Genomic DNA, 126,963 nt, shown 5'->3' with positions numbered 1-126,963 from the left:
GACTATATGTCAAAATGACCAAATGTTTGACATCCAATAGCTGATGATTAATAAATCAATGTGCTCTAGTGGTGTCGTCAAACAAAACAAACATTTTAACAGATATGATAGATAATGGTTGCTGTGCCTCTATACTTATGTGATGTGATCTTTGACAGGTCAAAGGTCAGGTTGAAATATGTTATAAATTATGCAGCTGCACATTTACATTCACTAATTAAGAGCAGTGTTTAGGTTGAAGCCTATAACATATTAGCAATCTGACAAATTTTCTAAGAAAATCCATCTCCAAAAGTCAAGTTTTAGGAGCCAAACAGCAAAAATGGCGATTCAACTTTAATTTGCATTTGGCAATAGGGCAAGCGACAACTTAAACCCTTAAAAGAGTTTTACCTACACACTTGAGATTTTCGAATATGTGTATGGTTTTTAAAAATAACTGCCCTTGAGGTCCAGCTACAGTGTGAATATATTCATGGATGTAGAAAGAGTACTGTCCTACCTTCAAAAAGGATATGAAAGATCCTTTGTTGCTACTAAAAGAGTAGCTGTGTTGTTAAGTACTGTCAAAGTGGTTTTACTGAAATTAAATTTGTTTCAATCTTTCAGGCATGTCACTTCAGCTGCTGAACAGAGGCATACTTTTGTTCCATTGTCCCCGAAAAGTAAATCCAGAGTTCAGATAATCGGTGCAAAGAAGCCTGTCGCAGTTAAACAACCATCCCAGCCAGCTGTTTCAAGGGTAAATATTTCATAGAAAATTACACACTGCTGTTTCAAGGGTAAATATTTCATAGAAAATTACACACTGCTGTTTCAAGGGTAAATATTTCATAGAAAATTACACACTGCTGTTTTAGCTGTAATGATATTGAGTGACACTCAACAGCTGATGTGTTTTTTGTGTTTGAGTGTCATTAAACATTCATTCGTTCATTCGTTCATTCATTGTATCCTGGACAGACAGCCCAGTTATTTCACTAGAACAATGTGCTTGAATCTTAAGATATAAGAACAAAATAAAATTAAAATGAAGTTAAATAAATTGTTCTTTACATGTTTATAGGCAGCAGCTGATACGTCGAGACGGTCAGAATCGGAATCGGAGAAAAGCTACCCCGTTCCAGGTACAAGAAAGATGGAAAGAAAAATGACAAAGACATCACAAAAGTCGAGACACTCTGCATGGAAATGACGTGACTGGGGTCAATGTTATTACCATATAAAGTGACAGTGTATTGATATTTAAGACTTATTTATGGGATGAATTCTGTGATACCAAAGTGATAAATGTAACATGGAATAATTTATACAATTGTACAGTTTTTAGAAGCCGAGTTAAGTGGGGGAAAAAAAACATGCTCATGAAAAAAGATGACAGATTTTCCAGGCTATTAAATGATGTGGCAATTTGTACAAGCAGCCTCCATAGATTCTCCACCACCATCAAAAAGAAATACTGTAAAAAAAACTAAATATTATTAAGGAGTATTTTATAAACATTACTGTATTTGACCGGAAATAAGCCCATGTCTTTGAATAAGCCCCCCTCCGTTTTGAAAGCATTTAAGAAATTAGGCCCTCATTCGTAAAAAAGCCCACCCCCAACTTCATCACCTTATAAATAACACGAAATTGCAAGTTTGCTCAAAGGTCATTTAAAAGGTCATCCCTCCTGCAGATAATTAAACACAAATGTAACACAATATTTTACCACCAGTGAGATTTAGCAGTCTAACAATAACAGTGTGTAACATTGTTTTCAATTTCATGCCTGCAGTATTTCTTTGAAGTATCCAAGCCCAAGTATGAACTAAAAACCAATGTCTATTTTTACCACCACACTGGGTCTGCAGTTAATGCTAATTAAGCAAATACCATATTCTGATTGGCTAAGAACAATGACCTTAGATTGACAATTTTTTGTAGTGTAAGCTGGCTGACTGTGTCAGAAACGTATGTATATGCTATTGAGTTTATTGTTAATTGCTGTTGTTTTAAGTCTTCTCAGCATTAAATTTTGGATGTAAATAAACAGCACTGGTAAGTAATTGTAACATAGAAGGTGTGTTTCTGATAATTAAATACTAGTAAAAAAAAACCACAATTTAATTAATAAACAATTATTATTTATTAATAACAAATGGAACATTAATTAATAGATATGCTACTGAACGTTTTTTTTCTTCCTAGTACATTTAATTATTATTATTTATTTTAATTATTATCTTCTTTTTTTTCTCAACAAAACTGGCCCCTTGTCTGGGAATAAGCCCACCCCATGCTAAGCTCACAATGAGTTGTCTTGGCCCCCTGGGCTTATTTCCGGTCAAATACATAACTCCTTTTTTTGTTTATGAGCTTACAAACCATGTTCCCCTTCGCCTCTCTTCAAAATGGACATCAAAAGTGTTGATTTTATAAGGAATGTTTTTATTCTTACTTTTTTTTGTTTTGTAACATGTTGACATTAACCCCACACACACACACACACACACACACAGCATAGCAGTGTAAGATGATGGAAATGTTGATAATGGTAAACAGACACCATGCTTATAAAACTCCTAGAGTCTAGACTCAAGACTAGTAGAGACTAACAAGTTAACAAATTGCATGCGTGTGTGATGTCATTAGCAGTGTTCGAAATAAGCACTTATGCGTTTGTCCTGACAAGTACAAATCTGCTCGTACAAGCAAAATGTACCTCAGTGGTTGTCCATTGGATAAGTGAAAAATTTGAAATGCAGTTTCATTTTGAAGAATCAAAACTAATGTCCTTGCACATGAATAAAGCTAACAGCATATTTGGACAAGTGAAAGTATTGGCGGACAAGTAGATTTCTAGATATATTTGTCCAGTGGACTAGTGAAAATTTCTGTTTATTTCTATCACTGATTAGAGATTTGAGTCTACACTCTAAAAAGTTTTTTAAGCAAGGGCTCAGCTTCTGAAAATAATAATCATTAAAACATTAAAATTGGCAATAAATGAAGCTAGAAATCAAAACTATTTTTTGAGGTCATGGAGATCCCACCCTGATAGATGGTAAGCATTAAAAACATTACATTTTGTGATTGGCAATCATTTTGTTTCAAGTTTGGACCTCTCTGCAGTGATATTTGGCGAAATTAGTCACAAAATATGTTTTCAAATTCTGGTTTCAGTGGTGAAACATAATGTGACACAATTATGGCTCAGGGCCCCATTCCACGAAGCGATCTTAGCCTTAAGATCAACTTAAGTGCATAGGGTAGCTATGTACCTAAGGTAATCATAGCCCTAAGATCAACTTAAGTGCATAGGGTAGCTATGTAGCTACGGTAATCTTAGCCCTAAGATCAACTTAAGTGCATAGGGTAGCTATGTACCTAAGGTAATCTTAGGGCTAAGATCAACTTAAGTGCATAGGGTAGCTATGTAGCTAAGGTAATCTTAGCCCTAAGATCAACTTAAGTGCATAGGGTAGCTATGTACCTAAGGTAATCTTAGCCCTAAGATCAACTTAAGTGCATAGGGTAGCTATGTAGCTACGGTAATCTTAGCCCTAAGATCAACTTAAGTGCATAGGGTAGCTATGTACCTAAGGTAATCTTAGGGCTAAGATCAACTTAAGTGCATAGGGTAGCTATGTAGCTAAGGTAATCTTAGCCCTAAGATCAACTTAAGTGCATAGGGTAGCTATGTAGCTACGGTAATCTTAGCCCTAAGATCAACTTAAGTGCATAGGGTAGCTATGTAGCTACGGTAATCTTAGCCCTAAGATCAACTTAAAGGAGAGGACAACTAAGACATTTGGCCTGGTATGCATATTCAATGATATATAATGCACATTATTGCTTAATATCAACACGTATAATCGTATAGTTAATTAATAAAACGGTTAAATGTGACGGCTATTATATATAAGGGGCGCAGCCATTTTGTACCATCTCAGTGAGTACGCCCTCTGGCGAGCTGGTGGTTACGTAATACTTAACGCGTCACGTCAGGAATGAGCCTTAGAACTAGAGAAACACAATCTACCTGGTTTTTGCGGGATGTTAAATAGTCACACATTGCAATGTTCTGTAATAATACACATCCCAGTAAGCCAGCAATAAGTATATCCAGCACTATATATATTTGTTTTTAATACAAAATAAAATACCATTGTTAAAGTGGCTACACAACAAGTCGAAACAATTAACAATGTTTTGCCCATGCATTAACCTACGTACTGAAATGATACACGGAGTGTTTTCTTAGTTAATTGGTCTATGCTGTTAGTTCCTTCTACCTGTAATTCTTGATTGGCAGGTGTGTATTTGATTGGTAACCAGACGAGCCAATTAATTGACGCGGTCTAGACACAAAAATACAGACCGGTATTGTGGAATATTACCTGTCGCCCCTAAAATTGTAATGTACATGGTTTATTACTGTAAATAGTTCTGTAAAACTATTGATTAAGTAGACTTTTCCATCTAAAACCACACAACTGACCAATTACGTAGTCCCAAAGAAAAGAAAATTATCACTTGGGTATCGTGGGTTGTCGTTTTTGCTCCAACGTAGCATTTCAATAGGCCTAATAGTGTACAGTTTTCCTTTGGATTATTAAACAGAGAAAAATACTATAACCCCATTTTGTTCCGTTAATGCAGCTTGAAATATATTTAGTTAAATAGTCTATTATATTATTACATCATTTATGCTGTTTTACAAGTCAGGTTGATCAAAGAAAAGCACCTTGTCGAAAATTACTGCTTTTGTTTACACTGTACATACAGGAGATGGTCAGGAGCTGATGTCACTTCGCCCCAAGCTATCCCACCGGACGTCACAAAAACGAAACAAAATGGCTGCCCCCAGTTAGCAGGAATAATCATGTTTTTTCATTAACTCTAAAATTACGCGTTTTTCATTTGCTAAAGTGTCAGTATGTGTTGGTGGTCCGGGTATGCATCTTTCCAACACATAAGGCTCTTGTTTGAGTTGACCCTACCTTTAAGTGCATAGGGTAGCTATGTTCCTAAGGTAATCTTAGGGCTAAGATCAACTTAAATGCATAGGGTAGCTATGCACTTAAGGTAATCTTAGGGCTAAGATCAACTTAAGTGCATAGGGTAGCTATGTACCTAAGGTAATCTTAGCCCTAAGATCAACTTAAGTGCATAGGGTAGCTATGTACCTAAGGTAATCTTAGCCCTAAGATCAACTTAAGTGCATAGGGTAGCTATGTGCTTACGGTAATCTTAGGGATAAGATCGCTCCATGGAACTGGGCCATGGAAAGAATTGTTTATGTTTCCTTTTCAAATTAGGACATTTGGCAATTTAATAATAAAATACTGTCATTCAAGAAAGATTTGCAAAAAACCCAATGTATAACTGTGAATGACTAATGAATGCAATACTCTATTCACGCAATAATATGGTGACTTTGCTGCAAGTGAAAAAACAATAAATAAATACATTAAGTTTTCACTGTGTGATAATTGGTCAACTGTACTGTTGAGGAAGCAAACCCCACAAAAGCCAGCTACGCATAGCTATTCAATTGTCTTTCGACAGTTGTCTAATATAGGATACAATCCACTCACCTTGAATGGGTTTGATTACACAGATGTTTGAAATGTCAACATTCGGTACATTACAAGTAGCTGATAAGTGAATCCCTGTTAATTGAAAGAAAACATGTCAGGCACAGCTTGTAAGCATTGAGTTCAATACTTGAACCCACTCCCACCCACAAAAAATGCATTTGCTGTAAGATAATTATTTTTGCTATCTTTGAGTAACCTCTAATATCGTGGTATATTTTATGTATGCAACAGCTGACATTGCAATACTTTCTATCTGCTGCTTGAGCAGCTGTTGACATTTCTCAATACTTCCATGATGCAATATGTAAAATTAATCAGGGCTACCTCTGGGTGTGCAAAACATTTCGCCAAATTATGTCCATAAATGTAAAATTCTGTTATTTTTCAGCAAATATTAATTATTGTATGAATTTTTTTCGCCAAATTAAAATAAAATTCGCAATTGGCGAATTTGGCGAGTGGCAAAGCTAGCCCTGTTAATGGTTCTGAAGTCAGTATGCTGATCAAATTAAACTTTAATTTGACTGTTTGCCGAACAGTAGCTTGAACCCTGCCCAAAATCTGGTTCATCAGCCAGCTAATAGATTGATGTTGAACTGTACACAGGATCAGAGGTTTTCCTCGTAAAACATTGTTTCTCCTCGCATTTTAATCGTCCTTGCCGCCGGACCCCTCTAGATTTTCTCTTGTTTACAGTTCACCACCCCGGACCCCTCTAGATTTCCTTTTTTTTTACAGTTCACCAAATCCCACCTCTGTGTACAGCTAGAGAAATATTTGTTTATTTGTTTGCGACAGTCAGACAGTCACCGGAAGATTGTTTTGTCACGGGTCTGTAGTGATTAGGATATAGTGGAGACATGAATATGAACTAATTTTGAGGATAAAAATGCCGGATAATGCAAATACATATTCTTGTGTTCATAATAGGGATAAGTGTGTTATTAAAATAGCATTCAGTATTTACATTATTGTGTGGTGTGCTTTCCATTTGAAAAGTATGTTTTGTTTTTTATTTCTTGTCATTACTACATGTGTGTTTGTGGTGTGTGCATGTGTGTGTGCAGTGTGTGCATGTGCATGCAGTGTGTGCTTCTGCACACGTGTGTGTATGTGCTTGCGTGCACATGTGTGTGTGCTTGTATGCACGTGTGTGTGTTTGCTTGCGCATGCACGTGTTTTGTATGCATGTAATTTTCACTTCATCTCACGCTAGTGGTCCATTTAAATCTTCCCTTAATCTCGTATTATTTGTTCTCTACATTAACTGTAGGTTTCGTACACCCATTTCCCATCTAAAATTCCATGACTTCTCATGACCATATATCTAAAGTTCTATAACCATGTTGAATATGGGTTTGTTTGGCACATACAGCATTTTGCTTCATGTTTAGTTTGTCCATCGCGACCAACCCACATACTAAAAACTTAATATTGTAACAATGTACATTTTCCAGCATTGTGGATATTATATATTCGCTTCTTAATTCAGTTGGTCTTTCTTTAAAATCACAAACATTAGCCGCCACAGTAAATCTATTTGCAAACACACAATAGCCATTTTTAACCACAGCTTGTCCTTTGAAATCTTATCTTCTCCTACAGTTTTTGATTGAATTGTTTTCAAACTTGGTACAGTAATCCTCTGGGGTACCGTTCATAAACTAATAGACATTTTAAAATTTTAGAATTTTAAAATATTTATTAAATGTTTTTAAAATTTAAATTGAAAATTTTAATGTCTATCTTCTCCTTGAGTTTTGATTGGATATTAAATGGTTATAGCAGTCATTAAAAAGCTGTATCCTGTTAAATGTGTGAACACCACCTGTTTCCAAATTATTCATCTGCTCGTTGATCGGGATAGATAACCCATATATTTGTCACCAAGTAGCAAGAAATCAATAGAATGCTTTGTGAATGCCTGTTATTATCACGTCTATTTATACATATATTTTGTGTTTATGGAATTGATTTTTGAATACTAAATTAATAAATTCAATTGGAAAGCAAAATATTGGTTTTGTTGGTTTTGTGGTTTATTAAAAGTCAGACAGTAGCAATGCAAATCATTGTTTTTAAATTTGTTTTATCATGGATGAGTTTATTATATATATATATATATATGTTTTATATGCATAATCTTGGTAAAATTACTATGAGAATATCAAAGCAGGGCTAGCTCTGGCGAAATAATTGATATTTTGTTAGAAAATAACTCAGTTTCTGCAATGTTTAAAGTTTTATAGATAATTTTGGCAAAATTGTTTGCTCACCCAGAGTTAGCCCTGTCAAAGTTTAAATTTAATGTGCTGTCACTTTACCTAAACAGTGACTTCCGTGGTATGTGCTGTCCTGTCTGAGATGGTGCATATAAAAGGTCCTTTGCTACTAATGGAAAATTGGAGCAGGTTTCCTCTCTGAGACTATGTCAAAATTACCAAATGTTTGACATCCAGTAGTCGATGATTAATAAATCAATGTGCTCTAGTGTTAAACAAAACAAACTTTAACAGATATGATAGATAATGGTTGCTGTGCCTATATGTCAAAATTACCAATGATTAATAAAAACTTTATTTTAAACTCTGGCTTTCTCAAGAAGCTGGGTAAAAACAGTAAACAGAAATATTTAAGTCATGTATTATTTGTGGTCAAAGAATTATGGATGTAAAACACCCAATAAGTGGTGTCCCACATTATGATCAAATTTTAAAATAAATTTCTTCTTTTTTTCTTCTTTTTTTTTTTTTCTTTTGTACTAGTAGAAATTATTGGGTTGTAATTATCTATAGGTTTGGACATGTAGTTGATGGTACATGTATATACTTTACATAATAATCATATCAGGTAGGCTACCCACCTTTGTGAAGCTGGAACATTCCTTAATTGAGATGGTGATACAAAACTGGGTGCATATAAAAGATCCCTAATTGGTACCAATAAGAAAATGTAGCCCGTTTCCTTTCTAAGACTGTCAGAATTATAAAATGTTTCACGTCCAGCATCTGATGATTAATAAGTCATTGTGCTCTAGTGGTGGCATTAAACAAAACAAACTATACTATTGCCAATAAAGACATTGCATTGTGTGAGGTGCACAGCTATGGATAAAGAAATAACAGATTCAGTTGCCAGGTCTTGTTTTGGATTTACTTCATGTGTGGTCGGTTTGGGATCGATTCCCGTCGGTGGGCCCATTGGGCTATTTCTTTTTCCAACCAGTGCACCACAACTGGTATATCAAAGGCCTTGGTATATGCTATTCTGTCTGTGGGATGGTGCATATAAAAGATCGCTTGTTACTAATGGAAAAAATGTAGTGGGTTTCCTTTCTAAGACTTATGTAAAACTAACCAAATGTTTGACATCAAATAGCCGATGATGAATAAATCAATGTGCTCTAGTGGTGTCGTTAAACAAAACAAACAAACTATCATGTCATGATTGGTGTGCCTTACATTGATTTTAAGCTGAACATTAACCAATATACATTAACCAATATATATTATATCTATTCAACTTTTCTAGACGATTACAACGGTGTAGTTGAGGACAAGCTGAACATTTTACATTTTGTCAAGCCTGTCCTGGGAGTGGCAGTCCTCCTATAGGAATGAAGGAAGTGTTTTATTTAACGACGCACTCAACACGTTTTATTTACGGTTATATAGCGTCAGACATATGGTTAATGACCACACAGATACTGAGAGAGGAAACCCGCTGTCACCATTTCATAGGCTACTCTTTTTCGATTAGCAGCTAGGGATCTTTTATATGCACCATCCCACAAACAGGATAGTACACCATGGCCTTTGTTACCAGTTGTGGAGCACTGGCTGGAACGAGAAATAGCCCAGTGGGTCCACCGACGGGGATCGATCCTAGACCGACCGCACATCAAGCGAACGCTTTACCACTGAGCTACGTCCCGCCTCTCCTATAAGAATGAATGAATCGTTTTGTGTCGTGCTCGCATCGGTCACACATCAATGTGCTCTAGTGGTGACGTTAAACAAAACAAACTACTATTGCCAATAAAGACATTGCATTGTGTTGGGTGTCAGGCCATGGATAATGAAATAGCAGATTCTGCTGGCATGTCCAGGGCTGTAGCTAGCGGGAGGCAAAAAAATCTGGAAAAAATTATAATGAATGAATGAATGTTTAACGACACCCCAGCACGAAAAATACATCGGCTATTGGGTGTCAAACTATGGTCATGCAAACAAATAAGGTGATGATCAACATCAATATAAAAATTCAAGATTTAAATAAAAATAGTGTAAAGAACTGTGCAAAAATACAAATATCACAGATAGATACTGACTTTTACTCAAAATTTCAATTTGTGCTGTATTGGCCATTCTCAAAGAGAATGTTACACCCCTGCATCACGGTGGGGTTACAGCACGCGCAGGGAGGGGGGGGGGGGGGGGGGGGGATTATAAAAACTTGAAGAAAATTCTCTTCTTAACCGTTTAAGGAGTTTTAGACTATTAACTACTCAGTTGCCCCCTCTCCAAAGCCCCCACCCCCCCCCCCCCCCCACCCCCCCACACACCCCCACCCCCCCCCCCCCATACCCAACAAAAAATCCTAGCTACGGCCTTGATGTCTGCTTTTCGATTTTCTTCATGTCAGAATTAGTGACAGGAAGGATGAAATGGTTTTGTGTCGTGCTCGCACCAGTCACACATACTTGACACATTCATTTATTCTGAAGAAGGATCTGCGACCTCATTTAATGTGAACATCGTCGATGTCGGAGTGCAGTCATCTTTAAAGTCGCATATCCTAGTTTCAACGCATGAACATCGAGTCGTGTTAAGGGCCGATTCGAAAACATATTTTATTGCATATAATATATACTAGTATAATATACAAAATGACTGGGAACCAGTTATTCCACTTACGAGGCCCTGTCCTAATTACAAACATTAAATTGTATAATAATGGCGACTGCAGTTTTCAGTCTAATTAAAATTAGCTCCACTATTACGTGTGGTAGACCCAGTAGAGCTAATTTTAATCAGATTGCAGTTTTCAATAAATAAATGGATCAATCAATCAAAATAAACGTTTGTGAAAAACGATTGAACAAACTGAGAAAAAATATTTGATTTGGGGGTGAAGGGGGGGGGGGTCGGGTGTCAAGCATTTTTTGTTTTCCAATATATTTATCGTGGCAGCATGACTCAACCCCCACCTCCTCTCCCCCCCCCCCCGCGTGGTTGCGGTGAGTTTCCCTTCTCATTATCTCTGTGGTCATTGACCACATTTTCGTCGTCATATATATATATATATATATATATATATATATATATATATATATATATACACACACACACACATACATGTACATGTGTATATATATAAACATTTTTCTTTCTTGTATATTCTTGTGCCCCCGAGCATAGTTTAAGCTTGACAAAAGGACGCTACGGTCAGAGCCATGGCCGGAGCTGCTAGGGTTTTTTCTATATACATGTAGTACACACACTGATGGACACAAATAAAGGAAACATACGAGTAGTAATGTTCAGCAAATGATGACTACAATAAAACCTTTATCCATAGATTCAGAAGCTAACTATGTTGCTGGCATTCAACCCCATGTTAGTACCATTCAATTCCATTTTAAGCCTATGTCTTTGTACACAGACGTAACGTAATGAATTAAATTTCATGTAAAATGTCATGTGTTCCCTAATTTGTTTACGGCCAGTATACATATCGATTTTGTTAAAGTAGCGCCACTTATAAGAACCAGGAAGTTAACACCGGTAATAATATACATTTAGTGTGTTTACTAGAATAGTTATTTTCACTCAGTTCACAAGTAGTATGCCTACAAGACTTGTGTCTTGTTTCATTACCTTGTTTTATTTTATTTTTATTTTTATTTTATTTTATTAAAAAAAAATTAATGGCATTTCTTGTGCATTATTTGAACTTCCTGACTGAATGAGAGAAAAAAAAGTGTTTAAACCCTAAGACTATTAAACATTAAAGAAAGTTTGCTTTGTTTAACGACAACACTGGAGCACATTGATTAATTAATCATCGGCTATTGGATGTCAAACATTTGGTAATTCTGACTCGTCGTCATCAGAGGAAATCTGCTACATTTTTCCTAATGCAGCCAGGGATCTTTTATATACACTTGCCCACAGACAGGAAAACACATACCAAGGCCTTTCACCAGCTGGTTGGAATGAGAAAAAACCCAATCAATTGAATGAATCCACTGAGGTGGTTAGATCCTTCGACGCAAGCTCCTCAGGCAACCACTCAACCGACCGAGCTAACTCCCGGCCCCATTAAAAATTAAATGCTAAATTTAAATTTAAATTTAAATTAAAAAAAAAAAAAAATTGTAGTTTTTTTGTTTGTTAGGGTGTGTATTTTTAATGTTATCTTTTATGAACATTCGAAATACCACATATCGAGCTCCTTTTTTTTCCAATTTGGAAAAAATAACTAATAAAAAAAATTAGCGGGTCATTATTAAAAATCGCTGTAAGTTTACAAACTGCACGCTTTTTTGGGGGGAGGGGGGGGGGGGGGGACGAATTATTGTCTTTCGTCAATGCGACTCTTCCACAGTTGTTTACACTGTATTTTATTTGAAATTGTATACATGTTTGTAATGGAGCACAATTTCTAATGGAGATGGCATGGGGAGAGGTCACAAGCCCGATTTTTATCTTCCTTTATATAGTAGGACCAAACAACAATGTACATTTTCGTCCTCAAGTGGGGTGGGGTCGGGCTTAATTACACCCCCCAACACCCCCCTCCACACACACACACACGCGTGCGCGCGCGCGCACGCACACACACACACACACACACACCTTTGTTCCTAAGTACCCAAATTTATGTTCTTCACAATTGGCGGTGGTATTTTTCGTGCAGAAGTCAAGTATTGATTCGTTCTTTCGTTCGTTCGTTCAAACATTTGATAATTCTTATATTGATATATTGTCTTCTGATAAAACCTGTTACACGTTTTCTATTAACCCAGCGCGGATACATACCCCGTTTGTTTTCGCCGACGTCAAAGAAAAAAAAAAAAAAAAACGACTGTTCAAACGCCTGCTACAATTCACGGCGACCCCCCCCCCCCCCTCTCCTTCCCTTCACAAAACCCTAAATCCGCGCCTATTAGCACCAAGGAATCTTTACATCCACTTTCTCACAGACGGGACAGCACATACCACAGCACCAGTCTTTGTGACGGAAGGGGGTGGGGGTGCAATCTAATTAAAATTAGCTCCACTATTACATGCTACTGGTAGACCAGTAGAGCTAATTTTAATCAGATTGCTAAAACGCGTGTTTATTTATAACATTATAACAAAAACAAAAACATACTGTTATGTCTAGAATTTCAGACGATCAATATACTGAACAGGTTCAGAACTTTCTGATCATGAAAGGTGGGTGGTTATTTTATATGTTTATAACAGAGAAAAGAAGAAAAACATGTTATTACGGCCTGTCCATTATAGACTGTTGTTTATTACAGAGGACAAAGTTAATTGCTCCAAAATAACATGGGTAAACTGCATATGACGCAAATGAGTGGGTGTGTGTTTAGTACTAGCCACAGTGCCCTCTCAACCGCACTTAGACTTCGGAGGAGGGGGCAGAGGGAGGGGTTGGGGTTCGGCACTCCTTCATTGTAAAGCTGAGGTGGCTGGAATATGAGAACCACCCTACCCCATTGGGCTATTTCTCGCTCCAGCCAGTGCACCACGACTGGTACATCAAAGGCCGCGGTATCTGCTATCCTGTCTATGGGATGGTGCATATAAAAGATCCCCTGCTGCTAATCGAAAAGAGTAGCCCATGAAGTGGCGACAGCGCGTTTCCCCCCTCAATATCTGTGTGGTCCTTAACCATCTGTCTGACGCCATATAACCGTAAATAAAAGGTGTCGAGTGCGTCGTTAAATAAAACATTTCCTTCTTACCCCATCTCCATCCCAGCTACTGAGTTGCTGGTTTATGCCAATGCTTCCCACGTGTGTCGCATTCATTGGTCAAGAAGACGTTTTGTTTTGTTTAACGACACCACTAGAGCACATCGATTTATTTAGCATCGACTGTCGGGTGTCCAACATTTCGTAATTCTGACACGTAGTCATCAGAGGAAACCCGCTACATTGCATTCCTAATGCAGCAAGGGATCATTTATATGCACTTTCCCACAGACAGGAAAGCACATACTACGGCCTTTGACCAGTTGTGGTGCACTGGTTGGAACAAGAAAAAACCCAATCAGCTGAATGGATCCACCGAGGTGGTTCGATCCTGTGATGCAAGCACTTCAAGCGAGCGCTCAACCGACTGAGCTAAATACTGCCCATCATTGGTCAAAGTAGTTACGTTGACTAAAAGTACTTGGTCCACCCCGCATCCCCCACCCCAACCCTGATCGGTATAACATGGCCCCTTTTAAATTACGCTTACACATTTTAAAACTGGATGCAAAGCTTATGTACAGTTTCTTCTTTAGAATTTTTCTATCTGAATAGGGACCGACTCTAGCTCAGTAGAAAGAAAGAAAGAAATGTTTTATTTAATGACGCACTCAACACATTTTATTTACGGTTATATAGCGTCAGACATATGGTTAAGGACCACACAGATATTGAGAGAGGAAACCCGCTGTCGCCACTTCATGGGCTACTCTTTTCGATTAGCAGCAAGGGATCTTTTATATGCACCATCCCACAGACAGGATAGTACATACCACGGCCTTTGATACACCAGTCGTGGTGCACTGGCTGTAAAGAGAAATAGCCCATTGGGCCCACCGACGGGGATCGATCCCAGACCGACCGCGCATCGAGCGAGCGCTTTACCACTGGGCTACTTCCCGCCCCTAGCTCAACAGAGTGTTTGTTTAAGGAACTTGAGTCGTAGGATGAAACCTCCTCGATGGACCCAATAGTCTGTTTGCCAAGGCACTAAACCTTCAAGTTCGGTACCTACAATTGTTCTCTGTGGTTTTTGTGTCCGTTTGGAAGTACTGGCCTCAGATTACAGTTATCTTCCCATTTGGTTGTCGAAAATCCGGAAATTTGTTCGCGCAAGTAGTCTGCTGTTTGACTGATTATTTCATGGCAGACAGCTATGAAGTGGCAACTATTTGACTGAAGTGGCAACTATTTGACTGAAGTGACAGGGGAGAGCATGTAGTTTGTAAACATGTGTAACTTGTTGACATTGAAGACTTGTTTGTGGTAATTCCGGCCCATGCAAAAGTAGTGCTTTTTGTGTATCATGGGTGTACTCCAGCCTGGTTTAGAGGGTGTGTTTGTTTAAACCAATATGCTGGGAGAAAGAGCTGGACAACAGGGGTTGTCCTTTTCAGGGTATGTGTCCCCCAGGCAGGCAAAGGTACATACAAAAATCCACGGGCCTGCTGATATTAATACAAATGTTATGGCCACTAAGGCTATATAGAAACATATAGCGAAATTAATTGTGGTCTGAGGCCTCCTGATTGAGAATCCGAAGGGTGCAAACTTGGAACTGTTGAACATTTTAAAAATATTTAATATGGCTGTTAAAACGCAGAACTAGCAATATCTCGGATACTTTATCACATATAAGACGAAGCTGTTGATGTCTATGACTGTGTTTCAGGGGTCGGAATTAATCTTGAACTACCACCAGCTACTCAAGACATTACAACATCATTTAAATCCAAGATGGCCGTCACTATAACAGTCAAAACAAGGACATAGTACTTTATCGCATTTTACATCGACTAGTGCAAGATTGTGATGTTAGTGACTGTGTTTTATGAATTAAGGAATTCATTTATAAAAGCCTCTTGCTGAATGAGATATTACATCATCATTTAAATCCAAGATGGCCATGGAAATGGCCGCCAAGAGTAAGATATAACCTTATCTTACATTCTATTTTACCCAAAACAATATTTTTGTTACTTTAAAACAATATTTGTTTTACTTTAAAACAATAATTTTGTTTAGAGAGCAATGGATTAATTTCATGCATTCAGTTTCTGAGACAGAAAGGGTTTATCATTGCGTGAATCTAAAGTGGTTACCAAAATATTTGCAAGAACAAAGAAATGATCACGATATATATGCATTTCCTAAAACAATCATTCTGAAACCAACTGTTAAGATTTGAGGGTGTCAATATATACAAGTACAGTTATTTAAAACACCATTTAAAATGACAATTCTAAAGTCAACCGCTTTGTCTTAGGTGTGCACCAATATATTTTTCAACGATCTAGATGCAATGTTGTATCATATAGGCCAAGTCTATAACCTTGCTGTGAAAAATGGAGAAAGGCAACACACCACCATTTGTCGTGTCGTTACTGGTCAGGTCAGATTATAGGGATTAACGTGCACATTCAGATTAAGCTGTTTCAGCACAATTTGAAGGATGGAAATTAGGCGCATTTTTGACTGGTCCGCCGAATTGGAAAAGGGGAGCTATATATGTTTTGGAACTTAGTTTGCTGAGAGTAGCTCGTTACTAGCACCTAGATGGTGTTGGGGTGTCTCCCTAGGTTGCCCATAGGGGCCCTTATAAGGGTCTGATCTATTAAGATCGTGGTATGACAACCTAGGGGACTCGAAAGCAATTTGTGTACTGTGGGTGTCGGTAATGTTTTGCCCGTCCTGGGCACAACCTCTGACTTCACCAGAGAGTTCTGTCCATGGCAGGTGTCGTTACTTGCTGTAGCACTTAATATAGTCCGGTTTAAAAAATAGTTCCTCATAAACAAAAAAAATACTTCAAAATTCTTATATGCTTTTTGAAATCTTTCTTTGATGATTACAAGTAGGTTGACCTCTGTAGTATTTTAATAACCCATTGGTTTGAAGTAACTTGTTATATGTATTACTAACTGATAACAACTGTACAGGTGGTATGGTGCCACTTGTGTAACAGCAACACGAGGCGATGTCAGGAATAGGGACCATTAATTGAAGCATTTCGTGGTCGACCTATGTTGATTTTATTACACGGTACTTGTCAGTCGACAGCACTCTCTAAAATGAGTAGTCACATGATCCTCTCGACAATTGTATTTTTCACAGAATATATTCTGACATAGAAATTGTACTGAACTGCATGGAGTAATTAATGGTGGTGTGTAACCGAAAGTCCCAACCAAATGATTTGATAAAGACCATGAATCACTTTTTATCACTGCCATGTGCTGTCTCTTGGTAACAGATATATAGCCTATATATACACTTCATTGTTGCATTTTGTTGACCATGACAATTTGTCTCAGCAACAATGTAATTCGTCCAACTAGGATCTCCACGATGACTAGAGTACTATGGCACGGGCGAATCTAGTAAGACTAGAGGGTGTCGGCCTGGGACATAGAAAATCCTATTTTGTGTAGTATCGGTTTTCCGAATTATGAATATCCCGGGAAGTAGAAGGAACTAATTGGTTTACATGTTCTGCATTGCAGTGTGAGCCGTGTTTTCTTTACCAACGAAATGAGAAGCGTTTATATTCTAGCATTACTGTTCGGGGTAGCAATTGAGCAGGCGCTTGTAGGTGTTTTCTTTTCTTCTGGGGCGGATCTAGAGTGGGGGTCCAAGGTGTCCGGACTCCCCCCCCACCTCAAATTTGAGAAGTGCCCCTTTTATTTAGGATTTTTAGGTTTTTTACAAATTTATTTATTCTGTCAACATGGGCGGATCCAGGAAATATTTTTAGGGGGGGACCAAAAAAGAAGGGCACATTGACTCGTCAAAAGGGCACCTTACTACAAGTTTTGATCAAGATTACTACGTCATAATATACTAGCAATAATGAAGTAAATTGGCGTCACTCGCGTTAGAACCTCAATGGGGCCCCATTGAGACTCAATAACACAGACACATATCTGCAAGCTTGCGCATGTACACGAAAATCTTGATTTCATTTATCTACAATATAATTATTGTTTACTTAAAAAAAAAAAAAAATTCTACAAACAAAAAGGGCACTTGGACATTTTGAGGGCACTTGAACAATTTTTTTGGGGGACGCGTCCCCCTGGTCCCCCCCCCCCCCTTGGATCCGCCCATGGTCAATGTATAGAACACTGTAGAATACGTCTGCCAGCGTCCCTGTTGTAGCACTATTATATTATGGTCCATGTGAACCGTGTGTAATTTTTCAATAGTGCCTTTTCATAATGTTATGGTGCCCTTTTTGTCTTGACCCCCCCCCCCCCCCCCCCATCAGAAAAGCTGGGTCCGCCCCAGTTCTTTTATTGTTATTTCTTCTTTTTCTCCTCAGTTTTGTTTTATTTCGCTTGTTTTGGTCTACTATTTTAAAGCTTTACTGTCCTGGGTAGTATTTGTGTATGTGTTTGATTATGCAGGCGCTTGCGCATTGTAGGTTTTCCCCTGTTTAATCTATAGAAAGTTTTGTATGGAAATGGGAAACTCTTTGAGATTTAAAATAATGGCAGCTGAACAGGTTCGAGTGACTTTTATGGACACAATACCCCGACTACCCCAGACAAGACAGGAAATCAACCTGGAAGGCGAGTAGACCCGTACCGTGGGAAGAGTTCCTTTTCTACGCCGAGCTGAAGGACGAGAGCCAATATTGTTGTTCACGACAGACAAAAACCTGGAATTGTGTGAGGCTGATGTGGTATTTTCAGATGGGACATTTTCCTCAGCACCCAAGATTTTTATCAGTTATATACTATCCATGCCAAATCTCAAGAACATATGTTCCCCTTGTTTATTCTCTTCTCCCCAACCGCAAAGAAAACACTAGCCCGAGAACTCTGACTGTAAGAGAGCTAGACGGACATTTGGACAGTTGTATATGAACAGAATCGTATATATATATATAATCAACAGAATATGTTTTGCGTTCAAAATGAATCGTGGAACTGAATTATGGAAACAATTAATGTGTTACTGAAGCTTGAATACAAATGTTATGCTACTTTTAAATTGGATAGTTTGTTGTATTAACATATAAAAATTAACAAACAGACATACATAAGATACAGAGAGACAGACACAGACGAGTGATAAAACATCTGATAGATTGCCGTTTGTGTGTTTTGGCAGCATTTTGAATATTTCAAAATGCTCAAGGCTATCAAATTTGCACCCCTTTGGCAGAAACTCCGATGGTAGGCCCTAATCTTCCAAGGAAATATAAACCAGAACAATTACATGATCTCCACTAAAAAACAATCAATAAATGCATTAAACATTCATCTGTTAAAACTGGATTTTTCACGCTTGCTGTTTCCCTCGAGGACAGTTTTAGATGCCATAAACATGCAATGAACTGAATTGAACTAAACTGAATTAACCTTATAAAGTTTTCATTCAGTCTTAATTAATATGCATAATTAGCTTATCCATGGAGGAGCATGGGGGACATGGCCCTCTTCAGTCACATTTATCCCTCTCCATCTTATACATGGGCGTAGGAAGGTGCCTAAAAGGTGGGGGGGGGGGGGGCGCATACACACACACACACACACATATATATATATACATGTATAAATATATATATAAAAATTGCGCGCACGCACGCACACACACCCGCTTCCTACGTCAATGTTATATATTGGCTTGTCTTAACAGTTCTAACAATATTTATCTACTAGGGTGGAGGTTAGCTGAGTTAACGATCCTCGGCCCCGTTCCACGAAGCGATCGTAGCACTAGGATATCCTTAAGTTCATAAGGTAGTCATGTACTTTTAAAGGTGATCCTAGAGCTAAGATCGCTTCGTGGGGTACTGATTAACAAACAATCAAACAAATAATCAAACACTTACCACTCAACATTTGAAAAAATATTGCACCAGAACAGCACAGTAGTTAACGGTCATCATTAGGTAGTGTATGTTAGATCTATGTACATTTTAAATTTCTATACATTTAAAATACTATGCTTATAAAATGTCAAACGGCGATTCTGTTCGCACGTTTCTGAAGAATGTACGTAGTATCGCTTTGACATCAATAATCATATTAATTAATATCAAAGCATTGTTGACGTCACGTCAAAGGATTGTTGACGTTTATATGGTAACGTTTTCGGCAATTTTCGTAACTAAACGGAAAATGTCGAAGCTCTATTCAGTGTGGGTGATTTAAGAGGGGGGTATTGTTGGGGGAGGGGTTTGGGGGGTGTTTGTTTGTCTGTTTGTGTTGGGGGGAGTTCTGTCAAAGGTTATAGCAAGCAAAATGGAAGTAAAAGGATCAAATTGCACGAACTTCATTTTATTATAATAAACTGTCTTGATATGAGGCGTATGCATGATTTTCCCAGTGCGGGCGTGTGCGTGTGCATGTGTGCGCGCGTGTGTGTGTGTGTGTGTGTGTGTGTGTGTGTGTTTGCAATTAGAAAAGTTAGTTTGTTTTGTTTACGGACACCACTACAGCACATTGATTTATTAATAATAGGCTATTGGATGTCAAACATTTTTGTTTACATACAGTCTTATTAAGATATGCATGTCATAATTACCAAATGTTTGACACCCAATAGTCCATGATAAATAAATCAATGTACTCTAGTGGTGTCGTTAAACAAAACAAAACTTTAACTTCGTAAATTACATAAAACTCAAATTTCTTCATACAACTGAGCACATTCGTTTTTCTTTTTTATTACTAAATCACTGGTAAAATAATTCAGGTTGTTTTTGTTTTTTGGAGGGTTTTTTTGGGGGGTGTATACGTATGTAGGCTACTGTTGTAATTTCAAGGTAAGACAGTAATGTGATTTGCAGTTATATGTATTCAAGGTAAATGCTAATGCAATGTGAAATAGATAAAATGATAATGAAAACAGGTGTTCGCATAGCCTGCATGTGGAATGCCGAGTATCCCATGGGGTTATGAGGTAATAGTTTTCCATGTGGTTTGCGATGCGTTAAAACAAACAAAATCGATAATGTAACGAATTCGTTCGCATGCCGTAACGGTACAATCTGTTGGTCTGCGCACGAAAATTATTCAATCTTTCAGATCCTTGCTTTTATAATAATATTAGTATGCAAACTGCCATTCTGTGAGTTTCGGGGATCGAAACCTCTCCTGCTCAAAGCGAATTTGTGTTCTTCTTTGTTTAATTTCTGGGGAAACGTGATCCGGACTCCCCCCTCCCCGAAGAACTTCGCTCACCAGTCTAGACCCCCCCCCCCCCCCCTCACACACACACACACACCATCATAATTTCCTGCACACGCCCTTGATTCCTTAGCAAGTCAAGGGTCCGAGACGTAAGGAGCGGGACGTAGTTCAGTGGTACAGCGCTCGCCTGGTGCGTTATTCATCTAGGATCGATTCCCGTCGGTGGGCCCATTGGGCTATTTCTCGTCCCAGCCTGTGCTCCACAGCTGATGTAACAAAGGCTGTGGTATGTACTATCCTGTCTGGGATGATGCATATTATAAAAGATCCCTTGCTGCTAATCGAAAAGAGTAGCCCATGAAGTGGCGACAGTGGGCTTCCTCTCTCAATAGCTGTGTGGTCCTTACATATGTCTGACGCCATATAACCATAAATAAAATGTGTTGAGTGCGTCGTTAAATAAAACATTTCCTTCCTTCCTCTCTCAATAGCTGTGTGGTCCTTAAACATATGTCTGACGCCATATAACCGTAAATAAAATGTATTGAGTGCGTCGTTAAATAAAACATTTCCTTCATCCGTCTCTCAATAGCTGTGTGGTCCTTAACCATATGTTTGACGCCATATAACCGTAAATAAAATGTATTGAGTGCGTCGTTAAATAAAACATTTCTTTCCTTCCTTCCGAGACGTGGGTGGGATCTAGCCGAGTCGGCAAAGCGCTCGCCTATGGTGCTTGGGTCGTACGATCAAACCTCGGTGCACCCACTCTTTCATTTAGGGTGGGTGTTTTTCCGTTTCAACCAGTGCCACACGACTGGTATATCAAAGGCCGTGGTATGGACTGTCCTATATTTAGACGGGAAGTGCATTTAAAAGATTCCTTGCTGTTAATAATAAATCAACACGTCATTTTTACATATAGTTATATGGCGTTGAACATACATGTATATGGTTAAGGACAACACAAATAATAAATGGAAATCCGTTACGGCTAGCCTACCCCATGGGTTAGGCCTACTCTTCTTCGAGTAACAGCAAGAATTGTTGTTGTTTTTAAATAATTTTATTTTCCACAGAAAAAAAGATGATGTCAGGGTTGGGGAGCCATGGTCCATCTCTCACAACTTTGTCGCGCTGCAATTATAAGATATTAAACTCACTACCATTTCGTCCAGAGTGAAAATTATTTCACGAGGGACATAAACATGATACGAAATGGTAGCGAGTTTAATATCCTATTTATTACCCATAATCGATCTTAAAGGGACATTCCTGAGTTTGTTGCATTGTAAGATGTTTCCGACTAATAAAATATTTCTACGATTAAACTTACATATTAAATATATTTTCTTGTTTAGAATATCAGTGTCTGTATATTCAATATGTTTCTGGTCGTCATAATATTTGTAAGAAGCCCAAACTGGATTCTGTCTTCAAATAATTTCGTACGTACGAAAAATTCATATTTTAGGAAATAAAATTAAATTTAACCTAGTAAAAATATTAGAACGATCAGAAACACGTTTAATATACAGCCACTAATATTTTATGCAGAAAAATATATTTGATATGTAATTACAATAATTAAAAACACACTGTTAGTCGATAACATATTAAAAGCTGCAGCAAACTCGGGAATGTCCCTTTAATGTATTTCACTCAACTCGTTTGGTTGACATTCCTATAAGGATGTAGTGCGCCAATCGATGACGTCACGAAGTGTTACGTCCCACTTGGCGTTCTAGTGGGACATATCACTTTGATATGTAACAAGATATTGTTTAACCATATGGGTAATAAACTAGGGGATACGTAGCGCTTTTGAGCAGCAGGGATTTTTATACACACCATTCCACAGCCCGATGTGCCACGTTCTGCCGATGGCTAAAGCCCCACCCTATAAGGCCATTTCTGACACTGTTGATTTTTGTCCGAGTGAGGGGAGGGAGGGGACTGCCCGTTACTACTGATCAGTCTTAATGAGGGTTTTTTCCTGTTCTAACCACTGCCCCGTGACACCCACGTACATATGCACATAGATCCACACACACATACAAACACACAACACACACCACAACACACACACAACACACACCACAACAAACACCACAACACACACCACAACACACATACAAACACACAACACACACCACAACACACACCACACCACACATACAAACACACAACACACACCACAACACACATACAAACACACAACACACACCACAACACACATACAAACACACACCACACACACACACCACACATACAAACACACAACACACACAACACACCACAACACACATACAAACACACAACACACACCACAACACACATACAAACACACCACAACACACACCACAACACACACCACAACACACACACACACACACAAAGGGTGCGACGTAGCCCAGTGGTAAAGCGTTCGGTCTAGGATGGGGCGGGACGTATCCCAGTGGTAAAAAAAAAGTTCGCTTGATGCGCGGTCGGTCTGGGGTCGACTCCCGTCAGTGGGCCCATTGGGCTATTTCTCGCTCCAGTCACTACACCACGACTGGTATATTAATGGCCGTGGTATGTGTTATCCTGTCTGTGGGATGGTGCATACAAAAGATCCCTTGCTGCTAATCGCAAATGGTAGCCCATGAAGTGGCGACAGCGGGTTTTCTTTCTCAATATCTGCCTGGTCCGTAACTATATGTCCGACGCCATATAACCGTAAATGAACTGTGTTGAGTGCGTCGTTAAATAAAACACTTCCTTCCTTCAGTCTAGGATCGATCCTCGTCGGTGGCCCATTGGTATATTTCTCGTTCCAGCCAGTGCACCGCTACTGGTATATCAAAGGCCGTGGTATTTGCTGTCCTGTCTGTGGGGTGGTACATTTATAAAGATTCCTTGATACTAACTGAACATTTTTTTAGGTTTCCTATCTAAGACTGTATGGCAGAATTGCCAAATGTTTGACATCCAATAGCCAATGATAAATAAATCAATGTGCCCTAGTGGTGTCGTTAAACAAAACAAACATATCTAGGCTATTACAATGTATAGGCTATATACAATTGTGTACATAAATATTTAGTACACAAATAGCTGGCCTTTTAATTATACATATCGGTATCATGTATGTACACAGCTTATTAAAAGTCTACATATAATATTACATAAAGTGTGATATAATTTCATTATTATCGTACAGTGAGTGTAAATTATTAAGATGTCGGTATGACGCAAACTCGCGTGTCGTGATATGTAAATAACAATTACGAATACTCACGGGAACAGGTCAAGCGTTAGACCCCGTGTGTGGGAAATCCGACCTTGACCTTCACAAAAACACTGTGGGCATTCAACGATGGCGGATAACCTGCCCTGAACTGAGACCGAAACAGTATGCGTTAAATTTAGCTAGCCGTGTTCAGCGGACCGTTTCGTTATATCGGAATGTTTTGTCGGCAGCGGTGACAGTGATTCGTCAACTGGGTCACAGCCGTTCACAAGATAAACAGGATATTTAAGTGTTAGTCATTCGCGACTGGTAGACTGGTAGAAAACGTTATTGAGGTCACAACCATACCTTTTTACGATAGCTGCGATATGTCACGGGGGAAGGGGAGATACGAGTCGTATGGACTACTGCTATGGATACCATTACACGGCTCGCAAAGATCGACGTCTGCCTAAATTCTGATGGGAATAGCTGGTAAGTTTCTTTTGGTTATTTGGACATCTGTTACAAGATTTCTGTCTTGACTTCCCCCTTCTTTCTCTTACTGTCGTTCACAAATGGCGGACATTGTTACGATTGTAATATATTTGTCTCCTCTTTCTCGAGTTTCATATCTAGAATTAGTCTAGATCTTGGGAAAGAGTTCGACCCGTACCCCTCTATATCAAAGGCTCTAAAGACTAACCCTAACCCTATGCCTAAAACTACCCTAACCATTGAAAGGGGGTACGGTGGAACTCATGCCAGATCTTGACCACTCGGACTGATCTTGACATGTTTATAAATAGTCGAAAGGAGATGCACGTAGAAATGGGATATTGTTACTGTTCAGATGTGGCAGATCCGGGAGGGGAGGGGCATACATGCAGGTTTTGTAAGATAATAATAAAGGTTAAAAGGCTGTCAAACTAAGACTGCTGAATGGAATTAAGGATTTGCATATAAAGTATTTAGGATTGTACCAAGCCTAAGTCTTGGCTAAGATAAGAAGGCAGGCAGTATATATATGTATATATATATAAATATAAAAAGAATCGGTCTCAGTTATTTACTGAGAAAAAGAAAGAAATGTTTTATTTAACAACGCACTCAACACATTTTATTCACGGTTATATGGCGTCAGACATATGGTTAAGGACCACACAGATATTGAGAGAGAAAACCCGCTGTCACCACTTCATGGGCTACTCTTCGATTAGCAGCAAGGGATCTTTATATATGCACCATCCCACAGACAGATAGCACATACCACGGCCTTTGTTATATCGGCATAATATCCGCCCAGGACCCCCCTTTTAGTTAGGGTTAGGGGAGGGGTGAGGCTTAGGGTTAGGGGAGGGGGGGACTGGGTGGATATTTTTTCGTTGGTTGGTTATAAGCAGATTTCTTCGCTAGCTTCTTCAGGGCGAGACGTAGTCCAGTGGTAAAGCGCTCACTTGATGCATGGTCGGTTTGGAATTGATCCTCGTCAGTGGGCCCATTGGGCTATTTCTCGCTCCAGCCAGTGCACCACGACTGGTACATCAAAGGCTGTGGTATGTGCTATCCTGTCTATGGGATGGTGCATATAAAAGATTTCTTGCTGCCAATCGAAAAATTGTAGCCCATGAAGTGGCGACAGTGGGTTTCCTCCTTCAATATCTGTGTAGTCCTTAACGATATGTCTGGCGCCATATAACCGAAAATAAAATGTGTTGAGTGATCATTAAATAAAACATTTCCTTCCTTCCGCTAGCTTCTTCAGAGCACCGCAGAAACTGCACATACACATTATATATTTAATAAAAGATGTAATGTACAATTGAATGTCCGTAATCTTGTATTAACTACCAGTAACAGTAATATTGCAATGGGGAAAGAGTTTGATCCATACCCCTAAAGGGGAGTACGGGTCGAACTCATGCCGGCAATGGATACTCAAGGTGTTTTTTGCAGTCACTGTTGTTGGTGTGAGATCCCTTATATACATTAATGTGTGGTCGGTCTATGATTGCAGAATGACTATTTCTTCTTTAAAATTTTAATAAATAGTTTATTGCCCCAGAAATATGTTACGATAGTGTCAGGGTTGGGTCCCTGAATTCACTATCCTACCTTGATTTATTGATCATCGGCTATTGGATACATGCCAGACATTTGGTAATTTTGATGTATAGTCTTTGAGAGGAAACCTGCTACATTTTTCCATTAGTAGCAAGGGATCTTTTATATGCACCACCCCACAGACAGGATAGCACATAGCACAGTCTTTGATACACCAGTCATGGTTCACTGGCTGGATTGAGAAATAGCCCAATGGGCCCACCGATGGGGATCGATCCCAAACCGACCATGCATCTAACAAGTGCTCTACCACAGGGCTACGTCCTGCCCCTATAACAGTCACTGAGTGACAGGTAAGCCGTATCATAAAATATTTTGTTTCCAGTTAACCGACGGACCCTAATTTGAACCTGCTGACCCTAAAACGTTTTTTGTATATCCAAAAATGTTTTTTCAGTATAACAACGATTTTTACGAAAACATTCCAAAACTATCACACACACTAATTTGGTGTCATTTAGGGGATAACCTTACTGTGTTTTCCGATTTGCGGATGTATATCAGTGGTTTTACTGTCGCAAATTTAGTTTTATTGGCAACCCGTTAGCCACGAAATGTTTTCTTCTAACAATTGATTGATGGAGTTACTTCCCTTCAAATTGAAGTTCGGTAACTTTTGTGAGATATCAGGCAAAGAATCGGAAAATTGTTTTCACGAATATATGCGATCTTTTCCGATTTACTCTACATCTAGCGTAGCGAGGTGTTCCGATTAATAATAATAATAATAACTATATTTAATGATTTACTCCAGCGACAAACTGGCCGTGTAGAAATTTAGTGACCTTCTAGGGGAGGGAATGTTTACCGATACTGATGGAGTTTACTGCCAAATCAAATGATTAAATATGTCAGTAAGATCTCAATGCGTTTCGTTATTTTTTTTAAGTGGTCACTGGGAACTTCGTGGGTTGCCGCTAAAAACAGTGTCAGAATGACCATGTGTTTGACGTCCAATAGCCGATGATATTAAAGATAAAAATCAATGTGCTCTAGTGGCGTCGTTTGAGCATCCTGAGCATTTGTACGGCATTTCTATTCATTGGACCAATTGATTGCTTCAAACCAAGTGTGTACTTTAATACTGGATGCATACAGAATAAAACTAACATTGCAAATTATAAAATTGGTAAGTCTACCATTTTTTAGATACACTAGGAAAGATAATATTCATAATATTTTTTTTTAATGTTATTGTTGGACAGATAAATACAGAACCCTTCTTTTCAGTTTTCATTAAAAGAAATTGTTTTAACTTATTTACTGGTTTCTATCCAATTATGGTTCAACCAAGTCTGTCCTGGACCAGTACAGAAGTTAAGTGTTAGTATGAGAGTATACCTGCCTATTATTAAACAGCAAGAGGACTTTTGTATGTACTCTCCCACAGATAGTGCAGGTTAGCACCATGTTGCCCTCAAAATCAAAATGCCTTGCCTTTTATAAATATATAAGTTGCCCATGTAAAAAGAAGCCTTTAAACACACCTATGTGGATAGTACTACATATTTCCTTTTTTTAATTAAGTTATGAGATGGATATAGAAAATAAAATGGCCATACGGTTTTCGTCCTTTTGAAAATTGTATAATGGGAAAAAAAACAACCGTATATTTAAAACTGCACATAAAATATGCACCCAAAACGTCACTTTACCATGCCTTACTTCATTTCTAGGGAAAACACTGTGATGAATGGTATTGTTGGTTTGCATAATGCATTTTTATACATGCAGAGGTTATTTTGGATACCGGTAGTCAACACCTTTATTTAATATCCATAAATAAAATTATTTTCCAAAATAAAATGTTTTTTCTACCTACCTACCCAATATTTTTCCAGCATGTAACAGGAAACAAGTACTTTTTTTTTTCCGGCCTAATGCATGCGAGAATGTCATCATTCTTCTTGGACTACCGGCCTCAGTGGCGTTGTGGTTAGGCCATCAGTCAACAGGCTGGTAGGTACTGGGTTCGGATCCCAGTCGAGGCATGGTATTTTTAATCCAGATACTGACTCCAAACCCTGAGTGAGTGCTTCGCAAGGCTCAATGGGTAGGTGTAAACCACTTGCACCGACTAGTGATCCATAACTGGTTCAACAAAGGCCATGGTTTGTGCTATCCTGCCTGTGGGAAGCGCAAATAAAAGATCCCTTGCTGCTAATCGGAAAGAGTAGCCCATGTAGTGGCGACAGCGGGTTTCCTCTCAAAATCTGTGTGGTCCTTAAACCATATGTCTGACGCCATATAACCGTAAATAAAATGTGTTGAGTGTGTCGTTAAATAAAACATTTCTTTCTTTCTTTCTTCTTGGACTGGTATGTCTGAGAGGGAATACCTCATAAACATTTCTCTGAATGTTATCTCTGACACGCCAGGTCTGTGTTGCCAGTAATAGAAGAAGAAATTGTCAGTCATTCATGAATTCAGAATTGAACTGACATGTAAATAGTTTGAACATGTTTGTTTCATTACTATTGACCATTATTGTGATTTTTATAAATTCCTGTTCATGATGGGGTTTTTTTATGCTGAGCTCAAATTTAATGAGGGCCACGACTGGTATATATAATAATAATAATAATAAATAAAATCTTTATTTATAGAAGGTAACTCAATTAGTTCTAGACTATTCTCCCCTGAGGCCTTCTTACTAATTATAACATTAATATATCAAAGGCTGTGGTATGTACTGTCCTGTCTATGGGATGGTGCATAAGGGATGTTTGATCTTTTAAGACTATTTTTCTCACAGAAGAGCACATCTTCTGAACATTACTTTTGTTGGAAGGGACGTAGCCCACTGGTAAAGTGCTCGCTTGATGCATGGTCAGTTTGGGATCAATCCCCGCCTGTGGGCCCATTGGGCTATTTTTCGTTCCAGCCAGTGCACTATGACTGGTATATCAAAGGCCATGGTATGTGCTATCTTGTCTGTGGGATGATGTATATAAAAGATCCTTTTCTACTTATGGCAAAATATAGGTTTCCTCTCTAAGACTAAATGTCAAAATGACCAAATGTTGGACATCCAATAGTCGATAATGAATAAATCAATGTGCTGTAGTCATTAAATAAAACCAACTTTCAGTGCCATAATCATTCATGTATGCCCCAATGCTCTGACAATTAAACAGTCTCACAGTCAAATTGGTCGTGTCTAATACTAGTATTTTGCATATTAATAATTGATCATCATACTCCTACACAACTCCTGAAAGTTGTTATATTATGAAAACATGAAATCATCAACACTTCTTTATTTTGCATCCATGAGTGCTGTTGTGGTCCAAATGTATATCAAGACTCTTGGTGAAGTTTGTCACCAATGCTGCTCTGCATTCTGGCCATAACATGATAATGCTCTTTATGTTGCATCCATGGGTGCTGTTGTGGTACATAGAGATTATTATACGAGCTTGTGTGTCATACTGATTTTACGGAACAAGTGTCAGGATTTTTATATTGCCCGAGTGAGTGCGAGGGTAATACATGAATCCTGACACTCTTTTCGTAAAATCAGTAAGACTCACACGCTAGTGTAATAATTTCTTTATTATCCATATTATTATTGTTGTTTTCTTCATGGACAACAAGACCCAACTCAAAATGTTTCAGCCACAACTAGAAGGAGATGACGAAATGACGTCATATTTCAAATGCACAGTCATGTTATGACATCGCTTCCTAAAATTACGTCATTATACACTTGTTATTACACGTGTGCTTCATATGATTATTATTAACTCGGTTATGTTGAACCATATGGATAAAAAAAAATCTATATTACAACTCTTGGTGAAGAGTTTGCCACAAGTGCTGCACTGCTTTCTAGCCATAAACATGATAATGCTCTAAAAAAATCTGTATATATCTAAAGCAAAATGTCCTTGCCCTCTAATTTGTCAAATTCAAGGCCTGTAAATTGTAACATTCAGCTTCAACACAGTGTCATTCGGTTGATTTACCGAGTTGACAGATATAGGCTGTATCAGACAGTGAGTGACGGTTACATTCCTGTAATGCATGTGACAATGTCGTTGTTCTCCTCATGCTATATATCTAAGTAGGATGTCTCATAATAAACATTTGACCGGCCTCGGTGGTGTCGTGGTTAAGCCATCGGACATACGGCCTTGGTGGTGTCGTGGTTAAGCCATCGGACATACGCCTGGTAGATAAAGGTTTCGCAGACCGTTACCGGCTCCATCCCACAGCAACTTTTAACGACTCAGTGGGTAGGTGTAAGTGTAAGACCACTACACCCTCTTTTTTCTAACTAACAACTAACTCACTGTCCTGGACAGATATCCCAGATAGCTACGGTGTGTGCCTAGGACAGTGTTCTTGAACGGTAAGTTAATTGGATATAAGCATGAAAATAAGTTGAAATGAAAATAAACATTTGTCTAGATGTCACCGTAGCCATTCAAGAGTGTTTGCTATCACACAGAGAGATCATCAGTCATGCTATGTGTATTTTGCAGGCATGCACATACTATTATGCTTAGAGCTGGGTGGTTGCGTGGTAATACTGTATTGAAATTTGAGGTTCAGTATTTTTTTATTTGTGATTTACCTTGGTATCGTTACGGGTTTTTGGTATTGATACAATAGCGATACCGATATCAAACCGTATTTTCTGTATACTCGGCTTTAAATGCATGCCTGAGTTAAGTCTTACCAACTAATTTCATCTGAATGAAATTAAATACACAATGCCCTCATCTATCTCTTCTTTTCATCTGAGTGAAATTAAATACACAATGCCCACATCTATCTCTTCTTTTCATCTGAATGAAATTAAATACACAATGCCCACATCTATCTCTTCTTTTCATCTGAATGAAATTAAATACACAATGCCCTCATCTATCTCTTCTTTTCATCTATTTTGTGTTCGTCTGATATATTTTAAGTCCTTGACTAAATGGCCAATAACATTTTTCAATACCGAAATTTCAGTATTTTTAAATTTGCTTGGTACAGTAAATCGGTATTGCCATAATACCGATACCAAGCAGTATATATGGTATACCGCTCAACTCCATTCATGCTGACATTTTATTTTTTAATGTAATGCTATACATACTTTACTTAATGTTCCAAGCAATGAATCCTTTGAAGTTATACTCAAAATGGTTTTGAAGTGGGATGGAGCCTAATGTTAAAGTGCTTATCTTATGCGCAATCAGTCTGGGATCAATCCCCGTCAGTGGACACATTGGACTATTTCTTGTCCAAGTCAATGCTCCACTTGTAACTGGTGTAAAAAAAGGCTGTGGTATGTACTATGGTGTCTATGGCTTGTTGCAAATATATAAGAGGTCCCTTGCATCTAATCGAAAAGAGCAGCCAATTGTGTGGTATCAGTAGGTTTCCTCTCTCATTATCTGTGTGGCCGTTACCATATGCCCAACAACATAAAACCGTAATTAAACTGTTGAGTGTGTTGAATACATTCATTCCTTCCTTCTTCCAGATTAGTTCAAGATGGGATAAAAATTTACATGTAGCTGACAATGCCAGATTGGTAATGCAATGAATTTATGTATGACCATTATTGACCGACATGGTGTCATTTCTGTACTGCCCTGAGTTCAGTTGTCATGAGCACTTTGTGCCAGTGAACATTATGAAATGATTGGTGGTCTAGTTTCGGTGTTTAGTGTTAAATGAATGTCATGACCCAGTTAAATTGTTAGCTGGTGCTTACAGCAAAACCTGTGTAAATAAACACAGTCCTGGATGAATTCAGTAATGGTTTTTGTATGTGTGTCTGTGTGCCTGTGTGTATGTCTGTGTCTGTGTCTGCCTGTGTGTGTGTAGCATTGTTCTGCTTGAGCTGCACTTTTTTTTATATCAACATTGTATATAGATTAATATGTAACACACATTGCATGAGGTAATCATGTATCTTTGCCCTAAGACTTTTCAAGGTAGTCTTCATATAACGTGTACACAATAATCTGAACAGAGCCATCAACAGTTCAAAGTCATATCTGTATATAGCAGAGTGCCAAGGAGATTTGACATGACCATGACTAGTTACTGTACGCAACAAATCACTGCTTTGTTTTTAGAAGGACTGCCACTTGCCAAAATGATACACCCTGCCTATCTCATCTTTAGGAGGACTTCCAATCTCCTGGATTAAGCTTCTGGAAGATAAATCCTTCCTACTTAATCAATAAGAGGACTGCCACTCTTTGATGATACATTCTTTCTGCATCATACTTAGGAGGACTGCCATTCCATCATTCATGATAGTACATTTCATATTTAGGACTTCCACTCTTGATTTGTGCATCCTTCCTACTTCGTGTTTAGGAAGACTGTCACTCCTAGATAATGCATCCTTCTTACTTCATCATTAATAGGACTGCCACTGATAATACATTCATCTTTAGGACTTCAATTTCCTAGATGATAAATCCATCCTACTTTTATCTTTAGGAGGACTTCCACTCTTCTGGATGATAACTTCTTCCTACTTCATATCTAAGAGGACTGTCACCCAAGGCAATACATTCATATTTAGGAGGAATTCCATTCCTGACTAATACATGTATCCTTCCTGCTTCATATTTAAGAAGACTGTCATTCTCCAGACAATGTATTCATCTTAGGAGGACTTCCACTCTAGGACTACATCCTTCCTACATCATCTTTAGGACTTTCGCTTCACGACATTAAAGGGACATTCCTGAGTTTGCTGCATTGTAAGATGTTTCCGAAAAATAAAATATTTCTACGATTAAACTTACATATTAAATATATTTTCTTGTTTAGAATATCAGTGTCTGTATATTCAATGTGTTTCTGGTCGTCATAATATTTGTAAGACACTCAAATTGGATGTTGACTATTTTAGGAAATAAAATGAAATTTAACCTAGTACAAATAGTAGAACGACCAGAAACACGTTTAATATACAGCCACTAATATGTTATACAGAAAAATATATTTGATATGTAATTACAATCGTTAAAAAGTCTCTGTTGGTCGATAACATTTTATAAATTGCAGCAAACTCAGGAATGTCCCTTTAAATCTTTCCTACTAGGGTTTGCTATATCAATCATTTTACCAGTGGACTACACATGTAATACATTACTTGTCAGTTTTATCTTAAAGGCACAGACCCTAGTTTTAACCTGTAAAAAATGGACACTAAGTTTAGTTAATTTACAAACCTGTAACACATTTGGATAAAGTTACAATAGAGTGAAAGAAGAGTCTGTGACATAAAAACAGGAAATATCCTTAAAAATAGACTAGAACTCGAATCAGTAAACCGCAACTTCTCAGACGCAAGTGCATTTTTAAAACTACAAACACCAGGATGACCAGAAACACTTTGGTTCTACAGAAATGGATAATCTAAAGAATAAAATATAAGTAATGTTTGATTTCAGTGATCATAAACGGCTCTAATAGTGAAATATATGCTGTAGTGTTTAAAAACTAGGGTCTGTCCCTTTAAATAAATAATCAATGAAAACCATTTTCATTCTATTTTTGTCTCTACTATAAATGTCAACAGCTATAATCTACATACATGTATCTGTACGACTTGCGTCACTTAGTATTCCACAGAATTAGAAATGCTGATTTAAGCATATACATATATATATATATATATATATATATATTGCATTCAGATTGAATCTGAATTATGTATGTGTTTCCCCTATTAATACTAATGCACGTAGGCTTCTGTTGGCGGTGTATGAGTCATCATGAACTAAAATATGATCTCTGACCTACCTCTCGGAGAAATAAATTAATTACTGACCTGATTATTCCAGTCTGGATTTAAATACATTAATTACTTACATGGCCTTGAATGCCTTGTGAACAGATTACATCATTAAATGTCTAGCTTTAAAAAAAACCCTTAAAACCTTTTGACTCAAAGTCTTAGAGGAAATCTGCTACATTTTTCCATAGAATCAAGGGATGTTTTATATATGTATGCACTTTCCCACAGACAGGACAGCACAGCACATACCATAATCTTTGATGTACCAGTTGTGAGGCTCTGCATGGTTTCCATAATGTAAAATCCTTCATGTTTTAAAATTTGTTTTTTTATTGGGGTGGGGGCCTACATGTAAAAGGACTAATAAAAAGTATATTATATGTACTAGTGTTACTGCCACCCCCCACCACCCCACCCCCCCAAAAAACAAACAAAAAAACCCCAACATAAAACCACACCATAAAACCCCACAAAAAAACAACACAACCTCGTTAAAAAAAAAAAGAAAAAGATTTTGATATTTTGGTCATAATGTTGTCTTCTTTCACCAGTTTGTTTTGTTGATACCATTAATACATTATCCACTAATCATCGACTATTGAATGTCAAACATTTTGTAGTTTTGACACAGCCATCTAGAGGAAACCTGCTACATTTTTCTTTTACATGTACCATCAGACAGGGTAGCACATACCACACAAATTGAGTGGAGTGATTAATTGCTCACCAATTTAAATTATGGAAAGCCTTTTAAGATAATTACCATACATGTATAAATAAGGGGAGCTAAAAATTACTCCTTGAATAAGTCTTAGGGGAGTGATGTGGAGGGTGGTATCGTGGTTAAGCCATCAGTAATAAGGCTGGTAGGTACAGGGTTCGCAGCCCGGTACCTGCTCCCACACAGAGCGAGTTTTAACAACTTAATTGGTAGGTGTAAGACCACTACACTCTCTTGTCTCTCACTAACCACTAACAACTAATCCACTGTCCTGGACAGACAACCCAGATAGCTGAGGTGTGTGCCCAGGACATTGTGCTTGAACCTTAATTGGATATACGCATGGAAATAAGTTGAAATGAAAAGGAAGGGGGGTTGTAGCTCTCCTTAAACAGTGAGGTCTCGAATTGGGTTACATCAATCTTTTTTTTTCTTCCCCTACTGACGGCCAAAAGTGCGTAAAATTGGTGGTAATATATATGACCGGTAGTTGATGCTTGACTGAAAATGTTGTATCTGTCAAGTATGTGCCACTTAAATCCTAAATTACAATACTTATGACGTAACTAGCTTCTTGTCGCTGAGCCGGACACTAACAGTACACGCCCACGTTTGTTGCCGTGTAAATATTATGCGATGATGACTCAAGTATCTGGCTTATATAACATTACAGCCCGAGTTTGTGTGTGTGAGTGCATTCATTAATTTTAGAACTCCCACAGGGGAGTGCGAGTTCATTGCGGAAATATAATGCAATGATGGAAGATATGAACAATATGTGTCGAGTGTGTGTCACTTGACAATTCACCATGTAAGCCTTGGATAAAAAGTACCGGTAGTCCGGGTAGACAAAACGTATGTGAAGTAATGGGAATTACTTTCCGCAATGAGACACAGTGTTAATAAGACACTCTCCCCCTCCCCCCTCCCTCAAGTTGATAAAATTAGTGTGTGTATGGAGTTTAATCACTGTCTATTCTACCCTAGCCCAAAAAGTATATATATGTAATGTAAGAGGAATTACTTTCCGCAATGAGACAGAGAGTTAATAAGACACTCCCTCCCCACCAGGTGTCGTGGTTAAGCCATCTGACATAAGGTTGGTAGGTACTGGGTTCACAGCCCAGTACCGGCTCCCGCCTAGAGTTAAGTTTTAGCCACTCAGTGGGTAGGTGTAAGACCACTACACCCTCTTCTCTTTCGTTAACCACTAACAACTAACCCACTGTCCTGGACAGACAGCCTAAACAGCTGAAGTGTGTGCCCATGACAGCATGCTTGAACCTTAATTGGATATAAGCACGAAAATAAAAGTTCACAAAAATACAAATAGAAGGTTAATGAACCTGTTGTGTTGATATCAGCTTGAAACAAAAAAATTGTTAATGTTAGGATCAGCGTCCTAAATACTATTTGATAATCAGATAGTCTTGTTCCAGTTCTGTTCCAGATACAGTTAAACCTCTCAAGACCGGACCCTCTGTAAACCGGAATTCCTTCAACACTAATGTTTTAGTTACAGAGTCCCTTTTTAAAACAAGTACAGAACGTAACCTCCCGAAACTGAATCCCTCTTAATACCGGACAATTGTCTTGGTCTTAAGGGTGTCTGATTTAGAGGGGTTTCACTGTATTTTGATTTTTGTTTTGTTTTAATTACCTGAGACACATAGACAAAATTCAGAAATAAAAGTGTCATGTTGTTAATGCAAATAACATGGACTTGCATTTTCCACATTTATTTGACAGTACCAGTGCACTTTTTAAAACTTGTTGCACCCCACTGTAAAAGAATGGAACAACCCACGTAACCCACCCACCCATCATACACATGCTTCAATGTGAAATGATGCCACATTTACGTCAGTCATGGGACTAATTACGAACGGAAACTGGCCCCATGGTTACAAACCGCAAAGTATTATTATTTGTCGATCTGTTTTCCTTGTCATCTTTTCTGATGGATAGTGAATGTCTTAGCAAAAATTGCAGAAAGAAAGAAAAGAAAAAAAAATCCAAACTGAATAATGAAATGACAAAAGGAAGAAAAATTACTTCCTTCCTATTAATTGATTTGATGTTGATGACGTCATTCCACAAGAGTTCATTTCCATTGATTAACAGACTGTATTTAGGCTGACATGTTTAAAAGAAACAATGCAGTACGGTGTATGTTTTACATGGGTTTCATGCTGGTTTTTATGGAATATGACAGTCCACCACATATACACTGATATTTATAAAACAAACAATAGAAGGCGGTGTATGTTTCACGTGGGTTTCATGCTGGGTTTTATGGAATATGACAGTCCACCACATATACGCTGATGTTTATAAAACAAACAATAGAAGGCGGTGTATGTTTCACATGGGTTTCATGCTGGTTTTTATGGAATATGACAGTCCACATATACACTGATGTTTATAAAACAAACAATAGAAGACGGTGTACGTTTCACATGGGTTTCATGCTGGTTTTTATGGAATATGACAGTCCACCACATATATGCTGATGTTTATAAAACAAACAATAGAAGGCGGTGTATGTTTCATATGGGTTTCATGCTGGTTTTTATGGAATATGACAGTCCACATATACACTGATGTTTATAAAACAAACAATAGAAGACAGTGTACGTTTCACATGGGTTTCATGCTGGTTTTTATGGAATATGACAGTCCACCACATATACACTGATGTTTATAAAACAAACAATAGAAGGCGGTGTATGTTTCACATGGGTTTCATGCTGGGTTTTATGGAATATACACTGATGTTTATAAAACAAACAATAGAAGGCGGTGTACGTTTCACATGGGTTTCATGTTGGTATTTATGGAATATGACAGTCCACATATACACTGATGTTTATAAAACAAACAATAGAAGGCGGTGTACGTTTCACATGGGTTTCATGTTGGTATTTATGGAATATGACAGTCCACATATACACTGATGTTTATAAAACAAACAATAGAAGGCGGTGTACGTTTCACATGGGTTTCATGCTGGTTTTTATGGAATATGACAGTCCACATATACACTGATGTTTATAAAACAAACAGTAGAAGGCGGTATACGTTTCACATGGGTTTCATGCTGGTTTTTATGGAATATGACAGTCCACATATACACTGATGTTTATAAAACAAACAATAGAAGGCGGTGTACGTTTCACATGGGTTTCATGTTGGTATTTATGGAATATGATAGTCCACATGTACACTGATGTTTATAAAACAAACAATAGAAGGCGGTGTATGTTTCACATGGGTTTCATGCTGGTTTTCATGGAATATGACAGTCCACCACATATACACTGATGTTTATAAAACAAACAATAGAAGGCGGTGTATGTTTCACGTGGGTTTCATGCTGGTTTTCATGGAATATGACAGTCCACCACATATACACTGATATTTATAAAACAAACAATAGAAGGCGGTGTATGTTTCACGTGGGTTTCATGCTGGTTTTTATGGAATATGACAGTCCACCACATATACGCTGATGTTTATAAAACAAACAATAGAAGGCGGTGTATGTTTCACATGGGTTTCATGCTGGTTTTTATGGAATATGACAGTCCACATATATACTGATGTTTATAAAACAAACAATAGAAGGCGGTGTACGTTTCACATGGGTTTCATGTTGGTATTTATGGAATATGACAGTCCACCACATATATGCTGATGTTTATAAAACAAACAATAGAAGGCGGTGTACGTTTCACATGGGTTTCATGTTGGTATTTATGGAATATGACAGTCCACATATACACTGATGTTTATAAAACAAACAATAGAAGGCCGTGTACGTTTCACATGGGTTTCATGCTGGTTTTTATGGAATATGACAGTCCACATATACACTGATGTTTATAAAACAAACAATAGAAGGCGGTGTACGTTTCACATGGGTTTCATGTTGGTATTTATGGAATATGACAGTCCACATATACACTGATGTTTATAAAAGAAACAATAGAAGACGGTGTACATTTCGCATAGGTGAAGAAACCTAATGGTGTCATTTCATTTCAACATTATTTCATGCTTATATCCAATTAAGGTTCAAGCATGCTGTTGTGGGCACTAGTGTTGGAAGGGGAGCATGTGCCCCCCACTTTTCAGATATTTTGCTTTATATTTCCTTTATGATAGTGTAAAAGTGTGGGGGGGGGGGGGTCAATCCGAGACTGACTGCACATCAAGTGAGTAATTTACCGGTGGGTAAACAGAGAGACAGAGAGTGTATGTAGAACACACTACACACATTTCCTGTTAAATATATTTATCTTATGAGTGGTGTTAAAACATATCCACTTCATGGGCTATTCTTTTCTATTAGCAGCAAGGGATCTTTTATATGCACCATCCCACAAACAGGATAGTACATACCACGGCCTTATATATATACCAGACGTGGTGCACTGGAGCGAAAAATAACCCAATGGGCCCACCGACAGGGATCGATCCCAGACTGACCGTACATCAAGTGAGCACTTTACCACTGGGCTACATTCCGGCGCCCCCCCCCCAGAGATGGAGATCGATCCCAGACTGACCGTACATCAAGTGAGAACTTTACCACTGGGCTATGTCTCACTCTCAGCTGGTTGATGTAACTCTTTAACACTGCAATATGATTTTGTATGATAAAAACTTATCGCAGATGGTCAGACGTCTATGTCAGATAAATCGGTCGCATATCTCACGCAGACTATCTGCGACCGGTTCCATAAAAATGTTATTCGATCTGCGTTGATCTAAATTGGTCTGTGACAGATGCTGACATATTTATGATATTACAGTCTAGTCTGAAAACCAGGCTTGTCTTATAATATCCAAAATGGCTTAAAGGCACACACTCAAATGGTCTGTTCAACAAATTGTCAATGTACTCTATTTATTGCTAATTGTGACTTGAGGTGGGGGGTGGGTGGACCACCTAGGGACGGGATGTAGCCCAGTGGTAAAGCGCTCTCACTTGATGCTAGGTCAGTTTGGGATCGATCCCTGTCACTGTGCCAATTGGGCTATTTCTCGTTCCATTCAGTGTACATGTACCATGGCTGGTGTATCAAAGACCGTGGTATGTGCTATCCTGTCTGTGGGATGGTACATATAAAAAGATTCCTTGCTACTAATGGAAGGAAATGTTTTATTTAACGATACACTCAACACATTTTATTTACGGTTATATGGTTAAGGACCACACAGATATTGAGGGAGGAAACATGGGCTACTCTTTTCGATTAGCAGCAAGGGATCTTTTATATGCACCATCCCACAGACAGGATAGTACATGCCACAGCCTTTGTGAAATCAGTTGTGGAGTGGCTGGAATGAGAAATAGCCCAATGGGCCCACCAATGGGAAGCAATCGTAGATCGATCGCGCATCAGGCGAACGCTGTACCACTGAGCTATGTCCCACCCCTTGCTACTAATGGAAAAACGAAGTGAGTTTCCTCTCTAAGACTATATGGCAGAATTAACAAATGTCCAATATCCAATAGCCGATAATTAATAAATCAATGTGCTCCAGTGGTGTCGTTAAACAAAACAAACTTTAATTTGTTTCCCTGTTTTTGGAGCAGTTATTTGTAACACTGTGTCTCTGAATTCCCCCCCCCCCCCCCAAAAAAAAAAAACGCCCCAAAAAGAACAGACAAAACAAACAAACATTATGACCTACAGACACCTTAAAAAAGTTCCTTCTTTGGCATATCAGAGCTATTAAAGTCCAAAAATTGCTGAAAGTCAGTATTATTTTTAACAAAATATCAATCATTACATGAAATTCAGTTGCCAAATTGAAATAAAATTTGCCAGCCCTGCATACTATATGTCAAAATTACCCAATTGTTTTTACATCCAGTAGCTGATGATTAATAAATCAATGTGCTCTAGTGGTGTTGTTAAACGAAACAAAACAAACTTTGGCCCTGCATATTAATTTCTATACATCCTACAAATGTTTGCCCTTTTATTATTGATTGTCAACTATCTAAGTCACCGACTCAGTCCTGTTAACCTTTTATTCAGCGTCTCTGATACTAAGATTGACTAAAATGGACACAATTGCATATTGATAAAAAAAAAATTCATTTTCCAGACAGGAAATTATTGATCGTTGGAAAATTGAAACTAGAGTACATTTGTTAATCAACCATGCGACATGTGGGTATCTAACATACAGGCACTCGAGGAAGGAGGGAAATGGTTTATTTAATCAACCGTGCGACATGTGGGTATCTAACATACAGGCACTCGAGGAAGGAGGGAAATGGTTTATTTAATCAACCGTGCGACATGTGGGTATCTAACATACAGGCACTCGAGGAAGGAGGGAAATGGTTTATTTAATCAACCGTGCGACATGTGGGTATCTAACATACAGGCACTCGAGGAAGGAGGGAAATGGTTTATTTAATCAACTGTGCGACATGTGGGTATCAAACATACAGGCACTCGAGGAAGGAGGGAAATGGTTTATTTAATCAACCGTGCGACATGTGGGTATTTAACATACAGGCACTCGAGGAAGGAAGGAAATGGTTTATTTAATCAACCGTGCGACATGTGGGTATCTAACATACAGGCACTCGAGGAAGGAAGGAAATGGTTTATTTAATCAACCGTGCGACATGTGGGTATCTAACATACAGGCACTCGAGGAAGGAAGGAAATGGTTTATTTAATCAACCGTGCGACATGTGGGTATCTAACATACAGGCACTCGAGGAAGGAAGGAAATGGTTTATTTAATCAACCGTGCGACATGTGGGTATCTAACATACAGGCACTCGAGGAAGGAAGGAAATGGTTTATTTAATCAACCGTGCGACATGTGGGTATCTAACATACAGGCACTCGAGGAAGGAAGGAAATGGTTTATTTAATCAACTGTGCGACATGTGGGTATCTAACATACAGGCACTCGAGGAAGGAAGGAAATGGTTTATTTAATCAACCGTGCGACATGTGGGTATCTAACATACAGGCACTCAAGGAAGGAAGGAAATGGTTTATTTAATGACATACTCAACACATTTTATTTACGGTTATATGGCGTCGGACATATGGTTAAGGACCATGAATATATTGAGAGAGGAAACCCGCTGTCGCCACTTCATGGGCTACTGTTTTCAATTAGTAGCAATGGATCTTTTATATATGCATCATCCCATAGACAGGATAGCACATACCACAGCCTTTGATGTACCAGTCGTGGTGCACTAGCTGGAGCGAGACAGGTATTCAAAGACAGGGCTTCTATATTATTGTAGCCCCACTCCCATGGCTAGTGATATTCAATGTTGGGCCTGTAAATACCTACTATTGCCATGCCCGACGGCTACTGAAATGTTTTGGTCAAATGTTGAAGTTAAGTCTTATTTTGTAAATATGAATATCCTGCCCCTTACCTAACCCCTCAATGTTAGTGTTTTTAAGTTCTATCTCCCTGTTTAAGTGACCTATCTGATTATTACCAGTATTTGGTAAATTTTTTATTAAAAGTGAAATAGAACTAGTGAATTCTTAATTGTGGCTAGTAAATTTTTAAAATCACTGATCCCATGGCTAGTGGATTTTATCAAAGTTCTAGAAGCCCTTCAAAAACCATTGGCCCTACAGCAATTAAAGGGACATACCCTAGTTTTTAAACACAAAGGCATACTTTTGACCATTAAAACCGTTTTTGATAACTGAAATCATACTTTACTTAAGATTTTATTGTTTAGATTATCTATTTCCATATATTCGAAGTGCTTTTGGTCATCCTGGTGTTTTTAATATCACAAGATGCATTTATCATATTTTTTAAATGCATGTGCGTCTGAGAAGCAACAGTTATGGAGTCGAGTTTTAGTCTATTTTTAGAGGGTATTTCACCATTTCAAATTCACAGACTCATGTTTCACTCAATTGTAACTTTATCCAAATGTGTTACTGGTCTGTAGATTTAACTAAACATAGTGTGCATTTTCGTGGGATGAAACTAGGGTATGTCCTTTTAAAGAATCTACATACAGGTATCTGTATATATGGTAATTGTGAGACTTAATCTGCTAATTACCGGCCTCGGTGGCATCGTGGTTAGGCCATCGGTCTACAGGCTGGTAGGTACTGGGTTCGGATCCCAGTCGACGCATGGGATTTTTAATGCAGATACCGACTCCAAACCCTGAGTGAGTGCTCCGCAAGGCTCAATGGGTAGGTGTAAACCACTCGCACCGACCAGTGATCCATAACTGGTTCAACAAAGGCCATGGTTTGCGCTATCCTGCCTGTGGGAAGCGCAAATAAAAGATCCCTTGCTGCTAATCGGAAAGAGTAGCCTATGTAGTGGCGACAGCAGGTTTCCTCTCAAAATCTGTGTGGTCCTTAACCATATGTCTGACGCCATATAAACGTAAATAAAATGTGTTGAGTGCGTCGTTAAATAAAACATTTCTTTCTTTCTTTCTTAATCTGCTAATTAGCAGAAAGGAATGTTTTATATATGCACTTTCACAGTCAGGATAGCACATACCATAGAAGTTTGTGTGCCTTTAAAGGAACAGACCCAACTTTTTAAACACTAAGGCATATTTTTTACAATTAGAGCTGAACATTTATGATCACTGACATGAAACATTACTGATTTTAGATTATCCACTTACATCCGAAGTGTTTCTGGTCATCAAAATGCATTTTTCATATTTTTTAAAACGCACATACGTCTGAGAACTAACGGTTATGTAGTCGTGTTTTAGTCTTCTTGTTTTTTTTAAGGGTATTTCAACCTCACAGACTCTTGTTTCACTCTGTTGTATCCAAATTTGTTACATGTTTGTAAATTAACCAAACTTAGTGTCCATTATTGCGGGTTGAAAATAGGGTCTAGGTGAAAAATATACCTCAGTGTTTTAAAACTAGGGTTTGTCCTTTTAAGCTATATATTAGATACTTTAATGTTAAAAACTCAGTTTTGAAATTTCTCATGACCAAAGGATTATTATGGACTATGCCTTAAAAAGTTGTTAAAGTTTTTTTTTTTTTTAATGACACCACTAGAGCACATTGATTAATTAAACATAGGCTACTGGATGTTAAACATTTGGTAATTCTGACATATATAGTCTTAGAAAGGAAACCCACTATATTTTCCATTAGCAGCAAGGGATCTTTTATATGCACCATCCCACAGACAGGATAACACATACCACAGCCTTTGATATACCAGTCGTGGTGAACTGGCTGGAATGAGAAATAGCCTAATGGGCTCACCAACGGAGATCAATCCTAGACTGCAAAATACACTTGGTTTTTAAATCTGATGCAACAGATTTAAAAAAAAATATTATTTTGGAATTCATTCATCAGGTCTGTACACAACCTCTCTCTCCCCCCCCCCCCCCCATATTACCAAAGGTCCACATTTTTTCTTTCAAATTTGAATTCACTCATCAGGCCTGTACACAGAGTGGGTATGTCAGGTGCGTACACCTCTCCCCCCGCCCCCCAAATTACCAAAGGTCGAGATTTTTTCTGTCAAATTTAAATAACATTGCGTAAACCTTTTTTTTTTTCTTTTTTTTTTTTTCGCCATTGTTTGTCCCATCAGGAGGTATTATTACCCCCACCCCATATATAATTCCAACTGCAAGAAGAAAGCCAACACCTGTTGTCTATTTGAAACACAGTCTGAGTCAGACTGGTTTCGGATAAGTGCATTGGGTTTCTTGTATCATTGGTGCTACTCACTACAATTTAAGTTTAGTGCAATGAGTAAACTGGGAAAGGTTCAATTCAAAAGTCTGTCCTGTCAGATTTAGCAAAGTAGGAAAGTTGACACGGTACCTGCTGAATGTACTATATTGTAACAACTGAGTTTCTGTAATTTATTAAGTGCACCCCCTCCAGTCACTTTCTGTTACCTTCCCTTGGGGATTGCTTACATAATAGCCACCCTGATGTGACACCCCCTCCAGTCACTCTCTGTTACCTTCCCTTGGGGATTGCTTACATAATAGCCACCCTGATTTGCACCAGTGACATTTGTTTTGGCTCGTGCCCCCCACCCCCCTCCCCCAGTCACTCTATTACCTTTCCTTTGGGATTGCTTACATAATATTCACCCTGATGTGCACCATTGACACCCCCTCCAGTCAACCCTCTGTTACTTTCCCTTGGAGATTTTTGCTTACATAATATTGGCCCTGATGTGCACCAATGACACCCCCTCCAGTCACTCTCTGTTACCTTCCCTTGGGGATTGCTTACATAATATCCGTCCTGGTGTGCACCAGTGACGTTTGTTTTGGCTCACCCCGCCCCCCCCCCCCCTCCAGTCACTCTATTACCTTCCCTTTGGGATTGCTTGCAGAATTTCAGGCCTGATGTGCACCAGTGACACCCCCTCCAGTCACTCTCTGTTACCTTCCCTTGGGGATTGATTACATATTTGCCCTGATGTGCACCAGTGACACCCCCTCCAGTCACTCTCTGTTACCTTCCCTTGGGGATTGCTTACATAATATCTGCCCAGATGTGCACCAGTGATGTTTCTTTTGGCTCGGCCCCAGCTATCTGTACCTCCGTGTTCGGCTGCAGGCAGGCTGTGTTAATACCCAGCTAATATCCTCCGTTGACCCCCGTGATTCATCATCCTATCGATTGTGATTGTCGTGGTTGCCTACTGGTACTACTGTTTCCGCCCCGCCAACACTTGGTAATGGTTCACCAGTGACCACGCAGGCATCCAGTTTTGTTGTCGTAATAAATAATACAGTTGTTCATGCCCACTGCATGTCTGCCTGTTTTCCTGGCTGGCTGAATGGCTGGTTCTGTGTTTGTTTATTGTTTTTTGCTTATTTTCGTGTTTGTATCCAATTAAGGTTCAAGCACGCTGTCTGGGGCACACTGATTGATGGCTATCTCTGGAAGAATGTGGGTTAATGGTTAGTTGTTGGTGGTTAATGAGAGAGAAGTTGGTGTAATGGGTTCACTGTTATGGTTTACCCCCCCCCCCCCCCCATTGAGCCATTACATTGTGTTAGTTTATACTTATTTTCACGCTTATACCCAATTAAGGTTCAAGCACACTATTGTGGGTACACACCTCAGCTATCTGAGTTGGTTAGTGGTTAGTTTACTTGTGGTTAGTGAGAGAGAAGTTGGGTATAGTGGCCTTACATCTACCCAATGAGTCATTAAATTCACTCTGGATGGGAGCCTGTATTTGGGTGCAAACCGAGTACCTACCACCTTTAAGGCCAATGGCTTTACAACTACTAGGGGTGGGACACAGCCCAGTGGTAAAACGCTTACTTGATGCGCAGTCGGTCTAGGATTGATCCTCAGTAGTGGGTTCCGTTCGGCTATTTCTTGTTCCAGCCACAACTGGTCTATCAAAGGCTGTGGTATGTGCTATCCTGTCTGTGGGATGGTACACATAAAACCTTGCTATTAATGGACAAATATAGTGAGTTTCCACTCTAAGACTGTGTCAAAATTACCAAATGTTTGACATCCAGTAGCTGATAATTAATAAATCAATGTCCTCTAGTGGTGTCATTAAGCAAAATGTTTGCTCTGAGTGGTAGACGGTACCGGGATTTGAACCCTGTACCTGCCAGCCTTAAGGCCAGTGGCTTAACAACTACTAGTATACCACTGAGGCTGGTGTTATTATGTTTACTGCCTGCATGTCTCAAACACTGGCTGGCTGGCTGTGAGTTTGTTTATTATTTAAAACTAAGTGCTCTTGGTGGGAGCCGGTATTGGGGTGTGAACCCAGTATCTACCAGCTTTACGACCGATGGTTTAACAACTACTAGTATACCACTGAGGCCGGTATCATTGTGTTTAGTACCTGCCAGTCTCAAAGGCTGGCTGGCTGGCTGGCTGTGAGTTTGTTTATTGTTTAAAACTTGCTCTGGGTGGGAGCCAGTAATGGGGTGTGAACCCAGTATCTACCAGCTTTATGACCGATGGTTTAACAACTACTAGTATACAACTGAGGCGGGTATCATTGTGTTTAGTACCTGTCTCAAAGGCTGGCTGGCTGTGAGTTTGTTTATTGTTTAAAACTTTCTCTGGGTGGGAGCCGGTATTGGGGTGTGAACCCAGTATCTACCAGCTTTACGACCGATGGTTTAACAACTACTAGTATACAACTGAGGCTGGTGTCATTATGTTTACTGCCTGCATGTCTTATTTCGTTTCATTTCAACTTATTTTCGTGCTTATATCCAATTAAGGTTAAAGCATGCTATCCTGGGCACACACACCTCAGCTATCTGGACTGTATGTCCAGGTCAGTGAGTTAGTTGTTAGTGGTTAGTGAGAGAGAGAGAAGAGGGTGTAGTGGTCTTACACTGAGTCATTAAAACTCGCTCTGGGTGGGAGTCGTTACCGGGCTGCGAACCCTGTACCTGCCAGCCTTATATCCGATGGCTTAACCACGACGCCACCGAGAACGATGGTGACAGGATGTAGTCCAGTGATAAAGCATTCGCTTGATGCGTGATCAGTCTAGGATCGATCCCCATCAGTGGACCCATTTGGCTATTTCTCGTTCCAGCCAGTGCTCCACAACTGGTGTAACAAAGGCCGTGGTATATGTACTGTCCTGTCTGTGGGATGGTGCATATAAATGATCCCTTGCTGCTAATTGAAAAGAGTAGCTCATGAAGTGGTGACAGCGGGTTTCCTCTCTCAATATATATGTGGTCCTTAACCATATATCTGACGCTATATAACCGTAAATAAAATGTGTTGAGTGTGTCGTTAAATAATAAAAACATTTCCTTCTTTCCTTCCGAGACCGATGTCTTAACAACTACTACTATACCACTGAGGCCAGTATCATTGTGTCTACTGCCTGCCTGTCTCAAAGTCTGGCTGGCTGGCTGGCAAGTAGCTGTGGCTTAGATCTGGGTCGATAGCCTCCACGATAAGTGCGTATTAGTGGCTTGCACTGGTGATGAGGTAATCTCAAGACACATCAAAGAGATCCCCAACTGGCACTTTCTAATCATTATGGAAATTGCACGATTTCTCCTCCATTCTTCTAGTCAGTGCCACGGGACTTGGAGTATGTGAAAGGCACTGACCTTACGGTTATTAGTGTAAAATGTTGCGTCTTTTAGTTAATTACACATTCAATCCCAGGGCTGTACTTAGTGGGAACATAGCGGGAGGGTTGGGGGTGAGCACAGATACGCTAAAACACAAACCCTAATACAAATACTATAGTTACATATATAACGTTAAGTACTATAACATATCTAATGTTAATGTTTGGGGATACCTGTGGGGGTGAAGTGGAGGGTAGTAACTGTTAAACTATTACTACCCTTTCCCACTCATAAAGGTGACTTTGTTTATGTTTCAAAGTGATGTTTTTGGGTAGCTGGTGAAAACTCTAATGTGTTCTGAATTTATTTATTTTACTGCCTCTTTCCCCTCCCCCTCCACGCTAGTAATGTACGTTTTAACTGTGTTCGACAAATGTTTGTGAAAGTCACTAGTTCTCATAGAAGTTTGGCTAGTGCCCTATGTATTATAGTCATTTTGGTAAGCGACATCATCTTCCCTGGTCATAGCTACATTTTTCTGTCTTGTTTATGTGGGGCGAGACATAGCTCAATGGTAAAGCACTCACGTGGGGTCAGTCTGGGATCGATCCATATCGGTGGGCCCATTGGGCTATTTCTCGTTCCAGCCAGTGCACCATGACTGGTATATCAAAGGCTGTGGTATGTACTAGCCTGTCTTTGGGATGGTGCATATAAAAGATCCCTTGCTGCTAATCAAAAAGAGTAGCCCATGATGTGGCGACAGCGGGTTTCCTCTCAATATCTTTGTGGTCCTTAACCATATGTCTGATGCCATATAACTGTAAATAAATGTATTGAGTGCATAGTTAAATAAAACATTTCCTTCTTTTTGTTTAGTTATACTGGAAAGTTAGTTTTGTTTTGTTTAACAACACTACTAGAGCACATTGATTTATTAATCATCGCCTATTGGATATCAAACATTTGGTAATTCTGACATATAGTCATTTTTTCATTGGTAGCAAAGGATTTTTTTAATGCACTATTCCACAGACATGATAGCACATACCACAGCCTTGGATATACCAGTTGTGTTGCACTGGCTGGAACTAAAAATAGCTTAGTGGGGCCACCGACGGGAAGCGATCCCAGACCGACTGTGCATCAAGTGAGTGCAATACCACTGGACTACGTCCCACCCTCTGTGTTATAATGGAAGTAATTCTGTCTGATTTTTGTTTATTGTTGTGTGGTGTAATAAAAAGAATACTATACTTGTTCCCGAAAGAGACCTTTATATCACAGCTTGTGTGTTTTCGATCATACATCACTAGCTTTCGCTCATGATGTATGATTTGTATTTCTTAATATGTTTATATATCTTGATATTTTGAAATATATATTTTTTAAACATAATGAACACTATTATTTAATGAAAGTTAATGATTTTTAAAGGATATATGTTTGCCAAAAATAACTGATTATATAAACTTTGAAGAAGATGCCGGTTGGGATCATTTGTAGTCGAGTGAAAGTGAAAATAAACTTGGTGAAAGCGTTATAAATAATAGCATTAACGATGATGATCGTAGGGTTTTAAATGTGTTTTGGGGTTTTTTTTCTTCAGAAAATTAAGTTCTGTAAATTTTATTAGGATAATAAGATATCCTGTAAAATATTACACACATCAATATTATATTACGTTAGTTGTTTCTTAAGTACTTTTGTTTGACGTCCAATAGTTGATGTGTATTTTGTGCTGGGGTGTCATTAAACATCCTTTCATTCATTCATTCATTCATTCTTACAATTTAAGGTTGAAAAATGTAGCTTCAAAATGACAAATTTCATGTTGGAAACTTTTCAGTGATGATGTTTTCTGATTGTAAAGCTGGATTTTCTGCTGGTGTGTTGGTGAAACATCCATCCATTCATCCATCCATTCATCCATCCATCCATCCATCCATCCATCTTCCATCCATCCATCCATCCATCCTTCCATCCATCCATCCATCCATCCATCCATCCTTCCATCCATCTGTCAATCCATCCATCTAGTTATCCATCCATCCATCCATCCATCCATCCATCCATCCATCCATCCATCTTCCATCCATCCATCCATCCATCTATCTATCTGTCTAGTCATCCATCCATCCATGTTCCATCCATCCATCCATCCATCCATCCATCCATTCTTACAATTTAAGATTGAAAAATGTAGTTTCAGAATGACAAATTTCATGTTGGAAAACTTCTTTCATTGATGACGTTTTCTGAATGTAAAGCTAGATGCATAAGAGTTAACTTAGCTTAACGTTTTAACAACCAGCCCCGGGCATTAGGAACAGATCTGAAAGATCTTTGTGACACTAGCAACCTGTTTCACAGAAAGGTCAACAGTTGAATTAGGGTGACGCCTGTACAGAAATACACTGGCGACTCTTCACATTATGTAACCTATGAACCTGCCGACTAACGCACTTAACGTACTTAAAATGCTTAGAGGCTAGATCGCTTGACATACAATTTGACCCACTAAATGGCCCAATTAGACATCACCAGTCAAATAAATAAATAAAAAAAAAAAAAATATATATATATATATACTGACGTCCAAAAGAAATTTTACATACATAAAATTTGAATAATATGATAAATATTGTTGCTAATAGAAAGAACTAATTTAGAAACCACCTTAGAAACACTTTGTATGTATCACTAAGTAAACATTGTGACGTTTAGATGTTGAACTTCGTGATACTTTCATATCACACCGTACCGTTTCTTGGTTTTCTATAATACAATTATTTCAAGCTTTGTAAAGTTTCTTTTAGATGTCAGTATATATATCCTTATTTTACTGGTAGACCAAATTTAATTCGCTATATATATATACTCATCGTAATGTTGGGCTGAATGTCAGTAGTGTGAGATATTGACTGACTGTTGGTGACAAGTTTTACTCCCTTACACTTGAAGGAATGAACTCCAGTGTACATTAGGATTGATCCCTGTCGGTGGCCCCATTGGAATATTTCTCGTTCCAGCCAGTGCTCCACAACTGGTGTAACAAAGGCTGTGGTATGTACTATTCTGTCTGTGGGATGGTGTATATAAAAGATCCCTTACTGCTAATTGAAAAGAGTAGCCCATGAAGTGGCGATAGTGGGTTTCCTCTCTCAGTATCTGTGTGGTCCTTAACCATATGTCTGACACCATATAACCGTAAATAAAATGTGTTGAGTGCGTCATTAAATAAAACATTTCCTTCCTTCCTTCCAGTATACATTTCAAGTTCACTTCCCGACAGAGTGAGATCCAGCTAAGTTGGTAGTGCGGTTGCAACTAGAGTTAAAAGATTGTCTTGTTTTGTTTAACAACACCACTAGATCACATTGATTATTAATCATTGGCTATTGGATGTCAAACATTTAGTAATTCTAACATACATGTACAGTCTTAAAGAGAAAACCCGCTACATGTTTCCATTAGTAGCAAATAATCTTTTATATATACACCACAGACACAGACAGAATAGCTCATACCACAGCTTTTGTTTTATGGTACTAGTTGTGGTGCACTGGCTGGAATGAGAAATAGCACAATAAGTACACCGACAAGGATCGATCCCAGATCGACCATGCATCAGGTGAGTGCTTGTGTGAGGTGCTTTGGTCGAAGGATCGACCTATGACCTCTACACCACCCTCAGTGGAGTTAGTTTTTCCCTCATCCCATCCAGTGTTCCATGACCCGTATATCAAAATCTATGGTACCATAGTATGTGCTGTACTGTCTGTGACAGTGCATATTAAAGATCCCATGCAGCTCATGGAATCGACCATATGAAGAGTTTAGGCGCAAAACGCGATATATCGATTTTTAATTTTCAGTAAAAGTGATTTTTTTAATTGGCATGTATATATATATATATATATATAATCAAAATTATAAAATGTTTGACATCCAATAACTGTTGATTAATAAATTAGTGTGCTCTAGTGGTGTCATTATATAAAACCTCATTCCAACCAGTGCACCATGACTGGTATATCAAAGGTCATGGTATGTACTATCCTGTCTGTGGGGTGGTACATATAAGAGATCCCTTTGCTACTAATGGAAAAGTATAGCTATCTTGATTTCCTGTCTAAGACTTTATGTAAAAATTAGCATTTGTGGGTCATGTCCTTTAGTACATGTAGGTCAACTGCTATATGACAATGCCGTTATTCTGCTTTGTGGCGAGATTCCCACATGGTTGTCACTGCAGATTTTCTGGTTTGGATTTCTTTAACAATATAAACGTTTACGAGAATGGATTGTTAAACCATTGTCCATCCTCCATCAAGGGAAGCTGGATCTATTTTTGTCTTGACTTCTGACCCTTTGACCAAACCAGCTTGGGTGACCTTAGCAGGTGGTATCTTCTCCCAGAATATCCCACAAACGGAAACAGAAGGTATTCTCCAGTATCTTCTCACAGAATGTCCAAGAAAGGGAAACAAGATATTGAAGTTGAGCTTATTTTTGTTTACTGACATCACTAGAGCACAGTGATTTGTTCATCATTATCAGCTATTAGATAGCAAACATTTTGTAATTTTGACTTATAGTCTTAGAGAGAACCTAAGTTTTTCCATTAAAAGCAAGGGATCTTTTACCGGTATATAAAATGCACTTTCCTACAGACTGCGGGCTTTGATATACCCAGGGATTCTAGGTTATGGTAGCCCCACTCTTGTGACTAGTGATATTCAGTGTTGGGCAAGTAAATGACTATAATTGCCATGCCTGATGGCTAGCAAAAACAAAGTCGTCAAATGTTGCATTTTGCAAAAATGAATATCAAGCGAGCACTTTTACCACTTAGCTACATCCCATCCCTGAAATTTGTATATACAAACAAAAAAATATTTAGCAATTTGATACCATAACTCCCAAGCTACATTAAGTGATGTGACAGTTCCGCATTTGATTTTGTGTTGAAAATATCCTAATTTCACTTTGAAAGTCAAACATGTTTATTTACTTAAGCACATTCAGCAACTTGCTAAACATTTTTCTCTTTGTGTACACGTGAATGGGCTTTTAAAGGGACAAACCCTAGTTTTTAAACACTAAGGCATATTTTTCACCTAGACCCTAGTTTTTAAACACTATGGCATATTTTTCACCTAAACCCTAGTTTTTAAACACTATGGCATATTTTTCACCTAGACCCTAGTTTTTAAACACTATGGCATATTTTTCACCTAGACCCTAGTTTGAACCTGTTAAAATGACACTAAGTTTGGTTAATTTACAAACCTGTAACAAATTTGGATACAACAGAGTGAAACAAGAGTCTGTGAGGTTGAAATACTCTTAAAAATAGACTAAAATGTGACTCCATAACCGTTCTCAGATGCACATGCGTTTTTAAAAATATGAAAAATGCATTTTGTGGTATTAAAAACACTAGGATGAACAGAAAAACTTTGGTTGTACAGAAATGGATAATCTAAACAATAAAATTTATGTAATATTTTATTTCACTGACCATAAACGGCTCTAATAGCGAAAAATATACCTTGGTGTTTAAAAAACTAGGGTCTTTCGCTTTAAGACTTTCCACTGTCATACTACTTTTTATTTGAACGGTAATTGGATACCATCATAAAGCATTATTACAATATTAATCCGTATTCTAGTGGTGCAGAGCGGCAGTCAGAACACTAAATGTTAATGCAATGCACGGAAGTCATAAATTGATGTTCTAGACTTCTTACATTTTGATTTTTTTTTTAACAACTCCGCTAGAGCACATTGACTTACCGGTATTAATCTTCAGCCATTGGATGTCAAACATTTGATAATTGTAACATATAGTCAGAGAGGAATCTTTTATATATGCACTTTCCCACAGACAGGGCAGCACATACCACAGCCTTTGATATACCAGTCATGGTACATTGGTTGTGATAGGAAAAAAACAAACCAGAGAATGAGTCGTCCAAGTTTGTTTTGTTTAACAACACCACTAGAGCACATTGACTTTTGGATGTCGAACATAATTTGGTACTTTTTACACAGTCTTAGAGGAAAGCTACATTAGCAGCAAGGAAGGAATCTTTTATTATTTATATGCACCATTCCACAGACAGGACAGCACATACCACAACCTTTGATATGCCACTCTTGGTTCACTGGTAGGGAAGTGAAAAAATCACAAATCGGAGAATGAGTCCACTAAGGTGTCATTAGCCCAGAAAATAAGTAACAGTGCCATCAGTCTAGAAAAGAAGTAACAGTGCCATAAGCCCAGAAAATAAGTAACAGTGCCGTGAGCCCAGAAAATAAGTAACAATGTCGTTAGCGCAGAAAATAAGTAACAGTGCCATCAGCCCAGAAAATAAGTAACATAGTGCCATTAGTGCAGAAAATAAGTAACAGTGCTGTTAGCCCAGAAAATAAGTAACAGTGCCATGAGCCCAGAAAATAAGTAACAGTGCCGTAAGCCCAGAAAATAAGTAACATAGTGCCATTAGCGCAGAAAATAAGTAACAGTGCTGTTAGCCCAGAAAATAAGTAACATAGTGCCATTAGCGCAGAAAATAAGTAACAGTGCTGTTAGCCCAGAAAATAAGTAACAGTGCCATGAGCCCAGAAAATAAGTAACAGTGCCGTAACAGTGCCATCAGCCCAGAAAATAAGTAACAGTGCCGTCAGCCTAGATAATAAGTAACAGTGCCGTCAGCCTAGATAATAAGTAACAGTGCCGTCAGCCCAGATAATAAGTAACAGTGCCGTCAGCCCAGAAAATAAGTAACAGTGCCGTCAGCCAGAAAATAAGTAACAGTGCCGTCAGCCCAGATAATAAGTAACAGTGCTGTTAGCCCAGATAATAAGTAACAGTGCTGTTAGCCCAGATAATAAGTAACAGACCATCAGCCCAGATAATAAGTAACAGACCATCAGCCCAGATAATAAGTAACAGACCATCAGCCCAGATAATAAGTAACAGACCATCAGCCCAGATAATAAGTAACAGACCATCAGCCCAGATAATAAGTAACAGACCATCAGCCCAGATAATAAGTAACAGTGCATCAGCCCAGATAATAAGTAACAGACCATCAGCCCAGATAATAAGTAACAGTGCCATGAGCCCAGATAATAAGTAACAGACCATCAGCCCAGATAATAAGTAACAGTGCTGTTAGCCCAGATAATAAGTAACAGACCATCAGCCCAGATAATAAGTAACAGACCATCAGCCCAGATAATAAGTAACAGACCATCAGCCCAGATAATAAGTAACAGTGCATCAGCCCAGATAATAAGTAACAGACCATCAGCCCAGATAATAAGTAACAGTGCCATGAGCCCAGATAATAAGTAACAGACCAGCAGCCCAGATAATAAGTAACAGACCATCAGCCCAGATAATAAGTAACAGACCATCAGCCCAGATAATAAGTAACAGTGCATCAGCCCAGATAATAAGTAACAGACCATCAGCCCAGATAATAAGTAACAGTGCCATGAGCCCAGATAATAAGTAACAGACCAGCAGCCCAGATAATAAGTAACAGACCATCAGCCCAGATAATAAGTAACAGACCATCAGCCCAGATAATAAGTAACAGACCATCAGCCCAGATAATAAGTAACAGACCATCAGCCCAGATAATAAGTAACAGACCATCAGCCTAGATAATAAGTAACAGTGCCATGAGCCCAGATAATAAGTAACAGACCATCAGCCCAGATAATAAGTAACAGTGCCATGAGCCCAGATAATAAGTAACAGACCAGCAGCCCAGATAATAAGTAACAGACCATCAGCCCAGATAATAAGTAACAGACCATCAGCCCAGATAATAAGTAACAGTGCCATGAGCCCAGATAATAAGTAACAGTGCTGTTAGCCCAGATAATAAGTAACAGTGCTGTTAGCCCAGAAAATAAGTAACAGTGCTGTTAGCCCAGAAAGTAAGTTAATTTAAAAATGTGTTGTGAAGACTTTTTATGTCATTTATTTATTAAGGCTAAGTATTGCCCCAGGGGAAGGGTTTGAGGATCAGAAAAACAAGAAACATTGCCCATATAAAGGTTAACGCTGTAATAAAGAAAAAGTTAAAAACAGACCAAAGAAATTTGTTTGTCAAGTTGTAGTGAAATATCAAAAGATGACATTATGTTTGTTTTCATTGGCAGTAGAGGTTATTTCAATTCTATACTCTTCAAAAAAAGTAGTGAAACCTGAAATGTTAATGTTAGTATCAACTATTAGACCAAACATACATTTTGACCACAGACATCCTAGTAAAGAACGTGCAGGTCTGTTTATCAACACACTGAAACACATTCCATTGTTTGCACGTTCATCACGCAGTTGCCCCGTACACATGCGTGGGGTGTCATTCTCGATTTTGACAATTTCCAGGAAGGTCGATTAATCACTGTGGAACATTATTTCTGTTAATCGTTTTCATTCTGTTGATCATACAGTTGTTGTTGTTTTGATTTTAGTCATTTTCATTGTTTGAATTTGCAATTTACTGATAAAAACCCCGTCAAATTTCACTTTTGACCCCAATCGTCCTTCAAGATCTTTGGTGGTCATAAAACCTACTGTAATACTGAACTACCGATTGTAATGTTTGCCCAATTAATTCACTATTATCATATAATCATTCCCCACAGCTAATATACCTTACAATTTGGGCAATTGTAAATTCTTATTAGAGTTCCCCTACTTTTTTTGAAGAGTATATAAAAATTATTGAAAATACGGTATCAAAATAGTTTTTCAACTAAAATGAAAAATGTAATTAAATAATGATTTAATTTGTGAGGTTTGTCCCGACTGCAGCTGTGTAGTGATGTACTGAAAAAAAAAGAATCAAAAATAAGGTAATGTATGAATATAATGATGTTGTCCTTGTTTTCGAATAAAGTTTGAAATATTTAGTGTACCGTAGGTACAAAATGTATTTTATAAAATGTTTTGTGGAGCTTACGTGAAAAGTTGAAATAAACACATGTAGTAATAACACTTATTAAACTGGGAAGACAAAGTATACATTAAAATAGATTTAAATTAGATAGCTAATAGTTTGTTTTGTTTAACGACACCACTAGAGCACATGATTTATTATCGGCTATTGGATGTCAAACATTTGGCAATTTTTATATATAGTCTTAGAAAGGAAACCCTCTACATTTTCCCCATTAGTAGCAAGGGATCTTTTATATGTACCATCTCACAGACAGGACAGTACATACCATGGCCTTTGATATACCAGTCGTGGTGCACTGGCTGGAATGAGAAATAGCCCAATGGGGCCCACTGACGGGGGTCGATCCTAAAACGACCGCGCATCAAGTAAGAGCTTTACCACTGGGCTACATCATGCCCTTTATATAGTAATAGTTAATAATTTGTATTATAAAGTAAACGTTTCACTCAGAAGAACCCATTTTACTTAGCAGGAAAAAACCTGCTCTCTATTACTAATTATTACTATAACCTCATTCTGTTTTTCACCCTTCCCCAGGCTACGTATTTTAGGGTAGGTACGGCCTTTTATCCAGCAATCACTGTATACATTGGCAAGATATGATGACTAGATAAATCTCTATATTTTCGGTCACTGACCAAAAATGTAGGTCACATGACATAGGTCCGACTCGACTCGAGTATTTCAGAGTAGATTTCCAAAAAACATACTCTTTAAATCAGTTGTTGAAGTACAGTAAATACAAATAACTTTTAGTTTTGCGATAACAATACAAAACTTGTATATTTATTTATGAATTAGAGTTTGGAAACGCTTTTTTAATTGACAGAATGTAGCTAGCGTCTTACAATAATGACGTCATGTATTTGTATGACGTCATACGGCAAAAGCCTGGCTAGGTTGACAATACTCGATTTGCTTACACAGAACTAGAATAAATAACGATTTTCCGATTATCCCTGTAGCATTGCAGGATAAAAGAAATAACTGGTTACTGTCTTAAGATATTCGGATTTATCCTGCTCAGGTCGAATGGCGTATGCATCTTGGCAGAGCCTCGCTGCATTCGCCATTCTAACCTTCGCAGGATAAAGCCGATATCTTAAGATGTAACCAGTTATTTCCTATATATACACTAGTCGGGTAATTTGTGTTGTCAGTCAGTGTCCATCTGTTGAAGTCTGACCTGACACGTGGCCATGAGATATTATTGTGTGTTCATGTGAAAGATGGTCGTATCCTCGGGCAAGTCTTCACTTATCTTCGCTGTTGTACTCTCGGCTGCTTTCTCTATATATCGGATCATTTACTCCTCTGTCTAAAAGTCCGAACCAGGGGCCTAATTCACTAAACTCTCGCAACTTTGTGATCTCACAGTGCAATGCTAAAAGACTTGCAAAGAGGATGCTTTGTTGTCTAGCAGAGCCTAAGATGGCTTTGTGAATTAGGCCCCACATTGTTAACAACTACGATAAGTTTCTCTCCTTCCTTTAATTACTGTTAGATTTCCCCCTAATTTTGTCCAGACACAAATCGTAAAAAAAATCATGACAGTGACACAGATTTCACATACGAAACTGTAATGATGTCACCAATATCGACTTTGCTGAGATTGCATATGGCAAAATACATGCAGTTTTTTTCCTTCTGCCATTTTGCTTGTTTATGGCATATTCTTCAAGAGGGGTGGGTCGATATGACATAATCTAAAAATGTCACGACATGCGATAAGATATAACACACTCATCATGATGTCAGATTAATTATGTCACATACTTAGAAGGCTTTCACCCCTCTTAAAGAGTATTCTATAAAGAAGCAAAATGGCCTACTGAAAAATTGCATGTGTTTCATCTTAGGAGATCTTAACAAAGTCGATATTGTCGATATGGTTTCAGTCTAATATATGGAATCTGTGTCAGTGTATTGGGTTTTTTCAAGATTTATGTTTTGACAAAATGTGGACAAAATCTAATGGTAATTAAAGGTAGGAGAGTAATTTATCGTAGTTGTTAACAATTTGGTTCAGACTTGAGATGTCAACTAGGTTCCGAAGGTTCCTCTGTCCCAGCCGTCCTTTGAACTTATAGTCTGTCCCATCATTCCAGTGGTGTAGGAAGGTGCCAAAAGGGGGGGGGGGGGGGGGGGGCACACTTTTATATTTGCACATTTTACACTATAATAAAGCAAATATAAAGCAAAATATGTGAAAAGTGGGGGGGCACATGCCCTCCCACTTCCTACGTCAGTACATTCTATAAACAAAATTCTTGTAAATAATATCTGGTTTCACATAACAAGAAAAATAAAAGTGTTTTGGAAATAACCATTTTTTATTTATAGTTTTGTGTGCAATTTACAAATCAGTTGGCTCAGAAATCAATAACTTGTAGTAAATTCCATAGCATGACAAAAGGTGTACCCTCTGTGGGACGGACTATACATATTTCAATGGCTAGAAGAAATTTAGTTTATATTAGTGTAATAGATAAATCTGGTGTTGTATTCCTGATTAAAATTGCTATGTCAGCTCCAAATATAATATATAAATCAATTAAACCAATTCTCTGAAGAAAGTGGATGAAAAGGTAAATTTGACCATTCTGGCTTTTGTTTCCATGGTATGTAATATGGAAAATGTAATTATACAAGTGTAATGAAAAGATAATAAAGAACCTATTGTTAGGTTTTATTCAACTCAAAACTCACTAACATGACAGAATTGTCGCCATAATATCGACTAACTACCAGTCCTATAATAATGTTTAAGCGTAACACTTGCGAAACACAGTTAGGTCTCACACCATGGAATTAATCACAGTGATATTTGAGTTTACGAAAACAAGTTATTATAGCCCCTGACATAACATCGGCAAGAGGAACAGTAAATATACATTCCTTGTGACAGGAAAGGGTTATGAGTAGTTCTTGAGGCCTAAAAAAAAAAGATTGTTTGTTACAAACAATGTGTCCAGGAACCTGGCCCTACCTAAAAAAAAAGGCCAATCCTTTTTTTATTTTGTCAGTTTATCTTCTTCTTCTTCTGCGTTCAAGCTATAGTTGATCATGCTTTAGATTTAGAGTCCGGTTGTGGTGATAAAAAACGCTGTCTCTGTCAAATCTTCTTTGGAACCCCAAAGCTTGACAGCCAGTGTTGCTCCGTTTGGCCAGTGCTTTATCCTGGCTTCATCATTGAGGGGGCAGAATTGCAGGATGTGCTCTAGGGAATGTGGTCTGTCAGTTTATGTTTTACTAACATTTAAAAAAAAAAAAAGGTACATGAAAAACATTTTATCTGTAATCAATTTTAAATCTGTAGTAAATTTTAAAATTATTTTAATCAAAAATTTACTTAATTTATAACTGTCACATGTACAGTGTAAATGATACATCACACGCCATATATTTGTCATATTTTATATGTTTTATTGCCTGGCTAAGTACTTTAAGACATAACTAACAAGGTTAAATAGGTACATGTCTGTCATATTAGGTCTTTAAGTCATAACATGGTAATGATATATTATGTAACATTGGGCCTTTAAGATGTGTAACAAAGAAACAGGATATCATGTGATATTAGGGCTTTAAGACACGTGTAACAAAGTAATAAGATGCTTTAAGATGTGTATCAAAGTAACAAGATACTAGCCAACATTACAGCTTTAAGATGTGTAACAAAGTAACAAGATACTTGCCAACATTATGGCTTTAAGATATGTAACAAAGTAACAAGATACTTGCCAACATTACCACTTTAAGACCTGTAACAAAGTAACAAGATACATTATGGCTTTAAGACATGTAACAAAGTAACAAGATATCAGCTGACATTATGGCTTAAAGATGTGTAACAAAGTAACAAGATATCAGCTGGCATTAAGGCTTTAAGATGTGTAACAAAGTAACAAGATATCATCTGACATTAGACTTTAAGATGTGTAACAAAGTAACAAGATATCAGCTGGCATTATGGCTTTAAGATATGTAACAAAGTAACAAGATATTAGCTGACATTAAACTTTAAGATGTGTAACAAAGTAACAAGATATCAACTGGCATTAAGGCTTTAAGATGTGTAACAAAGTAACAAGATATCAGCTGGCATTAGACTTTAAGATGTGTAACAAAGTAACAAGATATCAGCTGGCATTATGGCTTTAAGATATGTAACAAAGTAACAAGATATTAGCTGACATTAAACTTTAAGATGTGTAACAAAGTAACAAGATATCAGCTGACATTATGGCTTTAAGATGTGTAACAAAGTAACAAGATATCAGCTGGCATTATGGCTTTAAGATGTGTAACAAAGTAACAAGATATCAGCTGACATTATGGCTTTAAGACATGTAACAAAGTAAGATATCAGCCAACATTACATAAGTAACAAGATATCAGTCAACATTACGGTTTTAAGACCAGTAATAAGGTAACTAGATACCAGCCGACATTATGGCTTTAAGACATGTAACAAAATAATAAGATACTAGCCGACATTACGGCTTTAAGACATGTAACAAAATAATAAGATACCAGGCGACATTACGGCTTTAAGACATGTAACAAAATAATAAGATACTAGCCGACATTACGGCTTTAAGACATGTAACAAAATAATAAGATACCAGGCAACACTACGGCTTTAAGACAAGTAATAAGGTAACTAGATATCATGACCCCAATCTGTAATTACCTCAGCATCACAATATCGATCCACTTGCTACATGCCAGAAAGTGGCAAGAAAAAATCGATAATAAAATTGCACATGTACTCGCTAACTGCACACTGGCATCAACCGTAGTAGACGGACCGACCTACTTTGGGCGCAACACAAAATCGATGACATATTAAGTTGGGACACGATATACAGCTTATAGAGATCTCAGAATATAAATCTGGCCGAAAGGTGCTGGTTTACAAAAAAAAAAGAAAAGAAACGTTCTCTTTAATTTAATACTTATTAGGTGTCCAGATAGTTAGTCTAGTACATCTGGTATGAAATTGTCAAAAAAGTTTGTTTTGTTTAACGACACCACTAGGGCCTCCACGAATCCAAAATATTGGACTCGAGTACTCGATGGTCAAACTCGAACCGGACCCGAGTACCCGATATTTACACTAGATGATAATGAGACTAAGGAATAAAGTAAAATAGCATTATGCATCTTAATTCCAGCGCTGAACATGGATGCCAAATCATGCCATTGTATTGCATTCAGAAACCAGTGGATGTGTTCAGTGTTGTGACGGACGGCCAGATTAAAAGAGAAACTAGTGCATGATCTTATAATTATTGTGTAACTTATATCGTTGATTATCTACTGCTGAAATTATTGTCCTACATTGTCCACTGTATTATAGTTGATCATTGTATTCCACCTTGTAGACACGGGTACTCGAGTCCTGTAAATTTGTTCGTTTAACGTAGAGCACATTGATTAATTTGTTTGTTTCTTTTGTTTAGACTCGACCCGACCCGAGTACTTTTTGGACGACACCACTAGACACACTAGAGTTTGTTTCTTTTGATTAACGACACCACTAGAGCACATTGATTAATTTGTTTGTTTCTTTTGTTTAACGACACCACTAGAGCACATTGATTAATTAATCACTGGCTATTGAATGTCAAACATTTGGTGATTCTGACTCGTAATCATCAGAAGAAACCAGCTACATTTTTCTTAATGCAGCAAGGGATCTTTTATATATATGCAATGAGCGGGACGTAGCCCAGTGGTAAAGCACTCACTCACTAAAGCACGGTCGGTTTGGGATCAGTCCCCGTCGGTGGGCCTATTGGGTTATTTCTCGTCATAGCCAGTGCACCACGATTGCTATAACAAAGGCCGTGGTATGTGCTGTTCTGTCTGTGGGATGGTGCATATAAAAGATCCCTTGCTACTAATGGAAAAATGTAGCAGGTTTCCTCTCTTTGACTTTGTCAAAATGACCATATGTTTGACATCCACTAGCCGATGATGAATAAATCAGTGTGCTCTAGTGGTGTCGTTAAACAAAAACTTCTTCTTTTATATGCACTTTCACATGTAGACAGGAAAGCACATATGGCCTTTGACCAGTTGTGGTGCACTAGTTAAAATGAGAGAAAAAAATGCAAGCAGCTGAATAGATCCACTGAGGTGATTCGATCCTGCGACACAAGCACCCTCAGGGGAGCACTCAACCGACTGACCTAAATCCTGCCCACTCAAATTGTCAAATTCAGTTTGATGGCAGTTTCATTCATCATGGTGTAATTGTATAGTAATTGTAATGCTTATTTGAAATGGAAAGTGTTTGTTTTATTACATTGTAGCACATATATGTTAACATTACCACTGTCTAGTGTGTAACATTATGGCCATTGCAATATATATATATATATATATATATATATACCAAGGCAATAAAGTTTAACAATTTAATACTGCTACTTTGTATTTTAAAAGTACATACCATAGGCATTAAAAATGGGGGTGCAGAGGGGCACTGCCCCCCCCCCCCCAACTCTGAGACTAGGGAGCCACAATATGTACTCTCATTTAATAAGTGCCCCCCCCCACCCCACCCCAGTTGCTGCCATCTTCCGACATTATGCATACATACATGTACATCTGTAATGAAATGAAATGACAGTTATAAATGGATTTCATCTTGACATACTAAAGGATTGTATTGAAAACCTCCTGTTACTTATACTGACAAATGATGTATCAGTTAAATCCAGTGTCTGATTTCACTTTGAAAGTCGCAAGTTTTCTTTTATTTTTCACTTTCAAAGTCACAAGTTTTATTTTATTTAAGCACATTTAACTTCACTGCTAAACATCCTGACCTGGATGGAAGAGCAGAAATGGGCCGACATCTGCGCCCATGACAGGTGTGCACTACAACAGCTTGCTCTGAATGTGTGTGTTAAGCCCAGTGACCTGACCTAATTGTTAAACTTTTTTTTTTTTGACTTAATACATATTATGTGACATTTGGTGTAGATCTTGAGAGAGAAAACACATTGTGAATGTCACATACCAGGGGCATAGCGTGATCTGGAATTGGGGGGGGGGGGGGGGGGGGGTGTCCGAATATGAACCAAGTGGACCCTTTTTCTATTTTGTTTTTGCACCACCAGAAACTCCATATGTATAAACCTGTAAGTTTTAGTTCTGAAAGCGGACCATTTGCTTCAGTCTACGCCCCTGCATACATGTAGGCTACGGTACTTCTACTGAATGGCAGCGAGGGATCTTTGATCTGTTAAAAGACTTTTATTTTTCTCATGGAACAGCACATGAGCTGAACACTACTTCTGTCAGGCGGGACGCAGCCCACTGGTCGGTTTGAAATCAATCCCTGCCGGTGGGCCCACTGGGCTATTTCTCATTCCAACCAGCGCAGTACGACTGGTATATCAAAGTAGGGGCGTAGCGTGATTTGGACCTGGGGGGTGGGGGGGGTGGGGGTGGGGGGGGGGTTTCGAATACGAACCAAGCGAACCCTTTTTCTATTTTGTTTTTGCACCACCAGAAACTCCATAAACCTGTATACATGTTGTAGTTCTGAAAGCAGACAAATTTGTTTCAGCGGGAGGGGGTGGACTTTGTCTGAACCCCCCCCCCCCCGAAACCCCCCCCCCCCCCCCCCCCCCAGCCTACGCCCCTGCAAAGGCTGTGATATGTGCTATCGTGTCTGTGGGATGGTGCATATAAAAGATCCCTTGCTACTAATGGAAAGATGTAGCAAGTTTCCTATCTAAGACTATGTCAAAATTACCAAATGTTTGACGTCCAGTAGCCGATAATTAATAAATCAATGTGCTCTAGTGGTGTCATTAAACAAAACAAACTTCTTTTTCTGCTTCTATCTTTGACTACATACATGTATGGTTTTGTTAGTTTTTATTTTTAATAATTAATATGACTATTGTTATTATTATTGTTATAATTAGTAATCAGGAAAAATGTAGTGGGTTTCTTCTGGGATTGATCCCCATTTGTGGGCCCATTGGGCTATTTCTCATTCCAGCCAGTGTGCCACGACTGGTATATCAAAGGCCATGGTATGTCACATGTACTATCCTGTCTGTGGGATGGTGCATATAAAAGATTCCTTGCTGCTAATCGAAAAGAGTAGCCCATGAAGTGGTGACAGTGGGTTCCCTCTCTCAGTACCTATGTGGTCCTTAATCATATGTCTGACGCCATATAACTGTAAATAAAATGTGTTGAGTGCATCATCATTAAATAAAAAAATTCTTTCTTCTTCTTCAATTGACTCATTTGGCAAGGGACAATTAGTTGGGTTTTTGTTTATTTAGTTATCTCTCTTCCTTACTGGAATGTGCTCTGACCATACCCTACTTAATAATTAGGTCAAACACTGTGATAGCTTTGTAGGTGTGATAGCTTTGTAGGTGTGATAGCTTTGTAGGTTTTTGCCATCTGCCACTAGTGCCAACTGTCAACACCTTTAAGAAAGGTCTCAACAGTGTAAACAAAATTTGTATAACATTTTTAAGCATGTTGGTTCCAATGAATCAGTAGAAATGGCATGTAATATGATATTTCGTTGAAGTCAGTGACATGAGATCATCATTTTGGCTTTATAACTTCTGGCCCATTGGGCTGTTTCTTGTTCCAGCCAATGCACCACGACTGGTATATCAAAGGCCGTGGTGTGTGCTATCCTGTCTGTTGGATGTTGCATATAAAAGATCCCTTGCTACTAATGGAAAAATGACATATTTTTATAGAGTAAACCTGCTACTTACCAAATGTTTGACATCCAATTCTGACATGTAGTCATCAGAGTAGACCTGGTACATTTTTCCATTAGCAGCAAGGGATCTTTTATATGCAATGGGCGGGACGGGACCCGTGGTAAAGCACTCGCTTGATATGCGGTCTGTTTGGGATCAAGCCCTGTGCGATGGTGCATATAAAAGATCCCTTGCTACTAATGGAAAAATGTAGCAGGTTTCCTCTCTGTGACCCTGTGAAAATGACCATATGTTTGACATCCAATAGCCGATGATTAATAAATCAGTGTACTCTAGTGGTGTTATTAAACAAAACAAACTTCAAATGTGATAAAGCACTCACTTGATGTGCAGTTGGTTTAGGATCGATCCCCGTCAGTGGGCCCATTGGGTTATTTCTTGTTCCAGCTAGTGCACCACAACTCTCTCGCTCTCTCTCTCTCTCTCTCTCTCTCTCTCTCTCTCTCTCTCTCTCTCTCTCTCTCTCTCTCTCTCTCTCTCTCTCTCTCTCTCTCTCTCTCTCTCTCTCTCTCTCTCTCTCTCAACCAAGTATCAAGATAACCATATATGTTACAGTCTATTTCTTTCCTTGTACTCGATGAGTTAGCAAAATGAGTCAAGCGGACATTACTCACTGAACCCTGTTAACCAGAACGTCACTAGCTTGAGGACACTGGACATGGATTTGGCATTTAGTTTATAAATGTTGTTGACAGCTAGTGTGAACTAGTGATAGCAGGTTCGGTAAATTCAGTACACTGCGCTTTCTCTCTCTCTCTTTCTTTCTCTCTCTCTCTCTCTTTCTCTCTCTCTCTCTCTGTGTCTCTCTCTGTCTCTGTGTGTGTGTCTCTCTGTCTCTGTCTCTCTATCTCTCACTCTTATTCTCATTCTCATTCTCTGTCTCTGTCTCTCTGTCTGTATATCCAATGTATTTTTGCTCATGTTAATGTAAATAATTTTCCATTTTGTGTTGTAGTATATATAATATTTATTTTTCGTATATGCGAAATTATTGGGAGGTAAAATCCAGTTTGGGCTATTACAAACATTAGGACGACAACAAACACCTTGTTTAAATACAGATACTGATATTCTAAACAAGTAAATATATTCACGGGTGTAGGCATCTTCATAAATCAAGGCTAATATTCGTTCCTCGTATTCAGCCTTGATACATGTCATTAAGAAATCGTGCCACAAAATGCTTAAATTTCATTGGATGCGATGAGATCTGATTGCAACGAATCGCAACGCTCCTTATAGATTCCCTTGTTATTGTAAACAAAGATGGCAGCGTCAGCGTCCGGCGGTTAATTTTTTATATTGCTTTCAAGATTGTCACATGTTACCGATGCTGTGATTGGTCAGCGATGTTATCGTGTAAGGGACATAATCGGTGTTACAAATTTTCTTTCAATAGAGGGCGCTAGTAGTGGATATCAGTAATCTTGACTACATGTATCAAGGCTGAATACGAGGAACGAATATTAGCCTTGATTTATGAAGATGGGGTGTAGGAAGATGCACACATGTATATATATATATATAAATACATGTAAAAAAAAATATATATCAAAGCCATCACTACTGCTACAAAGTAGAGGGGTACATACCCCCTTGCCCCCCCCCCCCACCCCCACCCCCCAGCTTCCTACACAAGTGGTATTTAATATGTAATTTTAATCATCAAAAATACTTTTTAGTCAGAAACATCTTACAATGGAAGCAAACTCGGAACCGCCCCTTTAAATATATAACATTATAGAAAACACCATTCAAACCATTGTAAAACTACAAAGCATTGCGTGTACACCCACCCATACACTATGTATCATGTACAGGGCTCTAACAAGCTTAAAATTGGTGAGGTGAGGGGGAACAAGTAATATATATATATATATATATATACTCTTCAAAAGAAGAAACGCAAAACCACATTGTCGTAACATTTGGAGAATTGATTTAATTATTGAATGGTGAGTCCGATAATTACCAAATGTTGCAGGATTGTTCACAATTCACTCTAGTCCATTGTGAGTAAGTGATAGGACACACCACCAAGGTCAAGGTCATCTGGAGTCAATACCGGGTGTGGCCTCCGCGTGTGTTGACAACTGCCTGGCACCGCCTGCCCATTGAAGCAACCAGAGTACGGATGACGTCCCGGGGGATGGTGGCCCACTCGGCCTGCAAGGCTGCTGCCAGCTCGGGCAGGGTCTGGGGCTGTGGTTGTCGCTGTCGGAGGTGTCAGTCCAACTCGTCCCATAGATGCTCAATTGGGTTCAAATCCGGTGATATCGATGGCCAAGGAAGGACATTAATGTTGTTGTTCTGTAGGAAAGCCGTTGTGAGACGTGCTGTGTGAGGCCTGGCGTTGTCATGTTGGAACACTGCGTTGGCGTTGGCCATAACTGGAACGATGTGTGGCCGGAGGATCTGGTCAATGTAGCCCTGTGCATTCAGGTTGCCCTGCACGTGGACCAGGTCAGTTCTGCCAGTGTGTGAGATGGCTGCCCACACCATGACACTACCCCCGCCGAATCTGTCCACTTCCTGCACGCAGTTTGCCGCATAACGTTCACCACGACGCCTATACACGCGACATCTTCCATCATGACGTCGGAGCAGAAATCGGGACTCGTCACTGAACCACACCTGTCTCCATCGCAGTTGAGGCCATTGTCGATAAATCTGGCACCACTGCAGTCGGAGTCGACGGTGTTGTGGTGTTAAGATGACACCTCAAACTGGACGTCTGGCACGAATTCCTACCTCACGTAGGCGGTTCCGTACGGTCTGGTCGGATATCCTGCGCAAACCTGGTATTGCTGTGGCTGTGGAGGTGGCAGTAGTCAATCGTTCCCGAAGGTGGCGTACCCGGATGTAGCGGTCCTGCCCGGGGGTAGTGACCCGTGGTCGACCGGATCTAGGGAGGTCACGTGTTGATCCATGTTGCTGGTAACGGTCCCACAGTCTGGAGATGGTGCTTGGGGACACATGGAATGCCCTGGCAACGGCCGTTCTGGATTCGCCTGCGTCTAGTCGGCCGATGGCATTGTTTCTCTGCGGTTCACTGAGACGTGGCATGTCCTGGATTGTCAACTGTCGGCCAGATACAGAGGCCAGGCAAGCGAACACCCTGCACTTTTATACTGTCGGTGTTCATGTTGCACGTGCAGACAACGCACGTGCAGTGGTGACATGGTTTGCACGTGGCTGCATTTTTGCGAATATTCACATTTTGGAACTTTATTGTACAGTAGCTGCGTTTTATCGAATGTAACCGTGGGAATGTGTTTGGGACATGCAATGACCTTATATTCACAAAGCATGAACCGGTAGGAAACATAAAATCGGAGTTATAACCCATTTGTACCCTTTTGCGTTTCTTTTTTTGAAGAGTATATATATATATATATATATAATTTTAATTTTTTTTTAAATTTTTTTTTTTTTTAATATTTTTGGAAGGGTATTTATTCACCTGCCTTTGCCACCCCCAACTACAATGTAGGTACACCCCTGATGCAGGTTTTTTAAATAGGCCTTCTATAGATAATAAAAACCAAGCCAATCAGAACTGAGATAATGCGTCTTTGAAATCTAGTGCAGTTTTCTTGCGAGATCTATGCGCACACAATCTTAATTTACAGGCAAAAAAAATAATCGATAAATCTCATCGTGCCACAGTTGACGCAAGACACGAATATTGTTGATACCTTTCTGAACTGCAGCTGTAGGAAACGGTCAAAATCCTAACATAACCTACTAACTGTCGTATGCTAACAGTGATGAACATGTAGATAAACACATATTTCTTAGAATGTTCCATCAAAGAGGGATGGGTACTGGGTAATATGGACAAATATTATATGATGTGTACATGTGTGTCTGTTTTTTGGTTTTTTAAATGTATTATATGAAGTAATCTTGTGATTTTGTAATTGGATTTTGTATATTATTAAGATTGAATTTTTTTTTTTTAAATGATTATATTTTTAGTTTGTTTTTCATGTAATTTTGTAGTTTTGTAATTGCATTTTTGTATATTATTAAGATTGAAATGTTCATTTAAATTATTATATTTTTAGTTTGTGTAAACGTGAGTTTTTTTTATCGGTCCTTAGGCTTGAAATATACCGAGAAAACGAAATAAGGGTAGACCAGATTTAATTTCCTACAAGGTTAGTAATGACTTGGTTTTGTAGAGTAAATTGATGTAGCTATTTGCATTGTAATGTCTGTAAAAAGTACAAAGATGTTTTTGTTTTATGTAACAGTGTATTGTTTATAAGTCCACAGACCTGAAATGCAAATGTATACTGAGAAAACGAAATATGGGTAGACCAGATTTAATTTTCTGCTAGGATAGTAATGACTTGGTTTTGTAGACTATAAATTTAAGTCGCTATTTGCACTGTGATGTCTGTATAAAGTTAAAGTTTGTTTTTGTTTAACGACACCACTAGAGCACAGATTTATTAATCATCTGCTATTGGATGTCAAACATTTGCTAATTTAGACATATAGTCTTAGAGAGGAAACCCGCTGCATTTTTTAAATCTGTAGCAAGGGATCTTTTATATGCACCGTCCTATAGACAGGATAGCACATACCATGGCCTTTGGTGTTGTCTGTACAAAGTACAGAGATGTAATGTGGGACTAAATGTCAGTAATTTACAGTAAGATTGAATGTCAGTAATATGGTTAAGTTTCTGAAACTAAAGATGAGGGTTTTGGCTGCAGTCATTCTTTCCTCATCATTTTTAGTACCAAAAAAATGTGTTTTGTTTAACGATGCCACTGGAGCACATTGATTAATTAATCATCATCTATTGGATGTCAAACAATTGATAATTAAGACAAGTAGTCATAAGAGAAAACCTGCTACATTTTTCCTAATGCATCAAGGGATCTTTTATATGCACCATCCCACAGACAGGATAGCACATACCACAGCCTTTGATATACCAGTCACAGTGCATTGGCTGGAACGAGATATAACCCAATGGGTCCACCGATGGGGATCGATCCCAAACCGACCGTGCATCAAGCGAGTGCTTTACCACTGGGCTTCGTCCCGTCCCCCAAACAGGGCTTTTAGTAAAAAGAAAAAGACTGATATTCGGTATCCATCATTTTTTAACGATATACATGTATCTGTATATATAAATATAAAAATCATTTACATTTTACTAGTATTTTTACTTCTGTTTAGGCCACTGCTACATGTGTGTTTGTTTATTTGAAAGGGTTGTACCTAGTGAGGTGTACTGCAGTAGGGGCACATCTTTGTTAGTCTGGAAAATACCATATAATATTAGATTATTACTGCACCCTGATTCCAGTTTACTGTTCTTTATATATATATATATATATATATATATATATATATATATATATACTCTTTCATAGAAGAAATGCAAAACCACATTGTCGTAACATTTGGAGAATTGATTTAATTATTGAATGGTGAGTCCGATAATTACCAAATGTTGCAGGATTGTTCACAATTCACTCTAGTCCATTGTGAGTAAGTGATAGGACACACCACCAAGGTCAAGGTCATCTGGAGTCAATACCGGGTGTGGCCTCCGCGTGTGTTGACAACTGCCTGGCACCGCCTGCCCATTGAAGCAACCAGAGTACGGATGACGTCCCAGGGGATGGTGGCCCACTCGGCCTGCAAGGCTGCTGCCAACTCGGGCAGGGTCTGGGGCTGTGGTTGTCGCTGTCGGAGGCGTCGGTCCAACTCGTCCCATAGATGCTCAATTGGGTTCAAATCCGGTGATATCGATGGTCAAGGAAGGACATTAATGTTGTTGTTCTGTAGGAAAGCCGTTGTGAGACGTGCTGTGTGAGGCCTGGCGTTGTCATGTTGGAACACTGCGTTGGCGTTGGCCATAACTGTAACGATGTGTGGCCGGAGGATCTGGTCAATGTAGCCCTGTGCATTCAGGTTGCCCTGCACGTGGACCAGGTCAGTTCTGCCAGTGTGTGAGATGGCTGCCCACACCATGACACTACCCCCGCTGAATCTGTCCACTTCCTGCACGCAGTTTGCCGCATAACGTTCACCACGACGCCTATACACGCGACATCTTCCATCATGACGTCGGAGCAGAAATCGGGACTCGTCACTGAACCACACCTGTCTCCATCGCAGTTGAGGCCATTGTCGATGAATCTGGCACCACTGCAGTCGGAGTCGACGGTGTTGTGGTGTTAAGATGACACCTCGAACTGGACGTCTGGCACGAATTCCTACCTCACATAGGCGGTTCCGTACGGTCTGGTCGGATATCCTGCGCAAACCTGGTATTGCTGTGGCTGTGGAGGTGGCAGTAGTCAATCGTTCCCGAAGGTGGCGTACCCGGATGTAGCGGTCCTGCCCGGGGGTAGTGACCCGTGGTCGACCGGATCTAGGGAGGTCACGTGTTGATCCATGTTGCTGGTAACGGTCCCACAGTCTGGAGATGGTGCTTGGGGACACATGGAATGCCCTGGCAACGGCCGTTCTGGATTCGCCTGCGTCTAGTCGGCCGATGGCATTGTTTCTCTGCGGTTCACTGAGACGTGGCATGTCCTGGATTGTCAACTGTCGGCCAGATACAGAGGCCAGGCAAGCGAACACCCTGCACTTTTATACTGTCGGTGTTCATGTTGCACGTGCAGACAACGCACGTGCAGTGGTGACATGGTTTGCACGTGGCTGCGTTTTTGCGAATATTCACATTTTGGAACTTTATTGTACAGTAGCTGCGTTTTATCGAATGTAACCGTGGGAATGTGTTTGGGACATGCAATGACCTTATATTCACAAAGCATGAACCGGTAGGAAACATAAAATCGGAGTTATAACCCATTTGTACCCTTTTGCGTTTCTTTTTTTGAAGAGTATATATATATATATATATATATATATGAATATATATGTGTGTATGTGTATGTGTATATATATATATATATCGTGACTTACTACTAATTACATGTATGTTATATGTCTAGGGTATAATATTTTCTCTGAAATTTGTCTTGGAAAAAACATTGCACTCACTGGGTAATTCAGTGTTTTGAAAAAAAAAAAAAAAAAAAAAAAAAAAAAAAACCACATGAAAAAACACCAGTATTTTTATCTTAACTACTAAAATCCCCCAAAGAAGTTAATGTTCATTGTACTGATAAGTTAAAAACAAAATGTTTTGAATTTTGACATTCAAGTTGAGACATTTCCAACTGAAAATTGGGAAATTTAGAAAACACATTTTTCAGACTACACTGTGACGTACATGTATAGTTACAGTGGGTGTTTGTTATTTTTCAGACTAGACTGTGACGTATAGTTACAGTGGGTGTTTGTTATTTTTCTGACTAGACTGTGACGTATAGTTACAGTGGGTGTTTGTTATTTTTCAGACTAGACTAGACTGTGACATATAGTTACAGTGGGTGTCTGTTATTTTTCAGACTAGACTGTGATGTATAGTTACAATGGGTGTTTGTTATTTTCAGACTAGACTGTGATGTATAGTTACAGTGGGTGTCTGTTATTTTCAGACTAGACTGAGGTATAGTTACAGTGGGTGTTGGTTATTTTTCTGACTAGACTGTGATGTATAGTTACAGTGGGTGTCTGTTATTTTTCAGACTAGACTGTGATGTATAGTTACAGTGGGTGTTTGTTATTTTCAGGCTAGACTGTGATGTATAGTTACAGTGGGTGTTTGTTATTTTTCAGACTAGACTGTGATGTATAGTTACAGTGGAGAATCTGCCAGTCAGATGGATGCTCACTACCTGGATTCCCACATCGCTGAACGCCTGGCCTCAATCGCGATCCCGGGATCTCTGCATCACTCAGGAAAACAGGTAATTCAAACTAGCTGAACATGTGTGACTGTCTTAAACAAACAGGCCAAAGTCATGAATAGGCATTTATGTAGCATGTTTCATTTGAAGACGTCATACATGTCAGAATTACCAAATGTTTAACATCCAATAGCCAGTGATTACCGTATATCTTCGCCTGTAAGTCGATCTCGGCTATAAGTTGAGTCCCTAATTTCAAGCCCTGAAAATGTATTTTTTTATTGACCCGTTTATAAGTCGACCCATGAAAAACAACTTATAAATATTGAAGTATTTCTTATTTTCAGCACATGAGAACAATAATGTACAATATTTGAACAAAAGAAAATTATTTTACAAACTTCGGTTTTCACGTTTTGTACATCGCAATCAAACTACATGGCATCAAAACGAAATATTCCCTTAATAGAGAGTGAAAGCTGTTTGATTGTTACCGTATGGCACTGTACAGCATGGTTTTGTGCACAGACAACAACTTTATTTATAAACACTGACAACAGATCACTAACATAAAACTGAAAGTACATGTATCATCATCGGTTTATCACATGTTTTGCCGCCATATTAATACATGTAAGGGGGATAACTCTGGAAAGTACATTGGTTTTTGTACCAAATGATGTGTGTCCCTATTGCTCTAGTGAACTGCAGAGATCAGTCTAAGTTATTTTAAGGGAAAGCTCAGTAATATTCATGAAGTTAATCACCGACAAAACATTGTTTGAACAACCATTAATGCCGGTGACCAGATTTCAAAATAAACTCAGGCAACAGGTAGTTAGTATTGTTTACATTTTTGCTATTAGTGATGGCTGTTATTTTAACTAAGTGGACTGTTGTCTTGGCATGTGAGTGAGATCGCACGCCTTCTCGCATAACCAAAAAAAAGGTTATAAAAAATAAATGTGTCAAATTAACATATTTGAGTATAAATACAGGGCATACTTCAACAATAAAACTTGTAAAATAATCCCCAAAACGGTAATATTTTTGGGTGAAATTTTTTTACCCTCTATAAGTGGACCCCCCCCCCCCCCCCCAAGTTATAAAATAAATTTTGGGTGAAAAAAATTTGACTTATAGGCGAAGATATACAGTAATCAGTTAGTGTGCTCTAGTGGTGTCATGGGGGCGGGACGTAGCCCAGTGGTACAGCGCTCGCTTGATGCACAGTCAGTCTAGGCGGGCCCATTGGGCTATTTCTCATTCCAGCCAGTGCACCACGACTGGCATATCAAAGGCCGTGGTATGTACTACCCTGTCTGTGGGATGGTGCATATAAAAGATCCCTTGCTGCTAATCGAAAAGAGTAGCTCATGAAGTGGTGACAGCATATTTCCTCTCTCAATATCTGTGTGGTCCTTAACCATATGTCTGATGCCATATAACCGTAAATAAAATGTGTTGAGTGCATTGTTAAATAAAACATTTCTTTCTTTCTTTCTAGTGGTGTCGTTTAACTTTAACCTTTTTAACTCTAAGACTAATAGTTTCAGACATGAGTCCTTTTGTAGATGGTTTTTCCGACACAAGTTTTAAGAAATATCATTCATTGGAGCAAGCTTTAGCAAACTCCAAGGATTTATTTTCTTGAGATGAGTGTAAAAAAAAAAAAGCTTTAGCAAACTCCAGAAATATTTTCTAGTTCAATCTATGGAGATTTAAAGGCATATTGTCACAGACCACTGACTTATTAAATGGCCTAACAAAGTATTACCTGAACAAAAATATAATTGATTTCCCCCTAAATGTACCTTATTGAAACATCTACGTAACCACCAGACCACTTATTAATGATATTTTGTGAATATAACTGAATTATGGCAATGGTCCATAATTCAAATACTAAAATTGCCAAGAGAATTGACATAGATTTCACTCCATCATGGTTCAGTTAAAGTGATGCAATAGCTAGATTTGGTTTTCAAAGATTAATAATTCCAATCTCTAAAAATCCCTTTATTATAAACCCTTGGATTGGTCAAATTCGTATCACGTGACGATAAAAACTGGCATTCATAGCACCATGAATCTCAGTTTAGCACTATTTTTGGCTATATAGCCGGAACTACTTTATGAATTATGTCAACAAAGGAATCCCCGAGGAATTTCCTTGAGATTCTATTTTTAGACATCAAACAGTAATCGTCTGCTGTCAAACTTCTAAACATCTTCACATATAAATTATACCATACAAAATAGGTCGCTTCAGACATTTTTATTAAAGGTTAAAAGTTATTGAAATTACTTACGTTATATGTTTATAGTGAATTCAAAATCCCACAGCTAAAAATCTATTTTGCCGATCCAAAAAAAGTATATAATTCCAATGGAATTTGGTATTTTACAAAAGCGATTTCAAAAACAAAATTCAGTCAGTTCATGCCAACCATTAGCAGTAACGCACATTCAACAACATTGTAGTATGACGTACACAACACATAGTTTCTAAGTTTGCGCGCCACGGCGATGCAATCTTTAAACGAGTCGGGTTTTGAAACTAGGCATATCATGTACATGTCGGGACACAGGAACGAAGCTTCAATTCGAAGCTACAACAGAGAATGTTCCACTTTCCAAAAACGAAACATGAGCATGGCACTGTCAAATCTCAGGAATACTTGTGTCGCACCACTTGAAGTCACACATGCCAAAACCATCCTGTGTTGCCAATTCCACAATTACAAGGCCAGTAAACACAGAAACTCGCGACACACCTGTTTCATCCATTTCCGGAAACATTGAAACCACTTTCTCCATGTCAAATCTATCAACACATGGAATTATCACGCATTCAAAATTTTATAACTGTAATTTCAACGTTGTAATTGGTAAATCTGGACAGTAATCAAAAAATGGCGCCCATCCACAGTTCGTAGTTAAATATTCATACACCAACCGCTTCACATATAAATTATAGCATTATAGGTTAAAAGTTATTAAAATTACTTACGTTATATGTTTCTAGTGAATTCAAAATGTTTTTAGTTGGTATTGACATTTAATGCAAAAAATTAATATGAATTGTATTAATGATTGTAACATTGTCATTCTCTCACTCGGCTATTGACGGAAAAAGCCGAACCACCATAGGGATTCCGCTAATGTTGAGTATGAATTTCGTGTTAATAAAATAGTAAATAGTTGGAAAATAGAGTTCACTTTTTATTTTAAAGAGCTTTACATTAATGACATGGTTATGTGTTTGGAATTATAAGAATTGAACGTGAAATTTTTAAATGTAATTTTTAATTATTATCCATTTTTAGAGAAATAAGGTTCTTAAATCTGTGACAGTATGCCTTTAAGGTCAATCTCCCTCTTTAGATGACATATTTCTAATAGTAAAATTGTATTTACATAAAATAGGGGTAGTGAATTTTTAATCGTTGCTAGTAAGTTTTTTAAATCACTGATCCCATGGCTAGCAGATTTTTATAAAAATTCTAGAAGCCCTGGGAACCAGTTGTACTCTATAAACCCAATTTTTATTCTTTCTGCTCCAACTAGTGCCCCACAACTCGTATGATCCATTCTCGCTCCAGCCAGTGCACCATGACTGGTATATCAAAGGCTGTGGTATGTGTTATCCTGTCTATGGGATGGTGCATATAAAAGATCCCTTGCTGCTAATTGAAAAGAATTGAAGTGGCGACAGCGGGTTTCCTCCCTCAATATCTGTGTGGTCCGTAACCATATGCCCAATGCAATATAACCCTAAATAAAATGTGTTGAGTGTGTCATTAAGTAAAACATTTCCTTCATTCCATTCTGACTGGGGGAAATTGGATATAAAAGATCCCTTGCTGCTATGTGGTAGCTAGGGGAGGGAATTAGTTTGGTGGTAAAACAGTCACCATATACATGATCAATCTACTTCTCCACAAAGGTGTGAAACACTTTTGGTATATACTGTCTTGTCTGTGGGATGGTGTATTTCAAGATCCCTTACTGCTATTGAAAAGAGTAGCCCATGAAGGGTTGGCAGAGGGTTTCCTCTCTCATCCATCCATCCATCCATCCATCCATCCATCCATCCGAACATCCATCCATTCATTCCTTCATTCCATTCCTTTATTCTATTTGTTTCATCCATCTATCCATTCATATATTCCTTCATTCCATTCCTTTATTGCATTGGTTTCATCCATCTATCCATTCATATATTCCTTCATTCCATTCCTTTATTCCATTTGTTTCATCCATCTATCCATTCATATATTCCTTCATTCCATTCCTTCATTCCCTTTTTTCCATCCATTACATGTATCTAGCCATCCATCCATTTCTTCATTCCATCCATCCATCCATCCATCCATCCATCCATCCATCCATCCATCCATCCATTCATCCATCCATCCATCCAAACATCCATCCATTCATTCTTTCATTCCATTCCTTTATTACATTTGTTTCATCCATCTATCCATTCATATATTCCTTCATTCCATTCCTTTATTCCATCCATCTATCCATTCATATATTCCTTCATTCCATTCCTTTATTCCCTTTTTTCCATCCATTACATGTATCTAGTTATCCATCCATTTCTTCATTCCATCCATCCATCTATTCATCCATCCATCCATCCATCCAAACATCCATCCATTCATTCCTTCATTCCATTCCTTTATTCCATTTGTTTCATCCATCTATCCATTCATATATTCCTTCATTCCATTCCTTTATTCCATTTGTTTCATCCATCTATCCATTCATATATTCCTTCATTCCATTCCTTTATTCCATTTGTTTCATCCATCTATCCATTCATATATTCCTTCATTCCATTCCTTCATTCCATTTGTTTCATCCATCCATCCATCCATTCATATATTCCTTCATACCATTCTTTCATTCCATTTGTTTCATCCATCTGTCCATCCATTCATATATTCCTTCATTCCGTTCCTTCATTCCCTTTTTTCCATCCATTACATGTATCTAGCCATCCATCCATTTCTTCATTCCATCCATCCATTCCTTCATTCCATTTGTTTCATCCATCCATCCATCCATCAGTCCATCGATCCATTCCTTCATTCCATCGATCCATTCCTTAATTCCATTGATCCATTTCTTAATTCCATTTGTTCCATCCATACATTCATTCATTCCATTTGTTCCAATCATCCATCCATCCGTTTGTCCATCCATTTGTCCATCCATCCATCCATCCGTTCGTTTGTTCGTTCATCAGTCCATCCATCCATCCATCCATCCATCCATCCCTTCATCCATCCGTCCGTCCATGCATCCATCCGTCCGTCCGTCCGCCCATCCGTTCGTCCATCCATCCATCTGTCCATCCATTCATCCATCCATCCATCCATCCATCCATCCATCCATCCATCCATTCATCCATCCATCCATCCATCCATCCAATCATCTATCCATTCATTCATTCGTGACAATAGACTTCTTTCTCATTCCACTGCGCATATGCCCGTTGTGGAGTTACTTGAGGACGCAAACCGAGAGATCTTGCAAGATCTCGCCAAAATAGACCTATCTGCAAATTGGGGGGCAAAAGCAATGGGAGGCCACGACCATTGTTCAATTATTAACTGTTCCAACCGCATATGTCCGGGAAATTCATTATTCTTCCATCGATATCCAGCCAATGGATATCGGAAACGTTTGTGGGTAATCGTTTCACGTAGAAAACGATTTTAATGTTACTCTAAGTACGAGGGTTTGTTCGGCACATTTTGTAGGAGGGAAGCCAGTGAACGCATAAGGGACCAAAACTTTACCGGTTCTGTACAGGACGTTCCTACACAGGGCGGTCTAGTATACTTAGATATGGTGGAAAACACATTAACAGTAAAGAAAATAAATATATATTTTGTATATAAAGAAAATATATGTATATTTCGGATTATACTCAATAAAATATATAACGTGTGCGTGTGTAAATATATAAAAAATATATGTAGTCAGTGTGTGTGTGTGTGTATATATGTGTGTGTGTGTGTGTGTGTGTATATATATATATTCTCTCTCTCTCTCTCTCTCTCTCTCTCTCTCTCTCTCTCTCTCTCTCTCTCTCTCTCAAATATATATCGATCGATGCCATAACCTGTCGATGCCATAACCTATGGAATCTGTCAAATGTTTTGTTTATACTTTTTACGAGATAGTCTTTTAATCTGGCATTATCAAAACCCTCGGGTACGAGTTGCAGAGACTTTGTCCAAGTTGTTGCACTGCTTTTTAATTTGAACCATTCCGCTGTAAATTTCAGCGGACCGTTTTCTACGGCCATTATACCATCTAATTCGAAATATGTACATGTTAGTTGCCAAAGTTTAAAGTCTCCTACGAAGCTACTCAAGTCGCCCATAAGTTTAAAGTCTCCTACGAAGCTACTCAAGTCGCCCATAACAACCTGTCTGTCACGTCCCCCAATTTGTAAATAGACTAGTTTCAGTCTATTTTGTCAAGGGACGTTACTCTTCGCGCGCATGCGCAATAGGAATGCGAAATACCTCTATTGGACTTCAGGGCTCGAGGGTCAAACTCGACCCAGACCAGAGTACCCACCGCTTATGTACACTAGATGATAATTACACTAGATGATAATGAGACTATAGGAATAAAGTAAACCAGTACCCTGCATCTTATTTCCAGCCCTGAACACCGTGTCAAATCATGCTATTGTATTCCACACATTCGACTTTTTGTTTTCCCTCCCATGTCTTACAGCCCTATAATGTAACTGGTGACAAGCATATGAGCATTTATTTTATATAAATATATTTATGGCAAATCCAAATCCATATTTTAGCATCACACTTGAGTATCACGATTCACGTTTTAGCACCAAACTTCAGCAAACTCTGCTAGAGTTGTCCTTCATTCTTCTCCTGTGACCATTTTGTCGCGCAAGAAAAAATATAATTAGAGTGCTCTTCCTTGCAAGGGTACTATATGTATCTGTATGTGTAAATTACAGCTGAAACAAAGATCAAGCAATGCAAGTTCTAAAACTGAAATATTTCATTTTATTACCATGATATCTATAGTATATAATTTAAACTAATCTTGAATGAAATAATTAAATTTATCTTTGATATATATTTAGTATTGCTGCTACATTATATTGTACATAACATAGTGTTTTCCATAGACATCTGGCAAGGCATGGTAGACTAAACACTTTGAGGCATTTTAACCATTTTCAGGGCACTTTTTCTTCTCATTAAAGACAATAAATTAATTGAAATAAAAATAAATGTAATTAATGGCAAAATATATAACAGACTTATTTTAATATTAATAATACATTTTTCTAAGTGAAATGTTAAAATTAATTATTTTAAAAGGCTTGTGTAATCTCAGGGCAGCATGGTGCTGATTAAGGCAAGATGGCATTATATTATTGAGGCCTTGGTGCCACACCATGCCAAAACAAGCTAGGGAAAACACTATAACATTTCTGCTCTGGCCACATGTTCCTAAATTCAAAACCATAATCTTTTTGCTTTGTTTTATCGGACAACATATACATTGAGCTAAATCTAGTGTTAATTGTTTTTTCAGGTGGCATTTCCAATGACAGGACAACACATGACGGCAGCTGGAGTAACAACAGCAGCTGCAGCATGCAGAATGAAACAACAACAACAACAGCAGCAGCACCAACAACAGCAACAGCATCAACAGCACCACCAGCATCACTTTCCAGGATACGGCAACTCTCAAGGAAGTCTGTCATCCGTGCATCCGACTGTCGCTGCGTCCATGATGGAAACCGTGAGTCCTCCACAGAGGCTGGTTGCCGGCGGCATCGGCCAGAATGTCTTGATGCATTCTAAACCACTGCACAGACTTGCGGCAGGCGGCGGTGGGCAGATGATTCACAGTTCAGCATCGCAGAGGTCGGCCGGAGTGGCAGCGATGAGTCCCCATTACTCTTCAGCAGCATCCCAGATCCTCCACGCTGGAGGCATCAGCCAAGGAATTCCCACCCACTCCTCGGCTTCGCAGCAGAGAGCAGACCCTAGTGGTGTGAACCACAGGTTGAATGCCCTGTCGGCACGTTCTCAGATGATGCACAGTTCGAACAGTGTGTATGGAATACCTTCCTCGGGGGCATTCCCCAAACAGTACCACCAGCAGCAGCAGCAGCATCAAGGGCAGCTGATGCACAGTGCCAGTGCATCAAGTCATAGTGATTCGGTGGCATCATTTTCAAATACGTCCTTGTCAAGCATGCGAGGGACTCACACTGGATCTATACAGACGGGATATCCCAAGACTGTGGTTAGTCAGAGTGGCGTTAAAATTCCTCATAATAATGATACATATACTCAGGTTGGAAAAATTAATGCAGGTCTTGTTGTGTCACCTGCAGTACCTTCTTCCGGGCGGGGGAGTCCTCCGCCTCACAGTTACGTGCGAAGTGCACACAATGCGAGCAGTCTTCAGGCAGGTCCTTTACGAATGTCTAGAGAAGAGAGTGCAATGCTCACAGAAGGTGCTATGTGTAGGTCGAAAAGTTACACTTCAATGCCATCAGAAAGTAGGTCAACTGATGGTGTCATTTACAAGAGCGCCTATAATATTGGTAGATCAAGTAGTGTCAGGACCTTACAGCAGTCCAGTTATCCTTATGCTGCCAAAGCAGCTGTTTATCCATCGGAAAAACTCTTGCTACCATCGAGGATGGTGACGATGAATGACTCTGTTGGACAGCGGGTGAATATACCAATGTCTCTGAGTCCTATCAGTCCGGCTGAGGAAGATCCTCCATCACCTCATTTTGAAGTTTCCATGGTTTCACCTTCCTCCGTTTCCGGCGGCCACATGAGATTAAGTTCATCCGACCGATTGGCAGGTGTTGTGAAGTCTTCTACAACAGGTGCCGTGGCTCTGTCTCGCAGTCAGTATGACATTCTGCATGCCGACATGGCACAGGTAAGAGGTCGGACAGGCTCCATTCAGAGTGGGTTTCCTTTGAGTCAGTGTGGTGGATCGTTTCCGCGAGCTTACAGGACAGGTGCTGCAGGAGCTTCAGTGTCGGTCAAGGGAGGGTCTTCACAGCAGCATGTTCCTGCAGAACTGACCTCACCAATCCATCAGTCTCCCAGTGTTAGTCCGTATGCATCATCCATGATGTCCATGAGAACGGAGACGCCAAATCGGAAACAACAGAGTGACAAAGCGTACGTTGTTCATCCTGAAGGATCAGGATCAGAAGCTGCTCCAATAGATCTTTCTGGTTTGGGAAAGAACAGCAGCTCTGCACTCGCGGTCGAGACTCCTCTTGATCTCAGCGTTAAGACAGCAAAGCGACCTGCTGAAGCATCTGATCTGTCAGACCAGAGACCAAGCAGTGCCAAGCGACCGAGACAGATGCTTCATCCTCCAGCCCATGAATCTCCTGTTGGATATTCGAACGAGTTTGGCAAAATGTTATCTGTGTCTGGTGTTCAACCCAACTGTGATATGCGATACTCAAAACAGAAGCAGCAGCAGCAACAGCAGCAGCAGCTGGTGTACAACATGCAGCAAAATATTCAACAGGCTAACAGAAAGTCTGATGTACGTCCCAAGCTGGAATCATCTGAGGACAGGACTTTGAAAGACGGCAGTGGATTGTGTAATATAAAGCTTAAAGCAGCTCAGGATGTGAACATGATGAAGACTCATTCAGATATGATTCAGGCAATGTCTGCTGCCAGTTTTCATCTCGCTCATTCGAACAGGGCAGCTGAGCTCAAGCTGAGAAGTGATTTGGTCGAGAAAGAAGCATCTCATCAGTGCTACAAGATGGCTGCACAAGCCCCCCAGACATTGCAGTCTATGATGGCTCATAGTGCAGCAACAGGACATGTTGTGATGCCTAATAAAGAAATTCATGCATTAGCCACTGCACAGAAACCCCATTTGATCAAGTCTGAAGCTGTAGTAGGTAACACTTGTGAAAGAACTGGAGGCCCAGTGTCGCAGCACGGGACGTGGCCTATGGGTGCTCAAGCTTTATCATATCAGCAGCATATACTTTCTGACCCCATAGACCCATCCCTGCCCCCAAAATTACAACTGAGCCCAGCACAAAATTACAGCAGCAGCACAGATTCTAAGTCTTTCGTGTACAAGTCGATAAAGGAAGAAGATGAACAACTCTCCAACAGTATTCAGAGCGAGGATAAGCAGAACAGTTTGCTGCTGTGTGGTAAATCTGAAACAAGGACTCCTGACCTGTCGGCTGAAAGTGCGAATGTGAAGGACAAGTTATCTGATTGTTCGGGGATTCCATCGTACGAGATGAGGCTGCCTGTGGACAGCGGCCACATTGTGAATGTCTCCAATACTCAGCTGAACAGCATCTTAGTGCCCAAACAGTCTCCTGTTCCACCAGTCAAGGAAGCAGCTCCTCCTCTTACCAGCAGCAAAACATGGCCCGCGTCCTCCAAGCCCAGGCTTCTGGATAGCCTGCCAGTGAAGATTGTCGATCAGAGTTCATCCGGTAGCTCGGACGTGTCGGAAACCGAGACCGAGACGGTAGCAGAAACCCCCGAAAAGGACATTTTCAAATTCACCCAGCCTCTTTCTATTGCCATTCCCAGCGGCAAGTCGGATCAGCTGAGGAAGTCCGTCCAGCCGATTCGGTGGTCTCGCAAGCAGAGGATCCTCAATCAGTTCAATCAGGACGAGGATATGAAGAGAAAGGTTTTCGCAGCGCCTGTGTCGGGTGGCATCCACAAAGTGATGGACCACATATTCAAGATGCCCAACATCTCGCCAGCCAGTCCATCGTCTCCCAAAATGCCGACACTCAGTCCACACGATAAGCAGCCTCTTCCAGAAAATTCATCCCTCAACAATGATCCCCCCACCCTTGACCTTCCCGACACACCGGACAAGAAGGCTGCTGCTAATGCTAAAGCTGAAGGAAGAACGATTGATGGAATCTCTTCTAAAGCAGGAGTTGGGAAGGATAAAGGTGGTGTGCTTCAACGGTCTGGAACCGTCAGAGTTTCAAGTATCGTGGCACCGAAAGATGATGTGAGCTGTGTTAAAATCGGCGGTGAAGGCTATACCAGACGGCAGTCTCTACCAGATGGTCCACTCAGGTATCAGAAAAATATACCTGTTGCAAACGTGGCTCCGTTTGTCCATTCGGAAAAAGTCGAGACGCCCAGTGTTAATCAGTCAACAGATTCTCTGACACAGGAGCAAACGGCCGATTCCGAAATCATAGAGCAGCTGGAAGAGATCAAGGATATGGAGGAGGAGGAGTCCATTGAGACTAAGCAAGAAGATCCCATCACTCCACCGCCAAAACAGAAAAAGTCCAACGCCAGTCTGACGTCTGCTGCGAAGAGAGTGGTGGAGAAGAAGAGAAACAAAATGAGTGTCAGTAAAGCCACGCTGAGAGATCTGAAGAGAACGGAATCCCAGCTGAAGTCCGAACAGCTGAAGAAAGTGGTCAAGGATGTGTCCAGTAAAAACGTGTCCAGTCCTGACAGTCGCCTAAAGAGACGGATCCCCAAGCAGGAGCTGAAGGAAGAAATGGTTGCAGCTGGTCGCTTTCGGAAGCAGAACAGCTCTCGATTGAGAAAGTCCTCACGTGTCCACTTGCAGCTGCAGAGTCTGAAGAGGTCACTGGATGTGAAGCCACGGTCGCTGGATGTGAAGCGGAGGTCACTGGATGTCAAGCAGAGGTCACTGAGACTCAGCCAGATGAAGCAGCAGTCAGAAGGAGACGATACGGTCGAATCGGCGAGTGATTCAGAGCCTCATTGTGATGGGAAGAATTTACAGAAATTGTTGCCCGACAGTCGACTTCTTAGCAAGGAACGAACGATGCGGGTTTGTAATTCTTTATACAGTTTTGTTAGGACTGTTCTAAAATTGATCACATAGAAGACCAGGGCCCCTTTCCACAAAGCTAAGAGTGTATACGGTATAGTCCGTCCCATCCTTCTACAAAAATGTGTTTTTTTTTGTAAATAATTGCAGTTTTGTTGGATGTAAAAAGAAAAGTAAAAGTTTTTTGGAAATGACAGAAACATTCTATTTTTTGTGTCCAGTTTAGAAGACAATCGGTTCAGAAATAAATAACTTGTAGTAAATTCCATAGCATGAAAAAAGGCATTCTCATACAGGATGGACTATATTTCATTTCATTTCAACTTATTTTCGTGCTTATATCCAATTACGGTTCAAGCATGCAGTGGTTTAGTTGTTAGTTGGTTACTGGTTAGTGAGAGAGAAGAGAGTGTAGTGGCCTTACACCTACCCACTGAGCCCTTAAGAACTCGCTCTGGGTTGGAGTCGGTACCGGGCTGCAAACCCTGTACCCACCAGCCTGTAATCCGATAGCTTAAACCGAGGCGGTAATGGACTAATAGTTTCTGGCATGAGTCCTTTTGTAGATGGTTTTTCTGACATGAGTCTCAAGAAAATCAATCTTTGGAGCGAGCTTTAGCGAGCTCCATGGATTGATTTTCTTGAGACGAGTGTCAGAAAAACCATCTACAAAAGGACGAGTGCCAGAAATATTTTCTAGCACAACCTGTCTCATAAATTTAATTATTAATTTAGTCTAACTATACTGTAAGTCTCTTCATTTTATTTTTGTAGCGTGACGTCACCTCTAAGCCGACACATATGTTACGTCACGAGTGTGAAAGCATACAGTGGTGTCGAGAAGACCTACTCATATTATGTGACGTCATATACTACTTTGTTTAAAAAATGACGTAATCAACCGGTAGCAACTGCCGTGTACATCCTAATATTAACCAATGAAAAGGGCGGATTAGCGTCTACACACATGTGGTAGACGGTTTTTCTACCACCCCTTTCTAGCACCTTTCTATGACGTCATTGTGCTAGAATATAGTTCTGCAGTTACGGTAATCGTAGCACTAAGATCGCTTTGTGGAACAGGGTCCATGTGTACTTTCAGCCAGCTGCTTTTCGCTAAACATTTCAGAACTATTTTGGTGGAAATTAATTTTAATGTATAGCATAAAAACAAGTCTAACAAGCAGCTGGCTGAACTTACATCAGGGCTTGAAATTAATGCTGGTGCCGATGACAGTTACCATAGCTATGATATTATTTATCAAAGGTCAGGGACTTTACTGATGGCAGGGGTTTTTTTTGCTGCTGGATAAACATTATTGCCTCAGTTGAAGGAATATTTTTTGGTTTTTAAATTTTTGTTTATTTTGTTTCAAATTTGTTATAAGTAACAAATTCTTAAATGTTTAACTTTATAATAAAATAAAGAGACAAAAAATTAAAATTATTTGTCAAGTTGTATTCGAATATCGGGAGATAACATTACGTATGTTTTTATTTCCAATATAGGGTATTTCAAGTTTATATATACAGTGGTCTCTGTCCTAACCGGCATCTATCTAAACCGGCATTCTGTGTAAACCGGCACAGTTTTAAAGTCGTTAATTTATTAGGAATAAAACTCTGTCTACACCGGATGCTGTCTATTCCGGATTTCGGATGAAAATTCATGAACAAAAGAACGGTTTATGTAGTCATTAGCTCTGCCTACACCGGCATGCGATCATACCTCTATTGTCTGTCAGTGGGTACCTTTTAAACAATGATGGCAGTTCCCCAGTAATTAGAACACCAAAGAACGTGTTAACGAAATAATCGCGTCTGTTTAAAGGCTTAATAAACCATGAATCAGGACTGAACTTGTGTCCCAGCTCTTAGAAATGCAAATATCTTTCACCAATCACTAAAACAAGCATTACGTAGCCTTGCTTTTACAGATGTCTTACACAGTCTAAAACAAGCATTACGTAGCCTTGCTTTTACAGATGTCTTACACAGTCCAAAACGTTCAGTTAATATGCCGTTTTATTTATGTTGGTATTTTTCTTATCAATATATCGCAAGAACCGTAACTCTGGACGAACTTTGTCTACACTGGCGCTCTGTCCACTATAAAAAAAAGAAAATCCTGCTTTAAAATTGCTTTTTGGCTAAAAGGAAAAAGAAGCAAGAGTTAACTTTCTTAAATAGAGAGGTAATTCATAAATGTGATGTTTTCATGATTACTAGATCATTGATATAAAATATTACCATTTCAGCATGTATTGCACCTACTTAAATCTTATAAAATGAAGATCTATACCAACCAAATAATAAAACATTTTGCCTTTGAAGATTTCTAGGGTCAGAAACGTAGCCCAGTGGTAAAGCGATCACATGATGCTAGGTCAGCCTAGGATCGGTCACCGCCTGTGGGCCCAGTAGGCTTTTTCCCATTCCAGCCAGTGCACCATGATTGGTATATCAAAGGCCATAGTATGTGCTGTCCTGTCCGGGATGGTACATATAAAAGATTCCTTGTTACTAAAAGAAAAATGTAGCAGGTTTCCTCTCTAAGACTAAATGCCAAAATGACCAAATGTTTGACATCCAATAGCTGATAATTAATGTGCTCAGTGTGCTCTAGTGGTGTCTTTAAATAAAACAACCTTTTAAGTTTTAAACAAAACTTTGAATTTTGCTAATGTTGTGTTATATATAGATTTTAGTTTATTTAGTTAAAATATTGACATTACTAAAAAAATTCTAACGTTTTATTTTTACTTTTTAAAGTTTTCTTTAAATTTTGCTAATGTGGTGTTATATATGAATTTCAATTCAGTTAGTTAAAAATATTGACATTACTAAAATTTTATACCGTTTTATTTTTACTTTTGAAAGTTTTCTTTGAATTTTGCTAAATTAATGTGGTGTTATATATAGGAATTTCAATTCAGTTAGTTAAAAATATTGACATTACTAAAATTTTATAATGTTTTATTTTTACTATTTTCCAACGCCATATAACCGTAAAATAAAATGTGTTGAGTGCGTCTTTAAATAAAACATTTCTTTCTTTCTTTTACTTTTTAAAGTTTTCTTTGAATTTTACTAATGTGGTGTTATATAAGAATTTCAATTCAGTTAGTTAGCATATTGACATTAATATTAATTTACTGATGTTTTATTTCTAGAAGGCTGTGATTCAAGTTAACAGACTGGAGGACACTTTCGACGTCTCCTCACTGCAGTCGACAAACAAATCCATCAAGTCTGTGTCCAACCTCAACAAGAGAGTGAGTTACCATACTGGGGCGGTTTCAACAATTACATAACACAAAATCTAATTTTGTTTTTATACCTCATCCCCCCGACATGCAGGGCTCACCCTTCACACTGCTAAATGAGCCAATTGCCCATTTTTATACCTCATTCCCCCCGACATGCAGGGCTCACCCTTCACACTGCCAAATGAGCCAATTGCCAATTTTTATACCTCATCCCCGCGACATGCAGGGCTCACCCTTCACACTGCCAAATGAGCCAATTGCCAATTTTTATACCTCATTCCCCCCGACATGCAGGGCTCACCCTTCACACTGCCAAATGAGCCAATTGCCAATTTTTATACCTCATCCCCGCGACATGCAGGGCTCACCCTTCACACTGCCAAATGAGCCAATTGCCAATTTTTATACCTCATCCCCCCGACATGCAGGGCTCACCCTTCACACTGCCAAATGAGCCAATTGCCAATTTTTATACCTCATCCCCCCGACATGCAGGGCTCACCCTTCACACTGCCAAATGAGCCAATTGCTCATTCCCCCCGACATGCAGGGCTCACCCTTCACACTGCCAAATGAGCCAATTGCCAATTTTTATACCTCATTCCCCCCGACATGCAGGGCTCACCCTTCACACTGCCAAATTAGCCAATTGCCAATTTTTATACCTCATTCCCCCCGACATGCAGGGCTCACCCTTCACACTGCCAAATTAGCCAATTGCCAATTTTTATACCTCATCCCCGTGACATGCAGGGCTCACCCTTCACACTGCCAAATGAGCCAATTGCCAATTTTTATACCTCATCCCCCCGACATGCAGGGCTCACCCTTCACACTGCCAAATGAGCCAATTGCTCATTCCCCCCGACATGCAGGGCTCACCCTTCACACTGCCAAATGAGCCAATTGCCAATTTTTATACCTCATTCCCCCCGACATGCAGGGCTCACCCTTCACACTGCCAAATTAGCCAATTGCCAATTTTTATACCTCATTCCCCCCGACATGCAGGGCTCACCCTTCACACTGCCAAATGAGCCAATTGCCAATTTTTATACCTCATCCCCCCGACATGCAGGGCTCACCCTTCACACTGCCAAATGAGCCAATTGCCAATTTTTATACCTCATTCCCCCCGACATGCAGGGCTCACCCTTCACACTGCCAAATGAGCCAATTGCCAATTTTTATACCTCATCCCCCCGACATGCAGGGCTCACCCTTCACACTGCCAAATGAGCCAATTGCCAATTTTTATACCTCATCCCCCCGACATGCAGGGCTCACCCTTCACACTGCCAAATGAGCCAATTGCCAATTTTTATACCTCATTCCCCCCGACATGCAGGGCTCACCCTTCACACTGCCAAATTAGCCAATTGCCAATTTTTATACCTCATCCCCCCGACATGCAGGGCTCACCCTTCACACTGCCAAATGAGCCAATTGCCAATTTTTATACCTCATCCCCCCGACATGCAGGGCTCACCCTTCACACTGCCAAATGAGCCAATTGCCAATTTTCATTCTCCCCCGACATGCAGGGCTCACCCTTCACACTGCCAAATGAGCCAATTGCCAATTTTTATACCTCATTCCCCCCGACATGCAGGGCTCACCCTTCACACTGCCAAATTAGCCAATTGCCAATTTTTATACCTCATTCCCCCCGACATGCAGGGCTCACCCTTCACACTGCCAAATTAGCCAATTGCCAATTTTTATACCTCATCCCCCCGACATGCAGGGCTCACCCTTCACACTGCCAAATGAGCCAATTGCCAATTTTTATACCTCATTCCCCCCGACATGCAGGGCTCACCCTTCACACTGCCAAATGAGCCAATTGCCAATTTTTATACCTCATCCCCCCGACATGCAGGGCTCACCCTTCACACTGCCAAATGAGCCAATTGCCAATTTTTATACCTCATCCCCCCGACATGCAGGGCTCACCCTTCACACTGCCAAATGAGCCAATTGCCAATTTTTATACCTCATCCCCCCGACATGCAGGGCTCACCCTTCACACTGCCAAATGAGCCAATTGCCAATTTTTATACCTCATTCCCCCCGACATGCAGGGCTCACCCTTCACACTGCCAAATGAGCCAATTGCCAATTTTTATACCTCATCCCCCCGACATGCAGGGCTCACCCTTCACACTGCCAAATGAGCCAATTGCCAATTTTTATACCTCATTCCCCCCGACATGCAGGGCTCACCCTTCACACTGCCAAATGAGCCAATTGCCAATTTTTATACCTCATCCCCCCGACATGCAGGGCTCACCCTTCACACTGCCAAATGAGCCAATTGCCAATTTTTATACCTCATCCCCCCGACATGCAGGGCTCACCCTTCACACTGCCAAATGAGCCAATTGCCAATTTTTATACCTTCCCCCCGACATGCAGGGCTCACCCTTCACACTGCCAAATGAGCCAATTCCCCCCGACATGCAGGGCTCACCCTTCACACTGCCAAATGAGCCAATTGCCAATTTTTATACCTCATTCCCCCCGACATGCAGGGCTCACCCTTCACACTGCCAAATGAGCCAATTGCCAATTTTTATACCTCATCCCCCCGACATGCAGGGCTCACCCTTCACACTGCCAAATGAGCCAATTGCCAATTTTTATACCTCATCCCCCCGACATGCAGGGCTCACCCTTCACACTGCCAAATGAGCCAATTGCCAATTTTTATACCTCATCCCCCCGACATGCAGGGCTCACCCTTCACACTGCCAAATGAGCCAATTGCCCAATTTTTATACCTCATGCCCCCGTGACATGCAGGGCTCACCCTTCACACTGCCAAATGAGCCAATTGCCAATTTTTATACCTCATTCCCCCCGACATGCAGGGCTCACCCTTCACACTGCCAAATGAGCCAATTGCCAATTTTTATACCTCATCCCCCCGACATGCAGGGCTCACCCTTCACACTGCCAAATGAGCCAATTGCCAATTTTTATACCTCATCCCCCCGACATGCAGGGCTCACCCTTCACACTGCCAAATGAGCTAATTGCTCATTCCCCCCGACATGCAGGGCTCACCCTTCACACTGCCAAATGAGCCAATTGCCCATTTTTATACCTCATTCCCCCCGACATGCAGGGCTCACCCTTCACACTGCCAAATGAGCCAATTGCCAATTTTTATACCTCATCCCCGCGACATGCAGGGCTCACCCTTCACACTGCCAAATGAGCCAATTGCCAATTTTTATACCTCATTCCCCCCGACATGCAGGGCTCACCCTTCACACTGCCAAATGAGCCAATTGCTCATTCCCCCCGACATGCAGGGCTCACCCTTCACACTGCCAAATGAGCCAATTGCCAATTTTTATACCTCATTCCCCCCGACATGCAGGGCTCACCCTTCACACTGCCAAATTAGCCAATTGCCAATTTTTATACCTCATTCCCCCCGACATGCAGGGCTCACCCTTCACACTGCCAAATTAGCCAATTGCCAATTTTTATACCTCATCCCCGTGACATGCAGGGCTCACCCTTCACACTGCCAAATGAGCCAATTGCCAATTTTTATACCTCATCCCCCCGACATGCAGGGCTCACCCTTCACACTGCCAAATGAGCCAATTGCAATTTTCATACCTCCCCCCGACATGCAGGGCTCACCCTTCACACTGCCAAATGAGCCAATTGCCAATTTTTATACCTCATCCCCCCGACATGCAGGGCTCACCCTTCACACTGCCAAATGAGCCAATTGCTCATTCCCCCCGACATGCAGGGCTCACCCTTCACACTGCCAAATGAGCCAATTGCCAATTTTTATACCTCATTCCCCCCGACATGCAGGGCTCACCCTTCACACTGCCAAATGAGCCAATTGCCAATTTTTATACCTCATTCCCCCCGACATGCAGGGCTCACCCTTCACACTGCCAAATGAGCCAATTGCCAATTTTTATACCTCATCCCCGTGACATGCAGGGCTCACCCTTCACACTGCCAAATGAGCCAATTGCCAATTTTTATACCTCATTCCCCCCGACATGCAGGGCTCACCCTTCACACTGCCAAATGAGCCAATTGCCAATTTTTATACCTCATCCCCCCGACATGCAGGGCTCACCCTTCACACTGCCAAATGAGCCAATTGCCAATTTTTATACCTCATCCCCCCGACATGCAGGGCTCACCCTTCACACTGCCAAATGAGCTAATTGCTCATTCCCCCCGACATGCAGGGCTCACCCTTCACACTGCCAAATGAGCCAATTGCCCATTTTTATACCTCATTCCCCCCGACATGCAGGGCTCACCCTTCACACTGCCAAATTAGCCAATTGCCAATTTTTATACCTCATCCCCCCGACATGCAGGGCTCACCCTTCACACTGCCAAATGAGCCAATTGCCAATTTTTATACCTCATCCCCCCGACATGCAGGGCTCACCCTTCACACTGCCAAATGAGCCAATTGCTCATTCCCCCCGACATGCAGGGCTCACCCTTCACACTGCCAAATGAGCCAATTGCCAATTTTTATACCTCATTCCCCCCGACATGCAGGGCTCACCCTTCACACTGCCAAATGAGCCAATTGCCAATTTTTATACCTCATTCCCCCCGACATGCAGGGCTCACCCTTCACACTGCCAAATGAGCCAATTGCCAATTTTTATACCTCATCCCCCCGACATGCAGGGCTCACCCTTCACACTGCCAAATGAGCCAATTGCCAATTTTTATACCTCATTCCCCCCGACATGCAGGGCTCACCCTTCACACTGCCAAATGAGCCAATTGCCAATTTTTATACCTCATCCCCCCGACATGCAGGGCTCACCCTTCACACTGCCAAATGAGCCAATTGCCAATTTTTATACCTCATCCCCCCGACATGCAGGGCTCACCCTTCACACTGCCAAATGAGCCAATTGCCAATTTTTATACCTCATCCCCCCGACATGCAGGGCTCACCCTTCACACTGCCAAATGAGCCAATTGCTCATTCCCCCCGACATGCAGGGCTCACCCTTCACACTGCCAAATGAGCCAATTGCCAATTTTTATACCTCATTCCCCCCGACATGCAGGGCTCACCCTTCACACTGCCAAATGAGCCAATTGCCAATTTTTATACCTCATTCCCCCCGACATGCAGGGCTCACCCTTCACACTGCCAAATGAGCCAATTGCCAATTTTTATACCTCATCCCCCCGACATGCAGGGCTCACCCTTCACACTGCCAAATGAGCCAATTGCCAATTTTTATACCTCATCCCCCCGACATGCAGGGCTCACCCTTCACACTGCCAAATGAGCTAATTCCTCATTCCCCCCGACATGCAGGGCTCACCCTTCACACTGCCAAATGAGCCAATTGCCCATTTTTATACCTCATTCCCCCCGACATGCAGGGCTCACCCTTCACACTGCCAAATGAGCCAATTGCCAATTTGTATACCTCATCCCCGCGACATGCAGGGCTCACCCTTCACACTGCCAAATGAGCCAATTGCCAATTTTTATACCTCATTCCCCCCGACATGCAGGGCTCACCCTTCACACTGCCAAATGAGCCAATTGCCAATTTTTATACCTCATCCCCCCGACATGCAGGGCTCACCCTTCACACTGCCAAATGAGCCAATTGCCAATTTTTATACCTCATCCCCCCGACATGCAGGGCTCACCCTTCACACTGCCAAATGAGCCAATTGCCAATTTTTATACCTCATCCCCCCGACATGCAGGGCTCACCCTTCACACTGCCAAATGAGCCAATTGCTCATTCCCCCCGACATGCAGGGCTCACCCTTCACACTGCCAAATGAGCCAATTGCCAATTTTTATACCTCATTCCCCCCGACATGCAGGGCTCACCCTTCACACTGCCAAATTAGCCAATTGCCAATTTTTATACCTCATCCCCCCGACATGCAGGGCTCACCCTTCACACTGCCAAATGAGCCAATTGCCAATTTTTATACCTCATCCCCCCGACATGCAGGGCTCACCCTTCACACTGCCAAATGAGCCAATTGCTCATTCCCCCCGACATGCAGGGCTCACCCTTCACACTGCCAAATAAGCCAATTGCCAATTTTTATACCTCATCCCCCCGACATGCAGGGCTCACCCTTCACACTGCCAAATGAGCCAATTGCCAATTTTTATACCTCATCCCCCCGACATGCAGGGCTCACCCTTCACACTGCCAAATGAGCCAATTGCCAATTTTTATACCTCATCCCCCCGACATGCAGGGCTCACCCTTCACACTGCCAAATGAGCCAATTGCCAATTTTTATACCTCATCCCCTCGACATGCAGGGCTCACCCTTCACACTGCCAAATGAGCCAATTGCTCATTCCCCCCGACATGCAGGGCTCACCCTTCACACTGCCAAATGAGCCAATTGCCAATTTTTATACCTCATTTCCCCCGACATGCAGGGCTCACCCTTCACACTGCCAAATGAGCTAATTGCTCATTCCCCCCGACATGCAGGGCTCACCCTTCACACTGCCAAATGAGCCAATTGCCCATTTTTATACCTCATTCCCCCCGACATGCAGGGCTCACCCTTCACACTGCCAAATGAGCCAATTGCCAATTTGTATACCTCATCCCCGCGACATGCAGGGCTCACCCTTCACACTGCCAAATGAGCCAATTGCCAGTTTTTATACCTCATTCCCCCCGACATGCAGGGCTCACCCTTCACACTGCCAAATTAGCCAATTGCCAATTTTTATACCTCATCCCCCCCGACATGCAGGGCTCACCCTTCACACTGCCAAATTAGCCAATTGCCAATTTTTATACCTCATCCCCCCGACATGTAGGGCTCACCCTTCACACTGCCAAATGAGCCAATTGCCAATTTTTATACCTCATTCCCCCCGACATGCAGGGCTCACCCTTCACACTGCCAAATTAGCCAATTGCCAATTTTTATACCTCATCCCCGTGACATGCAGGGCTCACCCTTCACACTGCCAAATGAGCCAATTGCCAATTTTTATACCTCATCCCCCCGACATGTAGGGCTCACCCTTCACACTGCCAAATGAGCCAATTGCCAATTTTTATACCTCATTCCCCCCGACATGCAGGGCTCACCCTTCACACTGCCAAATGAGCTAATTGCTCATTCCCCCCGACATGCAGGGCTCACCCTTCACACTGCCAAATGAGCCAATTGCCAATTTTTATACCTCATTCCCCCCGACATGCAGGGCTCACCCTTCACACTGCCAAATGAGCCAATTGCCAATTTTTATACCTCATCCCCCCGACATGTAGGGCTCACCCTTCACACTGCCAAATGAGCCAATTGCCAATTTTTATACCTCATTCCCCCCGACATGCAGGGCTCACCCTTCACACTGCCAAATGAGCCAATTGCCAATTTTTATACCTCATCCCCCCGACATGTAGGGCTCACCCTTCACACTGCCAAATGAGCCAATTGCCAATTTTTATACCTCATCCCCCCGACATGCAGGGCTCACCCTTCACACTGCCAGATGAGCCAATTGCCAATTTTTATACCTCATCCCCCCGACATGCAGGGCTCACCCTTCACACTGCCAAATTAGCCAGTTGCCAATTTTTATACAAAGTGACTACAACATTTAGCATTTGGTTAATAACATTTTCTTTTAATTAGTCACTTTTAAATAAGTTTCAAGGAAATACTCTTTATATATACATGTGAAAATATCAAAACAGTTCTTTCTGGTGTGAGGGGCGGGTTGTAGCCCAGTGGTAAAGCGCTCGCTTGATGTGCGATCGGTCTAGGATCGATCGCCGTCGGTGGACCCATTGGGCTATTTCTCGTTCTAACCAGTGCTACACACTGCCAAATGAGCCAATTGCAAATTTTTATACAAAGTGACTACAACATTTAATATTTTGCTAATAAAATTTTCTTTAAATTAGCCATTTTGTAATATTTTTCAAAAAAATACTCTACATAACTGAAAATTGGCTAAACCAGAAGGAAGGAAATGTTTTATTTAACGACGCACTTAACACAGTTTATTTACAGTTATATTGGCTAAAATAGAGGCTAAAACTAGAGTGTAAGCCCTGGACATAATCTTTTGCAGGGCTCACCCTGTCCTATTGCCAGATTAGGCTATTGTTAATTTTTATACAAAGTGGCTAAAACATTTAGTATTTGGCTAATGAAATTTTCTTTCAGTTAGTCACTTTTAAATAATTTTCAAGGAAATATTCTTTATTTAAGGATTGTCTGTTATTTCTTTTATGTTCATCGGGGTATGAACAAAACAAATCATCCGCAAACTGTGTGAATCGGCGAAGCTGTTGTCATATAAGTTTGCTGATGATTTTTTTTTTTTTCATACCTAGATTAATGTAAAAGAAATAACAAACAATACTTATAATTAAATTTGAAACATACTTACTAATAATAACATTAAAATTTCATATTTTATTTTGAATAAATTTTTTGGGTTAGAACAATAACACTCAAAATAAGACAAATTACTGATATAAAATGACGTCATCAGATACGACGTTTCCTGACGACATAATTGTTACATTCATCGAGAAATGAACAAACATCCGTTGCTACATCTTGACCAATGGGATAATGTTATATTGTAATGAATGTAACAGAAATTTAAATATATACATTTGTAAATTGGCCAGAACAAATTTTTTTCCAGTGTGAGCATTGCTTTTGTAACATTGAGATACGTTTTATAAACAATTTTTTTTTTTTTTTAAATAATTAGATTATTCATATCATTTTACATTACAAATTATTTCATTTATAAAATTAATAATAAAAAAAATTAATTAATTATTATTATTACATTTATTTATGCATTTTACATTACAAACTATTTCATTTATAAAATAATTGTTTTATTAATTATTATTATTACATGTATTTTTAATTATTTTTTTATAACTTGTATGGATGCACCTTACTTAGTTTCATACTTACACATACATCCAATTATGGTTCAAGCACGCTGGCTTGGGCACACACCTCAGCTTTCTGGGCTGTCTTGTCCAGGACAGTCAGTCAGTGGTTAGTGAGAGAGAAGTCAGTGTAGTGGCCTTACGCCTACCCAATGAGTCGTTAAAACTCGTTCTGGGTGGGAGCCATTCCCGGGATGTGAACCCAGTACCTACTAGTGTCATAATGGCATTTAACCACTATGCCACCTAGGGTGTTAATTGCTTTATGGTGGTCGAAACATTTATTTCTTCGAGATTCTTGTTACCATGGCAACAAAAGTTGTTAATGGCTTCATGCCTGTATCCATAGCAATATTATTATTAGCATGTGTTCAGGTACAGATTTCTTTACCTCCAGCTTACACAATACTTATTTCTTGCAAAAAGTTATCAGTTTGGCATATTATCCTGGTGTTCACAGTAACTCTAAATGCAATTTAAAAGAAACACAAAAAAGGTATGTATTTCGGTCACTTTAATGCATGTGAAAACAACTTTTCTGTTTTAGAGAGAAAAATCTTTGAAAACCATTTAGCGCTATAGATCACTGTTTCAAATATGTCATTTTTGTTTTCCAGGCACAGGCATTGAAGCAGCGAGCTATCGACGGATCCGGAAGATGTGGTATGGGCGAAAATTTACATTTTACTGGGCTCCAACTTAACAGATTCACTGTGTATTTGAAGGGGGGGGGGGGGGGGGGGCACTGTCAGTTACATGGGCTCTTGGGTTCTTCTGAGTGAAAGGATTACTTTATTAATTAAATTATTAACTATTAGCTATATAAGGGGCAGGACGTAGCCCAGTGGTAAAGTGCTCACTTAATGTGCCGTCGGTTTGGGATCGACCCATTGGGCTATTTCTCACTCCAGCCAGTGCACCACGACTGGTGCATCAAAGGCCGTGGTATGTGCTATCCTGTTTATGGGATGGTGCTTATATAAAAGATCCCTTGCTGCTAATTGAAAAGAGTAGCCCATGAAATGGCGACAGCGAGTTTCCTCCCTCAGTATTTGTGTGGTCCTTAACCATATATCCGACGCCATATAACCGTAAATAAAATGTGTTGAGTGCATCGTTAAATAAAACATTTCCTTCCTTATATGGGCTGCATACATGTATTTGAAGACCCAAACCTGTTAGGTGGGGTGGGGGAAAGATAATTTTGAATTTTAGGAAGGAAGAAAATGTTTTATTTAATGATATGCAGATATTGAGTGAGGAAACCCACAGTTGCCACTTCATGGACTACTCTTTTCGATTAGCAGCAAGGGATCTTTTATATGCACCATCCCATAAACAGGATAGCATATACCATGGCCTTTGATGTACCAGTCGTGGTATTATGTCCCACTTGGCATTATATCTATTCTAAGTGGTATCACTTTGATATGTACCAGATATTTTTAACCATATGGGTAATAAATGAAGTTATGTATTAGTGGTCACATTTAGTGGTATATTGGATTACAGTTAAGAAAAGGTTATGGTTAGGTCAGTCAACTGTTTGGTTAGGTCAATCATTTATGTATTGGGTTAAGAAAAACATTATGGTTAGGTCAGTGATCTGGTTGTTTGGTTAAGAAACAGTTATGGTTAGGTCAGTGAACTGGTTGTGAACTGGTTGTTTGGTTAAGAAATGTTTATGGTTAGATCAGTGAACTGGTTGTTTGGTTAAGAAAAGGTTATGGTTAGGTCATACAAAATTATGGCTAGGTCAACCAAAACTTTGTTGGGTTGAGAAATTGTTATGGTTAAGTAAAAAAAAATGTTAGGTAAACCGAACCAGGTGAAACACGTTGTCTTATTCAACTGTGTTAGTATCACAACCAAAAATTCTATTCAACCTGAGCTATGGAGAATATGGCTCAGGTTGAATAGCATATTTGTTGTGCTAGCACCAGGTAAGTACATGTATGATTAATAATGAAAAGTAGAAACTAAGTTTGTTCGGTTAAGAAAATGTTTTGGTATGGTCAAAAATATTTGACAGTTAGGTGAAACAATTTACATATACGAACTGTGAAGAAAAATCTCACAAATGAACAACAACAAATCGGATGTTGATTGCGCGAACCGTGCACGAGAAAACAAACCGAACCAAAATGATAACGGTCACGTGATATACCAATGTCTGTGACATTGAAATGGAAATATCCCCTCTAAAAATAAATTGGACCTCGCTTGCTTAACGTTTTTTTCTCAACAGAACGTCTTGTGAAAAAATGCTAAAAATGCATTTCGTGGTTTTACAAACATCAGGATTATCAAAAAGCACTTCAGGTGAATGGAAATGTGTATTCTAAATAATAAAATGTAAGTAAAGTGCAATTATATTTGTGACAAATGGGGTTTAATAGCGAAAAACAACGCCGTAATGGTTAACAAATAGCCGTAACTAGGGTGTGTCCCTTTAAGAAAAGATTTTGGTCAGGTCAAAAACATGTTATGGTTAGGTGAAACAACTGTTTGTTTGGTTAAGAAAACATTTTGGTGAGGCCAAAAATAGTTTATGTTTAGGTGAAACAACTGTTTGTTTGGTTAATAAAAGATTATTGACAGGTCAAGAAAATGTTATCGTTAAGTCAAACAGCTGATTGTTAGGTTTATTGATGTGTCAAGAAAAGGTTATCATTAAGTCAAACAACTGATTGTTAGGTTAATAAAAGATTACTGATAAGGTTATCATTAAGTCAAACAACTGATTGTTAGGTTAATAAAAGATTATTGATAAGGTTATCGTTAAGTCAAACAACTGATTGTTAGGTTAATAAAAGATTACTGATAAGGTTATCGTTAAGTCAAACAACTGATTGTTAACTTAATAAAAGATTACTGATACGGTTATCGTTAAGTCAAACAACTGATTGTTAGGTTAATAAAAGATTATAGATAAGGTTATCGTTAAGTCAAACAACTGATTGTTAGGTTAATAAAAGATTACTGATAAGGTTATCGTTAAGTCAAACAACTGATTGTTAGGTTAATAAAAGATTACTGATAAGGTTATCGTTAAGTCAAACAACTGATTGTTAGGTTAATAAAAGATTATTGATAAGGTTATCGTTAAGTCAAACAACTGATTGTTAGGTTAATAAGAGATTATTGATAAGGTTATCGTTAAGTCAAACAACTGATTGTTAGGTTAATAAAAGATTACTGATAAGGTTATCGTTAAGTCAAACAACTGATTGTTAGGTTAATAAAAGATTACTGATAAGGTTATCGTTAAGTCAAACAACTGATTGTTAGGTTAATAAGAGATTATTGATAAGGTTATCGTTAAGTCAAACAACTGATTGTTAGGTTAATAAAAGATTACTGATAAGGTTATCGTTAAGTCAAACAACTGATTGTTAGGTTAATAAAGGTTATCGTTAAGTCAAACAACTGATTGTTAGATTACTGATAAGGTTATCGTTAAGTCAAACAACTGATTGTTAGGTTAATAAAAGATTACTGATAAGGTTATCGTTAAGTCAAACAACTGATTGTTAGGTTAATAAAAGATTACTGATAAGGTTATCGTTAAGTCAAACAACTGATTGTTAGGTTAATAAAAGATTACTGATAAGGTTATCGTTAAGTCAAACAACTGATTGTTAGGTTAATAAAAGATTACTGATAAGGTTATCGTTAAGTCAAACAACTGATTGTTAGGTTAATAAAAGATTATTGATAGGTCAAGAAACAGATACGGTTAGGTCAAACAACTGATTGTTAGGTTAATAAAAGATTATCGATAGGTCAAGAAACAGATACAGTTAGGTCAAACAACTGATTGTTAGGTTAATAAAAGATAGGTCAAGAAACAGTTATGGTTAGGTCAATTAGCTGGTTGTATTTTCAGGGTCACAAAGAAGACAGTGTCGTCGGTTGAGTCAGTCCAGTCACACGAGTGAACTCCGACCGAAGGTTTGGGAAATGACCACTCGCAATAAATTAGCAGGTAACGCACGTCAGTTTGCGAAATGACCACTCGTAAATTAGCAGGTAAAGCATGTCTGTTTGGAAATTGACCACTCGCAATAAATTAGCTAGTAAAGCACGTCAGTTTGGGAAATAACCGCTCGCAATAAATTGGCAGGTAAAGCATGTCAGTTTGGGAAATGACCACTAGCAATAAATTAGCAGATAAAGCACGTCAGTTTGCGAAATGGCCACTCACAATAAATTAGCAGGTAAAGCATGTCTGTTTGGAAATTGACCACTCGCAATAAATTAGCTAGTAAAGCACGTCATTTTGGGAAATAACCGCTTGCAATAAATTGGCAGGTAAAGCATGTCAGTTTGGGAAATGACCACTAGCAATAAATTAGCAGATAAAGCACGTCAGTTTGCGAAATGGCCACTCACAATAAATTAGCAGGTAAAGCGCGACCATTTGGGAAATTACCACTCGCAATAAATTAGCATGTCAGTTTTGGAAATGACCACTCGCAATAAATTAGCATGTAAAACACGTCAGTTTGGGATATGTCCACTCGCAATAAATTAGCAGATAAAGCACGTCAGTTTGGGAAATGACCACTCGCAATAAATTAGCAGATAAAGCATGTCAGTTTGCGAAATGACCACTCGCAATAAATTAGCATGTCAGTTTTGGAAATGACCACTCGCAATAAATTAGCATGTAAAACACGTCAGTTTGGGATATGACCACTCGCAATAAATTAGCAGGTAAAGCACGTCAGTTTGGGAAATGACCACTCGCAATAAATTAGCAGATAAAGCACGTCAGTTTGTGAAATGACCACTCGCAATAAATTAGCAGATAAAGCATGTCAGTTTGCGAAATGACCACTCGCAATAAATTAGCATGTCAGTTTTGGAAATGACCACTCGCAATAAATTAGCATGTAAAACACGTCAGTTTGGGATATGACCACTCGCAATAAATTAGCAGGTAAAGCACGTCAGTTTAGAAAATGACCACTCGCAATAAATTAGCAGATAAAGCACGTCAGTTTGTGAAATGACCACTCGCAATAAATTAGCAGATAAAGCATGTCAGTTTGCGAAATGACCACTCGCAATAAATTAGCATGTCAAGTGTGTCTGGATGAATCTACTGCACACGAGAGATGTCAGTTAAGCAGGCGCATGTGCAGGAAATCATGCGGGGTGGAGTTTGTACTGTGGCAAAATGTTTCCTTGCGTGGAGGAGTTTTAATCCCCCAAACTCTTCCCCGCTCCCATCACATGAGACCTCTGAGCAAAACAAATATTTTAGATTTTTTTACTGGCCTGATGGGCGGGATGTAGCCCAGTGGTAAAGCGCTCGCTTGATGTGCAGTCGGTCTGGGGTCAACCCCTGTTCTTGTGCGCATTGGGTTATCTCTTGTTGCACCCATTGCACCATGTCTGGTATATCAGAGGCCGTGATATATGCTATCCTGTTTGTGGAATGGTGCATATGAAAGATCCCTTGCTACTAATCGAAAAATGTTGCGGGTTTCCTCACTAAGACTATATGTCAATATTACCAAATGTTTGACATCCAATAGCCGATGATTAATAAATCAATGTGCTCTAGTGGAGTCGTTAAACAATACAACCTTTAACTTATTTTCTACTGGCCTGAGTGACTAGTATCCTAGTCCAAATGAAATATAAATTTTTGCACCATTTTATTTAATTCATACACAATAAATATAACTCAACCAGCTGTCATTTTTGGGGGTTATATTATTTGAAAAATACAGTGTACATACTACCATTTTTTTCTTTGGCCTTTTTCAGCTTAATATATATTTTTTACATTTCTGAAAAATAAAAGCATACTGACATGTACTTATCATTCTCTACTTAATATAGAATTCAGATCCCAATTTACATGTATTTATGTCATTTAGGGCCTCCACGAGTCCAACATATTGGACTCGAGTACTCGAAGGTCAAACTCGTCCCAGGCCCAAGTACCCGACACTTACACTAGATGATGATGAGATTAAGGCATAAAATATAATAGCATTACTCATCTTAATTCCAGCGCTGAACATTGATGCCAAACCATGTCATTGTATTGTATTTAGAAACCGGTGTTGTGGCAGACGGACGGCCAGTTTAAAAAGAGAAACTAGTGTATGATCATATAATTATCGTGTAACTTATATCGTTGATTATAGTCAATAATTATCTACTGCTGACATTATTGTCCTACCTTGTCCATTGTATTATAGTTGCTCATTGTATACCACCTTGTATGGGCTCTCGAGTCCTTGCAAGACTCAACCCGTACCCGAGTACTCGTGGAGACGCTAATGTCATTCATTAAAATTTATACAGTATGTAACATCATCTCATGGAGAGGCATTTATATAGGTTTGTCGCCTGTTTGCCGATCCACTTCATTTATTTTAATAAATATTTCAAAAATATAATGTATTACCCTTTTCCTTTTTCACCAGGTCGTCGTCGTGTCTTGAAATACAATCGCAATGATGCTTACGAGAAAGAACTGAAGCGCGATGAATCCCGCAAAGCCATCAACCGCACCAAACGAAGGGCATGCCTGCGCGGCAAGACTCTCGCCACTGAAGACAATCTCGTGGTGGCTAAATTTGTCACCGAGGGTGACGACAGCGATTCCGAGGGCCGGTGGGAGATTAAGAAATCACAGGACGACCTGCGACAGACTCTACGCAGCGGCAAGAACAAGGGCGGGCTCATGATGAAGCTCCACTGGCGGCACCCCGTGGGAACCGACCACATGCCGCCCATGGAGGACCAGTCCGAGAGGGACGAAATGGTGGAGCCGCGCGGACTGAGGAAACGGCTGCTGATGACGAAGAAACAGATGAGAGCGATGGCGAAGCGGCGGAGGAATCGCTCAATACAGGGACAGTTCTGTGACAAGGCGCAGCAGAGGGAGCAGTACCAGCAGTTCGCCACTGACTATGAGAGTACGATGGATCAGGACCTGTGTATGCTACTGCCACAGGTAAAGTGTTAATAATAGGCAGTTATAGTTTTAATAATAAACGGAAGAATCGGTCGATACAGGGACAGTACATCAGATCAAGAGCAAGAGCTGTGTATGCGACTGCAACAGGTAAAGTGTTAATAATAGGCAGTTACAGTTTGTTATGATAATCACCATTCGTATTATTTGAATCTTCAGTTTTATATGATTCCCACTTTTGTAGTTAACCAACCAACATGGCAATACACATGATCTTCTTTACCACACTTTGACTTAATATGTTTATTTAGTCAACCATCAAACAACTAGAAAATATAACATGGTGGCAGCTTGTTGAAACGAACCATTTCTCGCACAGCTGTAAGTGTAAAAAAAAACCCACTGACATTCTTATTGCTCGATTAAATCGCCAGTCGGTCAACGAAATACGAGTATCAAAAGCGACATTAAAATGGCGCGAATTCCATTAATGGATTGGTCATCAACCGACGTTGGGGAAACATTTAGTTTATTCAAACAAACGATATAGTTATACTCTGCAGATGAAGAAATTACCGACCCAGTAAAAATTGCTCTGAAAATAAAACGGGGAATTGGTAACAAAGGACTTCGTAGATTAAATGCTTCTGGTCTATCAAATGACGAACTCGATAACCCAAACAGCCTATGGGAATATTTTGAGAAGCAGTTAAAGCTGCAAGTCAACTTCAGAGTATATAGACTAGAACTTATGCAGTTTCGCCAGAAAAGCACTGAAAGTGTAGATGAGTTTGTCACTCGTTGTAAAACATTAGCCCTAAAATGCAAATTTTCGAATCCGGAACTGCAAGAACGAATTCTTGAACTTCTCATAGCAAGTACACCATTCGAATCCTTCCAACATGACCTACTAGGCCAACCTAAAGGTTATGATCTTGCATGCGCACTAGATGAAGGAAGACGATACGAAGCAATCAGTGCAGGACACCAACAAGTTAAAGGTTTGCACACACCAAAATCTGAAAATATACTCGAATTCAAACACAAACTCAAAATGTGTTCTGATTGTGGTTTGAAGCACAAGTTCAAATCATGTCCAGCCTATCACGACACATGCATTTCGTGTGGTGCCAAAGGACATTGGTCGAAAATGTGTCGCAAAACTAAAAACCGCAAAAAGCCGAACATCCGACGAGGACGACCTAAAAGTCGTCAGCCTCATCAATGTTCACATAATCACCGCGAATTCAACGAAGTTAAAGCCAAAGAACAGTCTGACAGTGAAGAGTTCTCTCTGACCTACCACTCAATCACAGTATCAGACAAGTGCATGGATACAGTCGACAAAATGTCACGTGATAATGCCTTCACAACACTGAAAATTCAAGCACCAAATATCACAGGAACGCATAACTTGAAACTAAAAATCGACACTGGCGCTTCAGGTAATACTTTACCTATTCGAACATACAGGCAGATGTACGGTGAAAAGCCATTCGGTGAAATTCTTGAACCACTACAAAACGTAATGCTTTCAGCTTACAACGGTGAACAAATCAAATGTGTAGGAACTATCAATTTGAAATGCCAGTTCAATAACTCTAAATACCATGAATCTCTTTTCTATGTCGTGGATGTGCCAGGTCCAGCAATCGTAGGATTACCAACATGTGAAATCCTAAAATTAGTCACAATAAACTGCGAGTGTGGTACTCTTCAAATGTCAAAATCATATAATTCCATGAATGACCTGAAGAAGATATACCCACAGCAGTTTGACAACATTGGCAATTTTGAAGGAACAGTAAAACTGTACTTAAAAACAGATGCAGAGCCATACTGTGATCCTCCCAGGAAGTGCAGCATAAATCTTAAAGACAAGATCAAGGCTGAACTTGAGAAGTTAGAAGAATCAGGAGTCATACGAAAAGTCAATGAGCATACAGATTGGTGTTCGTCGATAACATACGTCACAAAGAAAGATGGATCCATCCGAGTGTGTCTCGATCCTTTTCGACTAAACCAAGCTCTTAGACGATGCCCGACTATCATACCAACACTGGAAGAAATCAATCCGACATTTGCAAAGGCAAAATTCTTCTCAAAACTGGATGCCAAGGCAGGTTATTGGTCTGTACACCTCAACAAATCCAGTCAACTCCTCACAACCTTCAGAACGCCTTTTGGAAGATTCTGCTGGACCAGATTACCGTTTGGGCTATCAGTTAGCCAAGACATCTTTCAGCAGCACATGACAGAGATACTCGAAGGTTTGCCAAGTACCGTCAGTATCACCGATGACGTGTGTGTTTGCAGAGAAACAGAAGAAGAACACGACCACAATCTAACCATGCTGATGGAAAGAGCGAAAGAAAAAGGTCTGGTTTTCAACTCTGACAAATGTTTTATCAAAAAAACATCAATCGAATTCTTCGGGAACATGTATACCGACCATGGTATCATCCCTGATCCTGCCAAAGTCAACGACATCAAAATGATGCCTACCCCAGAGATGAAAGAAGATTTACAATGCTTCTTAGGTCTCATGACGTACCTGAGCTCGTATATTCCAAATTACAGCGCAGAATCAAAACCATTGAGAGAACTACTGAAAAAAGACATATTGTTCTTCTGGGACTCCAATCACCAAGCATGTTTAGACAAGCTCAAGACTCTGGTGACTGAAGAATCATGTCTCGCCTATTATGACGTTGAACAACCCCTAACACTCGAGGTCGATGCATCTCTCAAAGGACTGGGTGCAGCACTGCTACAAGACAGGCCAATAGCATTTGCTTCCAAATCCTTGACGCCAACGCAATCGTCTTACTCAAACATCGAACGAGAAGCACTAGCCCTGGTGCATGGAATTCAGCGATTTCACACATACCTCTACGGTCGCAGATTCGTTGTAATCACTGATCACAAGCCACTTGTGATGATACATCAGAAACCACTAAATCGTGCCCCTCCACGTCTTCAACACATGTTTCTGAAGCTGACGGGTTATGATTTTGATCTGATTTACTGACCAGACAGTGAAATTACATTAGCTGATACACTATCACGACTACCAAACCCGGCGAACAACAAAGAAGTTGAGTTAGACGTCCGAGTAGACAACATGGATGTCAAATTGGATCTCATCAATTTTGGCAGTCTCAGACAAGAAGAATTGAAGAAAGAAACCAATGCCGATCCAGAACTGAACATTCTGAAAGAAGTCATCATCACAGGATGGCCAGACAACCTGAAATTACTTGTTCAAGCCATTCGTCCCTACTGGTCATACAGAGACGAGCTAGCAGTGGAAGATGGAATAATATTCAAAGGGACACAAGTTCTGATTCCAAAATCTCTACAAGGAGATATTCTCAATCAATTACACGCTTCTCATCAAGGAATCCAGAAGACACGGAAACTCGCTCGTGAATCCGTATATTGGCCGCTGATCAATAATGACATTGACAAACTTGTCAAAAGTTGTCCCTTTTGCCAGGAATTGCAATCCCAAAATGCTCCAGAACCATTACAGCCACACGAAATTCCAACAGCTCCATGGAAGAAGCTAGGAACAGATGTATTCCAGATAGAAGACAAGCACTATCTCATTGTTGCAGACTACTTCTCGAAGTACCCGTTCGTAAAGCAGATTACCACCCCAGTGACGAGCAGTGCGGTAGCTCGTGAAATGAAATCTCTGTGTGCTATATTCGGTAAACCAGACTCCATAATAAGTGATAATGGTCCACAGTTCACAGGACAGCCATTCCGCGATTTTGCCCAAGAATGGGGAATCACACTGTTGACATCATCACCGCATTATCCCAGGTCCAATGGTTTTGCTGAGCGAATGGTCGGCACAGTAAAACACATCATTATCAAATGCTTGAAAAACAATCAAGATATCGACAAAGCGCTACTGCATTTTCGAGCAACACCTGCATCGTCAAATGTACCATCGCCAGGCGAACTACTGTTTGGGAGAACCATATCGACAACATTACCATCTAGACAAGAAACAAACCTCACCACTGCAGAGCAGAGAAACGCTCTATCACGAGATCAAGAAACCATGAAATTCTACCACGATGAACATTCATTGTCCACCAACCTATCCGAAACTCTATCCAGATCAACCGGTATGCATTCAGGATCATGCAACCAAGGCATGGACTCCAAGCAAAATCCTCAAGCAAGACGACAACTCGCCCAGAGCATACCTTGTTATTACTGCCAGTGGCAGTACACTACGCCGAAACAGATCTCAGCTCCGAGAGATGTCACTACTCAAATACTCCGATGTTGTTAAGTCATATCCAAGGAAAAGTGCAGAGAACATCACTGTCAAGAAACATGTAACATTTGATCTACCAAAGCAACGTGATGAACTACCCAAACAAAATCACTAGTCAACCCCCTACTGACAATGTAAACTCAAACGTGCATGCTCCATGTGACATTGAACTAAAAAGATCCAGATCAGGTCGCACGATCAAAGCACCGGCTCGATACAATGACTAATAACAATTGCAAAGTGACAATCGTAGAGTAACCAGTTACACCTATCCATTATAAAGTTATCATCATGTAAAATAACTCGAGTAACAAATATTTCATATTATGTTCTGGTTAGCCAATCATTCATTCTAAAAAGTAATATTTCATATTACGTTCGTGTTAATCGATCATTCCTTCCAGAAAGGGAGATGTTATGATAATCACCATTCGTATTATTTGAATCCTCAGTTTTATATAATTCCCATTTTTGTAGTTAATCAACCAACATGGCAATACACATGATCTTCTTTACCACACTTTGACTTAATGTTTATTTAGTCAACCAACAAACAACTAGAAAATATAACACAGTTATTTCTTTCTTTTCTGCATTCTGTCTTGGGCACACACCTCAGCTATCTGGGCTGTCCATCCAAGACAGATGGTTAGTGGTTAATTGTTAGTGGTTAGTGCGAGAGAAGAGGGTGTAGTAATCTTATCCCTGTTAAAACTTGCTCTGGGTGGGAGCCGGTATCTGCTAGCTGCGAACCCTGTACCTACCAGCCTTATGTCCAATGGCCTAACCACGACACCACCGAGGCCTGTTATAGTTCTAATATAAGGGACAGTTGTTATGACCCTATTAGTTGGTTGGCTACAGTTCAGCATGTACCAGTGGTACCAACAGGTTTGCTCCTGGCTATGGGAGTATGCCGGATTAGGAGCTGTGTATGCTACTGCCACATGTGAAGTGTTAACCTTTTCTTGTCTTCACTGGAATGAAAGAAAGAAACAAAGAACTCAACACATTTTATTTACGGTTATATGGCGTCAGACATATGGTTAAGGACCACACAGGTCTTGAGAGGAAACCCACTGTCACCACTACATGGGCTACTCTTTCCGATTAGCAGCAAGGGATCTTTTATTTGCACTTCCCACAGGCAGGATAGCACAAACCATAGCCTTTGTTGAACCAGTTATGGATCACTGGTCAGTGCAAGTGGTTTACACCTACCCATTGAGCCTTGCGGAGCACTCACTCAGGGTTTGGAGTCGGTATCTGGATTAAAAATCCCATGCCTCGACTGGGATCCGAACCCAGTACCTACCAGCCTGTAGACCGATGGCCTAACCACGACACCACCGAGGCCGGTCACTGGAATGATAACATGGGCTGAACCTGGTGCGGGATCTAGCCCAGTCAGTACAACGCTTGCTTAAGGTGCTTTGGTCGCGGGATAAAATTTTAGAATGTAATTGTTCACCACATAGCAGATTGGTGGTTTGTTTGAATTTAGAATGACATGCCAGTTACACATGAAATATTGTGCCCTGTAATAACTAATAACAAATCTGCCAATTTTAATATCAGTCTTTAAAGAAATAATTTTTTTAAGGTTATAGCTGTAAGTATGTTTACTTAGTAAAAAGTCTTGATGACTAAAAGGGAGGTAAAGCTCTCACCTGCCACACGGTCGGTCTGGGATCGATCCCCGTCAGTGGACACATTGGGCTATTTCTTCTTGCAGCCAGTGCTCTGTAATAATATGTTATTCATTTAGCCAAGACCCGATCACTGTCCAAGATGGTTTATTCAGGAACGATATAAATGTCTACCAGCCGGCATGGCCGGGACCCACATGACACTGTGTGTATTCGTACAATACCGTTGTTAATGTATCATGTCTGTTAGTATGATACCATAATATTGTTAATGATATCACTACATGCTCCACAGCTGGTGTCACAAAGGCCATGGTATGGTATAAAAGATGCTTTGCTGCTAATTGGAAAAACTAACCCATTGCATGGCAGCAGCAGGTTTCTTCTCTCATTATCTTTGTGGTCCTTAGCCATATGTCCAGTGTCATATAACCATAATTAAAAAACTGTGTTAAATAACATAAAATATTCCTTCCTTTCTTCCTCGATGATGTCTGATGCCATATAACTGTAAATATAATGTGTTGAGTGCATCGTTAAATAAAACATTTCTTTCTTTCCTTGATGGTTAAAATGTAATGTAAAATGTGGTTGTTTTTGTTTGTTTGTTGTAGGAAGATTATGAAACTGACGTCACATCCACTAATGAGTTTGATGGGTCACTCAATCCATCAAGCCTCATTCCGGTTCCCCCAGAATTCAAGAAACTCTCGATTAATAAGAACTCAGGAGAAACCATGCTACACCGAGCGGCCAGGCTGGGATACGTGGTAATGTTTCATTTCGTGTTTCGTTTAGTCCGCATTTTAGTACATTCATGAAGTTTCATTTCGTGGTCTGCATTTTAGTACATTCATGAAAATCTCATGGATGGTTTTCAACACAACCCAAAACTATTCTGATCTTGTTTTTTGACAACCTAGCAAAGTTTTTCAGGATTTTTTTTTAATCGTTGTAATTTTCATCCCTTTTAGTAGAATAGTCATAACATTAATCACTTGTGGGCTGTGGAATGGTTTGTGTGTGTGTGTGTGTGTGTGTGTGTGTGTGTGTGTGTCTGTGTGTGTGTCTTTGAACGAAGGTTGTACGAAGCATTATGGGCACCTTTGTTCATCTCTTAATCAACCTCATGCTAAAGGGATATCCTAAAATGATGTTATTTAACGAAATACCACAGATGGGTCATTCTGTAAAATGGACACATTATTGCTACAGAAAAATCCCTTCGATTTAACAGATGCATTAAACAGATTAGTCGTCCATTTAAAAAAAGAAGAATCATTCTCATCTGTCAACGGATCAGTCAATTATATGGATCTGTTAAATGAGTCCATTTGACAGGCTAATGTGTACCTAGCTTAATCCAATTTTCAATTATTGTTTGGGGTTTTTTAAATGACAAATTATCTGTATTTTTAGTCATTTTTTGTTTTTTGTTGAATTAGAATAATGTGGGGCTTTTTTCCGTGTTTGCAGGATGTAGCCCTGTACTGTCTGCGGACGAGTGCGGTGGATGTAAACGCCCGTGATAATGCTGGCTACACGCCGCTACACGAGAGCTGTGTCCGCGGGGACCTCATTGTGGCTCGCGAACTCGTCACACACGGCGGAAACGTCAACTGCTGCTCGCAGGATGGAATACGGTACTTTATTTTATTTTATTTTTATTTTAATTTTTTTATTTAGCCTACTTATTATGATTTATTTTGATGACAGCGGGTTTCCTCTTTCAATATCTGTGTGGTCCTTAAGCCATATGTCTGATGCCATATAACCATAAATAAAATGTGTTGAGTGCATCGTTAAATAAAACATTTCCTTTCTTCCTTATTTATTTATTTATTTTATTTATTTCATTATTTCATTTTGAAAATAAAGCCCTGTGCTATTGCTATAAAATAGTGATGGAAGATCCATCAAGAACAAAGTCCCTAATATTCTGCCACTTCCTGGCTATGGACTTACGAAGATATCTTAGCGCTACAAAATTGTAAAACCATCTTACAGCTGACGCCACAGTGACATTATTATTATTATTATTTTTTTTTTTTTCATATAAAATCCCGCCCCATGCTATTGCTAAAAAATAATGATGAAAGATCCATCAAAAAGAAAGTCTCTTTTCCCACTTCCAGGCTATGGATGTTCGAAGCTATCTTAGCGCTACAAAATTGTAAAACCATCTTAGACTATGACACCACTACAGCATACGCCATAGTGACGTCACAGCCTGCGATGGTTTTATTATTTTGTAGTGCTAAAATAGCTTTAAAAATATGGGCCCAGGTTATTATTTCTCATTATTTTGGGATATATGTTGAATCACAGGGAAAACAGTGCAGTTGACTTACTAATACTACGGCATAGTTTTCTTTCCAAAAAAAATCCTTAAAAATATTTTGACTTCCAAAGTCCTGAGCGTGAAGTAGACCTGGCAACACTAAAATTGGGAATTGCAGATTAATCTGGAAGATTCTCATCTATACTACTAATCAAGTTTTAACGAGTACTTGGGCACAGGCTGAGTCCAGCAAGACTCGAGTCTGTTCACAGACTCTTAGTACCTGTGCAAGGAATAGGATAGAATAGGATAACAATTGGTGATTTGTAGGGTCTATCCCAGTGAAAATGACAATATAAATGCATAGTCCTAATCATTCAAATCGTTCGTAAGTTCATGTAATTTTAACCGATTGTATCATAGAAAGTTGATCAGTTGGTCGAAACCAATTATAACCAATGATTGATGATAAAATTCATGGGCGGCACAGTGTAAAAAATAGTGGTACGTCTCAAGTTTGCCAGATTCTCCATTCAAATTCACCTGTGAAGGACATTTTCACAGATAATAAATATAAATCACAAAAACCTCATTTCTAACACTACTGATAGCAAATTAAACCATTTTTAAAGTCTCAAAATATATATTTATGCATTTTTAATAAAAGGTAATTTGGATTTTTGTTTTTTTAAATTTAATAATAATGTTTTTTGTGGGGGTTTTGAGATTATACAAACAGTTTGCATTTTAACTTTGACTTAAACATTTCATTACTTCCCTTCAGACCGATCCACGATGCTGTTGAGAACGACCACATTCAGATTGTCCGTCTGCTTTTGTCATGGGGAGCCGATCCTCTGCTGGCAACATATGGCGGAAAGACCCCGCTGAAAATAGCGAGATCCATCGCCATGCTACAGCTGCTGCAAGGTTTGACTAGTTATCTGTTAACATCTGCATGGGAGATGGTTAATAAACAGAGCTTCTAGAATTTTTTATAAAATCCACTAGCCATGGGATCAGTGATTTCACATTAAAAATTAATTACCCCTACTTTACTTCTAAGTTAAAACAATTTTACTATTAGTTATAATAGGATACGTCACCTAAAGATAGATGTAGAGCTTAAAAACACTAAGAATGGGAGTGTGAGGGTAGGGTTAGGATATTCATTTACAAAATAGATTTAAATGCAGCATTTGACACAAAAACATTTCACTAGCCATGGGAGAGTGGCTACCATAATCTGCAGCATTTGACACAAAAACATTTCACTAGCCATCGGGCATGGCAATAGTAGTTGTTTACTAGCCCAACATTGAATATCACTAACCATGGGAGAGTGGCTACCATAATCTAGAAGCCCTGTCTGGCATGGCAATAGTAGTTGTTTACTAGCCCAACATTGAATATCACTAACCATGGGAGAGTGGCTACCATAATCTAGAAGCCCTGTCTGGCATGGCAATAGTAGTTGTTTACTAGCCCAACATTGAATATCACTAACCATGGGAGAGTGGCTACCATAATCTAGAAGCCCTGTCAGGCATGGCAATAGTAGTTGTTTACTAGCCCAACATTGAATATCACTAGCCATGGGAGAGTGGCTACCATAATCTAGAAGCCCTGTCAGGCATGGCAATAGTAGTTGTTTACTAGCCCAACATTGAATATCACTAACCATGGGAGAGTGGCTACCATAATCTAGAAGCCCTGTCGGGCACGGCAATAGTAGTTGTTTACTAGCCCAACATTGAATATCACTAACCATGGGAGAGTGGCTACCATAATCTAGAAGCCCTGTCGGGCACGGCAATAGTAGTTGTTTACTAGCCCAACATTGAATATCACTAACCATGGGAGAGTGGCTACCATAATCTAGAAGCCCTGTCAGGCACGGCAATAGTAGTTGTGTACTAGCCCAACATTGAATATCACTAACCATGGGAGAGTGGCTACCATAATCTATAAAGGTATCAAAGAAATCAAATACTGACGGGACGGGACATAGCCCAGTGACAAAGGTTTAGGATCGATCCCCATTGATGGGCCCATTGGATTATTTCTCAGTTCAGCTAGTGCATCACGTAGTATATCAACGGTCATGGCATGTGCTATCCTGTCTGTGGGATGGTGCATATCCCTTGCAACTAACACAACCCCTGCAATTGCCCACGGCAATCGGCAATGCCGTAGAGATTGCCGTGGAGTTTTTAATTCTTTACAGTACTTTTTTACCTTGGACTATATTTTGGGTTTTTTCAATGGCATGTTTTTTTACCGTGGACTTTCTCTTAATTGCAGGGGTTATAACAGAAAAATGTAGTGGGTTTCCTCTCTAAGACTGGATGTCAGAATGACCAAATGTTTGACTTCCAATAGCTGATGATTAAATCAGTGTGCTCTAGTCATCGTCTTGAAGATAAACTAAGAATACTGAGAAAACGTTTCTTACCATTTTCATCCATACAACTTTTAACTATTAGTGGGGTGAGTGCATTTTTCAAATTACGGTATACATTTTCACACCTTTGTTTTGTTTCTCCAGGCTACCTGGGAGATCTGAATGGCTTTGAGCCTGACGAGGATGGAACTGTGAAGGAAATGTTCTGGGAGTTCCAAGGATCTTCTGACTTTCTTGGTAAGACTTCTTAGTCTTCATATGTTAGTACATTCATTCATTTCATTTCAACTTATTTTCATGCTTACATCCAGTTACGGTTCAAACACCGCTGTCCTGGGCACACGCCTCAACTATCTGGGCTGTCTGTCCAGGACAGTGGGTTAGTGGTTAGACGGTTAGTTAGAAAGAAGAGGGTGTAGTGGTCTTACACCTACCCACTGAGCCCTTAAGAACTCGCTCTGGGTTGGAGCCGGTACCGGGCTGCAAACCCTGTACCTACCAGCCTGTAGTCTGATGGTTTAACCATGACGCCACCAAGACCGGTATGTTAGTACACAGTTCTTTACACTGTTTTTTAATGTAACTTCTGAATTTTCATATTGTTGTTGTTCATTACTTTATTTTTGCATTTACCATAGTTTGACACCCAATAGCCGATGTATTTTTCGTGCTGGGGTGTCATTAAATGTTCGTTCGTTCGTTTCATCATTTGTTCGTTCGATCATTTGTTCGTTCGATCATTTGTTCGTTCGTTTGTTTGTTCATTCGTTTGTTTATTCATTCATTCATTCATTCATTCATTCATTCATTCATTCATTCATTCATTAATGTGCTAGTAGCCTACTATTGTAATGTTTTCCTTTTTTCTCTTTTTTTTTAAAACCAGTCTGACGCAACAGCTGAATAACATGACATAAAACCTTTGAATTGTGATGAATTGATTTAAACTGAGTAGCTCAAAGTTTATAATTATGCTATACTGTCTACCTTGAAATTGTGATCATGAGGTGTTGTTAAACAAACATTCCTTTGTTTTGAGTATAACCTACAAAGTAGGAATAACACATTTTACTTGTTATTGGGAATACAAAGTATACAGTAAAATAGATTTAAACTGAGTAGCTCAAAGTTCAGCATTACGTTATAAAGTCAACCTTGAAATTGTGATGAGGTTTTGTTAAACAAATATTCCTTTCTTTTGAATAGATCTTACAAGGGTGCATACCACCAAATCAAATCCCATAGACGACAATAGTAACATATGTGGCTAAAACTCCTAACTGCAGTGTATCAATCGACATAAACACCACGGATATAAATACTACCACTCCTCACCCTTAAAGTGAATCAGAAAAAATTGGGGGTCAAGCTGCTCATTTCTGAGATAACGGGTAGCATCTGTGACTACCCTAGTTTCGCAAAAAATTTGAGTACTTTTTTTTTTTACAGGTACCCCATACATGTTTCAAACACAAGGCTACTTGACACAGTGGTATTAGATGAAATAAAATTGCATATTTTTTTTACCCAAATGAAACTTTTTTTTTTTACAACCAACACACTCACAGATGAGGTGTTGTTAATCAAACATTCCTTTCCTCTGAGTAGATTCTATAGAATAGGAATAACACATCTTACCCAGTACTTGTTACAGTAAAATAAATTCAAACCGTATAGTTCATCATTCAGGCACGGCAGTAGGAAGTAAACATTGGGGAGGGTTGGGGGTGGGGGGGGGGGGATTCTGACTGAGATCGAGGGTGCAAAGCAAAGTTTCTAGGAACTTCGGGGATCTGCTTACCCATAAAATTTTGAAAACTAGATATCATGAAATTCATCTCTACCTTAAGATTTACTACCAATAATATTTTTTATTCCAAATTATTTGGGAGGGGGGTGCCTGTAATTATGTTGTAAATGTTAACCTTTAAATTGTGATGTCGTTAAATACACATTCTTTTCCTTTGCGTAGATCCTACAGTGAGCCAGGGATTTGACGTGTTTGCCGACATTCCGTCTGACCCGGAGGATGAAGATGACAGTGAACTGTTTGAGATGTCCGATTCGGCCTTGATGAGTTCATACGACCTGCCTCTCGACATCTCACAGACGTACGTAGTTCGTTCAGTTTTCATTTATCACTGTCACCAGGACCAGTTTCACAAAACATCGACCGTAAGCCTAGTTTTGCACGTAAACATAAATTTACGACTAAACCACAATTCTTATTACTATAATAGTACAATAAATACAGTTAGAACACGGGGGTAGGAAATGGGAGGGGGGGGGGGGCAAGGGGGCATGTGCCCTCTCCCCCCCCCCCCACACTTTTCAGATATTTTGCTTTATAATAGTGTAAAAGTGTATAAATATAACAGTGTGCCCTCCACTTTTTGGCACCTTCCTACGCCACTGTAGAAATACACATATTTCATTGACTTTTGTCCTTAAAATGCACCATCTCCCTCATTAATGTAATTGTCTGTGTGAAATAAATGCCAAACATGTGTATGACAGGTATAACTGCTAGTCGCAGATGTAAAATTACAATGTCTTGTGAAATGGGCCCCAGAAATATGTCTCATATGTAGTCACAAAGAAAATCACTGGCGCCCATGCTTGTTGCTATTTGATTTTCATCTTGTTTTTATGCATTATACAGTGTCGGCATTTCAAAATTACTTTTATATACAGATATTTTATTTTAATATACATTGATCTAACATCAACATACTAATTTGCCTCTCATTCCAACAAGTGCACCACAACTGGTTAAAGGCCGTGGTATGTGCTGTCCTGTCTGTGGGAAAGTCCATTTAAAAGATCCCTTGTTGCATTAGGAAAAATGTAGCAGGTTTTCTTTGATGACTACGTGACAGAATTACCAAATGTTTGACATCCAACAGCTGATGATTAATTGATCAATGTGCTCTAGTGGTGTAGTTAAACAAATGTTTTCTTCTCCATTCCAGCCAGTGCTCCATAACTGGTGTATCAAAGGTCGTGGGATGGTAGCCTGCATATAAAAGAACCCTTGCTACTAATGGAAAACAAATATGTAGCAGGTTTCTTCTCTAAGAGTATATATCAAAGTTACCTAATGTTTGACATCCAATAGCCGATGATTAATAAATCAATGTGCTCTAGTGGTGTCATTAAACACAAAACAAACCTCATCATCTTCTCTGAAATAGCATTTGGTTATAATGTTTCCAACTTATTTCAGTCTCGAGAGATGCTTGCTATGTGCTCTAGTGGTGTCGTTAAACAAACTTCTTCTTTTCTGAAATTAGCATTTCGTTTTAATGTTTCCAACTTGTTATTTCAGTCCTTAGAGATGCTTGCTATGTGCTCTAGTGGTGTCATTAAACAAACTACTTCTTAAACTCTGAAATTAGCATTTGGTTTTAATAATATGTTTCCAATTTGTGATTTCAGTCCTGAGAGATGCTTGCTATGTGTTCTAGTGGTGTCGTTAAACAAATTTCTTCTTTTTCTTTTCTGAAATTAGCATTTGGTTTTAATATGTTTCCAACTTGTGATTTCAGTCCCGAGAGGTGCTTTGCTATGTGTTCTAGTGGTGTCGTTAAACAAATTTCTTCTTTTTCTTTTCTGAAATTAGCATTTGGTTTTAATATGTTTCCAACTTGTGATTTCAGTTCCTGAGAGATGCTTGCTATGTGTTCTATTGGTGTTGTTAAACAAATTTCTTCTTTTTCTTTTCTGAAATTAGCATTTGGTTTTAATATGTTTCCAACTTGTGATTTCAATTCCTGAGAGATGCTTGCTATGTGTTCTATTGGTGTTGTTAAACAAATTTCTTCTTTTTCTTTTCTGAAATTAGCATTTGGTTTTAATATGTTTCCAACTTGTGATTTCAGTCCCGAGAGGTGCTTTGCTATGTGTTCTAGTGGTGTCGTTAAACAAATTTCTTCTTTTTCTTTTCTGAAATTAGCATTTGGTTTTAATATGTTTCCAACTTGTGATTTCAGTTCCTGAGAGATGCTTGCTATGTGTTCTATTGGTGTTGTTAAACAAATTTCTTCTTTTTCTTTTCTGAAATTAGCATTTGGTTTTAATATGTTTCCAACTTGTGATTTCAGTCCCGAGAGGTGCTTTGCTATGTGTTCTAGTGGTGTCGTTAAAAATTTTTCTTCTTTTTCTTTTCTGAAATTAGCATTTGGTTTTAATATGTTTCCAACTTGTGATTTCAGTCCCGAGAGGTGCTTTGCTATGTGTTCTAGTGGTGTCGTTAAACAAATTTCTTCTTTTTCTTTTCTGAAATTAGCATTTGGTTTTAATATGTTTCCAACTTGTGATTTCAGTCCCGAGAGGTGCTTTGCTATGTGTTCTAGTGGTGTCGTTAAAAAATTTTCTTCTTTTTCTTTTCTGAAATTAGCATTTGGTTTTAATATGTTTCCAACTTGTGATTTCAGTCCCGAGAGGTGCTTTGCTATGTGTTCTAGTGGTGTCGTTAAACAAATTTCTTCTTTTTCTTTTCTGAAATTAGCATTTGGTTTTAATATGTTTCCAACTTGTGATTTCAGTCCCGAGAGGTGCTTTGCTATGTGTTCTAGTGGTGTCGTTAAAATTTTTTCTTCTTTTTCTTTTCTGAAATTAGCATTTGGTTTTAATATGTTTCCAACTTGTGATTTCAGTCCCGAGAGGTGCTTTGCTATGTGTTCTAGTGGTGTCGTTAAACAAATTTCTTCTTTTTCTTTTCTGAAATTAGCATTTGGTTTTAATATGTTTCCAACTTGTGATTTCAGTCCCGAGAGGTGCTTTGCTATGTGTTCTAGTGGTGTCGTTAAAAAATTTTCTTCTTTTTCTTTTCTGAAATTAGCATTTGGTTTTAATATGTTTCCAACTTGTGATTTCAGTCCCGAGAGGTGCTTTGCTATGTGTTCTAGTGGTGTCGTTAAAATTTTTTCTTCTTTTTCTTTTCTGAAATTAGCATTTGGTTTTAATATGTTTCCAACTTGTGATTTCAGTCCCGAGAGGTGCTTTGCTATGTGTTCTAGTGGTGTCGTTAAACAAATTTCTTCTTTTTCTTTTCTGAAATTAGCATTTGGTTTTAATATGTTTCCAACTTGTGATTTCAGTCCCGAGAGGTGCTTTGCTATGTGTTCTAGTGGTGTCGTTAAAAAATTTTCTTCTTTTTCTTTTCTGAAATTAGCATTTGGTTTTAATATGTTTCCAACTTGTGATTTCAGTCCCGAGAGGTGCTTGCTATGTGTTCTATTGGTGTTGTTAAACAAATTTCTTCTTTTTCTTTTCTGAAATTAGCATTTGGTTTTAATATGTTTCCAACTTGTGATTTCAGTCCTGAGAGGTGCTTTGCTGTGGTGGACGTCCTAGATAACATGAAGATAACACGGCCAGAGTTCGACAGGCTGCACGGAGCCGAGGACTCCACTCTAAAACTTTCCACTGAATTCTTCATCCAGACCCTGACCACATGCGCTGTTCAGATACCGAAAATAAAGACTTCATTCATCGAGCTGATCACTCTGGAAGACCTCAACAATCTAGGATCAACGTCTCACAAAACAAACAGAAAAATCCAACCCCAGTTGTCGACAACTCATTGCGAGATGAAGACGACAACGACAAATTTACATCAGGAACATTCCAGTGGTGATGCTTTCAAAGAAAACGACAGCCAACAGTGGCAGTCCAAAAACCACAGTTCTGAAAATGTTAAGAAATTCAGAATGTTGTCTTTGGAAAGCAGAACAAAAAATACTACTGGAAAGAATGTGAAACGATTTGCGTCCAGTTTTCAGAGACGGAGTCTGGATAGGTCTGTATCGAAGACTGTGACGTCCACTGCTGGTGGTGGATTGTCGAAAGAGAAATTGGAGTCGGAGGGAAGTATAGGTGCACCTGGTGATAGGAAAGGAGGAGGAGGAAAACAAACAAGTGTTAGTGATAAGTCGAAAAGTGCTTTAGGTTGTGAGAAAATGGCTTGTGACAAATGGAAGCTGGGCAAAAAGGACTGCCTGCAGAAGAAACCAAAGAAACACCGAATCAGAAAGGACAAGTGCATTTCAAAATGGCTCATCCGCAAACGGAATTCTTCTCAGAAGAAGAAAAAATATGCCAAACAGAAACTACTTTCACAGTTGACACAAGAAGTGGCAGATGTTAACGACAACATCGTTTGCAGCACAGAAGGGCAGCATTGTTCAGAAAAATCCTGTAAAATTTCGTTAGCGAAACACGAAAACTTAGTGGATGCGACCTCATCTTCTGGCAGCAGGTCGCATCCGCCCTCGGATACGCTTTCGAGTCTGCGGAGTGTTTCAAAAAATGTGTCTACAAAATCTCTCAACTTGTCAAAGATTGGGAAAATCAGTGCTGCTCCAACTGGTGCTCAAGGGAAGACCTGTGCTACATCAGGTGGTGGTCAGGGCAGATCCTGTGTTAGTCTTGGGAGTGCCCAGGGAAAGGCTTGTTCTGCTGCCCAGGGAAAGGCTTGTTCTGCTGCCCAGGGAAAGGCTTGTTCTGCTGCCCAGGGAAAGGCTTGTTCTGCTGCCCAGGGAAAGGCTTGTGCTGCCCAGGGAAAGGCTTGTGCTGCCCAGAGTAGTATTCAGGGTAAGCCCTGTGCCATCTCAAGTGGTGCCCAAGGCAAGGATTGTTCTTCCCCAGGTGATGTCGAGGACAGTTCTTGTGCTACTAATACCCATTGCAGTGCTCGCGTGAAGGACACATCTGCCATAGCGGGGGGGTCTCACTGTAAAGGCTCCACATCTTCAAATTCTTCTCATGGCAGGATCTCCACCACTACTACAGACAATAATTCACGGGAAAAGACCAATCCTCCTCCTGCGGGAGCGTCACAAGGGAAGACCAATTCTTGCCTGGGTGATGGTCAAGGGAAGGCCTGTCCCACCCCAAGTGGGTCTCAGTGGAAGACGTGCGTTGTCGCAGAAAATGTTCGGGATGGTGCGGGTTCGTCCAAAGTCAAAATGACTCTTCCTTCGAAGTGCGAACAGATGCTGAGACCGAATATTTATTCATTCGAGGAAGATGATGATCCTGACTGTGATTCGGTGAAGATGCCTCGAACCAAGCGTGACCAGGAGATTAAGAAACAGAGCGAGCAGCTGTACTGTTTTGATGACGACTCGGCAGATGAACAAATAACGTTCCGTAAGGTGGACTACAAACATGTGCAGAAAGCATTCAAGTCAAACTCTAGTATTACCTCCACAAAACTCTACAGTCAGAGCTCGCTGAAGAAAGGCGAGCATCGGGACGCCCAGAAACGAAACAATAATACGTAGCTTTGTGATAAATATAGTTTTGTGATGATCGACTTGTCATTATCCATGTCCCATTGTGCCATCATTGGTCCTAACTGTCATCCATGTTGTTTTATATTATCATTTTGTTTATATAATCAAACACTGAATGAAATTTATTTGTGGCTGTCCGACTAAATTTGATTGTTGTGGTATTCTTTAGAGTTTTGTTAATATTACACAGTTTGTGATATATTCTATATAACATATTACCTGTGTATTTGTGTTAGGACAGTTTTGTGTTATTTTGTAATACTTATCCTAATCTCTATTATAATAGCAGTTTTCTGTTTAATGGGATCAAGATCAGGTGACAAGATGGTTGATCCATCACTGCCTTGGGAAGGTTATCCAGACGTTTGTTTTTTGAGGGGCATAAGCATGAATTCCCATGTTTAACTCCCATTAATTTAATTTGATGGGTATAACACGCTCTGGCTCTACTTTGAAAACCACCCACAAAATTGTTCAATTTAACCTTTTTAATTTTGAAACGATAAAAACAACTTCCTTACACATGCAGGTCATAAATAAATATCTCTTAACACATTTTATTATGTTTAGGGGTGTTATTTCTCTCCGATCTTAGTGAGTACAATATTCCCCTCCTAAACATTTTCATGAGTATTATTTTTATGCCTCGGTTTTTTAAAACATTAATGTCTGTTTTACCTCATTTTCATTGGCTGTTGAGAATTTTGTTATGATCCCATTATAAAAACTGCACTATTTTAGTTGTCAGGCCAAGTATTCCTACTTAACAGAATGAATATCCCAAGCTTTATTCATTTTGCTTTACTCCAATGAAATGAACAGTTGTTGATCAGAAAATGGTGATATTGTTACTGTGTTAGTTTATTCAGAGATCTCATACCAGTTTAAATGTCTGACTGAAAATTGCAGTCACAAATAGTTTGTATTAAAAAGATCCCAATGAATTGATGTACATGTATAACTAAAATAAGCTCAAACCCATAATAAATTTTATTTCACATGAGAAATTTAAAGGGTTTTTTTTATGATTTTAGCATCACCCCCAAATGTTTTCTTGTTCTTGTCTTGAATGCAAAAACTTTTGGTACCTTCCTGCTATTTAAGATTGTCAAATTTTAAGCAATTATTTTTTTATCAAGGGTTCTTTTCTTCTCTCGTTTTTCAGGCACGTGTGGGTTAAAACCCCAGATGCTCGAAACATTTTTTATTTCATTTGTCATGATGAATTTTACTTGTAGAATGCACCCTACGTGGTTTCCTGCATATGCACTTTTTTTTTACAGTGTAATAAAAATAAAATTATATGACAGATTATCATGAAATATCACATAGGGCCTAATCTGTTAAATATCGCTCATAATAGAGAAATAAAGACAACGGTAGGCACAGCTGTTTTGACATTGTTAATTAATATCATAAATCCTAACTTTCAGGGTTTTAAGAGTTATTTCCCTTAGATTCGCAACTAATATCACTTCAGTGCAGTGACAAGGTTTATTTATAGGCCTTCCTGTATGGAATGCCATTTTTTCATACTATGAAACTTACTACATATTATTTATTTCTGAGGCGATTGTTTTCTAAATTGTACACAAAAAATAGGATGTTTTTATTGTTTTCAAAACACTTTTACTTTTCTTTTTAGGTCAAACTAAACTGAAATTATTTACAAAAAAAACATTTTCATAGGAGGATGGGACGGACTATAGTTACTGATATATGAAAGGCGTCTTGTGATGTTTACCATAAGTCAACAGATTTATGTCAAGATTAAGAGAAATTATAAATAGGTGTTGGACGTGTCAAGTCTTCCTTTATTACCTCAAAGGATCCATTTATCTAGTTAACGTGTTAACATTTTTATCAAAAAAAGTTTTTTTTTTTTTTTTTTTTGAAATTGATGTTCATCAAATATTGGATTTAGTACATCTGTATTTTTCAAACGTTATCACTCAAAGTAACCGACATGTTAAAATTCTGAATAAAGTTATGGTATACATTTTTTCCAGTAGAATCTTAACTTTGCAAATAAAGATGTTATACAAGTACAGGTATGTCAGTTAATATGAATTACTGAGAAAGAACTAATAATAATGTACAGTATGCAAAAAAGTAACAGAGAAAAATGATGTTTGTCAAATTATAACTTTGTTGACAATTTGTTTTAATTAATTATTGTGCCAGATTTGACTTCTGTTTTAAAAGTGTAGGCTTACATTTATTTACTTATTCTGTGAAACAAATCAATGTGCATTAGTGGTGTCATTAAAAATAATAATAATAAAAATAACAATTATTATTATTATTCTGTGAAACAGCAGAAGACAATATTCTAAATTTTACATGCCATTGTGAAAATATGAATTATAAATGTCAAAAAGCCCCCCCCCCCCCCCTAAAAAAAACACCACCCAACAAACTGGCACAATATGTTAGAAGTGTGTATTTTCTCAAATTAATTTTTAGAATGCAGTTCTTTTCTTAAAGTATAAATACACTGGCAATGTCAGAATTGACAAATAGCAAACGCTGCATCATATAAATATTCATTATTATTTCAAATGATAGCTTTATGAGTTGTATACTAAATTTAATATTTGTTGAACATGAAAAATAAAAATTATTAACTCTATTTCAAGTGATAGCTTTATGAGCTGTATGCTAAATTTAATATTTGTTGAACAATATTTGTGATAGTTTCCAATAAAAAATTTTTTTAGTTTCAATGAAAGAAAAACATTTGTGTCTGTGATTAATAAAATTAACAGATATGTTTTTATATATATTTGTGACATATAATTGTTAGTATTAATTCAAATTTGTTACTTATGGTTTAATTTTATATTAAACATTTATTTGTTAATAGAAGTTTAGTATACTCAACAAAATTAATTAAGTGCTAGTAGACGTTTTGGTCAATATTTGCTAGTGTTAGATTATATTAGCAAGTTTTGCTCACAGATAATTTCGAAACATTGTTTGAGTAAATTCTGACTGGTGATGGTGTACAAATTGTGTATGCTGTGTTTGTTTTTTAAATTTTAGATTATAAAGACAAATGCCTAAACTCGGGGCTCATCCTGTACAGTGACAAATTAGCCAGTTGCTAATATTTATACAAAATGGCTACAAAATTTTGTCATTGGCTAATAAAATATTCCTCAAATTAACCACATTTTAATAAATTTCAAGGAAATACTCTTTAATTTTAGAAAATTGGCTAAACAAAATTTTTTTCCAGTGTGAGTTTAACTATCTACTGGATCTTAACTACTATTGTTGAGTATATTTACTGTTCGTTATACAATTATATTATGGTTTTAATGTACTGTACTTAATTCTCAACATATTCTTGAATTTTATTCGGAATGAAGAATATACAGAGATTTGGACATGAATGAATTTTTTCCCAATGTTTCTTTACGCTATTTTTAATATAGTGCTGGACATTATATATATATATATAGTATATATATATATATATATATTACACATACAATTTACAAAGACACAAAATAAGTCTCTGACTATTGTCAAGGTTCTGCATTGTTTTATTGCAGTTGCACTTTTGTGTGTAGTAAAACATCCCATGCAGGAGCAGGAGGTAGCTTTGTGGTAGAGAACCCATCCGATGATGTGGTAGGTGCTGTCCTGTGTCAGCTATGTTCATGCAACATGTGTAGTCATGGTGATTTTTTTCTCTCTCCAATCACTGCAGTGGTCGAAATATTGCATTTCAGTCCTGACCTGTTTTTTTGGTCCCGAAGATTGTTCTGCCTGCCTTCCTGTTGATTTGCAGTTATTTGCATTTATATTCATGCATATGTTTGTTTCTTTTATTTTGTTAACGGTTATAATACACAATCATGTTTGGTCCAGCAGGGTTTGATTCAGGCTGCAGAATTTGTAGTTTGCTGGACTTAATGTTTCAGCCAATTTCGACCCAGTATGGTGTTCACAGAGAGAGAGAGAGAGAGAGAGAGAGAGAGAGAGAGAGAGAGAGAGAGAGAGAGAGAGAGAGAGAGAGAGAGAGAGAGAGAGAGAGAGAGAGAGAGAGAGAGAGAGAGAGAGAGAGAGAGAGAGAGAGAGAGAGAGAGAGAGAGTGAGTGAGTGAGTGAGTGAGTGAGTGAGTGAGAGAGAGAGTGAGTGAGTGTGAGTGTGAGTGTGAGTGTGAGTGTGAGTGTGAGTGTGAGTGTGAGTGTGAGTGTGTGTGTGTGTGTGTGTGTGTGTGTGTGTGTGCGAGCGAGCGAGCGTGTGTGTGTGTGTGTGTGTGTGTGAGGACAGATGGGGAAGAGAGAAAGGAGGAAGAGAGAGACTTCAACCTCCTGTCCCATTGTACCACTATATACTTTCTGAACATATTAATAGTTTACTGGTGTATGTCTTACCACTTGAGAGGTTGAGTAGTTGAACATTTACTCATACGGGCTATCAATATAATTGTTGGTTCCATATTACAATTTAGGTGGTTTATAACTGAATTATGTACATGTATTTAGAAAGATGTTTTATCATTCTGTGTCATCTTGAGACACCCAAAGATATTTTAAAATCTGTATGTAAAGCCTACAGGTCAACTACTGCCGTGTATTCCAGTTTTTGCAAGTTTTCTAATACACGTAACGCCAGGCCATGTGTTTTAAAGTGACAGACCACAATTTTTAAACACTATAACATATTTTTCACTATTTAAGCTATGTTTGATAATTTAATTACCGATAGAAGTATTTCCATTTTATTATTTAGAATATTAATTATTGTACACCTGAAGTGGTTCTGGTCATCCAGGTT

At 39.2% G+C, this 126,963-nt stretch overlaps 2 protein-coding genes and 1 long non-coding RNA gene across 4 annotated transcripts in view; all 3 read left to right on the top strand.

Moving 5' to 3' along the window:
• The window catches only part of LOC121371936, a 41,919-nt gene extending 40,460 nt beyond the window's left edge, over positions 1 to 1,459 (top strand). Inside the window, exons 26-27 of the mRNA XM_041498176.1 lie at positions 610 to 742; positions 1,067 to 1,459. Coding sequence (XP_041354110.1) covers positions 610 to 742; positions 1,067 to 1,195 — 262 coding nt within the window. The 3' untranslated portion in view covers positions 1,196 to 1,459. The remainder of the gene's footprint in view (positions 1 to 609; positions 743 to 1,066) is intronic.
• A 3,497-nt stretch (positions 1,460 to 4,956) lies between these two features.
• On the top strand, positions 4,957 to 7,603 carry LOC121371951. The gene is made up of 2 exons (XR_005957867.1): positions 4,957 to 5,020; positions 5,197 to 7,603. It is a non-coding gene; the product is annotated as an uncharacterized LOC121371951 (long non-coding RNA).
• A 16,488-nt stretch (positions 7,604 to 24,091) lies between these two features.
• Positions 24,092 to 126,200, top strand: LOC121371917. 2 transcript variants are annotated; one of them, XM_041498173.1, is made up of 14 exons: positions 24,092 to 24,429; positions 69,502 to 69,558; positions 73,115 to 73,245; positions 80,791 to 85,068; positions 88,242 to 88,343; positions 97,915 to 97,960; positions 101,187 to 101,285; positions 103,747 to 104,279; positions 110,801 to 110,956; positions 111,663 to 111,829; positions 113,252 to 113,397; positions 115,016 to 115,108; positions 116,844 to 116,982; positions 120,195 to 126,200. In XM_041498173.1, the coding sequence occupies exons 3-14, from the start codon at positions 73,126 to 73,128 to the stop codon at positions 122,158 to 122,160; spliced, it is 7,845 nt and encodes a 2,614-aa protein (XP_041354107.1). In that variant the 5' UTR covers positions 24,092 to 24,429; positions 69,502 to 69,558; positions 73,115 to 73,125; the 3' UTR covers positions 122,161 to 126,200. The 2 variants fall into 2 exon arrangements, with proteins under 2 accessions (XP_041354107.1, XP_041354101.1); XM_041498167.1 differs by lacking the exon at positions 69,502 to 69,558.
• Positions 126,201 to 126,963: the final 763 nt, after the last annotated feature.

The sequence above is a fragment of the Gigantopelta aegis genome, chromosome 1 (genome assembly GCF_016097555.1).
Source record: "Gigantopelta aegis isolate Gae_Host chromosome 1, Gae_host_genome, whole genome shotgun sequence".
Taxonomy (NCBI): Eukaryota; Metazoa; Mollusca; class Gastropoda; order Neomphalida; family Peltospiridae; genus Gigantopelta; species Gigantopelta aegis.
This window is presented reverse-complemented; position numbering and strand designations above follow the sequence as displayed.

What these genes read in the sequence shown, in the direction of transcription:
- LOC121371917 (XM_041498167.1), top strand. Translation starts at nt 73,126, where the DNA reads ATGTATAGTTACAGTGGAGAATCTGCCAGTCAGATGGATGCTCACTAC. An exon ending in TGTCCAACCTCAACAAGAGA is followed by an intron (nt 88,344 to 97,914) that starts GTGAGTTACCAT and finishes TTTGTTTTCCAG; the next exon opens with GCACAGGCATTGAAGCAGCG. An exon ending in CATGCTACAGCTGCTGCAAG is followed by an intron (nt 113,398 to 115,015) that starts GTTTGACTAGTT and finishes TTGTTTCTCCAG; the next exon opens with GCTACCTGGGAGATCTGAAT.